This window comes from Diceros bicornis, chromosome 25, assembly GCF_020826845.1.
Source record: "Diceros bicornis minor isolate mBicDic1 chromosome 25, mDicBic1.mat.cur, whole genome shotgun sequence".
Lineage (NCBI taxonomy): Eukaryota > Metazoa > Chordata > Mammalia > Perissodactyla > Rhinocerotidae > Diceros > Diceros bicornis.
This window is the reverse complement of record NC_080764.1, coordinates 26,719,518-26,863,696: the sequence shown is the minus strand read 5'-3', so window position 1 is coordinate 26,863,696 and position 144,179 is coordinate 26,719,518. Positions and strand designations below refer to the sequence as shown.

Here is a 144,179-nt window from a genome sequence, read left to right as displayed (position 1 = left end):
CTTATCAGATGTATGGTTTAATGCACTCAAATTTTAAAAGCTTCAAAAGTTTTATCAAAATCAATCAAGCTAGCTCACTACTTAATTACATTAAATTAGAGATACGAATGTTTTAGTGTCTCAGCTCTTGACAAACAAAGCTTTAGCCTAAAATTCCTCAATAGAGATTTAGTGCAAGTATGAAATGATTATTAAGAGAAGTTATTCTGAGCCATAGTTTTAACAATGCTCTAACATCTCCAAGTTTCTTTGGAATGTTACTTATGCTTAAAAAAAGTAAACTTAAATTGATTTAATTTCACTTTAGTTAAAAAACAATATATGAACCCCACATCATTTTTAAGAAATCATAGATTATATAAATGCAAACAATTCAACCAATTAGCACACAAGAAATTAATTCTCCAAAGCTTGAGAATCATGGTCTTAGCAGAAACTAGGTGTTCATTTTTCTCCCAACTCTATCTTTATCTTCTAACCTCTACTCATCCCAAACTTTCATTTATTTCCCAGGTAAAATCCATAAACAGCCATGGTAGGATTTTTATCTAGCCAAGATTCCGGCATCCTTACTGTAGAAATGATCAGGAAATACTAAAAGATAAGAATCTAAAATCGTTCAACAACGTTCCTGCTCTGGTCTGCGCTGAGCTGGTGTTGTGAAGATGATTAAAGAAACCTCTGGGCCTACCGCCTCAGGAAGGTAAGCCTGGAGGAAAAGACTTGCATTTTACAGGCACCAGAGAGAGCTTTAGGCTTTGGGGATGCCATTTGTAGACCAAGGTGGTGATGCAAAGCACCCAGAAATCTTCACGGTAATGAACTTATTTACCTGGGGGCAATGGAAAGGATTGTTATTTCCTGCACAGAATTCTCAGGCTCATAATTCAGGGGGAAATCACAGACATTTGCATGATGCATGGAAGGAAATTTGGGATCAACATTCACAGACAGCTTCAGTCTGATTCCATTAAGTCAGGAATGGGTTTTAAGTTTTGTGCTGCAGATTCGTGTGTTGCTACAACTTACTGAGGGAAGGAGGAGGATGGGAAGAAGCTACTTAGTTAATAAACTAATTAATGTAGTCATGTCTTACAAAGAAAGTCAGATTCCTTTCAGATTGAGAAAATCCTGGGTTGATTTACAGGTACTTCTGAGTCTAATTCTAGCCCTGAGACAGACAGCGTCTCCTGTAAAACATGGTTGATAACGTCTGATTCCCTTGATGTTGAGAAAAGTCATTAATGGCTGCCAAGTGCTTACAAGTTTTACAAGTCTCACTATTACTGTGAAACTTATTAAAGCTGGAGAGATTTTATAAATGACAAGGATAGAAAAGTAGGGATAAACAAACAACTTTTTAAAGCTCAAGTGAACATCTGCAGATTTGTAAAGCATATCTAAAAGGCTTGCTGTAGATGAGGCATCCTAATTACGTCAGCTGCTCTAAGCGTGCAAGAACTTTTATTTGGTTACAAGTTACACTCTCCTGCTTCCTGAAGGCTGCCAGCTGAGTTAATCTGAACTGACTAATCTACCCCATTAGGGACCCTGATTTTTTTAGATAAAGAGTGAGGAAACCCTGACTCTTGAATGCCAGGAAACGTGCACAGACAGGCTTGCTGGTACAGTTTCTTTACCCACTCTCTACTTCCCTAACCCTCCAGAGCTAAGCAGTACCTCTTTGAAAATAGTGGTCCAGATAGTAGTATACATAGGACACATGGCCACCACGGATGATTTTGTAAATTGCATAGAACAGAGACCTGGAGGTACTCTCCACATAATAGTGTGTCCAGTAGAAATATAACGTGAGCCGTAAATGCGAGTCACATAAGTAATTTTAAATTTTCTAGTAGCCACATTAAAAAGGGTAAAAAGCAAGTGAAATTAATTTTAATAATATTTTATAACTAAATATAGGGCTTCCTATCCCGTATCATGAATTTTATCTTAAGAGCGAAAAGTCATAGAAGGGTGTAATAACAAAGCACGGAGATGACATGATCGAGTGGATTGGTAAAGAACCAAAGTAGCTGCTGGCGACCAGGTAAGAGGACACAGCAGTCGTCCAGGAGAGAGGAGGGCAGCTCGGACTAGGGCAGGGGTGAGAGAGATGGAGACACATGCGTGGATTCAAGAACCACCTAGATTTGGATAGATGGGATCTCGGTGGTGAAGAACAGGAAGGTGTCAACTTTATCTTCCCTATACGTCTGTTAACGGAGCCTAGCATTTTATTAGCTTTTCTGGTTCAGTAGCATCACACTATATGTTTACGACTAAATCATCTTTGTGTCTTCTCTCTCTCAGTACAGTGCCCGGCACAGAGAAGAGGCTTGATAAAAGTCTGAATTGCATTGACAAAATGGATTCAATTAAACAAATACATACTGGGTAATTATTAGAAGCAAGACACATCAGTTTAAGCACTGTTAGGCATCTAGGGGTGCACAGAGTGAGGTACTCTCTCTGCGCTCAGGAACTTTTCAGTCTTGTGATAATAATTATTTTGATAGATAACATTTATTGGGAGCCTACTATGTCCCAAGCCTTAAATACATGCTTTTAATAGGCAGTGCTGCTCAATGGTTACAAACACTGTGGGGCCAGACTGTTAATGGTATTGAACCTGGCTCTTCCATTTCCTAATTGTGTGAACTTGGACATATTTCTTAACCTTTCTGTGGCTCAATTTCCTTGTTTTAAAAATGGTGATAACAACAGCATCTACCTCACAGAGCTGTCATGAAGACTAAATGAGTTAATGCATGTAAAGCACTTCCAATAGAGCCAAGCACCTTGTAAGTCTCCAAAAGGGTTGGCTTTTATTTTTGTGTTCACAATTTCGTCTATAGGTATTATGAGTTCCATTTCCCAGATAAGAAAACAGAGGCTGAGGAAGGTTAGTTAATAGAGCATCAGTAGTCTAATGTAAAGTTCAACAGAGGGGTTCACCACCTAACTGAAGAATAAGAAGAGTTCACAGTGTGAAAGAGGTGCTTTTGGCTTAATTGAGGAGCTCGCAGTCTAACAGATGGGCCAGAGGAGCAAAGAGACCAAATCAGTGAAAAAAGCAGAAATAGAAGTCCCAAGCCTTGCACATCTAGAGCGCACTCCTTTCCTAAACAGCCTCCCTTTCCCTCACCCTGGGCAGTCCAGCCTTCAGCTGTTCTCTTTCCTGTGAGGAGCCTCAGGGAAGACCCTAACCAGCTGCCCGTGCACTGCAGCAGCAGCTGTAGCAAAGGCAGCTGCCTCCCTGCCGGCAGGGTGTTTCCTTATACACTGGGTCCTGGCAACAAGGGTCCCGTCCACATCCCTCCTCTATTCATCTTCCTGCTGGTGCAAGTCACTGAGCCCTCTCACCAAGACTCTCCTTTGGTGGGATGACAGATGCACAAAAGGAGGATTGGTTTAAAAGCTCATTGACAGTTAAATAACGAAATCCCTTTGGAGGCAGCTTTTTTTTTTTTTTTTTTTTTTTTGCCTTCTCTCTTTTCAGAGCCTTCAGTTCTGCTGAAAGCAGACAGTACCTTCTGCCAAGGAATGGTCTGTGGGGCCCAGGATGAAATTACACAGGGTAGGACTTAGCCATGAGGATTAGTGTTTTGGGCTTCTGTGAAGTTCCCAAAATATCATCAGCAAATGGTGTTGTATTCATCTGCTCAGTTACTATTGTCAAAGAAGACAGGGAGAAGATGAGGAAGGCAACCACTCCAGAGGGGCAAGCGGGGGAAAATCATCTCCTGTTTGTTTCATGGATATAGTTCTCATCTTGGACATTTAATTTTATGTAACAAATAATCGAGGACAATTTCTCAGTATAAACTTAACTTTTGGGCAGTATTAAAGTCTGACCAGGTCACTGAACATTCTGGCTTCTACCCACAAAGCTAAGATTTGGGATGTACTTTTATTTCAATTTTAAACTTGTTGACTTGTAATTCTGTAAGTCCATCTGTAAGTTAGTCCTAAAGGAGATCTCAGAAATCATGTGACCCAACTTTGCATCAATCACTATTTTTTTTAATTCTTTTATTTTATTTATTTATTTATTTATTTTGTGAGGAAGATCAGCCCTGACCTAACATCCAATGCCAATCCTCCTCTTTTTTGTTGAGGAAGACTGGCCCTGGGCTAACATCCGTGCCCATCTTCCTTTACTTTGTATGGGACGCTGCCACAACATGGCTTAACAAGCCATGCGTCCGTGCACGCCCAGGATCCGAACCGGTGGACCTCAGGTTGCCGCAGCGGAGCGCGAGCACATAGTCTCTTGCGCCACCGGGCCGGCCCCTATTTTTTTTTATTTATAGCTCTTATTTTTAACTTAATATTATTTAAATGACAAGGACAATTTTTTAAATATTTCATGAAATTGTTGTGAACAAAGAATACCAGGTTTAGGTCCAATTTTCTTATAAGTAAAAGGGAAAAAATGACATCTGCTTTAACCATGCAATATAGGACAGCAAATTATAATTAGTATTTTGAGCTCTGTCTCTCTTTTTCATATAACAGCTTATTGAGATATAATTCACGTCATACTATCCACTATTTAAAGTGTACAACTCAGTGATTTCTAGTATATTTACAGAATTGTGCAACTATCACCACAATCAATTTTAGAACATTTTCATCACCCCCCCAAAAAACCACATGCATTAGCAATGACTCCCCATTTTTCTCTCCCCTCAGCCCCCTGGCAACTGCTTATCTACTTTCTGTTTCTACAGATTTGCCTATTCTGGACATTTCATATGAATGGAATCATACAATATGCGGTATTTTGTGACTGGTTTCTTTCAAGGTTAATCCATGTTGTAACATGTATCAGTACTTCATTTTGTTTTATGGCTGACTAATATTCCGTTGTATGGATATACCACATTTTATTTATCGGTCATCAGTCTTGTTCACTCACTATTCAATCATTTAACAAATATTTATTAAGCACTCACTGTATACTAGGCACATACTAAGTGTTGGGGGCAGAGCAGTGAACAAGACAGAGATGGTCCCTCCCATAATGGAACTCACATTCTAGTTGCACAGACCCAGTAAATTAAAATTTAATTTCAGATTATAATTAGTGCTGAGAAGAAACAAATAAAGTCATCACTGCAGTTACGGAAAGGGAAGGACAGGGCTTCTTAAAATAAGTGGTCAGAAAAAGTCTCTTTTGGAAAACAGTCTGGAAATTCCTCAAAAAATTAAAAATAGAGTTACCATATGACCCAGCAATTCCACTCTTAGGTTCTATACAAGGGAAATGAAAACGTATGTCCACACAAAATTTGTACATGAATGTTCACAGCAGCATTATTCATAGTAGCGCAAAAGTGGAAGCAACATAAATGTCCATCAAATGATGAATGGGGAAACAAAATGTGGTATATCCATACAATGGAATATTATTTGGCCATAAAAAAGAATGAAGTACTAATACATGCTATAACATGGATGAACCTCGAAAGCTTTATGCTAAGAGAAAAAAAGCCAGTCACAAAAGACCACATATTGTATGATTTCATTTATGTTAAATGTCTGGAATAGACAAATCTATAGAGACAGAAGGTAGATTAATGGTTACCTAGGGTTGGAAGTAAGGTTAGGGAATGGTGAGTGACTGCTAATTGGTACCAGTTTCTTCCTAGGGTGATGAAAATGTTCTAACATTAGATTTTGGTGATGGTTGCAAAATTCTGTAAATATACTAAAAACCACTGGATTGTATGCTTTACATGGGTAAATTTTATGGAATGTAATTTTTTTTTCAATAAAGCTATGTAAAACAAAAAGAAAAAAGAAAATATCTAAGAGGTGACATTTCAACTTAGACCTGAAAGATAAGAGGAAACCAGTTATGTAAAGAGCTGGAAAAAAAGCTTTTAGTCACAGGGAACAACCTGTGCAAAAGCCACAAAGAGTTACAGAAGGCCAGTAAACAAGGGGGTGAGTCATAGGAGATAAGGTTGGAAAGGGGCCCGAGCAGGCAGGGTCTTCTGAAACTCTCAAAGTCACCAAGTTCCTTTTTAAACACTCTCGTCTGGCAGTATAATCCATATGGAAGTCGGCATGAAATATTTAACAGCAAAACCCACGGCCAAGGCCACAAGTGGAGTGTTTGTTAGTTACAAATGCTATTGCTGCAAAACACCTTATTGAGAAGAAAAGGAGCATCATCAAGTTTTAAAAGGGAAAAATCTTTAAAGCAACACTTAGCCTATAACCGAAGAAGTCCATTAGATTACTCCCACAGTTGTTATAAGGATCAATTTCTAGGAGATATTTACAGACACTTGATTGAGCACATGAAGAATTCACATCTCTGGAAGGTTCAGAAAGTGTGGGATCCTATAGAATACCAAACAGGAATAAAATCAGTAAAGCAATATAAATACACACTTCATAGTGTGCGAATTTTGTGAGCAGTTGTAGGTGACATACCTGAGACCTAAGATAAAAGGGAGTGACCAATCCAGGTTGGACCAACACAGGATATAGAAAGGAATCAGAGGATGACACAGAATTCCAAGTGAGAATATGAGAATATCTGGAGCTAGCCCTGTTGGCCTAGCGGTTCAAGTTTGGGGCGCTCCACTTTGGCAGCCCAGGTTTGGTTCCTGGGCGCAGAACCACACCACTCATCTGTCAGTAGCCATGCTGTGGTGGAGGCTCACATAGAAGAACTAGCAGGACTTACAGCTAAAATATACAACAGCATATATAAAATATACTGGGGCTTTGGGGAGGACTAGCAGGACTTACAGCTAAAATATACAACAGTATATATAAAATATACTGGGGCTTTGGGGAGGAAAAAAAAAAAAAGAGAAGAAGATTTGCAACAGATGTTAACTCAGAGAGAATCTTTCCTAGGAAAAAAAAAAAAAAAAGAATATCTGGACCAAAACCAGAAGAAAGAATATAACCAAGGCTTGCAAGTTTTCATCAACACCCTTGAAAGGAGAGATCGCTGGTTAACAGAGTAATTCTGGTGTGATCATTCATCTTACATGTATCTGCACTTCTCAAATTCTACTATACATGATCGATCAAAATAGAATCGGATGGCCGGCCCCGTGGCTTAGCCGTTAAGTGCGCGCTCCGCTACTGGCGGCCCGGGTTCGGATCCCGGGCACGCACCGACGCACTGCTTGTCTGGCCATGCTGAGGCCGTGTCCCACATACAGCAACTAGAAGGATGTGCAACTATGACATACAACTATCTACTTGGGCTTTCGGGGGGGAAGAAAAAAGGAGGAGGATTGGCAATAGATGCTAGCTCAGAGCCGGTCTTCCTCAGCAAAAAGAGGAGGATTAGCATGGATGTTAGCTCAGGGCTGATCTTCCTCACAAAATAAATAAATAAATAAATAAAATAGAATCGGAGGTGGAGAGAGACAGAGAAGTAATAATTTAGATTCAGGTGTTGCCCTCAGGTGTTGATCAACTGCAAAAAATGGCTGCAATATTTTGCAGCTTCTCCCAAGAAAAGTAGGAGTCTATTTCTCCACCCCCTGAATCTGGGTTTGGCCATGTGACTTGTTTTGATCAATGAGTCATTAGCAAACATGATGCGAGAGAAAGATTGAAAAGTGCTTATGCACCAGGATTCATCTTCACTCTTGCTGCTTTTGGAACCCAGCCACCATGTGAAGAAGCCTGACCTGGCCTGCTAGATACTTGAGACACACGGCCCAGTTGCCCTGTTGCTACAGCCAACTGCCAGATACGTCTAACCCCAAAGCCCCTGCTCACCACCACATATTGTTATTATTATTATAACTACTCATGTAGTGTGTACTCAGCTCTAAACCTCTCTTTCTCTCAATGTGTTAAGGATTGGAAAAGGAAAAAAAAACATTGGAATTAGAGTCTGAAAACTGACTTCAATGTTTTTCTCTATCATGTGGCCTTGGAAAAGGTATGAGCCTCAGTTTCCTAAGCTGAGAACTACACCTAACCATAGAGTTCCTGGGAAAGTTAACATGAAAAAGTGCTCTCTCAGCATAAAGTGAAACATATTTGCAATTAATAAGGGTGAGATGTTTTAAGCAAGCTCACCAGAAACAGTTTCCAAAGAACCTAACTTCAGGAATTCCTAGAAAATCAAGCAAAAACACATTTGTTCTGGCCGGCCCCATGGCTTAGCGGTTAAGTGCGCGCGCTCCGCTGCTGGCGGCCCGGGTACGGATCCTGGGCGCACACCGGCCCACTGCGTCTCCGGCCATGCTGAGGCCGCATCCCACATACAGCAACTAGAAGACTGTGCAACTATGACATACAACGATCTACTGGGGCTTTGGGGGAAAAATAAATAAATAAAATCTTTAAAAACAAAAACAACCCATTTGTTCTTCGTGAAAGCAATCATTACTTTTCCACTTGTCTGTAGTGTCACAGAATAAGGTGTTCAATTAAAATGCCACAAAATTACATAGTGTTTCCCAATCTTCTGAAACTGTTGAACTACTAGCGTTGGGAGATGAAAAGCCTTTTTGAAAGTATGTGCTTTCTCCACCTTTGAAATGCTTCCAGATTCTGTCATCTTCTTTTCATCTCAGCATCAAAGTTGGGAAAGGCTCTTCCACACCAAGGGCAGGTGTTTACATGCCGCTCACCGCAGCACTTTGCTGCCCCATTAATCTGTCTCTTTCTCTACTTACACCTTGAGAATTAAGCATTAGTCTTGTATTTCTTTTAGCTTTTTGCTGACCTGTACTCTCTTTGCTGGCAACCTGCTGACACAATTTGACAAGTGATTTGGCTCATAAAAACAGCCAAGGAAGGAAATAGTGAGAAAGGGCTTCACTGGAAGCATGGTTAGCACATATGAAATGCTGAACATGGCAGAAACACACAAAACCATATTTGTGAACTGGTTAAAAAAGGCAGGGGTTCCTTGCTCTCTGGATGACCTAACTCTCAACCCCCATAGTCTTGAAATCAAGAGAAGTCAAAATATAGGGGATGGGAAAATACGTAATTGGGGTTCATTCAAAAAATGCAAATTCAGCAAATCTGGAGGGTGAGTTTACCCACACGGTGCCTTAGTTCACTGAGAGGCTGCTTTATGAATAAGCTACAATGTCAATCTCTTCCTGAAGCTCCAAGGGCTTTTTCTTCTGCTGCATTTATATATTCAATGTGCCTTTGGTCCAAATTTTCCATCTAGGGTGCTTTAAATATGACTCACCGACTAAATTGAAATAGAGCACGTGGAAGAGGAGCAGGAAGAGGAACGGGGGTGTAATATCCCAAAGAAGGGTGAATACGGAGGAATAGTAATTATAGTGAGCTGCATACTGTCCCCTCACAATTCACGTCCACCCTCAACCTCAGAACGTGACCTTATTTGGAAATAGGGCTTTTACAGATATAATTAGTTAAGGATCTCAAGATGAAATCACCCTAGATTTAGGGTGGGTCCTAAATCCAATGACTGGTATCTTTATAAGAAGAGAAGAGGTCACAGAGAGACAGACAGAGAAGGCGATATGAAGATGGAGGTAGAGATTGGAGTGATGCGTCTACAAACCAAGGAACACCAAGGATTGCTGGCAACCACTGGAAGCTAGGAGAATGGTATGGAACAGATTCTCTCTCAGAGCCTGTGGAAAGAATCAACCCTGCCAACACCTTGACTTCTGATTCCTGGCTTCCTGAACTGTGAGAGAATAAACTTCTGTTGTTTTAAGGCACCTAGTTTATGGTAATTTGTAATGGCAGCCTTAGGCAGCTAACAAGTTATCTTGAAGAGACCTGCAGCCTCTGCTACCTGCACTGGGTTGGCTATGGACATTTTGGCATTCTCACCTGACTCCTTCAGCCCACCTTTGACCTTATCCTGACCATAGCTGAGACTTAATGCCACCCCTTACCATCCTCTTCTTGAGCTTCTGAGGTGTGAGAAGGAAGGGATTGGAGTTGGGGGAGCCTGCAGCATATGGTGGAAATCAGGAGGAGCTTTGGATCAAGCATGGCACTGGGATAAGGGGTTGAGGTCAAGATCTTCATGAGCAATGCCCAAGGACGAAGAGAAACAACCAGTATTATACAGAACAGGACAGGTCTTCTCGGTCGGTCCCTATTCTTGGGCAGTGTTATATCTCTACACTTAACCATCTCTGGCTTTACAAAGCAGTATAAAGCAGTAGTTCTTTAAAATACCAACCTTCATGCTCCCTATGACAGCATCTCTCAATCTTGTTCCTGCCCATACACTGTCACATCTGCACACATTCTCAGCCTTCATATTTCCCATTACACTCAGGGATTCTCAAAAACGCCCCACCCCACATACACTCTGCCCCCTCTTCCGGCCACTCAGAATCACTACTTCGTGAACTTCTCAGATCTGTACCTACCTACCTATGTCCTTCTCTATCTATCTACCTATCTATCCATCCATCTATCCATCTATCATCTAGCTTTACCTTTTTTTAAAAAACCACTTTATTGAGTTATGATTGACACACAAAAATGTGCACAGATTTTATGTATACAATTTGATGAGTTTGGAGATAAGTATACATCTGTGAAAACATCATCACATTCTATGGCATAAACATATTCATCATCTCCAAAAGTTTTCTATCTCTATCTTATCCTATATATCTATCTACCTTAGAACACACTAAAAACTTCCATGGTAATTTGTCTTATGTAGGTCTCACAACCATACTATGGGGTAGGTACTATATATGTATACATGAATTTTAAGAATAATCTTTAGTTTTTTCTGATTATAAAAGCAATGATATAGTCCTTGTTAAATGACTATAAACACTCTGTATAGGCTGCTATGTGCACTTTTTCTGTAATTATAGATGTTATATATTATACATGTAATTTCCCAGTATTTATACTGTTTATGTACTTGTCATCTTTAATGGGAATGCCATTTAATACAGTAGGAGAAATTTGTACTGTTCTTTCTTTCTAGCCTTTTTTTTTCTTTTACCCACGGCCTTCTCCCACTCAACCTAGATCTTGGGCATTAGTTCAGGAAAGTGTTGTGAGAACAAAAGTGTCAAATTCTTGGCTTTTGAGATTGAAAAGCTGGGATCTAGACACATGACAAAAGGGATATGGAAGAATATGTAATCTGTCAGGGGCAGGTTTTCTACCCCAAGGGAGTCCGGAGTGGAAAGGAGTATCAAAGAGAAAGTAAGAGAGTTCGGTGTTCGAGACTCCTGGAGAAAAAGCTCTGTGCCATCCTCCTTAGGCCAAGTCGCAGGGCAGGGGCATTCAATAAAGGCTCCAGATGGATTTGAGGGATCTGAAAGTCTGGGCAGGTGGTGAGCCTTGGAGCAGACCCCAGGCCCAACGTGACTCAAGAGTAAGAGAACAGATGTTCGTGTGGGGTTTCTACACAGATGGGAGGGGGCAGTCTCAGTTTCCCCGTGTTCAGCGTGGGACAGGAGCCAGAGAAGTGTTTCCCGTGTGCTGAGAAGGATGCGGAAGCAGCTGAGAGAGAGCCTGGCTTTGAGAGGCCTTGCAGCTAGGGCCAGGGGGATGCAGCCATGAGCTTCAGAGACCAATCACTGCGACTATTTGGAATGAAGGTGCCTGAGAATCAGATGACATTTCCCCAATCACTCGTGCCTTCTCATTTCATCAGCCCCCTGGAACTGACATGAACTCTCAAAGAAAGCATACCAGGGCTGTAAGTTTCTGCCACTCATCGGCAGAATCTCCCCAGAAATTAAACTGAGTGATAAAAAAAATTAAGAAAGTTGAATTTCCTGTTCATCTGAATCTGTGGACTGAGATTTCTATCTATGACAACAGTATCTCATAGCTTACTCAATCATTCAAGCAGTGGATCTTTGGGTTGCCCTACCCACTCACAGGAAGCTGTGAAGACTCTCCAAGGTAGTGCTCTCCCTTTCCTTGGTTAGGGTAAACTCAGCTTTGTTTTATCAACAGGTTTATATTTTGGTGATATTTTCTGGGAGCCAGCATTCCAGAGGTCATGGTTTAGTTTGGATTTGTCAAGAATGCTCACACCTGAGGGCCTTTGCTCTGGCTTTCCTTCACCTAGAACGCTTTCCCCCATAGCAGCATGGTTTGCCCCTCACTACCACGAGTTTCTGTTCAGATGTCTCCTTATCAAAGAGGCCTTCTGTGCCCATCCAATATGAAACAGCAACTTCACATTGCCCCCACTCTCTAGTCCCCCTTACCCTGCTTTATTTTTTTTTCAGCCCTTTTCATCACTTGATATAGTATATATTTGTCTATTTGTTTACTCTGCCTCCCTCCACTAAAATGTAAGCTATACAAGAACAGGGACTTTGTCTTGCTCTCTGCTATATCCCCTGTGCTTAAACAGTGCTCACACTAGTAGGTCCTCTGCGAACGTTTGTTGAATCAATGAATATACATATTTTCGACAGATACTTTTTGGTTTCAACTTTCTGCGTTTATTTCCGTTTTTAAATGTTGCCTTTCATCTTCCCTGAAACACATCTCCTGGCAAACAGGAATTGTATCTTATACTACTCTCTATTCTAAGTGTCTGGCATGTAACAGATGCTCAATAAATATTTACTAAAGCAAGGAAAGGGAAAGAAGAAATACGTAAGTGAATGAATAAGACACAGCATAGCAACGGTGTGGCTGAGGGCAGCGTGAGGCAGTAAAGTAATCCCACCCCTGTTTCTTTGATCCCTCTCCCCATCCTCCCCTAAACCCCTCTTGCCCCTAGAATGGCCCATCCAAATTCTTAGCTAAGTACTTGGATATACAAAAGTTAGTGGATTGGGGTATATAGCTATAAAGAGCTGAATTTCTCTTCCATAAAAAAAATGGAAAAATTTGGAGGGTGGGGAATGAACGGGGAAAAGGGGCTCCTAAAACAGAAAGGAAGAGAAAAAACAGTGGATCCTAGAGAGGAAAATGTGAAATATTGGGCAACACGTAGGATAGATGAAGCACTTTTAAGAACATGTTAGTACATTTTACGCTTCATTTAAGTTGTTTGTATTACTGTGCTTTATTTAAACTTCCTGTGACCCAAACCACCAAGAAATTCAGCTACCCTCACAGAGGCCTTGGGTGAGCAGTTTTCGTGTGTGAAAATCAAGGAAAGGAGCAAATTCCCCAATTGGCTCAAATCAAAAAAGAGCCAAAATAAACCCACATATACAGGACACAGAGTGGAGAACCAGATTCAGAGGAGGAAGGGTGTCAAAGCCAGAGGAGACCACCACATCATAACCCCTAAGAACTAACTTTGCAAGAATCTTGAGGAGGACTCGAGACTTCCTATAGGGCACGGAATGGTGGTGCTGCCAGTGTTATCTAGTTCCTAAGGTGCCCGGGAGGCCCAGCTGACACCTGGCTCACCTAAATTACAGTCTCCTGGTTTCATTTCCCACCCTGTGCATTCGTGGTGCCTTGCCTTCATATAGGTCCCTCTGCTCTTGAGAACCACAGCATCACCACATAGATGGCACAATTGGATTCTTTGAGACCTACGGTCTTTCGGCCTGTTCTAATTTGCAAGGCTGTATGTGGAACAGCCATGAACACATGTATATGTTTAATTTTCCTTACCTGCTTTCCCAATTAGATTGATCATTTAAAAGATTGCTTCCTTGGCCTTCCCTTTGTTGGGATTTTAGCTCTTCTCTCACCCCTTAGCTTACACACAAATTCTAGTTTGTCTGGAATCCCACATATCTATTAGGAAAAGAAATGCTACCACATCCAAAAGGTGTAAAGGTTCCAAGGACAACTTGATTTGGCAAGTCACTGAATATGTTGTGTACACTACCCCAAGGGAGGGCAGAATAGCTTTGGCAGACAGCTAGATGGCCAGCGAGATAGATAAAATCCAGGTTAAGGAACTGATATTGATAAAAACAACAATAATGCTAATAATAATTCTTATATAGAATGATATTAACTCTCATCCTATTTAATTTGTTTTAAAAATATGCTTGGTTTCACAAGACATGAGTTGGTCCAGCATGTTCTTTTTTTTTTTTTGAGGAAGAGTGGCCCTGAGCTAACATCTGTTGCCAATCTTTCTCCTTTTTTTTTTTTTTTTAGTCCCAGAGCCCCAATAGATAGTTGTATGTCATAGTTGTACATCCTTCTAGTTGCTCTATGTGGGACGCTGCCTCAGCATGGCTTGATGAGCCGTGAGTAGGTCCGCGCCCAGGATCTGAACCAGTGAACCCTGGGCTGCCGAAACAGAATGCACGAACTTAATCTCTGTGCCACTGGGCCGGCCCCCTATTTAACTTTTTACACCAGCTATTTACAGATAAGGCAGCAGAAGTCCAGAGAGGGTGACTTGCTTTCCCATAGTCACTGAATACAATAATGGTAGTACCAGGCCAGCACATGGGTTCCCTGACTTTCACTTCCATGTTATTCCCATATATTCCCATTACCTGCACCCCCATTTTAGCCCCAAATTCTTTGAGACCAATCTTGTAAGTAATAACAGGGAAGTGTGGTCAGACTGGTCTTGTTAATGGCAGAGTCACTGGAAACCAAAGTTGACCATTGCTACCCAGTATGGCCCGACAAGGTCATTCCAGCACACAGCAAGAGGACTGGTTCTCTCCACCAACGTCTGTGGACATATAGGGGAAAAGGAGGGCTGAGGAACAATTACAGATATATTAACAATTTCACAAAACCTAGCTGTACCAAGCTCTACAAAACCATGATGGACTCTTGAGGTCTTTTTCATTTTGGATTTTTAGGAATTTATTACAAAATCTCTCTTCTCTCTAAGGTAGATCCTTTAGATGCTAAATCCTCATGTGATTCTCTCTACTGAAGAGGAACATGAAGGAGAACACATTTTCTCAGAACCACATGAGCCCTTAGGTGATTAACAAAAATGTCGGCTACAAACAGAAGTCCCCTGAATAGAAGGTTTGTAGACTAAAGAACTTGCCCCAACCTCTTTCTTGACTTCTCCTGCCCCCAGTGTGAGGGAATGTGGACTCTTGGGAGAAAGGGATTGAATAAACACAAAGCATCAGACCTTCTTTTCCAAAGCTTCTGGGATTTTCTGCTGACACAGAAGTGTCCCACCTGTCAGCCCCTTCCATCATGCCTGGCCCCCTCCATCCCTTTTTCCCTTTGGAATTTCACAGGGCATTAGGTCAGAGAGGAGCCTTCTATCAGGTCAGCCTCTTTGACTGTTGGCACCTGAGGCTTCCTCTTCAGCAGCTCCAGCCAGAAACATTGGAAACTTGGGGACTGTTGCTCAACTTTGCCTCAACTTTAGGATCGTTAGAGTGGCACAGGATAAGTGGTTTGTTGAATCTCTCTTTCTTTTAGCTTAGCTTCTTCTGTTTTTCTGTTTGAAAGAAAAGAATTCAAGACCTGGCTAATATCTTGGTCTTATCAATGGCTGGAGGATGGCCAATGGCTGTTCAGGCTTCTGTGACCTTACCTTTACCACCTGTCTAATGGGCTTCCTTGAAATCGGGAGAGCTGGATTTTGAAATCCTTAGTCAAGTGAGTACTAAACTCGCCTGAGCCTTCGTTTCTTCATCTGTAAAATGGAGATAACCAATACCTTACAGAAATGTAGGAAATCTCCGGTTACCTAATGCACACAGACCTCTGAGCACAGACCCCAGTATTTAGCATGCACCCTAAATGCTAGTTGTTTTTGTTACAATTTAGTGGGGAACATATACACACATGTTCATTAACAAGAGGGTGGTAAAGGGAAAGGGTAGGTGAACATGAAACAACCTAGCTTCTAGGTTTCAGATAGAGACTCTGAAATTAACATAGGAGCTTAGAACATTCATTTAACCATTCACAAATATTCATTAGGTGTCTTCCACAGGCAAAACTCGTATATTCTTATGATAAAGGTGCTATCTATCCCCACTCTAAAGAGAGCGCCTGAGCTTTGCAGCTACACGGTAAAGCCAGGATGCAATGCCATGCATTTCAACTCCATACTCTCTACTCTACTCTCTCCACTTCACAATACTGCTCCCCACGTTGCTAGTGTCGGGTGCCACAGGAGCTGTGGGCATAGAATATAATGCAGAGCTACCAGGTCTTTGTAGCTGAGGGTCAGGCAATGAAGCAGACCTTCCTAGTTTTTGCCCAGCTTCCTGCCCCCAAAACACACACACACACACGAGTATACACACATGTATATACACACATGCACATAGGTACCCACACGTGGACACACACATGTGCATACACACACACGCACTTGTGTAGCCAAGCATGCCAAGCAGGAGCTGTTGGCAACATGCCATTAGAAGAAGCCTCCTCGGGGCCGGCCCTGTGGCTTAGCAGTTAAGTGCACGCGCTCCGCTGCTGGCGACCCGGGTTCGGATCCCAGGTGCGCACCGAGGCACCGCTTCTCTGGCCATGCTGAGGCCGCGTCCCGCATACAGCAACTAGAAGGATGTGCAGCTATGACATACAACTATCTACTGGGGCTTTGGGGGGAAAATAAATAGATAAATAAAATCTTAAAAAAAAAAAAAAAAGAAGAAGCCTCCAGGGTCAGGCTGGCAAAGCAGGGGTCATATACTAAGGAGACGTTCTTAGCTTTCTGGGAGACCAACACCACCTGTTTAATATCTGCATGGATTGCCTGGCTTGCCTCTGCTCCGTGGTCCCAGCCCAGTGGGCTGTTGGGCTTCTCCTTTATGAAGACAAAATGTGGGGATGCAATTGGGCAGATCCATGACCAACAATTGAGAATAATCAGAAGTGCCAGGACTCTAATTAGGAGAAGTGGGAGCCACCTTCTTAGAGAAGAGTCAGCAGTTTGGGCATTTCCAACATAGGCATAGAGTGGAACTCAAAACAATCTCAGCAACAGTGTGAAAGAATATTTAAGGCTTCTCTCAGCAAGTCCCTTCAGATTCAGAGCAGATTCAAATAGGAATCCTCAATGATTTTCATTTTAAGGTACTCTTGAAAATTCCTAAAATTGAGCTGGCATACCTCAAGGAGGGTCTTGGATCTTGGAGTGTTTGGAAGAATTGGTTGGTGTATGTGTGTGTGCACATGTGCATTTATTGGAGGGGTACAGGATTTGGGGTGTGGGAGAGCTATGCTGGAAGTGAAATTTTTAAAGGATGAAAAATAAGTAATAGGAAAGAATACAGGCGATTAATGAAAAGAGGAAGAGGTATAATAGCCATACCATTGTTGGTGTGGGGGGCACTGGGGTTGGCAATTGGCAAGGGTCACTGGCCCCTCTCAGAGAAACAGGAGGGGGTGCATCTCAGTAAGTCCTGTAGGGAAGGAACCAGAGCCAGGAGGGCAGGCAAGGGGCAAATCTGCCACTCAGTAGCTGGGAAATGGAAATGCTTGATTAAAGCAACTGCTTCTCTCTCTTGTCCTTTGTCTCTCCTCTTGCTTCCCTCTTCCTGCTGCTCCTTCCTTTCTTTCTCATATTCTCATGAAAACATATCCCACTGTCAAAAATGAGTTTAGTGGGCAGAATTTTTTAACAATGTGACAAAAGCAAAGCACTTATAGATCGCCACCCTTCCCCACACCAGAACACACGCATGCCATTTATAAGCATCAAAGGCTGGCAGGATGTCAGCTTAACAACACACATTTATAAACCAACTGGAAACTCGAGTCTAATTACCAGTCTCTGAGCCCACACCTCGCCCTTTCATTCAGCGCCTAGATATGATTGTATTTTTCTATGACTTTCCACAAATGGACCTTTTGGATTATTCTTAAAAGAAAGGTAAGTATGCCTCTAAATTTAGTGTAAATACATATAATCATTGGGAGAAAAAAGGCATGCTTCCTCTCGTTACCAACAAGGCAAAAAATTAAGATACAAAAGCTCTAATGCAAAAAACTACAATGTAAAATCTCTTACATTATATAAATGCTTCATTACTCAAATACTGATAGTAGGCAGCTATAATTCAGGAGAGTTCTCCATTACTCCTTTAAAAGCACTCCTTCCTTTTCTAACCCCTTTAACAGGCTCCTAGGCAAAGTGTCTTTTAGTCATTGTGTTAAGACTAATCAGCCTCCCATGCCAACAAGGACTGTCTCTTCTCTGCCTTTTCTCAATGTTTTGCAAGTGGCAGTGGTCTTGCTCTCCTCTTGCCTGAGGACCAGAAGGTGACCTCTGGATTCTTAGCAGGTGATAACTGTCACCGTGTTGATTAGTTCAACAAAGGAGCCCTAATACTTGCATAAAATGGTTTCTTGGAAGTTTCAGGTGGCTGGTCATTCTCAGGAAAGGTCATTGCCAGGACTTAAGGACTAGTCTTTCTCTTAGTCAGAAGTCACCTAATTATCTCAGTCTTCTAGTATCAGGACCACTCTCACACAGAGGCTGGAGTAGAAAGGGAATCACATCTCAAATCAAATTGGCCTAAGAACCTAAATTCAATATGGTGGGGGCATTCATTATATGTAAGAACTGGAGGATGCTTGGACAATATCCAAACCCATTTTATAGATGAAGGAGACAAAGTACCGAAAAGGGACCAATAATTGCTAAATAATAGTTACTATATGTTCAGTATTTATTCTACAGATTGTGCCGAGTTATTTAGCTGCATTATTCATTTAATGGTTTCAACAACCCTATGAGGTAGACTCTAATAGGATCCCCATTTTATATCAGGAAAGTAAGGCTTTGAGAAGCTAAGTGCCCCAAATGCTATGGTTGGCAAATGGGAGCACAAGAGTCGTGTGGACTCCAAAGCTTGGGCTCTAAAGCTTTACATGACGTAGACCCTTGTACCCCAGGTCACACAGCTAAGGAATGGCAGGATCAGGGTTAGAAGCAAGCCCGGGATTCCCAGACTAGTGCTTTTGCACCACCATGCTCTAACAGTGAATATGAGTAAAATCAGAGGACTAGAATATGAGTAAAATCACCAGCTACAGCCCAGAGATCTGATTCAGGCCCAGAAAAAATGTCTAGACAGACCTGGTCTGGAGAATGTGCTCTATTGTAAGGAGTGCGTTGAGCTCTGGTCTAGGATGGGAGGGTTCACTATGTTTGTCAGACCAGACTTCCTGTGATAAAGCCACAGAGTCGATCCCAGTGTGGACATGACAATGGAGTTAGAGAAGATTCCTTTTTCCTGCCCTCAATTTCCCTGGGCCTGACTTGATATTAAACTTCTATAATGTTCTGTGTTGAGCAAATGTGACAGAAATTTGGAAGAGTAAAGAGGCTGATAGTTCTGATTTGCCTAAAATGGTATTTCATCCAGCAAGCATTCATTTAATCTCCAAGCTATCTCTAACCCCAGTGACCAGGGGATAAGATTTGGCTGCTTTTCTTGCAGAAATGTTTTGTAATGCATATATTGTAAAATTATGTGTGCTCTTTTTAAAGCTTGGATTCTGGACATGACAGGTCCCTTGGGAAAGAATTCTACCAACTTTAGCAATTCTCATTGTTAAAAACCACTCCCTTGACACAGTTTATTTCTGTGGGTCATGTATAGTAGCATCTTACTCATTCCTGTTGCTGTGTGCCAGCTAAATTCACCTCGTCCATCTACTCTGCCAAACCACCTCTTCTTGGTTCTAAACCTACTTGTTTCAAAAACCACTTCTGATGGTAATGGGTTATTATTAAAAAGACTTTTTACTTGTTTAGTCCTTTAGTGTCTACAAAGCACGTTTATGTATATTATATCACAACGACCTGCAGTGGTAAGCAGAAGACATGTTGTTATCCCTAGATGATTAAAGAAACAGAGGTTCAGGGAGTACAAGTGACTTATACAAGAACCCACGCCCATTGACTAATGAACCTGGGTGTTCTGACTCCAAGTTTGTTTTTTTTCTTTCAAGTCTTTTTGGACTTTATTTTTTAGAGCAGTTTTAGGTTCACTGTAAAACTGAGTGGAAAGTACAGAGAGTTCTCATATACCCCCTGCAAGTTTGAGGCCTTTTTAAACTTGAAAAACCAATCCTAAGTTCACATGGAAGAATAAACTGGTGAAACTAGTTAAGAGGCCTTGATGTAGAAAGAGTAACCAGAGGGGACTTGCTGTACCAAGTATTAAGATAGTAATAACTAACATTTATTGACTGCCTATTTGTGCTAGGAATCTTTAAAACAACCCTAAAATGTAGCTACTATGATTATCTCCATTTTACAGATGAGGAAAGTAAGGCAAAGGGAAATTAAGTGACTTTCCCAAGGCCACACGAATAGATGGAGCTGGGATTCTAGCCCAATCAATTTGGTTTCAGGGCCTCTTTCTTAACACCACATTTGCCTCTCCTGTATTATATAATCTGAATAAGCTGAAAACTCAATAGGCAGATCAATGTCTTGTCATCCCTTAGAACACAGACATAATACAGCTAACTGCTGTGTGGCTCAGGGCATGAGTAGGAGTTGGGAGGAACTGCCATGGGTCTCATGGATTTGCTCTTCATGACCTTTTCATCATAGACCTAACAACCTTAAAAACTGTTGAAAGGTTCTGCTTTTAGAGAATGTGCTTAGGGGTCAAATGTCCCTTCTACACTTCTCTATTCCCTACACATACTTCTGAATTTGATGTATTGAGGGATCAAAATTTAGGACTGGAACTATGTCACTTGAGTGGGACATATATTGAGGAAATAGATCCAGGTGCATAAGCTAAGAACAAACCCAGTAGGTACGGCAAAACAGCAAATAGGAATGAAGTAAATCATAAGGTATCCAGAGAGTTCAGCATGAAAATGTCCAGGAATCCAAATAGATGGGTAAAGTCCGGTGACAGGAATCCCTCAGCAGGCAACTGAACAGCAAGCAGGTAGTCAGCCCACTAGATAGTCTGTGAGCAAGGAGCAAGGCCTTGGTCATTGAAGGGCAGGACTGAAATCCCAAGGCGGGAGGCTGGAAACAACTACATTATCTAATCCTAAGGAAACTGGGATTCAGCTTGTTCAGTCCTTCCAGGCTATGATTAGGATGGTTCTCGTGAGCCAGTGGGGATGAACATGAATGTGATTATGTTAGTCAGGAATCTTTACACAGTCAGTGACAAGAACCCAACTCACACTAGTTTAAGCAACAAGAGAATAATTTGCTCATGTACTGAGAATAGCTCACAAGATTAAAAGAAGAACTGCAGAAACAAGTTCCAAGGCAGGATGTGGGACTCAACACCGCAGGGACTTTGTCTCTGTCCATCTTGGCTTGGCTGAATTCTACAGTTAAGCTCATTTCACACAGTGAAGAAGACAGTCACTGCTAGCTCTAGATTCACATGCTCCCTGTCTAGGAAGAAAGTGCTTCTTTTCCTCTAATTTCCACGTAATATCAGGACATTGAGATAGACTCTGAGTAGCCAAGGTAATCACTCTGATTAGCTCTATTTGAGTCAAGTGCCCACTCCATGGCCCAATGCTGGTTGCCTGGGAGACGGAGTAATATAGGTCAAACCTGGGTCATTGGTTCATGGGTGGAAAGGACATGTAATTATCAGCCCAATTTGAGCCACATGGGATAGAGATGGGACGATACTTTAAAGGAAGGGAAGTTTTTCCCTAGTGTTGGGAAGAGAAGAATGGTCCAAAAAATCATGGAACATTCATGCAAAGGAATTCAAAGCAGTCATTCAAAATCTTGTTTCCAAAGAATTGAACAGCATGATGCTCATGCTCAAGTGAAAAGAAAAAAAGCAGGACAAAAGTGGCATTCAAAAGGCAGTACATGTTAAAAAAGATATATATACACACATAAAATACATAGTACAAAATACATAGTTACTATATATGTATGTGGGTGTGTGGGTGTGTATATATTGGATGTACGCAGAGGTGTGGGGGTGTATGTATACTGGAAAAAAGTTGGAAGAAAATATGTCAAAATGTTAAAAATGGTATTCTCAGTGAAAAGATTATGTGATTGTAATTTCTTTCTTACACTCTTCTAAATTTTTGAAAAATTTAAATACTAAGTATGTATTACATTTAAAATGTAACTCCCAAAAGCAATAAGTAGTTATTTTCACACCAGAGGCCAGGTGAGGAACAAAGCATGGTTGAAAGTGGGTGGACTTTGGAGTCAGATAGAGCTGGGTTTCACCCCTGGCTCTGCCTTTTCTAGCTGCATGACTCTGAACAAACTGCCACATTCGTGGCACATTAGTTTCCTCATCTGTAAAATGGAGATGATATTGTACCTCTCTTGTAGGGTTGTTGTACGGAGTATAGATAACATGTAAAGTGCTAGGTCTACTGTCTAGCACAGAGCAGATGTTTTGTGAATGCTTGCTATCACCTCCTAATTGATTTGTCCTCTGTTGATTGTTAACTTGCTGAGATGTTCAGTTTCCCATTTTAAATGGTGACAAGTTCCTTGAACACAGGGACTGGTTTTATATTTCCTTAGAACAGTGCTTTGCCTACGGCTGGATTTCTTTCCCTGACTTCTTCTTTTCTTCCTTCCCTCCTCCCCATCATTTGATACATGATCCTGTACTGGTCACCCAATAGGGCTGATTGACTGATAAGTCGTGTACCACAGAGTGACTTTTCCATGAGTTACCAAGAAGAGAAGAGTTTGTGTGTGCATGTGTGAATGTATTTTTTCATATTACAGATACAATAGGCAAAGTGATAGGTTGATTTGTCCAGGGTCCCATAGGCTCTGCATCTCTTCTTGCCTATCTGTAATATCATATGCCTCAAAAACATCTATGATTCTAAAGACTGCAGAGGGCTCCCTACATTTGAATTATGGCTACTTGTAGTCTCTTCACAGTAATACCAAGGATTGTCTTCTATTTTAGAATGTCCAATTTTGACTAAGGAGTAGTTTTATTATTTAAAATAGCAATTTTTTGCTACATCTAACCTTGCTTATATATACAACATGATAGAAGACAAAGTGGAAAATTTAAAGTCCTGAACATAAAGTTTCACTCTGGGGGTAAAAGCGGGGTCTATCAGTACTCTTCACCGCGTAGTGCTAATCTCTGGTGAGGTTCTTCATCCTTTTTTAATTGAATGGCTGTGCCAGTCACTCATATTTCCCTATCAAGTTTTCTGAAATTATTATCAGCAAAGATCTCAGACTCCTCAACCTTTTTTATAATATTCTTGGGTTTGGTACTTGCAAATGTTTTCAGCATCTGAGAATAGCATTGATTTCTTGGAAATAAAATAGAAAACTTCATTTTAACTGTGAAAAATCTAGAGACTAAAATCAGGCAGAGATCAGGCAGAGGGATGGAGCAACATTCTGAGAGAGAAGAGTGATTCTTGAGAAGCGAAGGAAGAAGGCAGCAGAACTGACTTCTCCATTAGGCATATGATACATCTAGGAGTCCAGAAAATGTTTTAATTTTAGTTTCTTTTAAAGCAGAAGAAAAAAAAATGATGTGACAATAATGAATATATGAGTCCAGCTGTACCATATTTGTCTTTATAGCAATGCAGTTGTAAGATCTAATTTTTAATAATTTTTATGGAGGAAGGGACCCAAGAAGGGAGATGTGTCCAGGACCCACGAAAGTCATAATGTGGCCTGGGGAGTGAGGGAACACAGGTGCAGTGCTGGGCAGAAAGGGGCTGTCGAAGCAGCATTGACTTAAGTGCCTCTAAAATGGGCCAGTTTGTACTATTTCACACATATATCATATATCAGAGGTTCCTGATTCTAGGCTTACAGACTCAAGTCTCCACCCCTCACTCTGAAATTAAATGCCCTTCATGACCCTGTATACACCTGTCCTTCCACTCAATTCCTTTCATTTACCCCTTTATAAGAAGGAAAGCTTCCTTTTCCATAGTTAGCCTAGTTTTCCCATTTTTTAAAATTGTGGTAAAATATACACAACACAAAATTTACCATTTTAACCACTAAAATATTTTTTATTGTGGTTGAATATGCATAACAGAAAATTGACCATTTAAACCATTTTTAAGTATACAGGTCTATAGCATTAAATTCATTTACACTGTTGTGCAACCATCACCACCATACATCTTCAGATGGACTCATACATTGGCAGAAATTTTTCATCTTCCTCTATTGAAACTCTGTACCCATTTAACAATAACTATCTATTCTCCCCTCCCCTAGCCCCTGGCAACCACCATTCTACTTCCTGTGTCTTTGAATTTGCCTACTTTAGGTACCTCATGTAAGTGGAGTCACACTATATTTGTTCTTTTGGTTCTGGCTTATTTCACTTAGCATAACATCTTCAAGGTTCATCCAGTTATGTCATGTACCATAATTTCATCAGCCTTTTTAAGGCTTAATGACATTCCACTGTATGTACAAACCCCAGTTTGTTTACCCATTCATCTATCGATGGACATTTGGGTTGTTTCCACCTTTTGGTTATTGTGAATTTTCTGCTATGAGAATTTGTGTACAAATACCTGTTTGAATCCCTGTTTTCAACCACCTCCAGTTGAAGATAACTTCATCCTAGGCCTCAAATTATTTTCAAAAACAATTTTTCAAATACAATGTCTGACACAAAATAAAAATAATCATATTCACAGGGAATCAAGAGAACATAAACGAGAACCAGCAGAAACAAAAGAAGAACCCAGAAACAGATTCACACAAATATGCCCATCTTTGACAAAGATGTAAAAGCAGGAGGAAAGATAGCATTTTCAACAAATGATGCTGAAGCAATTGGACATCCATAGGGAAAAAAAAGGAACCTCAATCTAGGTCTCACAACGTATACAAAAGTTAACCCAAAATGGGTCATGGACTTTTACATTTTAAAATGTAAAACTAAAAAACTTTTATAAAAAAAAAAATAGGAGAAAACCTTCAGGATCTAGGGGTAGGTAAAGAGTTCTTAGACTTGATAACAGAAGCACTATTCATTAAAAAAAATTTTGATAAATTAACTTCATCAAAATTTAAAACTTTTTCTCTGCAAAAGACCCAATTAAAAGGATGAAAAGACACTGGGAGAAAATATTTGCAAAGCACATATACAACAAAGAACTAGTATCTACAATATATAAAGAACTCTCAAACTCAATGGTAAAAAAGCAAATAATCCAATTAGAAAATTAACAAAGACATGAAAGATATTTCATTGAAGAGGATATAAAGATGACAAATATTCAATATCATTAGCCATTAGAGAAATGCAAATTAAAACCACAATGAGGTATCACTACACACCTATAAGAATGACTAAAATAAAAAGTAGTGATAATATCCAAATACTGGCGAGGATGTAGAGAAATGGGATCATTCATACATTGCTGGTGGGAATGTAAAACGGTACAGCCTCTCTGGAAAACAGTTTGAAAGTTTCATATAAAAGTAAAAAGTTTCATATAAAAGCAATTACCACACAACCCAACAATTGTACTTTGGGGCATTTATCAAAGAGAAATCAAAAATTATATTTACACCAAAATCTGTACTTGAATGTTTTAGCAGCTTTTATAATAGCCAAAAACTGAAAGAATGAAGGAAAAAACCCCCAAACACCCAGACATCCTTCAAGGAGTAAGTGGATAAACTAACTGTGGTCCATCCATACTACGGAATACTACTGAGCAATAAAGAGGAACAAACTAATGATACATACAATCTGGATGAATCTCCAGAGAATTAAGCTGACTGAAAAAAGGCAATCACCAAAAGTTACACACTGTGTGATTTCATTTATATAACATTCTTGAAACAACAAAAATATAGAAATGGAGAACACATTGCTGGTTGCCAGGGTTTGGGAGGGGGTGGGGCCAGGAGGGACGTAGGTGTGGCGGTAGAAGGACAACAGGAGTGATCCTTGCAGCAATGAAATTGTTTTGAATCTTGACTGTATCAATGTCAATATCCTGGTTGTACTATTGTACTATAGTTTGCGAGATGTTGCCACATGGAGAAAATGGGTAAAGGGTATATGGGATCTCTCGGTATTATTTCTCACAACTGCATGTGGGTCTACCATTATCTTAAAGTAAAGAGTTTAATTTAAAAAATTATATAAGTGGTTAGCATCATATTTCTGTCAGACTGTGCTACTGTAAGAAAATTTGCAGGATCCCCTGAGGCAGAGACGTCACATCACATGGATATGAAGCATAATAGATGCTTTATTTAACTGAAAGCACTATAAATTTTTGTATCTTTCTCCTGACATTCACTAATAATTTACTAAAATGATTGATACAAACCAGATATCACTAATATAATATTTTGTCAATATCTCACTTACTTGCTGTTTTTATTCTTTTTTTTATTTTTTATTTTTTTATTTTTAATTTTTTAATTTTATTTATTTATTTTTCCCCCAAAGCCCCAGTAGATAGTTGTATGTCATAGTGGCACATCCTTCTAGTTGCTGTATGTGGGACGTGGCCTCAGCATGGCCGGAGAAGCGGTGCGTCGGTGCGCGCCCGGGATCCAAACCCCAGGCCGCCAGCTGCAGAGCGAGGGCACTTAACCGCTAAGCCACGGGGCCGGCCCTATTCTTTTTCTTTAAACCTGGAGGATTATTTAGCAATCTAGTTAACTTCTATTTACATGTTTTTCCCATAGATTTACTTGATGCAACACGGTGGTGTTTTTTTGCTTTCACCAGAAGATTTTCCTTATGACATTCTTTTCTTGAACAGCTGCTGACTTTGTATCCCTTTGAGTCAACTATGATCATGGAATTGCAAACTCTTTGCAAGGCATTGTGTTTCTTCAACATTGAATTTTTGGTTGCACACTTACAAGCACCTTCAATAAGGCTCCCTCACTGGCTAGTCTTTCTCTGCTCTTTGCTTGTTTCTCTTCATCTCTGAGTCAACTTCTCCCACTCACACCACTTTTCTTCCCTCTACCTATGCTCCCTAGGTGATCTTATCCAACTAAATGGTTTTAAAAATCATTTAGACCATGACAACTCACAAACGTATATACCGGCTCTGACCTCTCATCTGATCTCCAGACTTACATATCTAACTTCCCACATAACATATCTAATAGGCATCTCAAACTCAACTTATCCAACATGTCTCAAACTGAACTCCTGGTTTTTCCTACCAAACCTGTTCTTTCCTTAGTTTTTACTTATTTCAATAAATGGCAACCATATTCTTCCAATTGCTCAGGCCAAAGGCTCTGGAGTTATCTTTGACTCCTCTCTTTCTCTCACATCCTATGTCCATTCCATGATCAAATCCAGTCATCTCCAGCTTAAACTATATCCAGAATCCAACCTCTTTGCCTCTCTTTCATGACTATTGTACTGGCTGATCCACTATCATCCTTCACCTGGGTTATTACTATACATAGCCTCTTTTCTGCCCTTTCTTCTGCTCTTTTCCCCACTCTTAAAACTGAATCTCAACACAGAGGCCAGGTCATTTAATCAGGTCAAGTGACCCTCTCTGCTCTGACTCTCCAATGGCTTCCCATCTCATTGAGAGTAAAAGCCTGTGTAATAGTGGCCTCCAGGTCTTTCATGATCTAACCTCTCCCTTTTCTCTTATTCTTATGATCTTATCTGCTACTATTTTCTCCCATTTCATTCTGCTTCAGCCACACTGGCTGCCTTGCTGTCCTCAAACAAACCAAGGATGCTTCCCACCTTTACATACTATACTCCAAGTCTCTGCTCAAATATTACTGTAAGAATTTTGAACATCCTATATAAAATAGCATCACTCCTATCCCCTTAAACTTGTTTTATTTTCTCCAAGACACATATCACCATTTGATAATCTATATATTTACTTGTTTATTTGGCTTTCGTTTGTTTCCTTTTGCTCCAGTAAAAGCTCCATGAGGCAGAGAACTTGGTATTTTCACTACTGTATCTCTAGCACATATTTGCGCAACAAATATTAGAAGAAAGAAAGATAGATTTAGGTCCTGATAGCTGACTTTAGTGGTTCAAGCCTTGCTCAGATGTAATTCATCTTCAAGATAGGAGCCATGAGTTGAATACAGAACATTTACATCCCAAGTGCATATTTTACTAAACAGCATTAAAGGTATCTCCAAGCCTCTAGATAGTTGATACAATAAAATCTAGGAGGATATCAAGCAAACATTGTGTGGAATACACAGAGAAGAAGACAGTCCTTCCTTTTTTAGGACCTCAAAATCTGTAATCTGGCCATCATGTTCATTCATTCATTCATCAAATATTCATTGCATAAAAAACTAAAACTGATTTCACTGCATTGTTAGGGGCATGAATAAAAGTTTAAATGAGCTGTCCTCCAAAATGTTCTCTTCCAAACCAGTTGCTCAAAGATTTCTGAGACAGCTGCCCCAGTCATTACTATTTCAAAGTGTTTTCTTTCACCAAGTCAATGTGGTGAAACATGTTAACACTCAACAGAGTTTCATCTGAATAAAGTTTTTATAAAATGGTACACAGCACTAAAGAGCCACTTGTATTTTTCTTCTAAATCGTGGTTCCATTAGCATAGTTTGAAAAATAACACCGATCTCCCAATTAAGTGTTTAATTGAAATAAAAGGGAAATTTTTTTAAGATCTAAAGGTATTTGATTTTATTTATTTATTTTTTCCCCCCAAAGCCCCAGTAGATAGTTGTATGTCATAGCTGCACATCCTTCTAGTTGCTGTATGTGGGACTCGGCCCCAGGATGGAGGGAGAAGTGGTGCCTCGGTGCGCGCCCGGGATCCGAACCCGGGCCACCAGCATCAGAGCGTGCGCACTTAACCACCAAGCCACGGGGCCGGCCCTCAAAAGGTATTTGAAATGGCATAAGAATTCTAAATGCAGATCTTAAATCTTTGATCTTTGGCCATTGGTTATATTTTCATGTTGATATTTAAAAAATGGAAGACTCATTTTTGAAAACTTTAAATATATTATTATAATAATAACTCATTAAATTTCTATATCCCTTTATAGCTTTCAAAGTTGCTCTCATAAACATCATTTCACCAAACGCTAATACTAATTCTATGAGGCAGCCATTGTGTTATCTTCATTTTATGGTATTTTTTTGTAACCTCCTGTAAATATGCATTCATAACCGTCAGATTTATCCATTGTTCAGATAAAATGATAAAGACTGTATTTATTACAACAATAATAGTAATGCATACTACTTATTAATTGCCTCAGTTTTATCATATATAAAATGGGGTCAGTAATTATACCTTCTTCAGAGAGTTAAGAAGATTAAGAAATTTAATTTGCATTTAAAAAAATAATATTTATATGTTTGGTGTGTTTTGCAGACAGAAAGCTCAAATAATGGACTGTCCAGTTCAAAACCAGACTTAATCTTTTTTTTTTTAATAATTTTATTTATTTATTTTTCCCCCAAAGCCCCAGTAGATAGTTGTATGTCATAGCTGCACATCCTTCTAGTTGCTGTATGGGGGACGTGGCCTCAGCATGGCCGGACAAGCTGTGCGTCGGTGCGCGCCCGGGATCCGAACCCGGGCCACCAGTAGCAGAGCAGGCGCACTTAACCGCTAAGCCACAGGGCCGGCCCAACCACACTTAATCTTAACAAGAGGTATCAACAATGAAGGTCTCAGTACCTGGCCCAGTCTTACAGTAGTCCTACTTCTCCAGGCACAGCACAAGTGACGAAATGATTCATTCATTCAACAAATATTCATCAGGCACTGTTCTAGGTGCTGGGCCATCATGGTGAAGAGGAGCGACCTCTGCTCTCACGGGCCTTACATTCTAACTGGGGAAAGACAGGAAGGAAAGAATAAAGCAGAGGAGAGAGGAGGAGAGAGGGAAGGGAAAGAAAAGAAAATTAGATATTGACAACTGCAATGGTGAAAATAAAACACGGCACTGTAATAGACAATGGGAAGGGGTGTATGTTGGGCTTCTTTGGATTAGAAGATCAGGGATGGCCTCTCTGAGGAGATGACATTTAGGTTGAGGCTTGAAAGATGGTGAGGAAGAGCAAACCCTAAAATACTATGACAGAAAAACAAAGCAGAGATCACAGCAAATGCAAAGAACCTAAAGCAGGAATGGGCTTGGTTGTTAAAGGAATAGATAGGCCATAATGGCTGGGGAGCAGTGAATGACGTGGCATGGTATCCAAGGAGATCAAACAGCAGGTAGGAGAGGAAATCACAGAAGGGCTTGCAGTTCATGATAAGAAGTGTGGATTTGGGGGCCGGCCCCGTGGCTTAGCGGTTAAGTGTGCGCGTTCCGCTGCTGGCGGCCGGGGTTCGGATCCTGGGCGCGCACCGACGCAATGCTTCTCCGGCCATGCTGAGGCTGCGTCCCACATACAGCAACTAGAAGGATGTGCAGCTATGACATACAACTATCTACTGGGGCTTTGGGGGAAAAAAAAAAAAAAAAAAAGAAGTGTAGATTTTATTTCGGTAGAATGGCGGCAGTAGCATTGCTGGTGGAAGAAATGGGGTGTTTCTAAGTAGGGTGAACAGAAGCAATGCTTAAGACATACCCTGAAGAATGCACCAAATGAGAAAGTAGGGCAGCCAATAGACCCCTGGAGCTCTAGGATAAACAGATCTACTTATTGCGCATATGACAATCTGAACTCATTGATTGAGTGCCAATTATAAGTAAGCACTATGGACACAAAACAACAAAGTTACATTGAACTGCTTTTCAAGCAGAAAGAGTTGGAAATAAAGAGACAATGGATTTCTTTAAAAAAGCAGCAACTTGTAATGGTCTTGAGAAAAGTTATAGCAGGCTCAAAAAAAAAAAAAATACAGATTAGTGTATACCAAGGTTTCTCAACCCTGGCACTATCGACATTTTGGACCAGATAATTCTCTGTTGCGGGGGTCTGTCCTGTGCACTGTAGGATGTTTAGCAGCATCCGTGGTCTCTACCCCCTACATGACAATAGCACCACATTCCCTAGTCATGACAACCAAAAATGTCTCCAGACATTACCAAATGTCCCTCGTTGGGCAAATTGCCCCTGCTTGGGAACTCATTGGTATAACTGACAACTTTTAACCTTATACATACAGCTTTGTGATATATTATCTAAGACAGGTTGGAGTATTTTCATTTCCAAGTAAAGAAACTGTAGTAACTAGAGGGTAAAAACATTGTGGAATGACTAGTTCTATTATTCCATTCATCTTTGTGGGCTTGACACAATTCCATGGTTGTTAATCACAAATGTCTGTTAAGCACATTCCGTGTGCCCAACACTGCTTTGGGGACTGAGGATAGAGAAGTGATCAAGTAGATAAAAAAACCCTGCCCTTGTAGACCTGATTCTCTCATGGGGAGATAGAGGACAAACAAATAAATAGAGATATCATTTAGAATGTTAGAAAGTGATAAGTGAAACAGAAAAGTTAGGAAGGGGGATAGAGAATGCCAAGATGGGGATAGGGTAGAAATTTGAAATAGGATAATCAAGAAAAGTCTCACCATAACGGTGATATTTAAGTAAAGACTCAAAAGCAGCAGTGAGTAAGCAATGCAGAAAGCAGAGAGAACATCTAGTGCAAACTCTCTAAGGCAAGAGTGGGGCTGGGTTTGTTGGACTAGCAAGGAAACTAGGGTGACTGGTCGATATGACCAATTATGCTTAGTTAACCACTGATCTGGCTAAAATAAAGTTCTCTGATTGACTTCACGGTCAGCTTTGAAATGGCAATTCCTTGAGGCAGTTTCTTGAGGGATGGGGAATAGGGAAGGATTGGTCTGAGCACCTTATAACCCTTTGAAAATGTAGTCACCCCAGCAATTGAAGAGTAATTCCAAATGTCTTACCTATATCTCGCTCCTAAGGTGTATCTCAAATGGGGGAAATGGTCTTCACCTTCTCTCTTTTCCCATTTTTTTTTTCTCCTTTTTGGTTTCATCTAAAATGAAAGAAATCTTTCCGATTAAAAAGTAGAGAAAAATACTGGTCAAAAGTAAATTATTTTTTAAAAAGTAAACTACAATTTGATGAGACTGAGCTGTATTTATTACTTGATCAAAGAAAGAGATGGGCCCAATGTCCAAAAGTTTAGCTTCAGTAAAGTCTTTCATTTTGCCATGAGACCTAAGAAGGAGAAATTGGAAATCTGAAGACACGTTACCATATCTGTAGGTGATATTTCAAAGCACTTGATGGCTTTAAAGTTTAGATGTTTTATTTTCAGTGAAGCATAAAAAAATTGGAGGCGGAGAGAGAACACAACCGTTCCTTTATCTCTATCTTCACTTCATAGGCTATCAACTTGACATGGATGCAATCAGGACTGCATATTTTTGGCAAACAAAGCAATAGCATATCAATGCCGTTTCTCAACCTTGGCACTATCTACATTTGCAGCCAGATAATTCTTTGTGGAAAGGACCTGGCTTGTACATGGTAGGATGTTTAGCAGCATCTCTGGCCTCTATCTACCAGATGCTAATAGCATACCTCCTACCCAGTTATGACCAGAAGAAATGTCTCCTGACATTGCCAAATGTCTCCTGGAGATCAAAATTGCCCCCCAATTGAGAATGACTGTGTTGATACAATGGCCACAAAAAAAACGTTTGATAGAGAAAGAACTGGTGCCTGTGAAGATGAGTGATGCTGCTGATGGCAGAGCCATTAGAGCAGTGCCACTCAAAATGTGGTCCCTGGACCAGCAGCAGCAGCATCACCTGGGCCCTTGTTAGAAATGCAAATCCTCACTGAGACCTAATGTATCATAATGTGTTAGAATCTCCAGAGGTGGCATCCAGGAGGCTGGTTGTGGCTCCAACCACAGGTGGCTGTGGTTGAACAAGCCCTCCAGGTGATTCTGATGAATGCTCAAGTTTGGAAAGCAGTGACCAAAGGGACAAATTTTGCCAAGCAGGTTGTGATAAACCACACAATTGTGACTGGAGGGGAAGTCTGGGGCTGGCTAAACCAAAGCTAACTGGCCTCATGAGTCCATAATGAAGAAGAGCACACACACTGAAGATGAGGACTGGGCAGCAGCAACAGCATCAAAGGACTGGGACACACAGTGGACTGAGGATCATTAGCTACAATTATTAATAAAGAAAAATTTCCAAGGCTCAGACTTGACTAGCCCTTCCTTAAAGAGAAGTAGGAGAATCCATTTAAAATGAGATTTGAGGTACACCAGAAGCTCCTGTTTATCTAAACATCTCTGTGTCACTGTCTTGCTACGGTTGCTAAAGATTCTACTTTGAGTAAATCCAATTATCTCCATTGTTAAATGCTTAAAATGTAAATACAGGCATTTATGCTGTAACATGATATATACATTCATGAAAAACCTCATGTCCTGTAAAATTGTGCACTAAAAATAATAAGGCTTATGGGAAAAATAGAGTTAGGGCACACCACCAAAAACCTATGCTACTTTGGAACCAGAGTACATGGCATGTAAATAATCATAATTTTTTAAAAAAGAAGTACCCAAGAGCCTCAGCCAGTTCCAGCTTCAACACATACCAACCTAGAGATGTCAACTTCCAGAGATCAGGTCCTCGAAAATATTTGAGTGTCTTAAAAATATCTACCTTTTGTCCTGGGCTGCTGTCAGTTTTTAGACCCAAAGAATATTAGAGATATATTGATTCTGACCCTCAAATAACTTTATACTAGTGTCCTATTCAGAACCAGCTGATTCCATTCATGTCTTTTATCTCAGTCATCCTCAGTCACTGGAAATGTAAGCTTGGAATTTCTGGATCAAGAGAGCTGACCGAGCACCAAGTTCTCTACATTCTGCAATTTGTGTCAGTTAGAATGACTTATTTATAAGTATCAGAAGGCTCTGTTTTAATAATACAGAGATGTGACATCTTACATGTTTGGAGGAAGAGTGACTAGCCTAGGGTTTTCCAATTCAGTGGCTGAATAACATCATCAAGGTCCCAGCATCTTTCCATCCTTTTGCTCTGAAAATATCTAAAAGAAGAAAAGGATTATATTTTCTTTTGTCTTTTTTTTTTTTTTAAGATTTAGGAAACTTTCCCATAAGTTCTCAATGGTTTTTCTGCATTGATCAAAATTGCAACACATATCTACGCCTAAGCAAATCACTGAGAAGAGAGATCGGAATTGTTGTGTAGTATTACTTTAGCCCAATCAGGACGTACTCTTGAGTTAAGGGTAGGTTCACCTGGTTAGGCATATGGTTAGGCAGAGAAGGGCGGACACCTGAACCAGAGCAGGGCCATGTTAGCAAGGGAAAAACTAAAAATGAATTCTAGGTTGGCATCCAATAGTGTCTATGACAGGGATCTAAGGTCTATGATCTTCTTTTCATCCATTCATATTACAGCAAAACTTCTCAGTTGACAAAGCCTTGTCCACAAACACAGAGGTCACTGTCAGTTTTTCCGCTGCATCATTTTAAAATATGAACTGGCAAGCAACGCCCATCAGACATTTAAGGAAAACCTGCAACATGGAAGTGAAAGTTCATGACGAGGACTTCTACTTTCAATCATGATATAACAACTAATACTGGATACAAGATCTTCTACCATATACAACTATCAAACTGGGCAAAATAAATAAAATAACTGTTTTTAGACATTGGTCAATAGGAAATATAGAACTGTCATCTCTAACAAAAGGGAAACAAATGAAAAGCTTCATGATCACCACAGCTTTTTGTATGGAGGCACTTTCCAGCCCACAGTACAGGGACGCAAAGCACGGTGGTGTCACTGAGCTGAGGAGATGGAGACCAGATATCAGAGAGAAGGAAGCTGCACAGAGAAGTCTGCACAAAGTCTGCACAGGGAAAGAAAAAAGTCTGCCATGAGACTAGGCAAAGAACAACTATTAGGGAGAGAACAACTACTGGGAAGCTATGAGCTGAACAACGACCAGAGATTGCACAGGGATGGGAGATGTTGGTGTTCCAACCAGCCACAGTAGAGAGATCACATTAACTATCCCAGGAATACAGTAGACACCCCAGAAAGGGTGGATTTTAGGAATAGGGCTAATGTAGCACTACAGCAGTGTTCAAGAGAAACATAACATGTCACAAACATAATTTAAAATTTTCTAGTAACCTCTTGAAAAAAAGTGAAAATAAACAGATAAAAATTAAAGTTAATAAAATATTTTATGTAACCCAATATATCTAAAATATTGTCATTTAACATGTAACCAACATATAAGATTATTGAGATATTTTACAATCTCTTTTTCATATTGTCTTTGAAATTCAATGTTCATTTTTCACTTACAATTCAATTTGGACTAATCACATTTCAAGTGCTTAATAGCCATATATGGCTAGTAGATTTCATATTGGACAGTGGTGCCCTAAAGCGGTGCCCTAGCTCTGTCTAAAAAAAGCTTAAAAAGAAACCTTGAAAGTACCATGCTGAGGTGCTAGTAAATCAACTGACTACTTGAACAATATTCAATACCCTATTAAGAAAGACACCAAAAGTCACTCAAAGTAGTTTCTGTGGTGTCCAACATAAGAAAAAAATTACTAGACATGAGAAGAATTGGAAAATGTGACTCTTAACCAGGAATAAAAATTAGGAACTCAGAAGTGAGACAGATGATGAAAATAGGGGATAAAAACTTTAAAGCAGCTATTATAAATGTGTTTAAATATTTAAAGGAAAACACTAATATAATAAGGGAATAAACAGAAAATCTCAATAGAGAAATGGAAACTATAAAAAAGAACCAAATGTTAATTCTAGAACTGAAAAATATAGTATCTGAAATATAAAATGAACTGGATAGGCTTGACATGAATTAGATACCACAGAATAAAAAAAAAAGCGAATTGAAGGCAAAGCAATGGAAACCATCCAAACTGAAGCAAGAAAGAAAAAAACAAAAACAAAAAACAAAACCAAAATCAACCAAGCCTCAGTGACCATGAAACAATATCAAGTTATCTAATTCAATGTCTGGTGAGGTCCAGCTTCCTGGTTCATAGACGGCTGTCTTCTCACTGTGTCTTCACGTGGTGGAAGGGGGTGAGGGAGTTCTCTGGGGTCTCTTAACAGCACTAATACCATTCATGAGGGCAGAGCCTCCCAGAAGCCCCACTTCCAAACGCTAGCACTCCAAACACTAGTACACTGGGGATTAGGTTTAAACATATGAGTTTTGGGGAGACACGAACATTCAATCTATGGCATCATATAAACAAAAAATCTGTGGGTTCCTCTGTAATTTTTCAAGTATAAAAGGGTCCTGAGACCAAAAGTTTGAGGGCCTCCATCTTATCATTTTCTTTATTACAACCTCACTCATAATGTATTTCTAGTTCAACTCTACCCACCTCTGCCTTCAACACCACAATAACCCTCATTTTTTAATAAGTAGTAGGAATCATTATCAGGAGAGATGAGAAGAGAGCCTATGAATGGTACTGTCATTTGTCCTCCAGTATTTCATGCAGCTCTTATCTTTCTTTTGTGAATGCTTGATATTGATGCCTATGTAGCCCTGTCCAATAAACACTTGAAACTTCAATGTGGGTAATGATACTCCTGATATCTTGGCCATAGGAATATTGCTTGGAACCGGAACCATATATGTCTTTCCAAAGTCCAGCCTAAATACACGGATGCTACATAGAGACTATGGGGAAGGTAAAGAAGTTCTCTTCTTCAGTATCTAACTATTCTAACACTCTCTTGTGAGGATCCTTTTTTTGATGCCACCTAACAAAATTGCTCTCATTAAAGTCACCAGTGGTCTCCTAATGGTTAAAATCAATGGTCTAGTTTGAGACTTCATTCTACTTGATCTTTCTTTAGCAGTTGATATAGCTGATCAAACTTTTGTAAAACTTTTTTTTTCTCCTCGCTTCCATGTGATTATTCTCTAAAGCATTTTCTCCTTCTTGTCCTACCATTCCTTTGTAATTTCCTTAACAGAATTTCCCACCCCTGTTTGTTTTAAACAAACAAACAAAACCCCAAAACATTAGTGTCCTTCTGGGTTGTGTTCTGTTTTTGGTCCTTTTCTCTTCTCTCTGAACTATCTCATTCACAGCCTTCTCCCACACCCAAGCCCTAATAACTCTCATGTCTCTATCTCCAGATCCACATTTCTAACTTACGACTAAATATCTTTGCCTGGATGCCCTGCAGGCATCTCAAACTTAAAATGCCCAAAACTTATCTTCCCCTCCACCTCCTCTACAACCCACTCCTCCTCCTTTATTCCCTATCTCAGGGAGCGGTACCACTATCCACCCAGGAACCCAAGTCAGAAACCTGAGTGTCATCCTCAATGCCTCTCTCTCCACATTCAATGGACCATTAAGTCCTCTTAACTTAATGTTAGAAGTGTTTCTGCAATCCAGTCTCTCCCCTCTTGCCCCCCAGTAGCCTTCCCACAAGTTCTCATCACTATTGTTATCAACAATAACATCTTAGCAAGCCTTCCCTACTATCAGGCTCTGTCATTTCCAATTCTTTCTTTAGAATAGAGGCCATCAGCCTTAGGGATTTCACTGTTCAGAAAAGTTAAAAAAAATGGCTCTGAGAACTGACATACTGTGGCTTTTTTAAAAAAATTTTGTCAGGGCACAAGAAAACAACATCATCTATTCTCACTGTCATTTCATAACAATAATTTTAAAAGACTATTTAACTTCGAAAAATAGAAAGTACCATACTTTCATAATAGAAAACAGTTCTTTAAATATATTTCGATTTTTAAATGAAACACATTTTCCTGGATGGGAACCACTGCTCTAGAATCTAGACTGCTAACAGACTGATCTTTCTTTCAAAATGTAAAAATGACCATGTTTCCTTTGCTTGAAAAAATCTCTGCATGTATTATATAAGCATTTAAATTCACCTACATAATCTACAGGCATATCATTATACTGGCTTCTAATGGCTACATAGGATTCATTGTGTTGACTTGCGACTGGCATGTGTGTTGTGGTCTTCTATTTTAGGCATTTTTTTAAATATTAAAATTTAAATATCCCTTGTCACATATCACCTCGAGGCCTTACAATAAAAGCCATACTCTTTAGGATAACACGAGGGCCTTTACAATCTGGTCTCAATTTACTTGCTCCCCATCAAGAATGTCCCCTAAACAGGCCACATTCTTTCACGCCTTTATGCCAGTGGTTCTCAACTGGGAGCAATTCCTTGCCCCTTTCTCCAAGGGGACACTTGGCAATGTCTGTTTTATGATCTGAATTGTGTTGCCCACAAAATTTCATATGTTGAAGCCCCAACTCCCAATGTGATTATATTTGGATATATATACACATCATACTATCTATACATTTTTAAATAGTTAGATAGCATTTTTTTAACCATAAAGATATGAAAAAAATCCTTAGTGTTTCTCTTAATGTCAAGCAATCAAAGCTTTCCCAATTTTTTTCTTAATATATTTCCTGTTAATCCATTGCCAAAGGTCACATAATAATAAGTGTGCCTTGGGATATCCAGGCCATCATATAATCCACACAAATGGAAAATTTTCAATGTCATGGCTAACAAAGTCATGTTAGCTAACACAACACTATTGTGTTGGACATTGTGCTATCATAGTGCTTTCTCTCCGTTTTGAAATTTAATCTCCATATCCTATGATGTGATACTATTATTATCCTCATTTTACAAATACGGAAACTGAAATTTGGAGAGATTAACTGATTTGTCCAAAGCCATACCACTATCAAGGACTTCAAAGAAAATAAGGCTGGGACTAATTATGTTGTCTATTTTGGAATCAAGATTTTCTCAGCAAAAATACATTTTTTGGACAAAATAATAAATATGTTTTATTACAATGCATTGATTTTATAACGGGAAAAATATCTCTCTAAGGGAAAAAATCCTTATTTTTGTCTGCTTATCTAGTTAACCATCTGAGACAAAATGATTTCATGTAATTAGCTAGAAAAAATATTCTAACCTGTGCTGGTATTGAGTTACATTTATTACAGGTTCTCTTAGATTCTTAGGTTTTCAACATTTCTCATTCCTTTACACCATTCAATTTCCTTTTGTAGAGAAAAACGAAGAAAAATGATGAAAATAAGGAGTGTCATGGGCTGTTATTTTAAGTATAGCTACTTAGCTACCTCAAATTCTGGAGGTTCCTGGAAAATAATGATCCAGCAAATATCCACTACCATACTGTTAGGCTATGTATCATTTTTTACTACTATCCTAAGGTTTATTTTCTTGCCTCTTTTCAGGAAAGAAAGAGAGAGAAGCAGAGTATAATCCCTTTACCCAGAAAGTGTATTTTGTTTTATCATTGTATTTTTGCATCCTATTTTTTTTTCACTGAACAAACTTTATTTTGACATTGATACTTCTGTAGATCAACTTATACCTCAAGCACCCCTTTGTCAAAATTCATCTATCAACCCTATAGGTTCTGTCCCTCAGGATCCTGTGTCTGCCGGACCCAGTCTGAGGTAGTAGCCATGGCACAAGTGTTCCTAGAACTTACAGAGGAACTGGGAAGATTCACAACAAAGCTTAAAGGCATTTTTCTTTTCTTTTTTTTTTGTGAGGAAGACTGGCTCTGAGCTAACATCCATTGCCAATCCTCCTCTTTTTGCTGAGAAGATAGCTCTGAGCTAACACCTGTGCCCATCTTCCTCTATTTTGTATATGGGACGCCACCACAGCATGGCTTGATGAGTGGTATGTCGGTCCAGGCCCAGGATCTGAACTTGCGAACCCCGGGGCCTCCGAAGCAGAACTGGCGAACTTAACCACTATGCCACCGGGAGGGAAAGGCATTTTTGCTATAGTAGATTGTACTTATAAGGATGTTACAAAGCTTCTGGTGGTAGCTTGGCACCTCAACAAGGGTGAGCTTTGATTCCTCCTGAAGTTGACAAGCCACATTCTTGCCTCCAATCTGAAGATCTTTTAGACCCCTTAAAAATTCCTCAGCTTGGTGATGGACTAACTTGGAACAGAAAAGAATTAATAAATGACATAAGGAAAGTTTAGCAACTTATTTTGTTCCTATTTTTTTACGTCTGCCTTATTGAATACTAAACTTTCTTGAGGGCATGGATTTGTGTCTCATTCATTTTTGTATCTTCCACCAAGAAAAATTATTTCTAGTCTACAATCAATAAATATTTACCGAACTGATTTGAAATTTCAACTAGGAAGGCAGAATACAGAATTAATAAACTTTTGGTGTCTGATGACCTGGGTTTGGATTCTAACTCTGCTATTTACTTGCTGTACGACCTGGTGCAAGTTACCAAAACTCTCTAACGCTAATTTCCTCAACTCAAAAGTGGATTAAATGAGATAATGAATGCAAAGTACTTGTCACTTCTTAAGCGCTATTTACACAATGAGTATTTACTGAGCTACTACTACGCTCTGGGTTAGAGGTAGGTGCTGGCGACAGAGTACAAAATATACAATGTTCCTATCTTTATGGAGCTCACTGTAGCTAGGGAGACGGACACAGAACAAAAAATCACACAAAGAAATTAATTACAAATTGCCATGGAAAAAAGTTAAGAATCCAGCGACAGGTTGTAAGAGCAGGGCCTAATTTAGATTGTTGAGGACGGATTCTCTGAGTGAGTCACATTTAAGCCGAAACTTGAAGGATGAGGAGAGCCTCTATTTTCTCACTTCCACTCGTTCCTCGTCTCTCATTAGTCTGGCTTCCATCTCCCTACCTAACTAGCTCTTGCTAAACTCACTAATGGCTTCCCTGTGACTATATACACCTGCCGTTTTTCAGTCCTCTTACTTGACCTCTTAGCCACACTCAATGCAGTTGATCACTCCCTCCTTGAGTGACACGTTGTCTCCCCTCGGCTTCTCTAATAATAAGGGCCTCCTGATCTCCTGCTCTCTGACAGCCTCTTCAGTACCCTTTGCAGGTTCATCTCCTTAAGTGCCTGGACGGCCTCGCCGTAAGGTGTAATTGTGAATAACAACGCAGTCCTTTGGAGTCATAAAAAGGAGTGTGTACAAGTGAACACATTTTTTAGCCCCTCTGTTCGCTTCCGGTACGTTTTACGAATGTAAAACTTTTCGGTTCCACAGAATCTCCCCTCTCTCTTGCCGCCTGCCCCTGCCCACCGGGCAGGCACGAGCGTTCAACTTGACCGCACGCCCGCAACGCCCGAGGCGCGGGACGGAACAGTCATCCCATCCGGCCCCAGCCAACCGCAACCAAGCCCGCCCGCGCCCCCTTTCAAGCGCCGCCGGGCCGCCCCCGCCTCAGGCGAGCCGGGTACCGGTCCGCGCTCCACCACCGAAGTCGAGTCCTCCGCCGTCCCAGCATTCCCTGCGGCCCGACCATCGAGAGCGGCTTCCGGCGTCGCGGGTGTAGGCGGGTGAAGAAGGAGCGGGCCTTCGCGGCTCTCACTCCCTCGCGCTCTCTCGGGCAACATGGCGGGTGTGGAGGAGGCAGCGTCCTCCGGGAGCCACCTGAATGGCGACCTGGATCCAGACGACAGGGAAGAGGGAGCTGCCTCTACGGCTGAGGAGGCAGCCAAGAAAAAAAGACGGAAGAAGAAGAAGAGTAAAGGGGCTGCCACGGGTAAAGGGAGTTGTATGTCTTCAGGGTCCCCACCAGGGATGGCCGAATGGCTCGCCTCAGGCCCGGCTGGGGTGACAGGGACTGGCGACTCGGAGCCTTGGAGTGGACTGATTCCCAGGACTGAGCGTGCGTCGAGGCCGGGTTACAGAGTCCCAGTCCCAGGGAGAGGCAGCTTCTTCTCTTGTGGGACTGGGAGCCGATGAGGGCGGGGCGGGGGAGATAAGGGGGCGTCAGCTTCTCGTGAGGTAGTTCTGGGGTCGCTGGGCCCGAGCCCCTGTATTGCCAGCGCTCAGCTCCCACATAGACCGTGCACAGGGCCCAGTCCTGCCGCCTTCCTCGCGGTTTGGCCTTCTTTTCAAAAATCTGATTCTGACCCACGCTGCCGCCCCTTTGGGGGAGCAGCCTGGGACGTATTTTCGTCGAGGGTGGGGGTGGAGTGGGTAAGTCTTGGTGCCTTGACCGCACCTCCCCCCCCGCCCCCCCCCCCGTCCCGGTGCACAGAGGGATTTTGGTTGCCGGTTGCACTTTTGGGGTGTGTGTAAATGTGTGGATGCCCACGCTCTCGTGTCGCCGAGTAGTAATTGCAGAATGTGTGGTGGTGGTGCGAGTTTTCACCTGCCTAATCCCACAGCATCGTCAAGCTGTAGGGCTTTTAGGCCTGAATTATGATGCCACTAGCAGGCAGTCCAGATGGGATATTCTGTGGCTCGGAATGGAACTTGTCTAAATCCACTGGTAAGGAGGGAAAACAGCTGCAAGTTTACTTGGGTTATGAGTTAGGAACTTAAATATTTTATTTTGGGAAATCTGTTTTTGTTGCACACTGTCCTTCATTTTAGGAAAAGTTATTTGTATCTGTTTCTAATTAAAATCAGCCATAGCAAGAATGAGAGACAAATGGAGAGGCCAGGCCAGAAGTGATGAAGGTAGAGTTGAGAGAGGTTGGAGAGGTTTAATCTATATCTTTCTGAAATTTTTATCAGATGGGAGTTGAAAGGGAGAGTTGTAGGTGCTGGGACACGTCCAGAACAAAACTGAATTCCAGGACACAGTCTGGTGACTGTTCCTGGTTTTTGGATGAAATTCAAACTCTTCAGTTTGTCCTCTAAGGTGTTGAGCAGACTGACCCTAATATGCTTTTAACGGTTGTTATCTGTGAATATGAATCCTCTGCAGTGGCCAGAATGTCACTTCGTTATGTGCTCCCTGGTAGTACTGTCTCGTTTTGCGCTCACGTACTGCTACTACAGCTAGATTGTAGTCACTTCCACAGCAGGGGCCTGGTCTTGTGCTGAGCTGTTGAAGAATTTTGGTTTTTAGTAATGGAATATCTTTTCCTATTTATTTTGATTTTACCCAGACCATCTTGACAACTTCTTCCTTCGTGAAGCCCTGAAACCCCAGTGTCCCACAGAAATCCTCTTACTAAGGCCTTCAGCATTTATTGCCTATCTTGAGTACCTGTTTGCTTAGCAAAGTATTTGTTGTAGTCTAATTGATAAATACTTAAAAAACTACTTAAGGGAGGGACCAACACACACTTTTGTTTACCCTGTAGCTGCTAGCAGAGAGAATGTATTATGGATATTTTTGTTGAATTGACAACACTAATTAGATATGGATTATTTTTCTCTGTCAAATAAATTCCATTATGTTCAGAATAATGTTTCTGTTTTTGTTTCCTGAACACTTATCAGAACAGGACTTGTGTGTTTTCCAGGATCCTTAGAACATATTCCAGTGGGAAAGTATCTTTATTAGATTTGATTTATGTTATTGTATTTGATCAGCAGGGCAACAGGAACCTGATAAAGAATCAGGAGCCTCAGTTGATGAGGTAGCAAGACAGTTGGAAAGACAAGCATTGGAAGAGAAAGAAAGAGATGATGACGATGAAGGTAAATGGTTAATTTGATCTTTGTGGTTAGAAAAGCAAGAAAATATGACATTCTTTTGAACAAAATCTACTTATTTGTCCATATAGTCTATTACTCTCTCACGTTTTACTTAATTGACGTTAAAGCCTCAATTAATGTCACCGAAAGGAAAAGGTATTTATTAGCAACTCTTTAAAAATTTGATATGTTGAATGACTGCTCAGATAACACAGATCTCAACTTTTAAAAATATACTTGGTAAAAGGCCGAGTAGTGGGTGAGTATTAATAAGATAAAATTGAAGGACTGTTTATTTAACTAACATTTATTGAACTACTGATATGTGCTAGTAACTATCCTAGGATACTTTCACACACATTCTAATTTTACCCCTGAAAAACCAAGCAATGTGGGTGCTACGTAGCACCTGATTCCAAGTCTATTCTTTTTACTCTGTACCAAAGGTTCCTCTCTTTATTCTCAAAGGAGCATGTTGGAGTGTTTCTAAACTCTATTATAAATTCCTTGACTCTAGCTTCTTGTATTTTGGTGCTATAAGATTTCTTTAAAGACAACTACTCTTAGAATTCTAGGAATTGATGTTATCAGTAAGACAGTGGAAGGAGTGATTAAATTATTATTCTACAGCCTCTTTTGGCAGGGGGGGAGATGGGGCTTTTTCATTCTCAATTATCCACTGCTGTGACCTACTGCTCTACCTCAGGCACTGCCAGCTTGGGCTTATGCCTTCCAACCCTTAGCAACAAATACCTGCTGTACTTTAATTATTGTATTAGGATAATGCAGAGTGATTGTTTTTCTTTCAGAAAGATATGTTCTAGACCTATTATGTGTAGACTATCACAGTGCTAATCTTGAAGAGTATGCCTTGTTCCATTGCACCACTACCAAGTTTTATAAATCTCTTGACACTGAAGGGGAACATTTTGCTTGTTAGATTGGAAATCTTCAGTGTATTAATGAAGATTTTAGGAATGTTAGTAGTTTCCTCCAATTTGGGTTAATCATTTTCCTAGTTCATTTTGATAATCAGGATCAACCAGTGCTACTAATCTATTGTGAGAGGTCTTTGAGGGGATGGAAAGCTAGTATTTCAGAATCTTTGTTGTAAAGGAAAACTGACGGTGTAGTGGAGAGACAAAACATAGAGGTGAAAAGATATACTGGTACCTGCAATAAAGTTTATTGAAATTTGGAGGTGGAGTTGTGGGCTGAATGCTGAAGGAAGGCTTCTTGGAAGGAATGGCATTTGAATAAAACCAAACAGGAGAAACCATTTTGGCCATGGTGGAACAATGCTGAGAAAGTATTCAAAGCATAGTGAACACTGCAAACTGACCATGTGAAATGATTCATTGAGAGAGTCTTTGAGCGTTTTTAAAAGAAGAATGTTATGAAAAATAAGGAGAGGCATTAGTAGACTCTAGGGTTTTGAACTTGGGTGACAGAATGTTGGTGCTGTTGACTGAACTAGTGAAGTAGAGAGGGAGAGCTCGTTACGAGATTTGGGGAGGGGGTTTGCAGGCAAAGAAGAAGATACTGAGTTTAATTTTAGATATGTTTAATTTGAACCTTGGGGTATTGGTGTGAAAAATTAATCCTGTGGCCATTTGGTAATGTGCTAGAGGTAATTCATTCAATACATTTTTAAGTAAGGTTTATTAAGGTATAATTTGCCTGGGATAATATTCACCATTTTTAAAAAATAGACTTTATTTTCTAGACCAGTTTTAGGTTCACAGCAAAATCGAGCAGAAGGTATGGAGAGTGCCCGTATACCCCCTACCTCCACACATGCATAGCCTTCCCATTAGCAGCATCCCCCACTGGAGCGGTACATTTGTTAAAATCGATGAACCTACATTGACACATCATTGTCACCCACAGTCCATTATTTACATTACGTTTTACTCTTGATATTGTACATTCTATACATTCACCCTTTTTAAGTGTATAGTTTGGTGAATTTTGACAAATTTTGCAAATGTGTAACCACTACCACAACCAAGATGTAGAATATTTCCATATGACATTTCCATCTCACGGAAAAGTTCCCCGGTGCCCCTTTGTAGTCAGTTCTCTTGCTCCACACCCTGACTCCTGGCAACCACTGATATATTTTATGTTCCTATAGTTTTTTCTACAATATTACATAAATGGAATTATTACAGTATGCAGCTTTTTTTTGTGTCTGGCTTGTTTCACTTAGCATAATACTTTTGAAAGTCATCCAGTTGTTGCATAGTTCAGTAGTCCATTCCTTTTTATTGCTGAGTAGTATTCCAAATTTGTTTATCCATTTACTAGTTGGTGGATATTTGAGTTGTTTCCAGTTTTTGTCTGTTATGAATAAGGTTACTGTGAACATCTGCATACAGGTCTAGGTGTAGGAATATGTTTTCATTTCTTCTGGGTAAATACCTAGGAGTAGGGTTGTTGGTCATGGTAAGTGTATGTTTAACCTCATAGGAAACTATCAAACTGTTTTCCAAAGTGGGTGTACCATTTTGCATTCCTGTCAGCAGTGGTTTAGAGTTCCAGGTCCTTTGTATCTTCATAAGCACTTGGTATTGTTCGTTTTTTTAATTTTAGCCTTTCTAGTAGGTGTATAGTGATATGTCATTGTGATCTTAATTGCATTTCCCTAATGACTGATGATATTGAACATTTTTTCATATTTTCATTTTCCATTCATGTATCTTTGGCGAAGTGTTTGTTCACATTTTTTGTCCATTTTTCAATTGGGTGATTTGTTGTCTAAATGAGTTGTAATAGTTCTTTATATATTCTTGTTACAGTTGTTTATCGGATATATGTTTTACAGATATTTTCTCCCATGCTGGTGTTATTTACAGTAGAAAAGATTTTAATTTTGGTGAAGTCCAATTTATCTGTTTTTTTCCTTTATGAGTCATGCTTTTTGTGGCCTATCCAAAAGGTTAAATAATTGCTGTCTCTAAGGTTATGAAGATTTTCTCTTATGTTCTCTTTAGGAAGTTTTATTTTTAGCTGCTATGTTTAGGTCTGTGGTCGTTTTAGAATTAATTTTTTTATATAGTGCAAGGTAAGGATTGAGATTCTTTTTTTTTTGGCGTCTGTATTTCCAGTTATTCAACAAATATTAATTGATTTGGCCATAGTGCTAATACGGAAATAAATATAAACAGTTTCTGCCTGTTAAAAATATCCTGGGATGCTGTGAAAGAAAGACATGTAAAAACATAAATTGTAGCGTGATATGATGGTTGGAACTATAAGCATATATAGTTTAACATTCAAATCCTGGCTCTACCACCATCCTGGCACAAGAGTTCAATTAATAGTGGCTATTATTCTGTACTGAGTATAGACCTTGGATAAAGTAAGTAGCCTCAGAGGGATGATCGAATATCAAAGGAGGAGCTTTGTCTTATCCCATTTTAAAGATGAAGAAACTGTGGTCAAGAGAGGCTGAATAACTTGCCCAAGGTCACACAGCTGAAAGGATTTTTAGTGTGTATTTAAAATTGGTTATACGTCTTGAAGCATTTGTTTTAGGTTGAGTCTAGTCTATATAGCAGTATGCTAAACATTGAGTGTTCTTCCAGAGTAAAGACTATCTTGTTTACTATTCTGTCCCTATTGCCTGGCACTTAAGAACTCAGCAAACATTTATTGGATGAATGAAGAAGGCTACTGTTAAAATTGTAGTGCAGAGTATGTGAATTAGATTTTATGACACATGAGAAAATTGAAAGTTGTGTTTTCCAAAAATTTTTCATGTTATTTTCTTTAGGCTTTTGAATCTGGAAAGCATTAATGAGTAGTAAGTCAGCAAGATTTGTGTTTCCAGTGTGTTCTGTTAGTTTTATAAGATTGAACATAAGAAATGGCAATTTTTTTTTTCCTGAGGAAGATTCACCCTGAGCTAACATCTGCTGCCACTCCTCCTCTTTCTTTTATGTGAGCCGCCACCACAGCATGACCACTGACAGATGAGTGGTGTAGGTCCACACCCAGGAACTGAACCCAGGCTGCTGAAGTGGAGTGCACCAAACTTAACCACTAGACCACTGGGGCTGGCCCAGAAATTGCAATTTTTTCCGTCAAAAGTTGTCAAATATTGTCAGTTTCTATCACTCAACCTATTTAATCCCTTGATCGTGTTGCCTCCCTCTTTGCTAAACTGCTGTTTCCTGTTTCTCATCTAGGTGAAAATAAATACAAACAAGATAAAGTAAACTAAGAAAACATTCATTTATTGAATAGACTAAATATTTATTACATGCTTGGCACTATGCTTAATTTAGGAAATGGTGTCTAATCTTTAAGGAGCTCACAGACAAGTAGGGGTCACTGTAAACCAGTGATTCCAATTTTGTGTAATAGTTATAATAGAAGAATATAGTAGGGAGCGTGGTGAGAGAATTTCTTTTATGGCTCGTGCTTATCATTCCAGGAGTAGAAAGGGAGCTCTTTGAGCAGAAAATGTAAGTAGTCATTTCATGTTGTTTAATGGGTGTGGATTTCACTATTTAAAATTTTGATGCTAGCCATGAGTTACTGCCACAAGGTGAAACATTTAAAAGAATACTATATGGTAAGCATACTACTAAGCTGTGAGCTTCTAATTGTCTGGGACAGCATCTTGTTCATTCTTATTTCACAGCAGTGTGATTTGTGGGTAGATTAGCATGCTTTAGAAATGATTGTTGAGGGGCCGGCTCCATGGCTTAGCGGTTAAGTGCGTGCTCTCCGCTGCTGGCGGCCCGGGTTCGGATCCCGGGCGCGTACCGACGCACCGCTTCTCTGGCCGTGCTGAGGCCGCGTCCCACATACAGCAGCTAGAAGGATGTGCAACAATGACATACAACCACCTACTGGGGCTTTGGGGGAAAAAAACAAATAAATAAAGTTAAAAAAATAAAAAAAGAAATTGTTGAAATTTACTGAACAGCATTTTTAGAAATTCAGACAGGTCTATTTTTGATACCTTTATTTAAAATGTTATGTCACTATTTTTTTTAATCTTGGCCATAGTGGTATCCTTTATCTTTTCTCAAAGTTCAAAGGTATGGGCATGGGCTTCATAGAAGATTGTTATAAAAACTGACAGACGGATCACGGCTATTTGGGGTATTCTTTTGCCAACTATTTTTCAAAACAGTTCTTAAACCCCATTTTTGAGCATCAGGTTCTTTTGAGAATCTGAGAACTTATGAACCTAGGGAAAGTATATACGCCCTCTGATTTTTGCATACAGTTTGACCCAGAAGAACTCTTTTTCTCTAGTAACGACTGTGCAAAAAAGAGATTTTAAAATATGAGACCTCAAATACCCCTTACTGGTTTAGGAATCAAGTGACATATTCTTGGTCCAATTCTGCCATTTACCATTTGGGATTATCTTAGGCACATACCTTAAACATTCCTTGTTCGCTCATAGGGTTGCTTTGAGGAAACATGAGGTAATGAAATACGAGTGTTTGACTACAAAGCATATGTAAACTGTAACTAGTATTATTTTAGATGAAATCACTGTCATTATTATTGTGTTAAACTAACACTAGTTATTTTTCCTAGCTTTTAAAAAAGGATTTTATTTAATAGATTTTTTATTCTTAAAAATATCGTAGGGGCCGGCCTGGTGGTATAGTGGTTAAGTTCTCGCACTCTGCTTCTGCGGCCCAGGGTTCTCAGGTTTGGATTCCAGGCATGGACCTACACTCCACTTATCAAGCCGTGTTGTGGCAGGCGTCCCACACATAAAGTAGAGGAAGATGGGCACGGATGTTAGCCCAGGGCTGATCTTCCTCAGCGAAAAAAACGAGGATTGGCAACAGATGTTAGCTCAGGGCTAATCTTCCTCACCAAAAAAAAGGAAAAAAGAAAAACAAATCTTATTCAGCAATTCTTTAATTAGAGTAAGTCAAAGTAAAGTTTACTAGTGCTTTTGATTACACACATCAAATTCTGATACTTAGAGCTAATGATATACAAAATTCTTTTCTAAGAGTGTTAGGCCAGCTTTGTCGTATGCCTTTTAAGATGGATTTTGTGTGTGTGTTTGCGTATACACACTTGTCTGCTTGTGCTTGCTTCCTCCTTGTGCTTATGGGGTTTAAGTGAATATGTGCTTGAAATTATCTTTTCTTAGATGGAGATGGTGATGGAGATGGAGCAACTGGAAAGAAGAAGAAAAAGAAGAAGAAGAAGAGAGGACGTTAGTGTCTTAAGTTGATCTTACTTGACAAATTAGAAATCGTTGTTAACCAGCAGGTTTGAAGAATAGGTTTGAAGTTGCTTAAGATCCTGTTATATGTCAGGAAAATAAATTTAGACTTAATAGAGGTAGAATTTAGTGAAACTGTCAACTATTTTGCAAGTACTTGGGTTTAGCTATCTTGTTGATATTTTCTTTAGCTGTTATTCAGCCAAGGGATATTAATAAGTTGGTTGCATTTACTGCAAGTTAGGGATAAGTTCCTAAAAAATTTATGATTTAAAACTTGAATAAGTGAAATAATAATTCTGTCAGGGATGACTAAAAGTGGTGCCCCACCTTGTGCTAATAGGATAAACAATTTGCGGTTCACCTGCCATCTTTGAAATTATGAGATTCTTGATCTGTATTTGATGAGGAGTCCCATTATTTAAAATTTCTGCGTATGGTGAAATTTTAGTAATAACGTTTATGTTGCACTATTTCAGATTCACTTAAAATATGATCCTACTTGTCTTTGTTTCTATAAATGACATAACCAAACATCTTCAAGGACCTGGTACTCTTAGAAAAACTAAGGGGAGGCTGTATAGTATTGCAGAATAAAGGTTGGTTTGAGAATCAGAACACTTAAGTTCTAATCTTGGATGCCCTTTGGGCTATTGAGAACCGTTGAGTGTCTGATTATACCTTCCTTTAAAATCTTTCAGGCTAAAATTTTATGAAGCAGAATATTGAAGGTTTGACTTCCATTTTTATCTCTCTGTTGAGAGACATACTTAAATTATTTTTTAAGAAAACTTTTGACTCTGCCAGCCATTCCCCTGATGTGTCTCCAGGTGGAAATGGGATAGCCTTCTTTCTCTTTAGGCATCTATCCTTGTTAGAGCCTTCTACTCGTAGGATGTCAGTTCTTCCCCCAGCATAAGTCTGTATTTAATGAGTACAAGTTACTTGCATTGCCAGAATCTTCCAGGGATTATGATGTCATATTATTTCCATTCAAAAATTGTTAGAAGGTGCCTATGAGACATGGTATTACCTGGGAATGGCTTGAGAAATGTCTGTTTCTCCAAATACTCTAAAATTGCTCCCTAACGAGGCTGGATAAGCAGGAGAGAGTGTTAGGGACTGCTTTGTATTTGCCCTTTATAGAATTCTTCCACTGACAGATGTTTTAATATGATGCCATCAGCCTTTATTGTGCTTCCTCTGAGGATATTATTGAACTTAGTGTTCATTATGTTGCTTTATGAGCACTCTGAAGAGATGCTCTTTTGTGTGGTCTCAGTATCAAGAATAATTGTGCTTTTCCTGAGTAGTTAATGTGTTTTATTTCGGAAACATTACGCGCTATGCAAATAACCTAGCTTTTTCTTTATATTGGCTACTAGAGGGCTTAAAATCAAATCTGTGGTTTTGTATTCGCCTTATTTCAGGTTCTATTTTATGTTCTTTCCATGTTTTAATTTTTGCTAATTTACTTTGAATGTCTCTTATTTGTGTATTTTAGATATACTTGTAGGCTATATCATAAATCACTTCTGAAATAAGTCACATAGTATAGTCATGAGCAATTCACTGCCCTCATTTTCCTCTTCTATAAAGTGAGAGAATTCTAAATGATAGTTAATGATAACTGCAGTAAAGATTGTTATGATTATTCATAGTTTTAGATAATAACTTGGACATAGTACATTATAATTTTCAAAGGTTATCCAAGATTTCATCTGGTTCTTCATTTTGTATATGAGGAAACTGAGGCTTGGTGCATTTAGCCATTTGTCCAAGTCACAGCTAATAAGTGGTAAAGGGTAGACTTCAGCTCTGATATTTTGATTTTTTTATCTAATGATCTTGTTGAATCCTTTAACTATCTTGTCTTAATATTTTGTGGACAATATAAAAGCCATCTTTATCATGTTTGTAGATGAGATAGAGCTGAGGGTGATGAGATAATACTTTGGTTGAAAAAAAATCAAGATTTCCAGAGATCAAGAAAACTGAGACAATAGGCTAATGTTAATAAGCCAAAATGTAATAAACATATATAAAGTTAATACAGGTGATAGGATCCTAAGGATATTGACTGCTAGTACAATGTGAACTAAAAAGCAAGAAGTCTTAACTTTTCAATAGCAGTAGGATTTTTAGAATCAGCAGTACTGGCTTATACTAATTATACCTTATTTGGACTATTAATATATAAGTCAGTTCTACTCCTAACTTAACAGGAACATTGACAAATTTAAGGTTGGTGAATATGGGTGAAAGTGTTAAGAACCACGTCATTTAAAGTGGTTTCTCATCCTAGAGAGGGAGGAATCAGTAGAAATGAAAAGTAAATTTTTTTGACTGCAAAGAATAAAGCCAAAACTAATGTAGAGAGAGAGAGATTAGTGTAGGAAGAGCTTTCTAACAGTTAACAGCTCTCCCCAGATGGATAGATGTCAGCTTGGGAGATAGTGACTGCCTCCATTGTCAGGAGCTCAGTGCCATCTGTCACGGGTGTTAGGGGGGTTCCTAGATTGATTGTGAAGCTAAGTTAGATGACTTCTGGGATCTTTTTCGATTTTAAATTCTAATATTCCCTCTTAGGAGGAACCTAAAACAGTGTTTCCCAAGTTACACTTTACATAATGTTAATTATGTAAAGAGAGAAAACCAGTTGGTGCACATGAGATATTAAGTGTTTGGATTAGAGGAGGGAACCAAAAAATGGTTCCATAGATAAATAATTTGATTCAATAAATGGTCATGTTTTTATTTATGTGTGTCCTTTTTTCCCCCACTGCAAAACAAAAAAAGCAAAATGTGTGTTAAAATTTAAGACAAAAATCCGTAACATCAGAGCAGTTATAATCAAAAGGAAACCACATACTTCAATTCAATAGTTGATAAATGCTACAGGTATACGTTGAAAGTCGTTATTGCATAAATTAACTCTCATGCAACTTCCTGGCATTCCTTGGAACAGTGTTCATTGCTGCAGTTCTTCATGTGATAAGAATGTATAACTAGTTCTTGTGTATTTAAAACAAATTTTAGAAGACAAATCTCTAGATATTTTTTAAAAGCATCTTGGAACACTGGTGTCTTTTAGAATATAGTTTGGGAAACAATGTCCTTAAAATGTGTGCTAAGTACTGTAACTTTTTTCAACTATCTGGAAATTTATATATGGCTAACTAAAGTCTTAGCGCTGGGTGTGTAGACTCTTTAACTTTTATACTTAATATACCCTTAAAATAAGTTTTTTACTTATTTTGTCAATACATAATAGCTTTATATTTTTACTTTATTGCTATAGGATTTCTTTCTTATTTTCTTGTTGCTTATTTGATTTTTATTTGTGAAAGCCAGCCGCTATATGCTATTCCATTTCCGGTATACTAAGTGAAGACAAAAATATTAGAAGCGTGCTTTCTGCCAGGGCATAGACTGTCTAAATAGATAATGGAGTTCTGAGGAGTTGAATATTTCTGTTCCCTGTGTGCGAGAGAGGAGGTGGCCAGCATGGCGAAATATCTTCTGTTTTTAACTGTAAGGCGACAGCAAGGAGGTTCCTTAAAATCAGGACATATAACAACCATTAGAAACTGAGAAAACTGTAATGATAACTGCTTAATTTTATTGTTAACTGCAGAAGTTAATGCTTTATTTGTATCTCGCAGCAAAAGTTCAAACAGACCCTCCCTCAGTTCCAATATGTGACCTGTATCCTAACGGTGTATTTCCCAAAGGACAAGAATGCGAGTACCCACCCACACAAGATGGGTAAGGATCATAAAATAACTTCCAGTTTAACTTTTGAAAGTTGTAGCATAGCAATAAAGCAGATTTTATTTTTCTTGGAACTTTGCTCCACTATCTTAATAAAAACTTGTGAATTTGTTGCAGAGAAAATACAGTAGAAGCCCTCTTATCCAAAATGATTGGGACCAGTATTAGTTTGCTTAATCAAAAAATTATGTTAAAGTAGGGATCACAAAAAAAAAAAAAAATCTTTATTGATAAAAGTTGACTTAAACATATGTTTTTCATCATTCTTGGTATTTGAGCATGGATTTGCTTTGGACTCTACTTTTTTACCCATAAGCTATATCCATAATGCATTGTCTATGAGTCTGTTCCATTTTGAGTTTCTGTGAAGAGCAAGAACTAAGTAATTTGAGGGCTGTTGCCTATTATCTTGACATTTTTTTCCTGAAACCATTTACAGTTCTTATCTGTACTTAATTTGACAGAAGTCTTTTTGGTGACTTGCCTTTATTGAGGTTTTTGTGAGTAGTCAGTTTAGTTTTCATAGAAATAATTCTTTTTATATAATATTTAATTAAATTAATTACAGTAACAAGTACAGATGACCTAACACAAGTTTGGGAACAAATCACCTGACTCTTGGAAGTATTCTGGAAAGATACATTTCAGCTGGTCAGCATACACTCCTAGTGGCATTATGCACACTGGTTAAGAGCTTGGCAGCTGGGACCAAACTGTCCGCATTTGAATCCCAGCTCTAACACTTATTAGCTTTGTGACTTTGGCAAGTAATTTATCATGTCTGTGCTTTCATTTCATCATCCATAAAATGGGCACTTCATAGGGTTTTTGTGAGGAATAACAACATATATAAAGCACTTAGAAGCGTACCAGACACATGGTAAGCATTTAGTGTTAGCTGCTGTTATTATTATTCAGAATTGGAACCTGTCAGCCGCTCTTATTCAGGATACAGTGGGTATTGGTTAGTATATTTTACCGAGGGACTCAAGAGCATTGGTTAATCCAGTGGTTGCAATAGTTGGTTAAGACAGCTTCTACTGTAGCATTGTTTCATTGACCTGTAAAGACACCATTGTTTTTCTTTAAACTTAGAAAAGAACATGATGTTGTTAAACTTAGAAAAGAACATGATGTTGTTATATTTTCACTCCTTCCCTCGTTCCCAGTACTCTTAGGGAATAAGGCTGTAAAGTTCTGAAATTTTATGGCACGGGCACCTTCTCTTTGAATTTGAATTCATCAGTCACTATCCTTAAAGTATCTATTTTTAAAATGTCACAGACACGTAATTTTACATTAATTTCATAAATTCTCATAGTACATATGATGTGATCACATTTATTTTTAAATATAATCTTTTTAATTTTTTTTTTCTGTTTGTTCCCTCTTCCTTCCCTTCCTTCCAGACCCATGTAACCACCTAGCAGGTAGCCTTCCATATTTTTCTATGCTCATATATGTGTACATCTATGTCTGTTTATGTAAGGGGAGTGTTTTGGTCATTGTTTGTTTTACAGAAATGGAATCATAGGCACACTTTCCTCCACCTTGCTTTTCGCATTCAGGACTACCTCTTGGAAGTCCCTCCACGTCAATCAGAATAGCTATGTTATTCTTTGGAATGGCTTCATAATGTTCCTTGGTGTGAATATACCACAATTTATTCCACCGTTTTTTAATTGATGAGCGTTGACTTTGTCTCCAATAATTTTTGCCATTATAAACCATTTTGCAGTAAACATCTCTCTTTCTAAGTATATACATATATATGTATTTATGTATACATATATGTGTGTGTGTATATATATAGGCATATATATCTCTCTCTCCTTATGTGCTTGCGGTTTTATTATGTAATAATTTTCTAGGAGTGAGATTGCTGAATCAAAGAATATGTTAATACTTTAGTTTATGATTCCCAGACTGCTAGTGATTTTGAGCATCTTTTTATTGGTTTTGTTCTTTTGCTCTTCCAGAAGTTTTAAAATTTGAAATACAGTACACGTTCATATTTTATGCTTAGGGTTCTTAGTAGTCTCTTAGATTTTCTCAAACTCTTATTTTGTGTATTATTGCATCTTTAATTGGTCTGGAAGTTTTTGTGTAGGGTTGGGAGCGTTAATTTTATTTTCTTTCAAATGGTTAACCAGTTCTGCTGGAATTGTTTATTAAGTAATTCATCCTACTGAATTGAATGACCACCTTTGCCATATACTATATTCTCATATATAATGCAACCAATTTCTGTATTATTTATTCCACTGATCGAATTGTGTTGTCCTGTGCTAATACTGTTTCGATTTGATATCAGCAACTTTATAATGTATTTTGATAATTTAATAAGGCAAGTCTGTCTTCTCTCCCACACACACCCCAAACATGGTTCTATTTTATACTTTTCTTAGCTATTTTCAGTCATATATGCACATAGCCACAGAGAAATGCCCTTGTTAGAATTCTCAACTGAATTGCAGTATATTTATGTATTTGTTTCAGAACATTGACAGTTGTGTCACATTGTCTTATTCATTGTCATGGTATATTTTCCCACTTCTTCTGATTTTTTTTTCAGGTAGGTCCTGTCCCTTTCCTGTTAAATTTATTCTTAAGTGTTTTATGGTTTTGTTACTGATGTGAACAAGATATTTTTATTCCTATTTCCATTTCTATATGCTTATTGTTAAAGTGCAGGAAAGCCATTGATTGTTAATATTTTTAACACTGTGAAAATGGTGGAATACTTGAAGTAATGTTTAATATAAGAAAAATACTGAAATTTTGTAAATCTTAACAACTACCTTTCCCTTCTTACTATCATTTTCTGTTGCAAATTAAACATATAGGTAGAATAACTTCTGTTTTTGAAACAATGGATGAAGATATAATTATATGTTATAATATCTCTTGGGTAATATTTTTCTTAAATACTGAAAGCAATGTTGTATTCCATCCTGGAGAAATATAAAAGAAATTAGGATACTCTGGTTATGATTGCTTTTTAATAAATCTCAATATTTTTTGACATTCATATAACCAGTTTTGACTGCAAATAGATCAGAATCAATATTCTTATAGATTTGGTAAAGTATTAAATATAGTTTTGTATCTTGCCTTCATTGTTATTTTAATAAACTTATTGAAAATTGCATGAATTATCACAAAGAACTTGCCTAACTACCACCCAGGTTGAGTGCATTATTTTATTTTAACTTTTTATTTTGGAATAATTCTATACTTAACAGAAATCATTCCATACTGTGAGACTAGTACAGAGAATTCCCGCATACCTTTCACTCAGATTCTCTTGTAACATTTGGCTGCATTTGTTTTATCATTCTCTCTCTCAATGGAATATGATGATTTATACATATTATGTATAATATTCAAGTAACATTCCATTTTCTCCTTGGAAGATAGATAGAAAGCAAATGTGGAAAATGTTATATTGGTGAATATGTATATATATTTTTTCTGAACTACTTGAGAATAGGTTGTGCATTTTTGGATGGAATACTACTAGATAAGTAGATACTCTGTCCTTTTCAGGGTTGTCACATCTGGTGGCACATGAAGTTAATTTTTATCACTTAGATAAGGTATTACCCAGTTTTCTCTAGTGTATCATTACTATATTTTCCTTTTATAATTAGGAATTTGTGGGAAATTACTTTGAGAATATGTAAATGTCTCATTGCTTATGAACATCCTCCTCACGTGTAGCGTCCATTGGTGATCTTTGTCTGAATCAGTTTTTACTATGATGGTTATTGCCATTTTAAAAAAATTAACATTCTATGTGCATTTCCTGTGTCATTAAAAATTTTTGAAACCAAATTTTTAATGGTTATAATGCTATTCTATTTTGTGTCTAGCATAATTTTATTAGCTATTTCCCTGATTTATTGAATGTTTATACTGTTTTCAATTTTTTACCATTAGAAAAAATTCTATGATTAACATCTTAGTATGTCGATTGGATCTGATTTTTCTGTTATTCTGGATCTCTAGAAGAATGAAGAATTATTTTGCAATTCTTGATACCTGTTTCTACATTTAGTAGGCAGTTTCTTGGGACAGTTGTCAATTTTACAAGCAATACATATTCATTATAAAACAGGAAATACAGATAAACAAAAATAAGAAAATAAAAATCTCCTTAATTCTGCCAGTGAATTAAAACCACTGTTAACATGTTGGTATTTCTTCCTCTAAAGCCTCTGTATAAGTGTGTTATAAATACCTGGGAATGTTTTTCAAGTTGGAACTATACTGCAAACAGCTTTCTGACACCTTTTTAAATTCGTTTTCACGTTAGTAAAGAAACCAGCAATATTTCTAATGACTGAATAATTGTGCGCATCTGTGTGCATACCATAATTTATTTGTCCATTCCTCTCTTATTGGACATACAGTTTATTTCTGGTTGTTTACTATTAGAAACAATGCTGGGGTAAATATATTTATGTTATTTTCAACTTTCATAATGAAAAATTCCAAACAGGAAAGGTTGAAAAATAGCTTAATGAACTTAGTACCTAGATTGAACAGTTCTTAACATTTTGCCATATAGGCTTTGTCTCTGTATGTGTATGTGTTTTTCTTCTATTGTTGATTTCTTTTTTTTCCACTGGGCCATTTAAAAATGTCTCATTTATTTTGAGTTATCACTTCTAAAAACTTCAGTCATCTCCCAAAAATTAGATATTCTCCAAATTATCACATCTAAGTAAATTAACAGTAATTTCCCAATATCATGTAAATACTTAGTTCTTGTTTTTTGTTTGTTTTGTGAGGAAGATCAGCCCTGAGCTAACATCCATGCAAACCCTCCTCATTTTGCTGAGGAAGACTGGCTCTGAGCTAACATCTGTTGCCAATCCTCCTCCTTTCGCCCCCCCCCCCCCCAAAGCCCAGGTAGATAGTTGTATGTCATAGTTGCACATCCTTCTAGTTTGCTGTATGTGGGACGCGGCCTCAGCATGGCCAGAGAAGTGGTGCGTTGGTGTGCGCCCGGCATCCGAACCCGGGCCGCTGGTAGCAGAGCGCGCACACTTAACCGCTAAGCCACGGGGCCGGCCCAGTACTTAGTTCGTATTTAGAATTTTTTTCTCCTTGTCCCTGGAACATCTTTTTAGCAACTTTTTTCCCTCCAAACCAGGATCCAGTCAAGATTCGTACATTGCATATGGTTAGAATCCCCACCTTCTCGTCCATTACATTGACTTTTTGAAGAGACCAGTTTGGAAAGTTTCATATTCTGGGATTTTTCCAGTTGTTTCCTTGTGGTGTCATTAAACTTTTTTCTCTGTTCCTGTATTTTCTGTAAACTGGAATTAGTTGTAAAGGCTTATATTAGATTTAGAGTAAACATTTTTGACAGATATATCATAAGGTGATACTGTGTACTTCATATTGTATCGTAATCTATTGCATCAGATGTAATGTCAGATTCTGTTAGTTTTATTCTGTTTTATCACATGGTTAATATGGCAGCCAGCTGTTTCTGTTTTAAAGGTACTTTGTTCTTTTTATCAGTTATTTCGTTGGGGACTGCAAAATGGTGAATTTTTGTCATTCCTTCTACATTTCTTAGCTGACATTATTCTGTAAGAAGAATTTTCCTTTTTATCAGCAGGGCATCAATTATAGTTTCTTATAGGCAGAGTTAAAACATGCTTTATTTTTCCCTTTAAGTCCCAGTTTTCAGAGGAAGGAATTGGTGTCATAACTGCATGCATTCTTAATTGTTTCTGGATTAAAGACATGCATTTTTAAATGGTGCTTGTAAATGTGTCATAGAATGCTTTAAAAATAGAAATATGGGGCCGGCCCCGTGGCTTAGTGGTTAAGTGTGCGAGCTCGGCTACTGGCTGCCCAGGTTCGGATCCCGGGCGCACACCGACGCACCGCTTCTCTGGCCATGCTGAGACGGCGTCCCACATACAGCAACTAGAAGGATGTGCACCTATGACATACAGCTATCTACTGGGGCCTTGGGGAGAAAAAGGGAAAAAGAGGAGGATTGGCAATAGATGTTAGCTCAGAGCCAGTCTTCCTCAGTGAAAAGAGGAGGATTGGCATGGATGTTAGCTCAGGGCTGATCTTCCTCACAAAAAAAAAAGAAGAAGAAGTAAAAATAGAAATATAATTATCTTTTAAGTTATCCGTGCATGAGTTCAGACATGTTTATGGCTTTGAAATTAATAATCAGATACCTTTGTATCTTTTGGTTTTACTTATATTTTTCTGCTCTTTAACACATTCACTGGTAAAAATGATGAAATATTGAAAAGACTCAGAAATATCAGAGAGGTGTGAAGAATTTACATACCTTGTAAACATTTCCTATAAAGATTCTGTTTCAAGCAGTTGTTTTGGTGGTTATGTTTTACAGACATATTTTAAAAAGCATTTCTATTCTGCCTTTGTCAGTTGGATTTATTAATTGCCTTTTGGAATACTTCTTATGAGCTCAGAATTTTTTTAATCTTATTTATATTTTTGTTAAATAGACTAAACATCAAAAGATAAAATTTAGGAAAAGGGAGAGTCTCTTTCATAATATTCTTTGTCTTTCATTTGGGCCTGGATTTATAATTATAGACCCTGGCAGTAGGTTTCTTGAATATTACTAATGACTTTCAATTTGAACTCAAGATGTAGCAAAAGAATTTCTTTAATCCAATTTCTGATTGATGGTGCTTTACCAGTGATGCAAAACATTCCATAATCTTTTGAAGAGTCCACTGCTTCTAATAGTCAGCCATGCAGCCTTTGGAAGAGTGAGATATATTCATGTGAGATCTGCTGATTTCAGTATTTGGGATTTTTATTGTATCCTAATTCTAAAATGTAGTCAAATACTATTTGAAATTTAATTATACTTAAGTTTTAACTTATTAAGAAGTGGATTTGAAGAATCTGAGGGTTGGATTGTGGAGAAAAAATGGGAATTGATAATGACCAATTCCACTTTCATAGACCTCCACGCATGATATCCATCAGTTCCCCTGTGGACATAGTCTTTCATTTTATGACTCTAGAGTAAATGTTTGCTGATATTTTTACTTTCCACAAAATCTTTGGCTTTTGGGAGGGGGTGCTTTTAACCTTTACTGCCAGGTATGGCTGTATAATGTGCCAGAATTATGGCCCATTTAAGAGATGAAGAATTGTGGTGTATTTTATTTAAAAATTGATCTGAGAATATAGCCACTACTGTAACGCCTAAACATGATTTATTCTTAGAACATTGGGGTTCTTGGTTCCCAGGAAAGATTTTTGGATTTGTGGGAGAGAAAGGGCTAGAGTTAAAACTAGAGGTCAGGAGATTGTAGCTTGTCTGTCCCAGCATGGAGTGAGCAGCTATAAGTGTATTGCAGCTTAAAACAGGTTGAGCCACATCTTGAGAATATACTTTTTAAAGGATTTTATCCTCTTACCTTCTAGTCTGAGGGTGTTTGTTTGAATACTTTGATTAGAAGTTGCCTCTTGAGTTTTCACTGTTCCTATAAAAGTAATTCATATGCATTTAAGTACTTATGGAGTTTAAAACTGACCTTCAGCTGATGGTACTGTTGTATTTCAGTTATCTGATGTCGGTAGATAGATCCAAAATATATTTCCAAACAGAAAACAAGACAGAGAAGTCTCTGTGATGCTTAAGTACCCAAAAGGCCAGATAGTAAACATTTTAGGCCTTGAGTGTTGCTCAGTTCTGCAGTTGTAGCAGGAAAGTAGCTACAGACAGTATGTAAATGAATCGGCATAGCTATGTTGCAGTAAAATTTTATTTACAAAACAGGTGTCATGATGGATTTGCCTGCAAGCCATAGTTTGCCAGCCAGTAGCTTTCAAGCAAACAGGAGTAACTCCTTGAATTTTTTTTTCTTTTTTTGGGGGGTGAGGAAGATTAGCCCTGGGCTAACATCTGTTGCCAGTCCTCCTCTTTTTGCTGAGGAAGATTGGTCCTGGGCTGACATTTGTGCCCATCTTCCTCTACTTTATATGTGGGACGCCTGCCACAGCATGGCTTGATAAGCAGTATGTAGGTCTGTGCCTGGGATCCAAACCTGTGAACCCTGGGCTGCCAAAGTGGAGTGGACAAACTTAACCACTACACCACCGGACGGGCCCCAAAGGCATGACTTTTATACTAATTATAATTTATACCTCAGTGATCACTGAGTGGTGAACCGTGTATTCAGTATTGCTTAAGGATGTATGAAAGTTATAACAACTTTTAAAAAGGTTTTCATTTGAAACAGTTACTGGTTTTGAAATGTACTGCTTAAAGGGAGTCATTGGATCTCCTCGTTCCTAGATACTGAATATAAAAATCTGTTTATTACTCCTGGCCGTTTTAAAATGTGAGCCATATCCTTCAAGGAAGATTACCTTTAATATATAGACAATTAGAAACATCTTGTAAAAGCACATAATATTTTATGTTTTGAGGAAGGAAGATGCAGATTTCCAGGTCAAGTCTTTGGATTGGTACCTGCCCTATTTGTGAAGTTAAATGCTAATTTTGAGGTGCTCTTTTGTAGTCTCATAAAGTATATATTACCTCGAGTGGAAGGCTAATTTTTTTCTCCCACCTGCTTGGTTTCTGGGACTCTTTTTCTAATTCTCTCCTTTCATGTTATTTTGTGGGTTCAGGGTATTAGTTCCTCTGACTGTGAATAAAATCTCACTTGAGGATTCTTTTTATGAGAGTCTTAAAAAAGGTTTAACTTGATTTGGCTTGATCGTAAGTGTGTAGCTACTTGTATTTCTGAAACTTTGCTGACATTTAATAAAAGAAACTGCATATGTAGTATTTTTGTCTAAAATGTCTTAAATTACTCAGTATATTTTTCTCTCTCTCAGCTTTTATGCTTATTCTGCTATAAATGACTAATACTATGCTATGCATACTATAAAGGCGAACAGCTGCTTGGAGAACTACAAGTGAAGAAAAGAAAGCATTAGATCAAGCTAGTGAAGAGATTTGGAATGATTTTCGAGAAGCTGCAGAAGCACATCGACAAGTTAGAAAATACGTTATGAGCTGGATCAAGCCTGGGATGACAATGATAGAAATCTGGTAAAAGGAATATGTTTTTGTAAGAACATGTTAAAAGAATTTTTTTTTAGAGCTAACTCTCCAGTTACAATGTTTGGCTTTCATTACTACTTTGCTAAAACTTGAAGTTTTCTAGAGATATCTTGTAAATTCTTCTAGTGTCTGTGTAATGAGGAAACCCATGAGAGGGCATTTGCACCTCAATCACTGTATTTTGTACTTATGTACACTCATATGTGCAAATGTGCACATTACTGATTCTTATTTTCTGTCTGGAAATCTATTATGTGGCTGTCTAACAATTCATATTAAATTAAAATTCTTGGATACAAAACATTTATAATGAAATTAAGAAACCAATAAAAGTAATTATTTCTCCAGTTTTCCCCTTGAGAAATAATTAGCTGTAAAAGACAACTTAATTCTATGATTCAGACAGTTTTCCAAATCTACGACATTGAGCCAATAAAATGTAATCAGCATTTAAATTAGTCAAAGTCAAGGATCTTAGTTCCTAGTAAACTAAGTTAAAAGTGGATCGTGTTGTTCTGTTTCTGCAGATTTCTAGTGGAATTAAATTCTTTGTTTTTAGAGATGAGCTACTATTTTCATAGCATCAGAGAACTGTTATTTATTCACATCCAGAAAGTGCTCAGATCTTTCCCAGGAAGTAATTTAAGAGTTTTAGTAAACTTTCTGGACTTGATGAACTGTAAGGTTTATAAGGGTAAGAATGTAAAAGAAAACAAATCCCCCCCCGCTTTTTTTTTTTCAGTGAAAAGTTGGAAGACTGTTCACGAAAGCTAATAAAAGAGAATGGATTAAATGCAGGCCTGGCATTTCCTACTGGGTGTTCTCTCAATAACTGTGCTGCCCATTATACTCCCAATGCTGGTGACACAACAGTATTACAGTATGATGACATCTGTAAGATAGACTTTGGAACACATATAAGTGGTGAGTTCTTAGAAATAATTCCCACCCCACCTTCCTCCTAAAAAAACTCTGATCTTGTTGCTGTTGGGTGGTGCTGCAGATCCTGAACTCCCAAATTTTCTTCTTGATGCCTCACTTTTCTGAGGGCTGTGTTCAGGCAGGTTTTGAGATTTACTTTAAAGCATTCTACTAAATGGAGTATAATGAAAACATTGGGTAATTGAGGTTTATTACCCTCTGTATCAAAGCATAAAAAACATAATCTTAACATTTCTTCATTCAAGTCATTGTTTCGGACATCATTTATTTGTATAACAGTAACAACCTTTTACTTAGAACCTTTAAGTTTACCAACCTTTATATACTTGTTAGCTTTTTTAAATTCTCCCGTAAATCCTATTGTGTAAGTGCCTTTTTATCTCACTCAACAGGAGAGAAAGCAAAACTTAGATTAAGTACTTACTGAGGTTTTACTAAATTGAAGAAGCTGGACTGGTGGTTAGCATCCTGTGGGCCTATACATTCTCTCTGCCTGCATTGCTTTTCCTTGGTTCCCCAGGCTTTTCTGACTTTGATTTGTTTCTGTTTATATTTTTGCATAACTGCATGGGTGAGTTCTGAATTGGTGCTGTCTTGAAGTAATATGTGCGAACTCTGGAATTAATCTTTTCATTCTGAAACCTTTATGTAACTTATTTATACTTTTTTCCCCTTTGATTATGAATGCTGTCTGGGTACTCAGAGTGCCGCCTTCATTTTTGAGCCCATCATTTTATTTTCCTGTTAACTAGCAAGGTTAATAGAGTTGATACAATAAAGTAGATAAATTGACTAGCTGATAAGTAAAAGAAAAATTTTCTCTTTCAGGTAGGATTATTGACTGTGCTTTTACTGTCACTTTTAATCCCAAATATGATACATTGTTGAAAGCTGTAAAAGATGCCACTAACACTGGAATAAAGGTATGTGAACTGTAACCACCATTTCATTCAACATATTTTGAGCACTTTATAGCCTATTTAAGATCTTTGGGTTATATAAGACTAGTCCACTGCCCTTGGTTTTAAGTGGGTAATTGCAATATAATGTACCAAAGGCTTTTATAGAGGAAGTTACAGCGTGCAAAGCAGTTTTTCTGATTGTCCCTTATTTTAAAATATTAAGTTAGGTTACTGTAAAATTCTGCACTTTGAATAACAAGGTGTACATTATTCTGTTTTTAGTGTGCTGGAATTGATGTCCGTCTATGTGATGTTGGTGAGGCCATCCAAGAAGTTATGGAATCCTATGAGGTTGAAATAGATGGGAAGACATATCAAGGTGTGTTCTTTAAAAATGTGTCTTATTTTGAAATGCGTATGACCTCTGCAGAATTAATTTTGCAAAATAGTGTTGAGTGCTTTCTTTGGGTCAGCTGCTTCATCTTTCTCTCTTGGGAATACAGAGGGAAAATGAGGGAAATGACTTTCTCATGGTAGGAGTACTGTGGTCACTAGCTGGGAACTGTTGCCAAGCTACTCTGGTAACTGATAAGACACCTGGGGATTTATCCAGGGTGGCCAAAGTGCAGACTAGGTTTTCTGTGACTAGTCAAATCAGAGCTAAGAGAGAAGCCAGAGGCCCTTTCCATTGATGACTCTCTATTTTTTTTTTTTTTTAGTTGAATTCAAAATTTAGAGGCCAGTTAATTCCTTGTGTGTCCTTCTTTTAGTCTTTATTCCCTTCCCTCCTAGTCTTCCCAGACACTGCGTTAGGTACACAGCCCTAGAGTCAACTGTGCTTCCTGGTCCTCTCTATTAGTCCAGCCTTCCTCTTAATTCCCAGGGTCTATCCGACCACTCTCCAGCCATCATCCTCCTTCTTAATCTGCTCATTGCTCTCTGTAACACCTATTCTAATAACTTTGTAACAGAATATTTCCTATGTTTTCTTTAACCAAATCCTGTCTCGCCTTTATAGTCCTTTTGAGTGGAGACTCTCATGCTTCCTTGCCCCTTAGTAAATTCACATCATTCAACATTCTTTGCATTCCCCTGTTGATACTTATAGACTGTTGTGTTTCTTCCAAGTGCAGTGCCTGTCCTTGTTGCTTTCTTGCAGGTTCCTAATTCTGTGAACATCCATACAAGTCAAAAACTCTTAAGGCTGCTCATACTTGAATGGGCGGTGTGTTATGGGATAATGAAGAAAACATACTTTGGGGTCAGGCAGGTCTGTCTTTGAGCTTAGACAAATCGTATAGCCTCTAAGAACCCAAGTGTCTTTGACTGTAATAGGATTAATGATACCGTGGGTTTTTTTTTTTTTTTTTGAGAAATGTAAATTTTATGACAGTGCCTGAAATTTATTAGTATTCAACAAATATTTGACATTTTCCACCCCCAGTTTTGGGTTTGGTGCCACGATAAATAATGCTTATTCAAGTCCCTCTCAAATCATCTTTTCCTTCTATTTTCTTTTGTGTCTACAACTTTGGTTGGCATGTGGTCTGCCTTTCGAGGTATATTAGGTGACAATTTGACTTAATGTTTAGTTACCACATAACAATTCCAGTCTGCAGTATTGGAATCCTTAATATCTACCTTCTTACCTCTTCCACTGAGCTAGTGCAACATTTTAGGTTCTATTATTTCAGCACTCTTTTTGATACCGGTTATTGTATTGAGCAGAGTTCCTAGTTGAAGGTGACAGAATTCATTTTTACTAGTTCAAGCAGAAAGAATATAGACATATCATGACATTGAGAAGATGAAGAAATGGACTGACCATAGGCTGAACTTTTAGAAGCAGTTCCCAAAAACCACGTAACAACTGGGCCATCAAGGGAGTGATTTTATTTACCTTGATCAGGAAGCTATAGAATTGGAAAGTTACCTTTACAGCTGTTGGTCCCAGAATTAGCCTGCCACTGTCACAATCTTTATAATATAAAAATGGATACCCTTTGCCCTGGTTTTTCTGTGTAACTTGATTATATGTTAGGTTGGTATGGCTGAGAAATCTTTTTATTTAAATATATTTTTGATCGGCCTGTGGGGTCAGTTTGCCCGATCTTGGAGAAATAGTAATGCTTGCTGAATTTTAAAATAAATTTAGGGCCGGTCTCATGGCTTAGCGGTTAAGTGCGTGCGCTCCACTGCTGGCGGTCCGGGTTCGGATCCCGGGTTCGAACCGACGCACCACTTCTCCGGCCATGCTGAGACCGCGTCCCACATACAGCAGCTAGAAGAATGTGCAACTATGACATACAACTGTCTACTGGGGCTTTGGGGGAAAAAAATAAATAAATAAAAAATTATAAAAAAAATAAATAAATTTAGCTTATCATTTATATAAGGAGGAGGATTTTTTTGAAGAGCTTATTGAGAATTTTATATTTCTGTACTACCCCCTAAATTTGTAGTATGCTGGTCATTATTTCATTGTTAAAGATTTGAAAAAACCTTAGTACCTAATCCTGCCCTAGAAGCAAGGTAGCTTGTACTGAGGATTCTAGTACTAGAGAGCTAGATTTTTTTAAACCTTTTTTTATTGTGGAATATAAATATACTAAAAATATACACAGCATAAAACTTCAACTAAATAATTGTGAAAGCTATATGACCTCACCGCTTGAGAGGTAGAATATTGCCAGCATTCCAGAAGCCCCCCAATTCTATATAACACTTCCCAATTACAGCAGCCTTCTTCTAATAAACCACTATCTTGAGTATTAAAGTATTTGCATTTGCTTTTCTTTATGTCTTTATCATCTAATTATGCACCTCTAAACAGTAATATAATTATGCTTAATTTTGATATATATATATGGAATTGCACAGTATGTATATAATTGTGCCTTCTCTTGCTCACTTTTTCTTTAGGTTTTATTTTGGTTGTTCAATGTATCCCTAGCTTTTTGTTTTTATTGTTGAGTAGTATTCCATTGTGTGGATATACCACAATTTGTTTATTCTATTGTTGATCTCAGGATGTTGGGGTTGTTTAGATTTTTCTTTCTTTCTTTCTTTCTTTCTTTTTTTTTTTTGTGAGGAAGATTAGCCCTGAGCTAACATCTGTTGCTAATCCTCTTCTTTTTGCTGAGGAAGATTGGCTCTGGGATAACATCTGTGCCCATCTTCCTCTACTTTATAGGGGACACTGCCACAGCCTGGCTTGATAAGCGGTGCGTTAGTCTGCTCCTGGGATCTGAACCTGCGAACCCCGGACTGCCGAAGTGGAGCATGCAAACTTAACTGCTACGCCACTGGGCCGGCCCCTAGATTTTCTTTTTTAATATTTGAAATGTTGATGTAATAATAAAATTTAAGGTTTCACAGTCCTATCATTTTGACATAGAATCCTCATTTTTACATTACTTTGTGGTCTATAACCATAAAAATATATTTTTCATATTTGTAATCATTATGTACATGGATGTTTTTATTGATTAACAAACCTCCTTGGATGACCCCCATTGTGTCCTCATCACATAGCTTATTCTTTTTCCACCATCTCCCCTTACTCCCTTCTCGTTTTTAATCAACAACATTGCAGTAAATAACTTTTCATATTCCACTAGGTTTCTGCTGTGTATTTAACTATCTTAATGTGAGGTTATTTAGTAGAGCCATATCTTGTTTTTAAATAAATGCTTAAACTTTGTGCCAAAAGGCCAGGAGATCTTTTTGTGCTTCTAGAGACCCTGAATAACTATTTTTTTCCTATTTGTTATGCCAGTGAAACCAATCCGTAATCTAAATGGACATTCAATTGGGCCATATAGAATACATGCTGGGAAAACAGTGCCCATTGTGAAAGGAGGAGAGGCAACAAGAATGGAGGTATGTATTCCATTAACACGGTTCTTTGTGAATTTTTTTCCCCCAGACTAAAGCTAGTGACAGTTGAGTGTGTTCAGCAAAATTAACTTGGCATCCATACTCACCCCGACAGGAATTGGGTCGTGTGAGTGTGCAAATTGTGTCTGGTTCAGACCAGGGCTCAATCAGCTGTGGAAGTTGGGTATGTCAAAGGATTGTTTATTCAACACTGAGTGAATATTTATTGAGCATCTCTTAGGTGCCATCTCTTTAGTAGGCATTGAGGATGTAGTAGTGAACAAGACAAAATTCCCTGCCCATGTAAAGCCTACGTTCTAATAGGAGGACACAGAAAGACCAAAAAGCGCTAAGGAGATAAAACTGGGAAAGGTGGATAAGGACTGCCAGAAGATATTTCATGTTGTTTCTTACATGAAGTAGAGAATACCTCAGCCTGAAGTTGAGAGAGGGTAATTTTGACTAGTTCTGAATTTTTCTTCTCTCCTTGACCCTTACATATTTTTTAGGAAGGAGAAGTGTATGCCATTGAAACCTTTGGTAGCACAGGAAAAGGTGTTGTTCATGATGATATGGAATGTTCACATTACATGAAAAATTTTGATGTTGGACATGTGCCAATAAGGTGAGAGTCTATTGTTTTTATATGACTATATAAAAACTATTATGAGTTTTTTCTTTCCAGTTAACAGCATTTTCAAAAAATGTGGCAAACATCTACAGTGGTACATTCATAGATGTACCGTTCTATAGCCTAACAGTAAGTTCTGTGGATTTCTATAATACATTAAAGAAGTTGGCCTGTTAAAAATTTTAATTGAGATGAAAATTATATAGGCAAGTATTCTCTTCAGATCCAGTTTCCAATAATTGTAATAATTTCAGAGATTATTATTTTGCTGGCATTTCTAGGCTTTTGTTCTTATTTTCCTATTGGTAAATTTTATTTATTTATTTACTTACTTCCTTTGGAGAAGATGGTTGAAGGATGGATTTACACCTACTTTATGTGCAGGTCTTTCAGCTTGATGCACAAGAAAGGAAATTCCCACAATAATACTGTTGATGAGTCTGTACTGGGAATTTAACACACACATGCACAGACACATAAACATCGTAAGATAGCCTTCAGCTGGTCTCCTATTCAGCTGCCATCTATAATTAGGTATCGGCTATTGTACGTTCTGGCTTTTGAATGTGTTGAAAGAGGCAACAAAAAATGTCTTTTGAACTTTAATTACTAAGTAAAGCCACAGCTATGGTTTGAGTTTTCCTTAATGGGGGAAATGAGCTGGTAACTTTTTAGTCAACTATTAATCTTGGATTTTCTCCTCTTAGGCTTCCACGAACAAAACACTTGTTAAATGTCATCAATGAAAACTTTGGCACCCTTGCCTTCTGCCGCAGATGGCTGGATCGCTTGGGAGAAAGTAAATACTTGATGGCTTTGAAGAATCTGTGTGACTTGGGCATTGTAGATCCATATCCACCATTATGTGACATTAAAGGATCATATACAGCACAGTTTGAACATACCATACTGTTGCGTCCAACGTGTAAAGAAGTTGTCAGCAGAGGAGATGACTATTAAACTTAGTCCAAAGCCACCACAACATCTTTTATTTTCTAAGCTTTGTTGAAATACATTATACCAGAATTAATTTGCAACATGTTGTCTGTTTAACAGTGGACCTATGTAATACTTAAGTTTAAAAAGGAAGGAATTTGATCAAAGGCATACCATCTAATGTAATTAACCAAGGAAAAAGCTTTCAGGACTTTGAAATGTTAACTGTTTTTCCCCTGTCTAGGAAATGCTTTAGAGCTCAAATTAGTTAGAAGTGACTTATACATTTTGTTTTGAACACCCAAGAGATGCTTTTCATATATTTATATTGCCATATTCTTAATTGAATGCTTTGAATGACTACATCCAGTTCTGCATCTATACCCTCTGGTATTGCTTTTTAACCTTCCTGGAATACATTTTCTAAAAAATAAAGACATTTTCAGATCTGAGAGCTACATTTCAATGTCTGTGGTTATAATTCTACACAGGAAATAGCCAAACTTAATGTAGGGAAATGTAAAGCCTTTTATCTGGATTATAGACTTCTACACTGAAACTTTTCTTCGACGTAGTGGCTAAAACAAGATCTGTATGTGAATAAAGTGGGAGGAGAATTTTCATAAATTAATACACAGCTTTAGGAATATTTTGCCTTTATTTTCTTTTTAGGACCATAGGTAGTCCTTGTCTTTCATTTTTTCCCTGACATTGGAAAGATCTACTAATTGAAACATGACTTATAGGAACATTGAAACCTTGATTTAGTAAAATCTTAACGTGTAATATCTTTGTCCAGTGGTAGTTTTTATCGAGAAATGTATTCAGCTTACTCAATAAACCAAAAGGGCATTTAAAACCACAAAAACAGGAAAACTTCTCATATTTGGATCTTGTTTTAGTTAGAAAAGTTAAATTGAATTAGGCTTTTTCATTAGAGAACCAATATTCTTTAACACCCTACCCCTCAACTGGCTTGGATTCATAACATTATGGGCGTTATTTCAGGAAGTGAGGTTACAGTGACGCTCATTATAGCAGCTAAGTGCATAAGTTGAATGTAAGATGCATATTTTGAACTGAGCCCCACTACCAGAACAAATTACTCAAATTCTGTGTTAATGATTTGTTGGGGATGTTCCAACATAATTTCAAAATTGTTATGTACCAAGGTAAAGCCTTAATTTGTATATGTTTTAGCACAATAAGATTTATTGCTTCTGGGATGCTGTTTAGTTTGTATTTTGTTGAACGTTTTCCTCATAGGAAGATAAACCTGACTTCTATACTTAGATCATTTATTATACATTAAAAAGCTGTTCTTGCAGCATTCGAGCTATAAATGAATGTTATCTTGTGGGATAAACAATCTAGTTTTTAGCTATATGAGCCATGTTTATTATGGTGCTAATGTTCAATAGCTACCTTTGAATAATTTCTCCATTTTATGTGATGATGTGCTAGTGGCAGAGCTCACCAGTTCATGCCCAGACATGTTATAGGGCTTGGGCCCTCCAGCTAGCTCTTTTGGGATTTTGAGTCCATACTTTTTTGATGTGCTTTGGTGGGAGGTATAAAATAAGTATCTGGATTTCTAAGCCCAAGAATTTTAGAATTGACCCTATGAGTGAAGAATTTTGGAGCTCTGTAAGACCTCTTTAGCAGTAGTGATCTCAAACCAGTTAGCTCCAAGCTCCCTTCCCAGGTAACTGTTGGGAGCAATGGCATCACTGCATGCCCCTGGAATGGCTGGAAAGGATATGATCTTGTAAATAGGAAAGCTGTTACTTAAGAAAAAAATTGTATTGTTTACCTATTAGCCATGTATCTCTTGAAATCATTTTGTCATGTGTACAATGATGTACCTTATTGGTAACAAATTATTAGTTTTTTTGTTTAACAATAGTGCCTTTAGTAAATTATTTTACAACCAAAACATGTTGTTTTTTTGTTAGATCAACTTAGCAGAATGTAGAAGTCCATGTTGAGATGTACAGTAAGAAATCTAAGTTTCTGTTCATTGTCTAGGTTTTAGTTTTGTTATTTTAATAGACTTATTTTAGATCGGTTTTAGGTTCATAGCAAAATTGAGCATAAAGTACAGAATTCTCATATACCCCTTGACCTCACACACACAGCAGATTTTAGTTGTAAAGGATTAAAAAGTAAAGGTCTGGGGCCAGCCTGGTGGCATAGTGGTTAAGTTTGAGTGCTCCACTCCAGCGGCCTGGGGTTTGCAGGTTGGGATCCTAGGTGTGGACCTGCACACTGCTCACCAAGCCACGCTGTGGCAGCATCCCACATACAAAATAGAGGAAGATGGGCACAGATGTTAGCTCAGGGCTAATCTTCCTCAGCAAAAAGAGGAGGATTGGCAATGGATGTTAGCTGAGGCCAATCTTCCTAATGCCCCCATAATACTAAAGGTCTAAGTTACTTTATTTCTTTCTCACGAATTTTTACATTGAATTAAGTATTGCAACAAGTATACCATTACAAACAACATAGCTTCCAGAGTTATTTTTAAAATAATCCCACTAAAATTAGGTGCTAAAATGTATAGCAGTTAACCTAAGTATAAAGTAATCCTTGAAATTAAAAAAAGCTAGACTCGGGTATCTTGACCACATAAATCTTTAATGAGGTATAATTACGTTAACAGTTGAGGTAACAACTTGCATAGGTGTTTAATAAATGAACAGTTTTAAACCTTAGCCATTTAATACTCAAGCTGTATTTTTGGCATAAATAATTTGTCTGTTCAGTGATAAATTCTCATTGCACTTCACAATCAGCTGCCTCAGATGACTTGTTCACTGAAATTTAAGGAGAATTTGCTAATAGAGGACCTTTTCAAGCTTACACTTATAGATGATCACTAGCAGACAAGAGCATTCTACAGGATATTACCTTTCAATAAAATTTCAACCTGCAAGCATACTTAAGAAAAAAGGGATAAATGGTCTTCCAGTGGTTAACACTGAGCTAAGATCTTACATAGCTGATCTGCAGAGGTTAGTGGATTCTCCTCTTTCTGAATAAAATTAAGTTAGCAGCATGGCATTTTAAAGATATCTAGTAAGATTATTAGGGAAGAGCAAAGAGTATTTCATACTATATTTTTAATAAAATGCAAGTTTAGATAATTTTTAATTAAAAAAAAAGGGCCCAGTGTTTGACTAAGAGGTTCTTAGTATTCACATAATCCTAGCAAGAGTAAGTAATCCAGGTTTTAGTTATTTAGAAAAATAAGATGCTGAACATGTTGCCCAGTTGCCAATTTTGAAATTATCTTATCTGCTCTATGCAATTTTCTTCAAGACTTATTTTTTTTCCTTTACTAAAAATTTCAAGATATGATATGGTACAAAGCTTTAAGAGCTCTAATGTTAAACATAAAACGAACTCATATCCAAGTTAAACTGTACTTGCATAATCATAATACACTATTTGCTAAATTCAAATTTTTGATATGACTACTTTATTAGAATCTAGACAAACCTGTTTGCTGCCAGACAAATCATCATTATAAGTCCCACCCAGCGTTGTTTTCATGTTCATATTTCTGAAGTCATTTAAACATACTATTTATAAAGCTGTCATTTTCATTTGCATACAGTTTGACTATGCCAAATAAAGAACAATTATTAAAACTATAAATTTTTGAAAAAATGAAGTTCCATTAACTGAAGTAATGTCTATTCTGACCCTGTAACACAAAGCCTCAGGAATATCAATGAGTATGACTGATTAATATTTAGGTGATACCTTGATATTTCACTTTGAATAGTAGTTTTAACTCCCTTCAAGGGGCAAAGGTGATTTCAATATACAAATATTTTTTTGGTAAGACTGCTAGTGAAGAAAATGTCTAATTTTCTATCTAATAAGAATTTGTATAGAAAATAGCTACAAAAGATAAGAATTGTATAAAATGATGCCACCTGAACTTCTTCAGTAGATTGCACAAATTCATGATCTGAGCCAATTAAGACATTAAAATATAAAAGAGGTAACACCAGTCTGAAGTAAACACTAAAAGTTTTAAAACTCCTAAGTACTTGAAAAAAGTTTAGTTACCAGCTGTCATTGATATGCACTTATTTCTGATAACTTTGTCTCTGTAAAAAGAGTTTTGTTGTAGTTAGATACAAAATGTAGAAACACAGTGTACACTGATTCATAAGTAAAAAATAAAAACAAGCTCAAAATTATAAATCAGCCCTTTAAAAAAAGTATATATACAGATCATAAGAACAAAGCCCCACTGTCTTTGGATCAGCTAAGGATTTCATTAGAAGAGGTATCAGCTTCTTCATTGGGATGTTGGCTACCAGACAGGAGTTCTGGAGGCAAGAGTTTAGAATGTCCATTCTCAGCAACTCGCTGGGTATAAAACAAGATGTAAGCTTGGGCCTTGCATACTTCATCCATGGTGCACACGCTTAGCTTGGAATCATTGCAGTGTACCCAAAACCCTAGAGTGAAGCACAGAAACATACATTAATGTTTATAAAGGAACTTGAGAAATTTCGAGCATAAATTATAACTTAAAAGCATTAGTTTCAGTGAGAGTTAAGCTTTTTTTGAAGGGAAAATAATCATCTAGCCAATTCATTTCTTTTAATGAGAAGTACTAGCTTGGGCAATATGTTACTCTGGAATTATCTACCTTTATCCTAGAAGTAATTTGAAGTTACAGAATGTTACTGATAAGTCGACATAACACTATCTTTAATTCCTGGTATAATCTTACCAGTTAATGCTTTTGCTACTAATCATACTATAAAGCAAATAGTGTACAACCAACTCTTGGTAGTTTAGTGTTAAATTAATTGCCTCTCTGGATTATCTGGGCTTTTTGTCCACACCTCTTTTCTATTTGTTTAGGGGGGTGGGGGCGATAGTATGAGGCAGGAGACTCAGTCTATTCAACAGTAGGTAGGGAAAGGGGAAATAAAAAGTGAACCTAAATCCAATGACTTTTGCTATCTATGATGACTATGCTAGAATAGGGCCCATGGAGGCAGTAAGTGAAAGTGAGTTTTATATGTTAAAATCTGAACTCAAAGTTTGTTCCAAGTATCTGTGATCCTACAGTTCATTACATGCTCTGTTCTTTAACAAAATTAACTGAATTAAACCAGTAAACAGAGAACCTGCTCTTGGAAATGTGCCTTTAAGAAAAGATAGCACTCTTTCTGACTTTTAAGTAACAAGACCATCCTCATTATCCTGTCCTATCCTTACAGCTCTTAAAAGTCAAAACTACTGCAATCCCACAGAAAATAAAATATCCCATTTTCTGCACAAACCCTCAGAATCAACAATACTGCAGAACCATTCTTCTTAAAAGAAAACAAGAGGACAAGTGGCTTTGCTTATTAAGATGATTTAGTGGCCACACCGCTCAAGCCTGAACTCCAAGTCTAATCCAAGATAAAATACTTTTTCCCGTCTATACCTCCTTCAGAATTATAGCAGTAGGCAGTGTAGTGTCCTGAGCCAAATCCTTTCCCATGGTGCATTACTACAGCAGACAGGTCATAGATAAAACATTCTGGTCTGAGGGATTTCAGGGACTCCCTGCAGCAATAGGGCTCCATGTTTAAGATTTCTTCAAAGCCAACATGAACACCAATCTTCTCTCGGTGGTTACGTCCTGACCACCTGTGAACAAACCAGGGTAAAATTATCAACAAAATCAAGGGAAAATAACCAGTTCAGACAGTCAGAATAATAGAAGGCCTCAGAGGGTATAGAATACAAAGTATCATCTATAAAACATAATGTAAATATAAAAGCCTTTCAATGCTGAAATTGGCTACAAATGGAGGAATTTAGGCTTATTTACCAAACAGGTCCAGTCAGATTTTAAAGTAAATATTTGCCTTCTATAGTTAGATGATAATATAGGAAGAAAATTAACTTTCAGAAAAGGAAATTATGGCATATGACATTTTCCCCCTCCTAACATCAATTCAAGGGTTTTCAATTCTTTATTGTCTTGTCATAGCATAAGGGGGGGTGTCCCAGAAGCTAGAATTTGTTCTTGGGAGACATATCTGGACTTTTCTTGGCCAGATGTGGAGAAAAAGCAGAACAAAATAGGCTACCTCTAATTCCTCAGAGCTCTTCAGACTAAGAAAAAATAGGAACTGTGACCCTTCCCTGTGTGTAAGTCAGCACAACAACTTAGTGACCAAACTCAAATAATGCCCCTGTACTGCCATTTTCTCAATCTGTTGGTCATGCTTCCCAGTACTGGATCTAAGCATGGCAAGCAATGTTTTTATCATACACATAGTATAAGCTGGTGCTATGGGGGAAAAATAATGTAATATATGGTAGTTCTTTCAAGAGATTATACTCCAATTTGGGGTGGTGTGGAGCAGAGACAACAGACAGACATGGATGAAAATATGATAGTATTAAAGTACTAAACCATGAGGTTAAGAAAAACAACACCAGGTAGAGAAGGGAGAAAGGAATATACACAGGTTTTATGAAGGAAAAAAATAAATGTAAAAATGTTTAGGGCCAGCCCGGTGGTGCAAGCGGTTGGGTGCGCGCGCTCCGCTGCGGTGGCCCGGGGTTCGCCGGTTCAGATCCCGGGCACGCACCGACACACCACTTGTCAAGCCATGCTGTGGCGGTGTCTCATATAAAGTGGAGGAAGATGGGCATGGATGTTAGCCCAGGGCCTGTCTTCCTCAGCAAATAGAGGAGGATTGGCAGATGTTAGCTCAGGGCCGATCTTCCTCAAAAAAAAAAAAAATGTTTATTAGTACAATGTAAAATGGCATGTAACTAAAGGTGAGACTTACAAATTATATTATCTGCTGGACTAGAAGTCATATCCCCATTCTTCTCCATAAATGCATAAACTATAACACTATATCCAAACTTGACAGTGGTTTACTTCTGAGGAGAGGGGAATGGAATAGGACTGGGAAGCACACACAGGGAGCTTCTAAATGTTCCATTTCTTATGCTTCTTCAGAGGTTCCTATGTGTCCCTTCCCATTCTCCCTTTTATCTTTTATATACCCTATATATTTTATACACTGGCAAACACAATAGTACTCTTTGAATAGATGAAGAAAAGGGAGAAAGATAAATGTGGTGGTAAAGGCAGTATAAACAAAGTCTCTGAATCAGAAATAAATAAGGCATGAACAGTCAAAAATATTTTGGGCAAGAGAAAGACAAACTGTATGATCTCACTCATATGTGGAATATAAACCAACACATGGACAGAGAAAACTGGACAGGGGCAGTGGGGGTGGGGGGTGGGGGGGGCACAAGGGGTGAAGGGAGTCATATATATGGTGATGGACAAACAAAAATGTACAACCCAAAATTTCACAATGTTAGAAACCATTAAAACATCAATAAAAAAAATAATAATCCACTGAGGACAAAAATATAAATGAAAACAGCAAAAAAAAAATATATATATATATTTTGGGCAGAAGATGGAAAGGAATAGAGTCAAATAGGTTTAAATTAAGGAGAGCTTCAAATGCCAGATTAAAGTAGGAATTTTGAAGAACAGGAGGTTCTTAAACAGTTTATAGTAGCCAATTAAGTAACAAAAATTTAAGTTCTTTCAATTCTATCTTTACAGAATCTCATACATGTTCTCACCTCTCCAGGCTTACCTGACCCTGGAATACTATATTAACCTCGTAACTAATCTTTCTGTTTTCATTCCTCTTGATTTTATATACAATGGCAGGTCTCACCTGACTTTTTACTAAACTTTTTGTTGTACACCCTTCCCTGTTCCTTCCTGCATACCTTTGTTCATGTTGCTCCCTTGGGCTAAAGTGCTTCTCCTTCTGTATACCCCATTCATTCACTTAATAAATATTTTTGGGCATCTACTATGTGTGGAGCTTGGTTCTGGGCCTTGGGATACAGGAATGAAAAAGACAATATCCCTGACATTATTGAGCTTCTGTTCCACTGGCAGGGAGAGAGAAATAAGTAAACTACTAATGACAGATAACGTTTTTTGTCATTAAGCAAAAATAGGGTAATGCGATACTGAGAGTTGGGGGGTGCTACTTTTAATTTTAAATAGGATGGTCAGGGAAGTCCTCTCTAAGGAAATGACATGAACTGAGACTTGAATGATATAAAACCCCCTAGGCCATTAGAGAGCCCTTTGGAATGTGTAGACATCAGCTAACTCCCTCCTTGAAGTCTCTGATAAATCAGTGTGTATATAGTTTGTGATACTTAGTATTTCTACTTCACCATTACTTCTGTACATGCCTGACTAATCTTGAGAAAAGGATCCTACCTTATATTCCCAAAGAATATAGAACAACATCTTGCATTAAAAAGCACTCACATGATTATTTGCTAACTGTACCTTTAACAGCTTCAATAAATCACTGAAAATCACTGACTAAGGTTAACAGTGATTATCTCTGGGAAATAGGGCTAAGAGGAAAGAGGTACTTTACTTTAGCTTCTGTATTGTTTGAATTTTTTATAAACATGAATTCCTTTAATTACTAAAAACAAAAACTAAACCAGCAACAACTAATATGTATGAGAAACATGGTCTCAATAGTTTTAAAATCATAGCATATAAACTAACCTCTCACTCCTTAAGAGAAGGATAAGCTCTAAGGTTAACATGGTTATTGCAAGGTATGAAACCATATGCTTTGATTAACCAATAGATTTGCCAACTAATTCACCTGACTAAATATATTTCTGAAGACTAGTTTTTTTTTTAACTGCTTTGAATTGAGCTGTTATACTTTTGTTCAGTATTTTCCAAGGATGAAACAATTGGTCCAAATACTCTTAATTTATAGATTAAATTTAAAAATTTTACACCTAAAATAGGCTGAATATTAAACACTATAAGCAGAAACTTACAAGGAGAATAATATTACCTAGTGGACCAAAATGTGAGGGGTCTGCTGATCAGCAACACATTCTACAAGGGAAGCTAATCAGGTCAGTTATTGAATATCCTGTCTACTGGTCAAGGCTAGAGATGACAGAATTAAAAAAAAAAAAGTAGATGTAAGTCATCTACTAGCCAAGTAGATAGTACTAAAATTTAATTCATCATGTGTATTAAGTTTTGAAGCACTTTAAACAGAAGGAATGATCAAGTTAGAAGTGTATAGCTGGTAGGCAACTGGTAATACTACGATACGACTACTAACCTGAATCGTTTGAGATGTAGTCTGAGAACCTGAGGTAGGTGGCAAATCATAAGCTGCTTTTGGGCTTCTGTGAGTACAACTGCTTTTGAGGAAAACCTTCTACGCTTTGCTGTGATATCAAAGAATGAGAATCAAATTTAAGGATAGAAGGAAAAGCTGATTAAACTAATTCAAACATATCTTATCAATTAAACATCTACTGTGTTAGAGGCATTGTGTTGTGCTAGAGATAACATGGCCTTGCCCTCAAGAAACTTAAAATTACACAATAAAAAAAAAAAACTTATGAGCTAGTTAAGGTAGACAGACGTAAACGAATAGGTACGTGATTTAATATAATCCTGCAAATAAAGCAACAGAATGATATAGTGCTATAATATTTAAAAGTGGATTTGGCTATGCCAATTAATAGGAAAAGTTAAAACTCTCCCTAAACATACTTTAATATACTCTTGCCAAACTCTTAATTAAAACAAGTTTCATGGTCAGTTTATTCATTGGGGGTCATTGGGATCCCCAGGGGCACGGATCCTTATTGCCCAGAGCAACCCCCTTCCTGGGGATCCACCCCAGCCCTGGCCAAGGCCTGAGAAAGCAGGCCTTTACTAGCTCTGTATCTGAGGACTCCCTCAGTGTCTTGCTTTTGCTAATTTAGCACCAGTTCTTCAACAAGTGGAACTTTGGATTCTTTTTGTTATCCCCTCTGTTCCCCTTGAGGTCCACCTATGGACTGTGTCCTGCAGCTTCTGGCTGAGCCATGCAGCTTCTGGCTGAGCCATTGGCTAGCAAAATTTGCTCTTGATGTCCAGGAGCTGTCCTTCAACTTGTACACCAACTCCGACTTCAGCCATAGTAGCAGCTGCTTCTCATGTAGGAGGTGGAATCAGTCCACCATGAGGCTGTCCTTTAAGCCATCTCCATTTGCCTCCAGAAACCTTTCCTCCAGGTCTGTGCCTGTGAGTGAGATCCAGGTTACCTGGCTGCTACTGAATGTCCTGACCTTCCTTTGGATTGTCTCAGAATATATGGTCCAAGTGTAGCTAGACAAGGGATGTAAACTCCTTGACTTATATTTGCCTTTGTATAACTCCTTATAACAGAGTTCATATTAGACAGCACTCAGAAAACAATGTTAGTATAAGTCATTCTAGAAAACTATCAATTGATGACATTTTTTCAATGCTGGAACATCCAATGTTTCTTATATATTACTTTAGAAGTTTGGTATCTAAAGCCCTAAAATCATTTTTTCAGACCTGGAAATTAGAAAGAATACCTGAAAATATATAGTATAAACACTAAAATGCCATGTACACATTGATAGAGGAGATAGAGATACCAGATAAAGACACACAGATCTGACGTGGTTTTATATACCATTTTCCTGGAGGATGATGCGTCTCTTTAATTGAAATGGCTGTTGGGTTCCTGTGCTCACCTCTATTAGAAAGCTTATCATAGTAGATCTTAATTGTCTGTTTCCTCCATTAGGTATGTGAGCACCTTAAAAGTGTCTTACCTCTATCCATAGCAACTAGAACAATGACGAATATAGAAGACAGTCAGTTTCTGAATAAATCTTTGTTTTTATGAAGCCAATCTCCACAGCAGCAGTCCAGCTATATATTATTTCCTATTATACAGGTATGTATACACACACACATGTTATCTATCTATCAATGTTTTGATACGTAGCAAAAAGATTCATAAAGCAAACATTTCATTCAGTACTAAATAACAGGCTTGCCTTTTACTATTCCCTTTTGCTACTTTATTCTGTCTAATGTATTAAATTTAAATTTCTTATTTTATGAATCCTCTCTCCACAATTAACTACAGGATCAAAAAAATTTTTAATGTCATCAATAAAGCAAAACAAACACACAGTTCACAAATGCCAGTTATAAAGCAGAAATATCTAGCGCAATTTCTTTAGATGAATTAACAGTTTATTTCCATAACTGCTACTTAAGGAATTTCTTCTAGTTTCCTCTCATTTGTGTTTCTCTTTGCTAATCTTAGAAAAGCAAAGAGAATCTACAGTCTCTACTTACAGTTACAATGATCACACATGTAGATTTTTCCTTCTAAAGATTCAGTTTCTGTGAATTTGGCCAACATTTCAGTAACCAGACATGGCTGAGAAGCAGTATCTTTTCCACTGCACTGGTATCTTGCTGGAAATTCCAGTGACAAGTCCCAGAAAGGTTCTATGGTATTTGATTTGTTGTCACATGCAAGACATGTAACCTGCAAATAAAAATTTTAGTTTCGCAGATTACAATCCTCTTATAAAAACATTTACTCCTTTCACTAGAGGTCACTGCCCATAAATAAGCTTTTCTTCTGAAAACACACCATCAGAATTCTGAATAATCTGCTTTATATTATTTTCAGGTTTTTTTTTTATTATTATAATTTTTCCTTCCAAAAGACTATCATTAATTACGCATTGGTGGGCTTTAACTACTAGGCATTCAAAAAGCTCCAAGGGCATTAGTCAAATCTGAATTTAGGTAAAAAACCAAACTGTGGGGCCAGCCCCGGTGAACTAGTGGTTAAGTTCAGCGTGCTCGTCTTTGGTGGCCCGGGTTCGGTTCCTGGGCGCAGACCTACCCCACTTGTCTGTCAGTGGCTGTGCTGTGGTAGTGGCTCACATACAAAAAGAGGAAGATTGGCAGCAGATGTTAGCTCAGGGTGAATCTTCCTCAGCAAAACAAACAAACAAAATCAGACTGTGGACTCATTTAACTAGATATACATTATGTGTGTGTGTACAGACACACACATATATGTGATATATATGTATATGCATTTAATTTAATGTGCTTAGACTTGAGGTTCTTTGCCATTTTCCCTTGCCCATCTTTCACTGATTTTCTCTCCCCTAATCCCTATAAACTCTTAACCATAATACAAATAAAATTCTCTTAGTATATTTTTATATATAGTATATTAATATATACAGATTTTAAAGCCCTACCAACTGATAATTGCAAAAGACAATACATATAAATAATGATGTTATACTCCCACCTAAAGCTAACATCACTACATTAAAATTCTCGTCAAAATACAGGAACCACAGGGGCTGGCCCAGTGGCGTAATGGTTAAGTTTGCGTGCTCTGCTTCGGCGGGCTGAGGTTTGCAGGTTGGGATCCCAGGCGTGGACCTGCACGCCACTCATCAAGCCATGCTGTGGCAGGCGTCCCACATATAAGGTAGAGGAGGATGGGCACGGATGTTAGCCCAGGGCCAGTCTTCCTCAGCAAAAAGAGGAGGATTGGCAACAGATGTCAGCTCAGGGCTAATCTCCCTCACCAAAAAAAAAAAAATATATATATATACCACAAAGAATATGGGACAGTTCTAACAACTTACATAGGAAATATAGTAACTGTAAAGGGAAAGAATAATAACTTCAGTGAAAAATTCAGCAGGATTTAATGCCGACAGACACTGCACATAATCGAAGCCAGACTTGATAGATACAATAATCCACACATGATATGATATATTACTAAGCTCTTTCACATGAGCTACATTCGTACACAGGCAACAAAATAAAGAAGCCTGGTGGTGCAGCAGTTAAGTGTGCGCACTCCGCTGCAGCAGCCTGGGGTTCAGATCCCGGGCGTGCACCAATACACTGCCTGTCAAGCAATGCTGTGGCGGCGTCCCATATAAAATGGAGGAAGATGGGTACGGATGTTAGCCCAGGGCCAGTCTTCCTCAGTAAAAAAGAGGAGGATTGGCGACAGATGTTAGCTCAGGGCTGATCTTCCTCACACACACACAAAAAAAGGAAGCCAGTTCTATAGTAGATTTTAGATTTAACAAATAGCCACAAAGCAAAAAAGAATACTCCTGGCATTTAGTCTGGGAACTCACTAGGGCCAGGGTTTTACCTTTTGAGAACAGTTTCTTGAATTAAAAAAAAAGCCATTCCAGCAACCAACCATCCTAATCTCCTGAGATGACCAGTTTCTTAAGAGTTTATTACATGTTTAAAAGGAAGAAAGCAAAAAGCTGGTCTAACAATTTTTATTAATTTCAAAATTCATCCAAAAAGGAAAAAACAAGCACATAGCCACTCGCACACCATTTGAAATATAAAATGGTAACTTTCCGTAAAGAAATTTGTAACCAAGTATTAAAAGTCCTACCCTTTGACAAAGTAATTCTACTTCTAGGACTCTATATTAAGGAAATCACTACAAAAAATGTATTAATTGATCATAATATTATAATAATGGAAAAACTGGAAGTACTTTAAAAGTTGACAATAGGAGAATGGTTAAATATTATGGTATATACATATGATAGACATTAAAACAGTGTGAAAAGAATGATCAAACATTTTAATGACTATGAAAAATCTTTACATTGTTAAATGAAAATATTTTAAAAAGCAGGTAATTCAGGGGCCGGCCAGGTGGCACAAGCGGTTAAGTGTGTGCTCTCCGCTGTGGCGGCCTGGGGTTGGCCGGTTCGGATCCCAGGCGCGCACTGACGCGCCGCTTGTCGGGACATGCTGTGGCGGCGTCCCATATAAAGTAGAGAAGATGGGCATGGATGTTAGCCCAGAGCCAGTCTTCCTCAGCAAAAAGAGGAGCATTGGTAGATGTTAGCTCAGGGCCGATCTTCCTCACCAAAAAAAAAAAAAAAACAAAAAAAAAAACAAAAAAAACCCAAAACAGCAGGTAATTCAACATGACCACACAATTAGGGGGAAAAATATGTATAAATGTGCAGAAGAAAAAAAATTGGAAGGAGATATACCAAAATATTAGTTTGTTGTGTGTGGGGGGTGTTATGGGATTAGGGGATGATTTTTCTGTTCTTATGCATAGATTTATTGTATCATGTAGGTTTTCTACAACTATATATTACTTTTATTTATAATAGTGTATTTTAAACTTTTGCATAAAAAGTTAGAAATGATAGGGGCTGGCCTGGTGGCCTAGCGGTTAAGTTTGCACACTCCCCTTCTGGTGGGCCCGGGGTTCGCAGGTTCGGATCCCAGGCGCAGACCGATGCATCGCTTGTCAAGCCATGCTGTGGCAGTGTCCCATATAAAGTAGAGGAAGATGGGCACGGATGTTAGCCCAGGGCCAGTCTTCCTCAGCAAAAAGAGGAGGATTGGCATTGGATGTTAGCTCAGGGCTGATCTTCCTCACACATACACAAAAAAAGTTAGAAATGATAGAGAAAGATGATGGAAAAATAAAATTGCCTGTAACACAAGAAGCACAAACTCTTATTTGCTAATTGGCACAATTTAGAATCTTTACATTTCTGAAACAATAAGTGAAATAAACTTCAAAGATATTTCCTAAGAAGAATTACATTCGAAATAGTTAAACTACATTCCTAAAAAGTATGCTATAAAAATGATGATATCATTACTATGAAAGTTGAACTGAGGAACAGAGGCAGGTGTGCAGGGGTAAGGAAATGACCTAACAGCCCAATTGCCTAAGTTAAAAAAAATTCGGGGGCTGGCCCCATGGCAGAGTGGTTAAAGTTCCACATGCTCCGCTTCAGCGGCCCAGGTTTGCAGGTTCAGATCCCAGGTGCAGACCTACACCACACATCAAGCCATGTTGTGGTGGGGATCCACATACGAAATAGAGCAAGACTGGCACAGATGTTAGCTGAGGACTAATCTTCCTCAAGTTAAAAAAAAGAGGAAGACTGGCAACGGATATTAGCTCAGGACAAATCTTCAGCAAAAAAAAAAAAAAATATATATATATATATATTTTTTTTTTTAAAGCTCTATGCTATGGAAAAGTAGAGAGCCTTATGTCTAGTAACAGTCTACCAACAAGTCCACTCCTTTTAGAGAACTGTTAATTAGAAGGAAGATTCTGATTTTGTGATTCCTTTCCCCAAGGGAAACTTTTGCAGCTGTAATTAACATAAAGGAAAACCATTTGGATTATTCTAGATGAAATTACATTTATTTACTTTAAAATTTTCCTACCTACTTGTTAAAGCCTTCAGACCTTGCCCCCCTTGGTTTTACAGGAAGTCCTCCAGGGCTTCTCCTTGGTCCCTGAAATTACTCAAGTGTGTACCAAATCCATTCCTAGTATAGCAGAATCTTCAGATCTGTTTCCTGTGGGATTAAACCCTCCTCTTCTCAATCTCTCAGAGAATGACTCTAATATTAACCTAAGAAGTTCTGTTTTATGATTCCCTCTTCTCACAAAAAAAGGTTTGATACCATGGAGGTAAAACTACTTCCAATGATTCCAGAAGGAAACAATTGTAAATGAGTGAGCAGACTTCTCTATACATATTCGTAAAAGCGATCTATTTTGATCTGAAAATAGTACTAGCTCTAACACACTAGATATAGAAAGAATACGCATTTTTTAGGCTTCACTTTATGAATTCCCCAAGATGAAAATAAGATTTAAAAAAATCCATACCTGACTAAGAAGTTGTCCATGAAAAATGTTATTAACAACATTCAGAACCTGTTTGATAAGTTTCCTTTGAGAAGTGGGGATGAGAGCTGGTAACCTGGTACCAGTTGTCTCTAGTTCATGTTGTATTTTATCCAAAAGTTCACAAAGAAATTCCTGAGCATCTTGTTGGGCATAACCACGAAAAGCAGGAATTAGTCTCCACACTGAGTGTAGCATAGCAAATGGTGAGACCAAGGCCCACTTTCCAGACCACATGACTTGGAACAAAATATGCAATTCATGACAGAGAGAAATGTATTGGGAACTTGGCTCCCGTGGCTGAATAAGTTCCATCTTTCTACTCTTTGATGCTCCACCGCTTAGTCCTGATGATAAACTTGGATGTCTAGAGCGAAAAGATCCTGTATCTTTTTCTTGGTATTCATTCATTTGATATACTGTATCTTTGACTGGTGGATGCTTATAAGATGATCTTGTCTTATCACTAGCTGTCACAGCCAGCCATCGGTTCAGATCAAGTTTTAAAAAACACTGTCGAAAAATAAGTAAATGACTCAACACTTGAAGAACAGAATTCATGTAGCAAGTATTTCCCAAATTTCTCAACCCTGTTACACCAGGAGTCACTATTGGCCTTCGTTTAACTGAGAAGTCACTGGCTTTTTTAAATCTTACATCTTCTGAGGTAGATAATACTTTATCTTTTGCTGGTGAGGCTGGGGGTGGTAGTGGTACTTGAACAGGAACTATTTCTACTGTGGTGGACTGGGCTAGACCTTGCAAACGTAAACTCTTTCTTGGAGGCATATTTTCCAATTCTGCTTTAACTTGATACTCTAATTCTTGCCGTCTTTTCTTCACTTCTGTTTTTGCTGCTATTTTTTCCCGAAATTGTTCTTCTTGCCTTTTTCTTCCAATGGGTGATTGTTCAAACCAAGTTCGAAAGATTTTACCCATTAGCATCCTTCTCCTGTGCCAAAGGGCAGTATACATTTGATCTTCATTTTGAAGCAAAGATTGGGTGGCATCATGTATGAAATAAGAATCATCACTTGTACCCATAGACTGTAAAACCCTTCCACTACGAGTGGTGCAGTGATAATTTTGACTTTTGATTGCACTTAATGTACTTCGTAGTAACTTCAGGTCTCCAGTTGCATTATCATTAAGAACATAATCATCACAAAAGTAACAAAACACATACATCTCATTCACCTCCAATGCAACAGGATGACTGCTTTCTTGAAAGTGCTTGAGAGCATGTTCTTCAATATATCTTCCACAGGCAACATGGGAACAGCTAAGGCAAGCCCAAATCGACTCAGTTGTATTGCAGTCCACACAATGCCATTTCTGAGGGTTGAGGATGGAATGGTCTTGAGCAAGCCGCAACTGACCAATGTGTTGGCACTTATCCATTGTTAACATTTATTTAGTCTAGCTGAGAAACACATAATCTGAACAAGTCTCTGTTCACAACACTTGAAGCATCTGAAAACTAAGCAAAACAATGTCAATTTTTAATAAAATAAAAACAACAAGCCAATATTTTTCTTTTTTATAAAGTATTTTTCCAAGAATAATTTTATAAATTTGCTCCCTCTACTCCCAGTTTCTGGGCTGCCTGTCATAATACCACAGGCAGTTCTTACTTTTCCCCTGCTCTAGACTTCTCTAATCTCTCAACCACCTCGCTCTGAAAGAACACATGCTTCACTTTACTTTCTCTGATGGTTTTCCTTTAAAAACTTTGTTTTTTATTTTCTGCCACCATCTACTGGTGAAAAATGGGTAGTGACCACTTTTCACTGAACTAGAATGAGATCCATCCTCTTTTTACCCAATAGTCTGAGGGCAGTTTACAAAACTACATTCCTTTTCTTAAAAATTGGGGCTGGCAAGACCCAAATATATCTCACTAATATGTACATTCTGAGAGCCCTACGTGGAATTACTAAAGCATAATCATAGTTAAGAGCATGGGTTTTGAAGCAGAAAAACTTAGGTTTGAATTCTACCTCTGCCGCATACTGTTAAAAGTCTGATTTGAGCAAATATTTGAACTTCTCTAAACTTCATCTGTAAAATGGGGAAAAATCATACCAACTTCATTGAATTGTTGAAGAATTGAGATAACATAAAATATTTATGTGACACAAGGTAAACACTCAATAAATGGTAGCTAGAAAGAACAAATCTTAATATTTTATTCTATTTAAATAAATTATATTAAATATTCTACTTAATTATTACCATTTTAAATTTGGCTTTCCATTAATAAATCAATAATGACCTTTATTATTTTTTTTTAATTTTTATTTATTTTTTCCCCCAAAGCCCCAGTAGATAGTTGTATGTCATAGCTGCACACCCTTCTAGTTGCTGCATGTGGGACGCGGCCTCAGCATGGCCAGAGAAGCGGTGCGTCAGTGCACGCCCAGGATCCGAACCCGGGCCGCCAGCAGCGGAGCGCATGCACTTAACCATCCCGGGCCGCCAGCAGTGGAGCATGCGCACTTAACCACTAAGGCACAGGGCCGGCCCAATAATGACCTTTAATTCGTGACTCTATAACATACTCTGACTTGATAGACTTGACAGTTTGCCTCAGGGAGAGAGACAGACAGGAGGGGAAAATGCTTTTGTGTTTGAATAGACTCTCAGGAACGTGCAAGGATGTGTAAGCAAATAAAGAGAAAAGAGGAAGAATATGAAGTGGTGGCAATATAATGAACTTTTACATTTTGGCAGACCTAAGCATTATCTGAAATTATAAGCTTATTCTGAAAAACAAACATACACAGATAAAAAAAAAACCCCAATATAATAAAATAAAACCTATATGAGTTTGACCCAGAAACTTGTTCCTTTATTAAAGTCAGGAACATTTCTGCTACAAGTACCTAAAACTAGTGAACTGAAATCTACTTAAAAAGTAGGAATCACAAAACATTATCTTCATTGATTTAGCAAAAACTGAACACAAATTTCAGGTCATAGGTGGGGACCTAGCTACAGAACACCCAGAACATTATATGTAGCATGATCAATGCTTTAAATTTTTTAGGGCAGCAAGACAATATGACTTTCAGTGGTACTTGCAGGTGCCACCGCTAGGGCCCTAAGAAAACTGCAAAGGTAAAGTTGATTTTTGGTTCCTTCCCACCTTTTTTTAGTAAAATCTCTGAGCAATCAGAGAGCCAACCCCCTCGCCCCTTTCTTAACTTTTAGATATAGGGTATCCAGAATATGGACTTGAGACTGACCAGTCCCAACCCTCACCTGTGGACACATTTTTCAGGCACACATTTTAAGTTTACTTCTCTTCCCTCAAAATCTCCTGAGGTCCAAAATCTGGCCAAATATAGTGTTTTATCAGAATTCCTAGCATTCAACAATAGTTGCTAATGGCAAAATTAAGATATCAGTGATTAATATACTCCATTATCCTAAATTTTTCTAGGTACTGAGGCTAAAAATCTTAGACTCATCCTTGACTCCTTTTTTCTCTTCCCACACCAATCCTTCAGGAAAAATGGTTGGCTCTATCTTCACAATATATCTAGAATCTGACTACTTATTATCTCTACTTCCACCACCCTGGTCCAAGCCACAATCAAGTCTCACCTGGATTATTGCAGTAGGGCTCCTGAATGGTGTATCAGCTTTTGTCCTTGCTGCTACCAAAAGTTTACTCTCTCCACAGCAGCAGCATACTCTGCCTTTAGACCCAGACAACCAGGGCCCAGACCACAGTTTACGGGGCCCCTGCTCTGGCCCTCTCCCACCATGTGGAGTCAGCAGAGGCAAGGCGATGTGGCCACCTGGAACCTGCACATATCCCCAACTCCCCTTTTAGACCCATTCACTGGTAACTGGGACCTGGAGAATTCCCTGCCCCAATCATCCCCAAGCCTGCTTCCTGAGCCTACAGGCAATAAAAAGCCACTGAAGAACTCTGTAGAGGAGAATGACATGATCAGATATTTAGGTTACAGAGGGATCTGAATGGCAGGGCTAGAGGAGGGATGAGTGATTAAAAGCGACTCTACTACTCCAGACATTACAAGGAAATTAAAGCTGTAGCAGCGTTGAAGCAAAGACTGGAACAGAGGTAGGTTAGTGCTGAACAAACATTGGTTGAAAGAACTGATTGAATATGGAGATTAAGAAAAGAATCTAGGGCTCTCTTCTATCTCTTTTTATTTAAAAAGGATCATATAAAGAACACAGAGATAATTTAATTAAACATTTGTTTCTGGCAAGTCATAGAAAATAATTATTAGTTCAACTTCTTGTAGAGATGAAGAGGGAAATGCCGTTCATTTACACTCAAGGAAAATCATTTCATTCTAAAATTTTAGAGGTTGTATGAGTTGACACCTTGCACAACATTCAGAAAAGAAAGCTCAAAAGAAAAAAACCTAGAAAGAATATATACATTTATTCTGGGGTTATCTCTGAGTAGTGGGGACTACAAACTATTTTACTAATCCATATTTTCAAATTGCCAAAAGTAATGAACATGTTACTTGTATATTAAGTTTTAAGTAGGAAAGACAGTGCTGTGTATATGCTAAATTATACACTAGCCTCTTTACTCCCTTCTCATGTATATTCTGCAAATACATTCCCTTGGTTACAAGGCATTTGCCTATTTCATTGCACTTGTTACCAAAAAATCTATTTAGATGATGGCAAGGTCCCTGACCTTCAACAGGAAGTGACCCGTAATTGAACAGCATGATTCCATTCAATGCAAAATTGTGAAAAGATGTCATCTCTGAGAGGCATTATAGCAGGGGAGAGGTATCACACCAAAATGGTTATAGAGGGCACATTCTGGAATCCAAATGCCTGAGTTTAAGACTTGGCTGTATTTTACTATGAGACCTAGACAAATTATTTATACTCCACATACCTCAGTTTTCTTATCTGTAAAATAACAGTGGTAATAACACCAATAGGGTTGCTGAGGGAATTAGAGAAATTTATTTTTGTAAAGAACTTAGAACAATTCCTGTCACTTAATAATATGGCTGATGGTCTAGTGGTTAAGATTCCACGCTCTCATTGCCGAAGCCTGGTTTTGTTTCCTGGTCAGGGAACCACACCACCCATCTGTTGGTTGTCATACTGTGGCGGCTGCGTGTTGCTGTGATGCTGAAAGCTATGCCACCGGTATTTCAAATACCAGCAGGGTCACCCATGGTGGACAGGTTTCAGTGGAACTTCCAGACTAAGATAGACTAGGAAGAAGGACCTGGCCACCCACTTCCAAAAAATTGGCCATGAAAACGCTATGAATAGCAGGGGAGCATTGTTTGATACAGCGCCGGAAGGTGAGAGCATGGCGCAAAAAGACCGGGCAGGGTTCTGCTCTGCTGGACACAGGGGTGCTAGACGTCAGAATCAACTTGATGGTACTAACAAGAAAAGGTAATATGGCCCTCAGCAAATCTTAGCTGCCAATAATAATAATATTATTACTATTATAAATACTAGTTTCCTTCTAGTTTATCACTTTTAGCCAGGGGTTCATTCTTCTCAGCCAAGTGTGTACTAAGCCCAACTAAGGTGCTAACTGTTAATTAAGATGTTAGCTGAGAACTAAGGTCTGACCTCTCCCAGGGGTATTTGCATGTTAAAAGGGGATCTCTCAAAGATAAAATCTTTTTAAAAATCCAAAGAAGTGAAGCCAGAATGGTGGAATGACGGATCATGAGATTAATATTTTTGAGTAGGGGGACCACTTACCCTGTCTACTTATGAAAGAAACCAGTAGGGGGTGGACGACCAAGGGAAGGGCAGGGAGGAAAGCAGGAGCTCGAGAGCCAGGCTGCCGCCACCAGAGATATCCAGTTTGCTCTGCTGCCTAGAGCCAAAGCTCAGAGACAGTTACTAGGGTATCCCCAAAGGGGCCTCATCACACAAAGATCTAAAAGCTTGGAGGAAAAGAAAGGGGGATGGGAGTATTTTCTTGACACTTCCTATTTTCCTTTACTGGGTTCAGAGCACTTCTTTTCATTTGCTAATCCACTGCTGAGAAGCTACATATTAACTCTGTTTGGCTCCAGCCAAGTGGATAAGTGATTTTTGCCAGTATATTTATTTTAAAGAAAATAAAACATTTTTGCATCCCCCACGTAGATTCTGATAAAATAGTACCTGTACCTATATATAATAGCAACATACAAATAATCAAGATGTTTTGAATGAAATTTATATATATATATAGATTAAAATTATACTATCATTTTCTCATACATTTAAAAAAATGTTTCACACTTGAAATTCCAATTAATAGCTATGAAATGGCTTTTTTAAACCAAGTATGCTATCTTTATTTTAAAGACAGATAGATTTATAAATATTCTGAGCATCATTTTCATTTTTAAATTCTCTTCAGCAAATCCCTCAAGTTTAAGAAAATAATTGTATCTGACTTGTTGAAAACTAATTATTTTATATAGAGTTAGCATATCATTAAAGCAATTATAAAATAGAAAGCTAAGATGACTAGAAGAGAAATAAAATATAAGATCTTATTAGACGGGATATTTTTAGTCAAAGGTTTATATCACACACAAAAATCAAGTAGATCACAGGTAAAATATTTAACTTGTTACAGTTCAACAGCACAAAACTGCTTATATTTACCACCCAGTGAGGACTCTGAAATTAATTTTCATTTACTCAAATTATAGCCCTTTGCAACATACAATCCAGGCTTTAAGCATGTAGCAACACTTTTCTGATCTATTTTAATGGCTCTTCAAATCTCTTCTCATAAGGAACTCATCCTACCAGCAGAGGTTCAATGATCAGATCTACATAGCTGACCACCAAGACTTTATCCTTAATCCTAACCTTTCTGAACCAGTCTCAGGCACACTTCAAACTCAGCTTACCTATACCTCTTGCCACCTTCACAGAATTAGCTTCTTTTACAGTATTCTCTTATTAAAGATACTGTTTTATCATTCAAGTACCCAGGCTAGAAATCTTTTAAAGTTTTTTTGACGACTCCTTCTCATCTTTTCCACTCCGACATTCAATTTGTCACCTGTGTATATAAGGTTATCATTCCCCAAGTCTTCATTCCTTTCCATTTCCAGAGCTATCGTTCTCATTATGGACTTTATTATATCATTCCTGAAGAATAGCAGTAACCTCCAAAGTGGTCTCCCATCATCCAGACTCTCTCTCCTTCATAACTATCCTGCCAAATTAATCTTCAAGTTCGCTTTGAGCCTTTTAACTCTTGTACTTAAAATCCTCTGTTTCCCATAGTCTCATAAAGCAGTGGATTTCCAACTTTGACTGTGACTCAGACTAAGAAATCTTACAATGGATTTCTGTAAATGTGTGTATACATAAAACACACACATACCCAGAACGAAAGTTTCACAAACAATCCTTATAAGAATAATGTATACTGACATTTCCTATTCTATCATTAAAAAAAAAAAAATGCTGGTCAGAACTCACTAAACTGATTTCATAACGGCAGTTTGACAAATACTGCAATAAAAAAAGACTATACTTTCATCAGTGTTGCTTTCAAAATTCTCCCGATTCCTACCTATCTTCTTTTCCTTACCTTATTACCCCTCTGTCATGTACATTCCAGACAAAAAGAATCATCCCCAGCTAATTTCCTGAACTCATCTTCATTATTCTCTCACCTCCACCTTTAAAAATTTATCCATCCTCCAAGGCCCAACTCCTTCTTAAAGTATTCCTAGTTAAAAAAAACTCTTCTCCTCTAACTTCCTAAAAGACTGGGGTTGTGCCAAATGAGAATCCTTGTATTTATTTGTGTGTACATCTTTACTCTGCCACCTGTTGGGTAGGTTCCCTATGGTAAGGGAGGGACTATATCTCAAACATCTTTTTATCACCTTAATAAAAAAAAAGCACTTTATGAAGATCCTATAGGTTTTTAGCCATTTTGTTTCAGGCTACCAGATTCTTGGCACAATCAACTAGTATTAATGTCAGGTCTCATTTCAGTTCTCTTTATGACATTTGAATCAGTGGTTAAGACAGGAAGTCCTTGTGATATCACTAGTGACCAAAACTGCCCCCACCTTCAACCAAGTGGCCAATTTTTCCCCATGGTCAGTTAAGGCACAGTTTCCTGATATTTTGTGATGTCATTATCCTACTTCCTCTATCTTTAATCAGAGCCTACCATGTGTCTTGTCCCATGCTACATGCTTTCAGATACCCCAAATAGATTTTATATAAAAGCAAACAGAGATACTTCCCCAATCCTAAATAGGTTATTTTAAATTTTGTCATATGTAGTGACCCTTTAAATAAATATTCATGCTCCAAAGATAAGTATTACTAAGAGCTAAAAGAATCACTGAAAAATTAGAAGGGTAGCTAATTTTTCACTTCAAAAATTAGCATTCCACTATAAATTTTAGTTGTCTTCAACATGTGATTTTTTTCAGCTTACCACTCCCTTTTCACCTCAGTTTCTTAGGAAGACACTTACAAAGAAAGCATGGAAAGGTACAATATAGTTACAATATAGTACAAGTTACAAGAAGTTCCCATAAGAGGTCAGTTACCAAAGATCAGTCATATGGAAGTAATCTAGAACTTCTAACCAGGGCAATTAGTCACACAATTTTCAGATTCTTCGCTTTAAAAATATGTTTTTATGAAAGTCAGGAAGTTAGTATGAAAAATAAACACACAAAAATAGCCAAACTAAATGACTGTTTAATAAAGTGATAGAGAATGAGGGAAATGGCTAATATACTTCCCCCAAAAGAATTAATCCATATTTTAAAATCTGAATAGACACTAAAATAAATCATCATGCTCTATTAAGAAGCTTCCTCTTTTCATAGCTCATATTTAGTCAAATAATCATATAACATTTACATTTTATATAATTCCTAGTGTGTCTTATAGGCACAGTTTTAAAATTAAAAGATTGTTGGGGCCGGCCCGGTGGCGCAAGCGTGCGCTCCGCTGCAGCAGCCCGGGGTTCGCGGGTTCCGATCCGGGGCACGCACCAATGCACTGCTTGGCAAGCCATGCTGTGGCGGCGTCCCATATAAAGTGGAGGAAGATGGGCACGGATGTTAGCCCAGTGAGAGTCTTCCTCAGCAAAAAAAGAGGAGGATTGGCAGATGTTAGCACAGGGCTGATCTCCTCACAGAAAAAAAAATAAAATAAAATAAAATTAAAAGATTGTTTAAAAGTCTTGAAAGACAACAAGATAAATCGAAACTCATTAATATAGCACAGAGGATCCTTCAAATTGTGGTACAATATATACTTTTCTACTCTCATTTATGACCAGCCACTTCCCACACATCTTTTGTTAAAATGTTTTTATATACAAATGACCACATTGTGAATAAGTTCAATTTTTTAAACTTTTCAAAACTGGAATATGAACTATTGTTTCGTAGGAAATGGGCGTATACATTTTATGTAAATATTTATGGACATTCTATTTCAATTAAAGAAAAAACATATGTACCACTGGGCATAAAGAAGAATAAATATTTAAATAAAATTGTGTCACAGTAACTATCTTATTAAAGAAAATTCTCCTGAGACCTTGCAAAGGGATGGATATTAAAGAATAGGCATATGTTGAATGTTTATTTTAACAAAGATAAATTTTGTAACAAAACTTATTTTTCTTCTAACAGTACCAAATAACCTAAACAGAGCCTCTAAAAGCTATTAAAAGCAGGAAGATTTGTTATTTTCCATAATAAAAGACAGGAGGAAATGGCAATTTCAATAGGAAGTAGGCCGTAGGAATTACTAACCATCACAATCTCTACCTGTATTTGGATAAGAATGAAAATAACTTTATTCATAGTAATTAGGGCAAACCCTACCCACTCCTTATGAGAAGTTTTCAGTTTTCCATTTACTTCCTGAAACCACCATAGTACCCTGTCCTCTGCAGAAATGTTTGTAAAATGCCAAGTGTCAAGCATAGTGCCTGGTACGTAGAAAGGGGTTCAATATTTTTGAATGAACAAATTATTGAAAGAATGAACACAATGGGCTCTCAAACTCTCCCTGTTCCCTCTTAGGTAGGCTATTATGCCTATTATGTGCTTTGGCACCTCTCCTTGTCAATCATGATGTATTTCCTTTCCTTTATCCCTAGAAAGGCCCTGGTTATTCTTTCTTCCTCTAGAGATCTAGAATCTATAATTACTCTGATCTCACTTAAATTCCTCATTAAACAATAAAGGATACCCTTTTCCCCTGGGCCTTCTTCACATTTCTAACATGCCTCTCCTGAAGCACCGAGATTGAATCTGGTTGATGATGTTCTACGAAAAAGCACCTAGAAACCAAGTTCTGCCTCCAGGTTATTTGATTTCCTCACCCATCACTACTTACAAGTATTTCATTCATGGGCAATTTTGTTCCAAAATATTTATCATTACTGTCACACCACCATATTTATACATCAATCTATTGCAGCTAACTTCATAACAATGGGGAAAATAGTCACAAAAAGATTGAGCATTTTACTATGGGTCTAGTAAAAACAGAGTTCAAATATTTTGTGTAAAACGCCTAGATTCCCTATCATTCTAGTACATCTATGAATTGGCTTAACAAGTATATTCTTGGACTATAAATAAATTAGCTTTTTCCTATAGCATGTAAAACTCTGTTAAAATGAATTCTTTATTATAAATTTTATGGTGTCTCAAAGTGCTATGTTCTATCAACTGTATTTCTTACAATACTCTTAATCTTTGCCAGAAAGCCAGTATTTGTAGAATCCTCCTATATTTTATTTACTTGTCACCTATTTAGGCTGCACCTGATGGCAAAACTGTCCTCCATTATTGAACCCAGAGAATGATTGGGCACACATTTCCTATCGTGATTAGACTCCTAAACCCACGCCCCAGCCTCTCTCTAATCTCCCTCAACCAGACAACTCCATTAGAATCTGGCAACCACATTTGTTCTGCCTAACATTGCCTGAAGGAGAAAAACTTCAAAGCACGTTTTTTCCTGCTACTAAGAAGCCAAAATGGTGCCTTTCTCTTTACCTCTGTAACACTGAAAAACACAATTCAATACACATTTACAGGGTTTTTTCCCTCCATATTAAGCAGTTAGGTGCTAGGGATACAAATACAATACAATAAAATAAAATATTCTGCCTTCAAACAACCCAGTGAGCAGAAAATCCGTATGTACCACCATTGCATAATATTCAATGAGATTCAAGTATGTAGGGGAAAAGTTTGGTAGAAGGTATACGATACCTTATTCCTTTCTTTTTGTAATAGAAAAAGAAAAATCTGTGGGAAAAGGGGGGTAAAGACAATTAGGGAGAAACAATATATTTCAAATATTTAACCCAAATCTTCAACAGATTTTCCATTTTAAATATTCCAAAAAGTGTATCATTGTATATTATACTAAACACAGATTCACCTATCACTTAAATTGTTGTAAGCGAAAAAACTCTGGGACAATTAATATTTTGGATGAAAAACAAGATTGACACACAATCAAAACAGCCAAAACATTTCAGCTTTTTACAATGTATGCACTGAACTATTTGTTCAATATCAGAATATCTCTAAATTTCAATATGGATTGCCTACAATGATAAATACTGGATTGAAAAATCTGCCATCTGCTGCAAAATTAGTGGCTGGTACACAAAAAGCTAGAGAAATCAGAGTGGGGGAGAGAGAAGCTAAATGAGCCAAAATGTTTAAAATCTCTTTCAAATCCCCAGAGATGCTAAATTAAGGATAAAAAGATTAGGGTTCCAAGAATACAAAGTTTTCCTCTCTTTCAAGAGAACTGACTATTGAATCTCACCGAGATTATGAAATATTCTATAAACATGGGCTTAACTCATGTTTGACTTTCCAAATTTCATCACAGTGAATAGCCAATTCTTTTTTTTTGTTTGTTTACACCAAAGGCTGCTTTTAAAGACAACTCAACATGGAATTCCAGGCCCAGTGCTACCAACCCCCCAACTTTTACCCCACAGGCAGCTACTTAACAGATAATAAGGAATTCAAGTGCAGGGCCTGAAAGTCGTATTTCCATGCTAATTTCACAACCCCGTTACTTGCAAGATACGACAATTAAGACTTAAAAGGGGCGGGGGGGGGGGCTTGAGGATAAAGCAACCCTCCCAAGACTTGCTAAATTTTTTTTACTTCCAAAGTTAAAACTGCAAGAAATTATCCAGTTACCAGTAGAATTGACAACAGCTCAAACTTGTAGTTGAAACAATTACCACGTTTCACTTTCTTTTTTATGGGGGCGGGGGGGGGGGAGGCGGGGAGGCGAGTTCTACTATCTCTTAAACTTAAGCAGTCATTTTTCTTTTTCTTCTCATGCTGACACGTTTCTCATGCCCCCAAAATAAGCTTAGCCTATTAACATTCCCTCCCCGAAGGATAGCGGGAATGGTTTAGGAAGCCGGTATTCAAAAATCCTAAGTGTCTCTAAGTGGCAGCAGGTGCTGGCAGCGCTGGGACCCGATCGATGGAGGGAAGACAAGACATTCCTTCCAAACAGAGGACTAGAGCCGCCCTTCCAAAGCATCCCAGCGGCTCCGAGCATCACTCGGCGTCAATCAGTGCGGGGGGTAGGATGCGGTTTTATCCTGACAGTGCCGGCTCTGCAGAGCGCCCCCGTCCGCATCAGATTCGCGATCACATCTCCTCCACGCTCCGGCACTCGCGTCAGGGCACAACTCCCCCTCCACATCCCCTCAAGTCCCCCAATTTCGTCCCTTTTCCTCCCAACTCGTCCCCCTCCAGCCCAGCGCGGGGTGGCTACGCGGTGTCCCCGGCCCCAGGGGACGCGGCTCCTCGCAGCATCTCCGGGCATCCCGAGGTGGCCGGCCACCAGGACACCGGCCGGGGCATCGCACGAGCCACCGAAACTTCAGAGGCGCCAATTCTAAATTCGCCGGCCCCGCCGCCTCCCCCGCGCGCCCCTCGGCTCGCTCCCCTCAGTCCGTCCGCAGCCCCCTTCCCCTCCCTCAGACGCCCTGCGCCCCGCGCCGCGGGAAAACGCCGCCAGGTGCCTCCCGGCGCCGGGGGCTCCCGTCGGGCTCTGCTCCCGCAGGGCGCCGCGCACCGCCAACCGCCGCAGCCGCGCGCGCCCCTCACGCACTCACCAGCCCGCGCCGGAGCGGCCATCTTAGCGCTCGCCCCCGGCCGCCCCCCGCCCCCCGGTTCTGTGGAGGCGGCGGCGGCGGCGGCCCGGTCGGGCGGCTACGTCAGCGGTGACGCCGCGGCTGGCCCCGCCCCGCGCCCCCGAAGTGCGGCGACTGCGGACCCGCTCGAGGGGGGCCGGCCTGAGGGGGAGCCGGCGCCCGGGCTGCAGCGCGGCGTCAGGGTGGACTTTCCCCGGCGCGGCCTGAAGCCTCCTCCCCGGGCGGGCTTCGCACCTGTCGTCGCCGTCGGGGTGACCCCCCGTCTGTGAGATGCGCAGTATTCCGCAGGCGTGGTTCCTGCGCTGAATTTCTGTGACTCGTGCAGCGTCGAATTGTTTGGCAGAAACGCGCGCCAATTCGGTTATCTTCAAAATCTGCCCAAAGGAACCGGCGTAAAAGTTTTTCGAGAAAACTTTTCCTTCCCGAGGAGGCACCTAGGCGTGGGCCCGTGATTGCTTTGAATTTGGCTTCCTTAGGTAGCAGTCGGGCGAGTAAGGTTCCAGAATGGGCAACTTCCTGAGAAGTAAGGTTTAAGGGACACGAAAAGGCACCTCTGTCCAAAATTACTGTAGTTTGAAATTGCCAATTACAGATAATGAAGTCGATTCCGAAATGAAACGAAGAGACTGAGGGAGAAAAATCTGGAGAAAAGGAAAGTCAAGACTAGAAGGTACAAGAAGATGAATCTATTAATTAATATCTGTTGAGCTTTTATTTTGCGCTCGGCTCTTAGCCAGTTCTACCTCCGCTACCCCTTGCAGAATACTGAAAATGAAAAGACACCCTCCTCCTAAGGAGAGCTCGAAGAAGCAGCAAGACAAACGTGCAAAGTTAATAACATGTCAGTTGAGTACGATATCTTGCAATATATAAGGCAAGCTTTAAAAGTGTTCATATCTTTTAATCAGCAATTCCATTTTAGAGAATATCTTGCAATGGTATGACCTGGAAAAAAAAAATGAGAGCACAAAGGTATTCATAGCATGTTATCCAAACAACAAAAATTTGAAGGGGAAAAAAATGTCCAACCAAAGGGAAATGACTAATTAACATTTGGCATATCAACCTTAAGAATTCTTGTGTAGATAACAAAATGGCAAGAGTCTAATCAATTCATATTTGAAAAAATACCAGATATGTATATGAAGATTCAACTGTGTAAAATGTAGTTATGTACATAAAGATTTAAAGATAAGGAATGAATTTGGATAGTTTAATACTCCTTTCATTCTTTTTTCTGTGTAGTTAAGTGCATAATATTCTTTCTGATTCAGTTCTGTGCCCAGTGCATTCCTCCCACTCAAAACACAAACTGCTGTCTTGTAATCTTTCCCACCACCTTAATTTCTAAAATGCGCTAAGTGCAGTACAGTGAGAGCATCTCTTAAGAGGAAGTATTTCTTCCAGTTAAGCACTTCTGGCATGCAATATAGTTTTTCCTGTGGTTCCTAGAAAGGAAAATGTAACAAAGCCCAAAATCCTTGCTCTTATTTTAATGTTATAAAACACTCTTGAAGATCGTTTGGCAAACTCTATCAAGAGTCAGCCACCTCTGATCTAGTACTTCTACTTTTTAGAAATACAAAGACTTTTTACCTAAAACTCAGGCGACTTACAAGGCTGTTCATCTCAATGTTATTTGGAATAGTGAAAACTAGAGACAACCTAACTGTTCAGCACTATGGGAATGATTAAGTACATCTGGTGTATTCGTGGGACAGAATAATATCTCATCAAAAATCTTATTTTCAAAAAATATTAAGTGAAGGAATATAGGTCAAGCCAACTGTCTACCATTTCCATTCCTCTAAGAGTTTGCTTCTTCATAAATTATCTTACTGGTACTACATGAGCGCTTCTCCCTCTTTGCAACAATTCCTTGTACTGGGATGGACTCTAGGCCAACGGCAGTCAATCTGTAGGAAGCTTGTTAAAGCTCTACCCAAACACTGTGCAAGGTGAAAGAGGGGTTGAGATGGATTGAGTAATGGTTTAAAGGCACACTGAGTAGGCAGTGGACACCAGGCAGCAAGAGCCACGAGGGAGCAGAAGCCATGAATAATCAGAAAGAGGATGTAAGGAGTAGCAGCTCAGTTAAAGAGAAGTAGCAGTAGCAGGGGTCTTGAGATTCTGAGTAGAACTGCTTGGATTTCAGGAGCCTCTAAAATAACTGTATAAAAGGAAAAACTAAAAACAGGATGCAATAATGTATATACTGTGCTTTAAAATATGTATGTATAAATCATTCACATTGAACAACACTTGAAAGGAATACATCAACATTTTAATAATGGTGGTGAGATTACAAGTGATTTCTATTTTCTAAATTTTCTGTAGTGATCATAGTTTTTACAAACTGTTTTAGAGTCAAATAGAATGAAGATCATCAATAGTCAAAAGTTCTAATCAGCAAAATAAGTTGCATTTGGTCAAAGTGACTAGTAGAAGTTCAGAGACAGGAGAATTTCCTGAGATCATAAATGGCTTCAAGGAAAAGGTGGCACTCAGGCTGGGTCTTTTAGAGACTAAGAAGATTTGCATTAATGAAGAGGAGGTGAAATGGGAAGAAGACAAAGCAAGGATAAGCTGAGTAAGGCATAGGTAGAGGGTACTGAATAGGGTGTCCTTAACAAAGTGTCTTGAACACGAAGATGTAAGCTAGGAGCGGTGCTGGGTGGGCAGGGGGGAGCTGGAGATAAGAAATTACCTGGAGATTATTGTTAATTGTATTAATAATTAAAGAGTAGTAATGAGATATTTTGTAGCATAGCCTTTTTTTTATTGTTATTACTATTCAACTTTGAAAATTTCTTCAGGTACCGTTTTATTCCAGATCTTAACAACCTAAGCTTAAATTATGGCATGTCTAGCTTATTTCCTGAGCTCCAGGACCTCTCTATTGCAATCTCATTTTTACATAGCTGTCGTAATCATTCTTATCATGTAATTTTCCTATTTGTTTTTTAACTGTCTCATCAAATCTAAGCTTTTTACTATAACAAAAAACGTCTCCTTGCCTTCCCACCTTTATCAACTGACTTCCCCAAACTTACCTATTACATCCTCAAAATCAGTCTTTCCCCGGATTGGCCTTTGGAATGCCTAAGAAGTCAGTCTCCTTAAGGTCTCCCACGCTTCAGGCACTTTCCACCTTTAAATCAGGGCAGATGTTTATCTCCTAAGGAGAAAGCCCTGCAACTTTCACTCTTGCAAATCATTACAATCAGCCTCTTTCAGAGCTGGCCTAAGATCTCACCTCCTGGAAATGGCTTTCCCAGTAACAACTGGGCTTCGAGATCCCCAGCCCCCACCCTACTAGTACATTATTATGCAGTCACAGCTTTTGTTTTGAGTTCCGCGCCTGGTTCTCTCTCTTTGCATTGTAACCTGTAGGGGCAAGGACCGTGCACTTGCTCCATTTGTGTACCTCTCCACAGCACTAAGTACAGTGCTAGCAAAAATACTCTTAAAATGCTTAATGAGTTAACAAAATTAGAAGTTCCCTAGCACAATATGGGGTTGCAGAAATGATGTGTAGGGGTTTCCTTGTTTTCACAGTCCCCATATTGGGAGAAATGACTGTTTGCCTTTCTCCAAGGTAAGCAACCGGTTTCTAAACAAGATAAAATTTTAATGACTCTGAGACCTCAATTCTGAGGCTGTATCCAACTTCTTCTGAAGTGGGTACAACACAAACTGGTTTTGCTTCTTGTGTTTGGAGAAGACAGTGTGAATGAATTAAGTGAATGAACTAAAAGAATACAAAACACTGCAAATTTTGTAAACCTTAGAGCTGCTTTTTATGCTTTGTGTTGATTTTTAGAATTTTCTAGTCCAGTTTTTTATGAATCTGAGAAATGTCTTAGGAATCCTAATTGTAGACAAATGAAGAATTTATGAGCTTGTTAACTTTGAGGAAACTATTGCCAAGAATTTTCAGAGTTTTATAGACCGAATGTTCCTATCTAATAACTTGAAAGTTATTACAGATTCATTTGAGAAATATTTTTTGAGCACTTCTGTGTCTGGCACCAGGCTAGGCACTGAGATGTCCATAGCTTTCATTTACATGTTATGAGGAGAGGAAGGATTGAATGGAGGAAGTAGGTAAAGAAAATACTGAAGAGCTCAGACCTGAAGTTTGATTAACGTGTAGCAACACAGTGCAGTTGAATTTTTTTAAATGAGCTACCTAAAGAACCTTAAATTTATGGCAAATATGTAAGAAAGGAGTTGAGAGAGTCCTAGTGAAAATACAACATCAGATGGCAAGACATGGCCTTAGTAAGTGAATAGAGAGGAAAGTGTGCAGCAAGAAATGGCTTTACAATTAGCCTTTTTTAATTATAAGAAAGAATGAGGGTGGTGGCAGGTAGGCGAGGTAAGCGCCAGTTGAGAAGTAGATGGTACCAAAGCTGATTTAATTTTAAAGGACAAGGAAGTGTTTATTTAGAGGTCTGTGAGAGAAACTTGTACCTTAGAGGTAAATTTCCAACATAGACCTACTGGAAGCTGAAACTGAGCCCAGAGTTTCATTACCAGAAGCAACATTGTGAAGCTAGTCAAATTGTCTCTCGTTTTAACATCCTCACCACCTCCACCCTACCCGGTTTTTTTTGGGGTCCTCAGGTGGCTTGTGCCCAGGGCTTTATCTCAGTCTATCAAGGCCTTTCTGTCTTTCCTCCTATGAAAACTTTTCCTATTTCCCATTTTGTTCTAAGACCCTTACCCCAACCTTTCTTTTTCTAAGGAGCCCAATTATCGTGTAGTAAATTGATCCACTTGTAAATTATTAGTGTTTAGTAATGTTTTTTGCATTTCTCTCTAAGACTATGTTTTGATGGAACCTCCTGTAGACACCCAGAGTATGGAATTTCTAAAATGAAATTTTAAGCAACGTGGCAGATTAGTGGGATAGATATTTTCTTAAGCCAAGCTACCTTTCTAGGGATAAGCTATGTGTGTGTGTGTGTATACACACATATGTATACATACCTACACACACACACACACACACACACACACACACAATTATCTAACATGTTTATCTTGTTATAATCACAGTGTATGAGCTTATCTAGTTATTTTTAGTTCTTTAAATATGTTGCATGTTTTTTCTCTGTAAAGTTAGGAAAATAGTGTCTGTCCTGTCTTCCTTACAGGAATGTTTAAAGATCAAATGAAGTTTTGCATGTGTAAGCCCTTCCTAAAGTGTAGAGAGAAAAGTAAATGTATTTATCATTATTATTTCTCTTAGGATTATTACCACCCTATAAAGCTCCTTGAGGTCAAGAACTGAGTTTTGTTCATATTTATAATCCCTTAAATTGAGTTTTATTTCTGTACTAAATAAAAGTTAATTGGAGGATAAATACTGTAAAGCTTAAAATTATAGTACTCTGAGAAATGTGCAGAACAAAGTTGTAGTCTCCTTTCTCATAGCAGGGTGGGAAAGGATCTGGAAAAGCAGAGAAAGAGGAAAGGAAAAGCATTAGGGGTGGAAACTTTAACTTGTAAAGCTTTAGCAAACCATGTGAAAAAGATGCTAGCAGTCTTTCATGAGGGAAGATTATTGAGGTACGTAAGTTTTATTTTATACTCTGTACATGTTTTTAAACACCACTTCTTAAAAAAAAAAGAAAGAAGAAGGAAAGTGTAGATGGTTAACCATAGTTGTTTGTAAAATTATTTACATCTTCCCAAACCATTTGGAAATTGAAATCCTGCAGTGTTGCTCCTGGGTTGTAAAAAACAAGAAGGCTAAATAGAAAGCAGCAATCAATGCAGTAAGGTACTGCATCTTATAAAGGAAGCCACATACTGTAGATTCAGGATGTATGCATGCAATGAAAATAGCTAACAATTCTTCATGTGCAAGAGGTAGGATGATCACGCTGCTTTTCTCTGCTGTTTTAAGATTTCTTCCTTTCAGGTCAAAGGCTCTCTTGGTAACAATCATTGGTTCAGCCACCTGTAAGTAGTGTGTGTAAGCCTCTCGTTCCTCAGCTAACCAGAGATTAATGAAGTCCTAGAAAACCGCATTTCCACAGGAGACTCTCAAGGGGAGAGGTGATTGTATGTAAAGTAGCCCCCATCTATTTCATTTTATCTTTGGTCCTGAAACTAGTGTTTGCAGCACTAAGCAGAACAGACAGACGCTTGATACAGATTTCTTTATTTTTTAAATTAAGTGTATGGCTCCTGATCTTTAGAAAAATAATGAAAGATGAGTCAATCAGTAGGGGAAAAAAAGATGACATGTAAGGAGGTCTTTTTAGCAAGTATAGAGTTTTCTTTCTTTTGTCTATTTGCATGAAAACTGTAAAATGCCTCAGGAATGATCACAGAAGGAAATTTGTATAAATTCACCATTAAACACTTATGAAATTATCTTTTCTTTAAAATCAATGGTAGTATTAAAAGATGACTTAAACATTTAACTTATTTGCTTATGCCCACATTTTATTGAATTAAGACAAAATCTGTTTTTGACATTGTCATTAGTCAATGACAAAATTAAACTGTGCAAAAGAATTATAATTTCGACTAGTATCATTATGAATAATTTTCTCCCGTATTGTTTTGTTTAGTACTTATCTACATGTAATGAAGATTAGGGTTATTCCTATTAAAAGGCCTCTAAAGTATGCCTTTGTTGTGTTGGTGTGATGGGATATCAGGAAAGACTAAACTTCCTTGGCTCAGTTATGAGGGTCAGAAATGCCCCTATTATTAAACAATTTAAGCCTTCAGGTTAAAATGCAAATCTGGGAGGGGATAATTTGTTAAACTCCTATCAGTTCTAAGATCTTAGTGCAAATTCATGTATTAGATAAGTTAACAGTGCTCTGAAGAGAATGGGAAATAGGTTGTTAAATTTGGGGGATGAGAAGGGAAAATGAGAAAGGTGCATAGACATTATGTTGCCTCCAGGAGGCCTGGTCGAGTGGAGCAACATCAGGGCATTCACTGGGCCTTTGGGATAATAAAAAGAGGGAATCTGAATGCATGCAAAACATTTTATCTAAGACCAGCGGTAGTCAGGAAGTCCAATACTGTAAATATCTACGGAAAACCTAAGAATTCTCTGGGAAGAATGACTCTTCATATTCAACTCTGTGCTTAAGGAAAACAAAAAAAAATTTCCTTTGCAAGTCATTTAACCGTAATGCCTCTCAATTTCTCTACCTGAAAATGAGAATTACAAAACTGACTCTGCACATTCACATTGTTGTTGTGAGGATTATATGAAAGCTTTTGTAAACTATGAAGTACTACGTGAATTCAAGGTAAATTTTAAGTCTGAAAGGTAGATAAACGATATTTCTACTTAATTTACACTTTATATTGACACCAGTAAAAATCAGACGTGACTTGCAGTATAACTATTAACTGCTACTATGTATAAGGCAGATAGCCAACAAAATTTTTAAATGATAATAGTTCCCAATAAATGTTGGGTGCTATGATTGTTGAATCTTAGCCTATCCTAATATGCGAGGTACGTTGTTGCTAAGCTTTTCCCCGTCTTGTTCCATATCTTCCTTCTCTTTCTATTCACTGACCCCTTACCCTCTGCTTTCAAACATGAGGTTTTCCACATCTTGAAAGAAATTGCTTGACCTGTGGCTTCCTGTCTCAACCACTTTATTTCTCCTCTCCCTTACATCATCAATGAGAAGCTTATATCAGTAGATCTCAATGGCATAGAAATAATCTAGTTGGCTTGAAACCATCTTTCGTCACAATCACTAAAAATTCATTCTCCTTCAATTTCTGTATCTACATAGACATATGGCTTGCCTCCCCCCTGCCCACTTTACTTACCAACTTTTAATTCGTTATCAATCTGCTCTGTAGGAATCATAATAATAACATATATCCTCAATAGTTTTAAATATTGTCAACCACTAATGGAACATTTTTCATTTGCGAGTTGGAACCATGGGAACAAGACAGTCTCAGCAGTATTATTTTTCTCATTCCTAAAACTTTCTGTTATTAAAAAGCCTAGAAACATAAGTCCTTCTCTGATTTTCTAAAAATCATGACTCTATGATAGTGATTGGATACAAAATGTTGAAAACTCCTGGTTTATACCTGCCATCGCCGGTTTCTTTTCATTTGTTTTTTCCTCAGCCACCTACAATCAGGCTTCCCGCCTTTGAAAATGTTCTTTTAAAAAAAACGGTCATCAATAATTCCTCTCTTGTCAAATTCAAAAGCCATTGATTTTCCTTCACCGTTTGCTGAAGTTGATGAACCTTTCCTTCTTAAAACACTGTCTTAGTTTTTATTCTAAGTCCTATACATGATCCCCCTGCATCAGGACAGAATGAGGACGATGGCTGCTCCTGCTACTGTTATTACTGCTTTCACTGAGTAGATAGCTTGTATTCACTGCTTACTGTAATTCTCATAACTATCCTAAGGGAGTCAGTATTATCCTCATTTTACAGTTGAGGAGGAATCATGCTCAGAATTTAATCAACTTGCTCAAATTCACACATCAGAGCAAGATTTGCTCTGGGAAGTGCTAGATTTAGATATGGAGAGGAAAGCCTTTTCCTAACCGGATCACAGCATGCTCTGTTGCCTATGTTTAGAATGAGTAGAGCTTATTCGTTTCCTTCATCTATACTTTGGGGGACAACTGTACTTCATTTGTGAAGATGGCATTTCAAGTAATTTTTTGCCAAGCTGTCCAGCCACAATTTCATCTAATCTCCTTTGAACTCAGTTTCACCAAGATCAGAGAATGCGTCTAAATAGATAGCAAGTTGTGATATATTTCTGATCTTTTTCTCCTTTTCAAGTTAACTGGCTCCCATAGGAATGGGAATGCAACCTTGGATTCATTTAGGCTGGGCAATGCTCTAACCACATACACTAAATCAAAAAGTGTAGTCATCAGAATACAATGGATGACAGAATACAATGGTAGAGTTTAAATTAAGCTATACAGTATAATTTGTTCAACTTTTGACTGAGTAGATTTTATTGAAGCCGTTGTAGTGATACAGTAGGATTTAGTTACATACATTAGTTACATACGTATTTTGTTACATACGTATTTTGTTTTCTCAAGTTAATGTGTAACAACAGTGTAATCTACCTACAAAAGATTTCCTTAAGGTTTTTGTTGGCATGTCAGTGTTAACAATTGGGACTTGGGTGTTTTAGATTTCATCTGAAATTAGTGGTTCAAATACAATAAATGGTTTTCATGGTTGTCACCTTTGATTAATGTAATATTAAACCTCTTGAGTATATTGCACCACTACTTTTGTTTTTAAATGACAGATCTGAAAAATAATAGAAACATAATATCTATCTAACGAACACATTAAATGTATAGTCTTTGATTTTCTCATTTAACATACCCTTACATTTTCCAGAGACATTTGGCTTTATTCCTTTAGCAGGTTTTGTCTCTAAATCTTTTCCTTATCTACCAAGATGCCTTCAATCATTCATTAACAAATCTGGTGGAGGGAAGAGAGAATTATGAGTTATCCCAAAGATATATTAATGACATCATTTCAGTATAAATAGAAGAGGAAAGGAGGAATTATGTATTAGTAATAAAGCCTTTCATTGCAGAGCACTTTACACCTCTCAAAGAATTTTCATATACATTCTTTTTCTTCATACTTAGCATTCTATAGCTGAGGAAATTAAGGTATTAAGTGACTTGTCTGAAGCCACACAGCAATCAGCAGACCTGGGGATTAGAAAACAAGTCTTCTCACGACCAGCCATTGTTCTTTACAGTGTGTGTACCTTAGAGATACCATTGTTCTTTATAGAGATACAGTGTGTGTACATTATGGATATCATGGAAATGATTTCTTTTGAGGAATAGTTATTAAAACCTTCTTCTCCTCCTCAACTTGTCTACTTGTGAAAAAAATGTGCTTAAATCCGACTGCCTAAATCAGACAGGATAGTATGTTGGACTCTCCAAGCAGAATTTGTAGAGGTATAATGAGAAAAATTGGTTTGGAGAATTTTACCTACAGCTTATCTTCTGTCAGATGGCTTACTTGTCAAGCTAATTTGACATATATTTCAAGGTGTCCAAATCAATTGAGAAACTGTTCTATCATAATTTATAAAAGCTTTTCCACCATAATTTATTCACTCATAGGTAAACTCATGACCTTAGAGAAAGAATAGAATAACAGATAGAGAAAGGTTTCAAAGAAGAAACAGAAATGTATGCGCTCTCTGAGCTATTCACAAGGATGAGTGTGAGGATCAACTGGTTCATAAACAAGGTTTCGTTACCGCCCAACATGGGGCCTTCTGCTTGCCGCAAGACATGCCAATAGTCAAGAGGCAAGGTGGTAGGAGAAAAAGGACTTTTTTGTTACAGCTTGCTAGCAAGAGGGAAGATAGCCAACTCATGTCCAAAAGAACCATCTTAAGGGGGCATGAAATCTTACAGCAGTTATACAGGCCACTGTGTTATTGGGGAGGGGGTTAGGAGTGTTGACCTTCTGGTGTTACAGACTGGGAGTGCCACACCAGATCTTTCAGTTTTCACTGATGATGGCTATCAGCATAGATTCTCTGTTTGGGGGTCATCACATTCCTAACGAACTCAAAAAAATGAAGTTATCATCTTATCGCAGCTGGGAGGTACATGCACAAGCAGGGATCGTAAAATCTACAGGGCAGTTAGATCTCCTGGAGGATGCATATCCAGCTGGGTTAGTTTGTCAGAGGTCGTTCAAAGTTACAATAGAGTTTTTCTTTTCTACAATATGGCTTCCCTTATGTCAACCTTGTCTTAAGCTGGTATCAGTTTTACTTCCTCTTCCTGATCTGTGCTGTATCCTTATTTACTCCATCTGCATTAGATGTGAAATGCATTGATGGTCACAAATCAATTTCTTCTGTTACACTCAGGGATACAGGAAGTTCCTAATAAGCGCTAGCAGCCAAACAATAAGGATAACAGCTTTGGTCTGAATTTTGCAGATGGGGCAGCTGAAGTTAGGGGTGAAATGACTGGTTCAAAGTCACACGATGGGATACTTAGCTTCCTGGATCCCAAAGCAGAGCTGTTTCCTCCAAAACTTGGTGACTCAGTGACCTCCTCATGTTATTAGGAAATTCTCCCTGTGTCCGGCCCAGTGGCATAGTGGTTAAGTTTGCATGTGCCGCTTCGGCGGCCTGGGGTTCACCGGTTCGGATCCTGGGCGCGGACTTACCACTCATCAAGCCATGCTGAGGCAGCATCTCACATAGAAGAACTTGAAGGACCTACAACTAGGATATACAGCTATGTACTGGGGCTTTGGGGAGAAAAAAGAAATAAAAAAAAAAAGAGGAAGGTTGGCAACAGATGTTAGCTCAGGGCCAATCTTCCTGTTAAAAAAAAATTCTCCCTTAGGGCAAATCAAAATTTGTTTACTTGTAACATTTACCCTCTGGGCCTATTTCCGCCCTCCAGGGTCTCACTGAAAGACTGCTGTCTCCATTCCCACCCCTGCACTCCACCCCCCGCCACCCACCCTGTCCCAGTCTCTTATATGTCTTGTCCAGCTTAGGGTCAGAAGTGGCTCTGTTTCCTGAGGAGATATTTCCAAACAAGAATCTTCAATATCTTAGATCTTTTTCCATCTCTTTTTATTTTATTTAATTAATTTATTTATTTTTTGTTTTTTTTGTTTTTTTTTTTTGGTGAGGAAGATCAGCCCTGAGCTAACATCCATGCCAATCCTCCTCTTTTTGCCAAGGAAGACCGGCCCTGAGCCAACATCTATTGCCAATCCTCCTCCTTTTTTTCCCTTTTTCTCCCCAAAGCCCCAGTAGATAGTTGTATGTCATAGTTGCACATCCTTCTAGTTGCTGTATGTGGGACGCCGCCTCAGCATGGCTGGACAAGCGGTGCGTCAGTGCGCGCCCGGGATCCGAACCCGGGCCGCCAGCAGTGGAGAGCACGCACTTAACCACTAAGCCACGGGGCCGGCCCCTCCATCTCTTTTTATTTTTTATTTTTTTAAAGATTTTATTTATTTTTTTTTTCCCCCAAAGCCCCAGTAGATAGTTGTATGTCATAGCTGCACACCCTTCTAGTTGCTATATGTGGGACACGGCCTCAGCATGGCCGGAGAAGCGCTGCGTCGGTGCGCCCCCGGGATCCGAACCCAGGCTGCCAGCAGCGGAGCGCACGCACTTAACCGCTAAGCCATGGGGCCGGCCCTCCATCTCTTTTTAAAGCCCGCTATGTCTGCTTGCAAAAGATTTACCATGTCTTAAATATCTTTTGTCTTTTTCCCCTTCTATCACCCCCCAGCCCCCAATCTCCTCTCTTTCTTTTACTCCCTATTTTGGATAATAGAATCATCATCTAGTCAGCCATTTATTTGGATACCTTAGAATCATCTTTGACTTTTGCCCCATTATCTATCACGTTTAGTCAGTGACCAGATCTTGCCAATTCTGTCATTGAAATGTCTCTCAAACCCATTTCTCCTCTTTCCACTGCCACTGCCCTAGTTCTCATTCTCAACATCTCTTGTCAGAGCTATTATGATTAGTCTCTATGCTGGTTTCCTTGCCTCTGTTCTCTCTATGCCACCCTATTACATGGTCAAAAGGCTTACAATCTGATGAGAAAAATGAGATATGCATATAATAAACAATTAGAAAATAGCACAAATTAGGATTTATAATCCAATGCTAAAAGGATATGTATGGGCCCTTCAGTATCATGGGAAGTCAGGAAAAGGCAGTCAACACTCTGAAAATTTATGGGGAAGTCTGCTGGAAATGTGATTTAAAGGACAGGCGAGATTTGGATATGCAGAGAGGAGTTGAGAAAGCAGTCTACTTCTCTATATTAACAACAATAAAATAATAACTACCATTTATTAACACCTATAATATGCTAGTTTGCAGGATAGGCATTATTACCTGCCCTTCCTCTCTTCCTGATCTGGGCTGCAGAGGAGGAAACTGAGCTCTGAAATTTTAAATAATATGCCTAATATCACAGTAAATTTCAGAGCTGGGATTTAAACTCAGGTGTTTTTGGTTCTAAAGCTCAGAGTTATTTCACTACTTCACTAAAGCTAGCTCAGATATCTTTGGCAGTCTGGAAATTCATATAGACAAGTGGCGTTAAAGGGATTTGCAAGTCCACATACCTGATTTTGAGGTTATTTCTTTGGCACCATGGGCTATATTCATTACGTTTATCATTATAATCAATCAAGGGATAGATCAGAGATAGATAAGACATCCTTACTGCCTTCAAGGAGCTCGATGTGATGGGGAACACTGACAATACAGTGTGATCAGTGTATAATAATGAGAGAAGATCAGGGGCTTGGTTGAGGCTAAGACCGTTTGCTCTATAGCCCTGCTTCTGACAGTAACTAGTTTAGACAATTCATTTAACTAATACAAGTTTCTGTTTCTTCCTTTGTAAAATGAAGGGAATGACGAAATAAGGGAACCTCTTAGCTATTGAAAACTCATTGTTCTTTTTATTCCTAACCCTTAATTCTATTTTTGCTTTTCCATTTCATTTCGTTCATTCATTGACTCATTCATCATTCCTTCATTCCATCAACATTTATTAAATAACTTCCATGTTTCAGGCATTATGTGGTACACTGGGAACACAAAGATAAGATACAGTAACCTCCTCCCCTCAAGAAGTTCACAGACTTGGAAGACAGATTGGTAAATTCAATGAAGTATCACAATAAAGCTGTTTACAAAGTGCTATGGGAGTACAGCAGGGAAAGTATGAGGTAGGGATGAGGATGAAGATGCAGAGGGGAAGACTTGACAAGAAGTTGACATTTGCAAAGGCTCTTAAAGACTGAGTAGGAGTTTGCTGAAAGGAGTGCACGTGGGACTTTCAGGCCAAGGAAATAGATTTTGGCTTTCTTATATTTGCCTGCTCTTGATGCTTTTCTTCATCAAAATATTAACTTTTCTTTAATTATTATCACAATTAGTTGCTGCAGATCTGATACATTGGAGATCTGATTTCCTAAAAGAAGACCCTAGGTAGAAGAGAATATTTTGTTTTCATGCAAATGCTCTTACTTATTAAATAGAAAGAAAAAGATACTTGGACCACAAATTTTGTTCTCTATAAGTCCATGGGACTTCTAAATGGAGCTTATGTCTGTTTTAATGAAAAGAATTGACAAGGTATCATAATAACCTTAAGAAGTCCTTAATACACACATACACAATAATGTACTTTGCTGTGGGATAGAACTCATGTTTTTATACTCAGAAAGCATCATTCTTCTGAAATATTTAACACATATGTCAAAAGAATTGAAGAAGTTTGAGTATTTTCTGGAATATAAACAATCTCCATATTGTGAAACCCATTAGTCCCACTACTGAACTTAATACCGTAATACAAATTGTCTTATACTACAAAAGGTGGGGTTGAAAATAAAGACATGAAATAAGTTCACATTGGTGGTTTCATCACTTTTACCTTATATGTGCTTATGGGCTTGTAGTCTTTTTTTTTTTTTTTTCCATTTATTCCTGGATCACAGTTGGAACAGATTTCTACCAGTAGGAAAGGACTTGTGATTCACCCACACTCCCTAAAAAATAGATTTAGTCACTGTTTTGGAGAGACTCAGAACCAAATTGGAGGAAGTAGCCTATAGGTAGAGTGTGCCTCAATGTAAGGAAATACTTTCATCATTGGAGCTGTCCAATAGTACACATTTCATTTTGCCTTCTCTCAGTTATTTGTTTAAACTTTACCAAATTGTAAGTTTCCTTAGAGAAAGTACTATGTCATTCACCTTTATATTCCTCCTTCCCCCATCCCCATCAGCCTGGTGCCTGAAACACATTAGACAAACACTCAATATGTGGCAATGAATTGCCTGGGAGAAATCAAGTGTGCTCTGAAATAATGTAATGAGGCAGGGGTTGACGAGCATTTACCGAGCATGTTATAGCGGGTAACACCAAGGCCTCCTCCTTCATGGGATAGTGGAAAGAATGCTGACCGTGGGGCTTGGGTTCAAATCTAGGCTGTATCACTTATTAGTTGTGTGGTCATGGGTAAGTCATTTTTCTGTGCCTTGGTTTGTGAATGAGATTGCATCTCATACCCTCTCATCTACTTAAGTACACTGTAATCCTGCCTCTCTCCTCCATCATCAATTTTGCTCTCTGCTGGATTATTACCAGTAACACAGAAACATGCTGTTATGTCTCCCATCTTAAAAATACTTTCTCTTAACTCTTGCACCCACTGCCCCTATTCCTCTGTTCTCTTAATGGCAAATGTCCTTGAAAATGTTCTATACTTGCTCTAATTCTTCTCCTTCCATTACCGCTTAAACTTATTTTAGTCAGGCTTTCATCTCCATCATTCCATAGAAGCAGCTCTTGTTGAGCTTCCTAATAACAGCAACTTCCACATTGTTAACTACAGTAGTCAGCTCTTAGTTTTTATCGATAGGGGCATTGACATAATTGGTCAGTTCCTTTTCCTGGAAATACGTTCTTCCTTTTGCCTCCAAAGAATACCACACTCTCTTGGTTTTCCTCCCCTTCACTCAGTTGTTCTGTTTCAAACTCCCTTGCTGAATCTTTCTCTTTTCCCCGCCTTTTACCTTGGAGAGCGCCAGGGCTCAGTTCTTGCTCCTTATCTCTTTCTCTCTCTCTTAGTGATTTCATCTATTCTCATGGTTTTAAGCTGCTGTCATCTCTTGCCTGGATTGTTGTAATAGCATTCTAACTAGTCTCCCTGCTTCTACTCTCATCCTCATTTTTTTCTTCATAACAGCCAGAATGGCTTCCCATTTCACTTAGAGTAAAAGCTAAAGTCCTTACAATGACCTCTAAGGTCCTAAAGGATCTGGCTCCATGCCCTTTCCCTGTCTTTTCTCATCTCCTATCATTTTCCTCATCACACTGGTCCTTTTGCTGCACATCAAACAGTCTAGGCAAGCTCTTGCCCCCTCGACCTTTGCACAGACTGTTCCCTCTGATTTGACCACTCTTCTCCCAGATGTACTTTTTCAAATAGCACCTTCTCAATTAGGCCTGTCTTGACAATGCTATTTAAAATTGCAAGCTTCCCCTAGTACTTCCTGTTACCTGATTTATTTAATTTTCCATGGTATTTCATATTTTCTAAATTACTGCATCAGTCGAATATTATGTTCTAAATAACTACGTAATTTACTTATTTATTATACGTATTGTATATTTTCTCTGTCTTACTAGAATATAAGCTATATGAGAACAGCAACTTTTTTCTCTGTCTTACTAGAATATAAGCTATATGATAACAGCAACTTTTATTTGTCCTGTTCACTGCTGAATTTTCAGTACCTCAAACAGTACTTAGCACATGTTAGGCACAGTATATTTTGTTGAAGGAAGTGAAGAAGGAAGGAATTGAGTGTAAACAAAAAAAATGATATCTGAGCTTCAACTTCCTGTGAACTATGGTAAGGATCTAATGAGAGAATGGATGTGACAGCCCTTGGTAAATCATGGAGCACAATCAAATTAAGAAATTACTATTGGTAGTAATTAGTATTGTTGTCTCATCAGTCTGCCTTGCAACCTTTCTGAACGTTGCTATATGTGATTATTAAATAAAGATAGATAACTGGTCTTATGAGAATGGTACCTCCATTCAGTCAGTCTCTTGAGCTTAATTTTTCTTTCATAAGTTCATTTGACTATCAGCATCCATTTATATTTCCTTTCAACTCTTAATACAGCTTTTTGTTCATGCTCCAGCATAACCCTACTTTAATTGTGTGGTACAGCTGTTTCTGCATATCCTTTGTATATGTGTCCTGCAGGCCATCTTGTGTGTACACGTGTACATACATGTGAGTACATGTACATGCTGCATGTGTTGTGCTCTCCAACATGGCTCTCTGAGCCATCATCAGTCGGATTAGTCAAAAGGAGGTTGTTTTTATGGGGGTGTAAGACCAATCAGAAGCTTCAGACCAGCCAGATAATGGGAGTGGGAAGGTAGGGGGTGGAGAGGACCTAGAGACGGACATAGGATGACAGATATTTATTTATTTATTTATTTATTTATTTTGTGAGGAAGATCAGCCCTGAGCTAACATCCATGCCAATCCTCCTCTTTTTGCTGAGGAAGACTGGCCCTGAGCTAACATCCGTGCCCATCTTCCTCCACTTTATGTGGGACGCCGCCACAGCATGGCCTGACAAGCGGTGCGTCGGTGCTCGCCCGGGATCCGAACCCAGGCCGCCAGCAGCCGAGAGGGCACACTTAACTGCTACGCCACGGGGCCAGCCCGGCTGACAGATATTTTTAAAAACTTTTTTTTTTGCTTGTTTTCTCTTTACTTTGAGAGGCTTGAAAATCGCAGCACAGCAGCAGCCTGTTGCACCCGAGTTGTTTGCTGCTCTCACTGCTGTGAGCCACGTAAACGAGCCATCATGGAGAGGCAGGGAAAGGGATCGAAAGGCATCTTTTCTCAGAACATTTTGGAAAATTGAGCTTTTACTTTCTTTTTAGCTCTCAGAAGAAAATACACAGATTATACTGTTACTTCAGATTATGGGGTTTGGGCTGGAAAATGTTTCACCAAGTGATAGGGGTAGTTGTCATATAAAAAGATTTAATCTAAGAACCTCTCTATATTTCTGTCAGCCAAAGAGCAGTGGGACTTGATGGCACACTGGACTGTCTTGCACTTTTTTCAAGGAGTTTGGTACCTGAGGTATTTTACCACCAACCTGTCTTTGCGACGTGTGTTTGTGCTGGCTGTGATGAGCTGCCTCCAGGATTGATTTAGCCAACTTGGCTGGTGGGACAGGCAACGTCTCCGTGTCTCCCCACTTCACGTTTTTTCCCTCAGAAACTATACTCTCTCAAAGAGGATTACTTTCCCAGGCACAATTATTTTTCCTGTCTTTCCCTCTCAGCGCTAATATTCTGGCATGAATCTAAAAGATTATGTTAGAGTATTATGAAATATTGTGCCAAAACTCTGGCACTAGGTGTGACCCAGAGAAGGTTTTCAGAGCATGAATTAGAATAAATTTTTGGTGGCTTTGTAATTAAAGCAGACCTTGATTCAAATCCTCTTTTCTTCACCTGCAAAATAGGTGATCTCACAGAGTTGTTTTGAGGATTGAATGAGGTACTATATGCAAAAAGTAATCGACATATCCAATTACGTAGGCACATGGTAAATGGTAGGTAGTTTGCTGATGGTAGTGATAGGACTTTACTATTATGGTGACATTTTATTGCTGGAAATAGCAATAGCAAAGCTATAGTAAGAATGAACTACAGAGTTAACAAGTACTAGATTAGGTGGTAGCAGTTGATGATCCCTAACGCTGACAACCACTGTGCCTTATTATAGAGTAGGGAACAATCAGTATCTTAACTATCCAGATTAAAGTTATGTTTGTCATATGTCTAATATGAGAACACATGGGTAATTATATCTATGAAGCTTTATGTAATTTGTATAGTTAAAAAAACATTGAAAGGAATCATTGTGGGAAGAAGCTCCATCTCTAAACATCACTCTCCACAACAATCCAGGAGAGGAATTCCGCAGGGCCAGGCTGTGGAGCTGGACTGAGTCTGGAGTTCGGGTGTTGGAGAGAAAAGGGAAGGGAAGTTGTGGACTATGTAAGGAGAGGGTACTTCATGAGGTATACATTCGAAAGGGAGAAAATTCACATTGAGAAGCCAGGGATCACGGGGCTATGTGCTTACTAGGTAGATAGTAAATTCCTGGAAAAAAAGGATAATGAAGTATAGGAAAAGGAAAATATAGTTTTCAAGGTGGTATGTGTGGGAATGGCTCACCTATGCCACTGAAGGAAGTGCAACATAATCTCACAGTCTACTCTAAACCCTAGTCCTCATTCCACCAAATTGTGTACATATGATCCCCAATTGGGTGAAAGTATAAATATTGGAAAAAATTGGAATAAATACACCCAATGTTAAATAGCATTTTTTCTAATTGGTAGGATTAGGGGTGATTAATGTTCTTTTAAAATTCTTTATAGTCATTTCCACATTTTACAATAAGTGTATGTTATTTTTATAATAAAAATTTCATTTAAAAATATTTCAAAAGGTCTACATTCAAACCCTATCACCCATCCAGAAGGAGCCATTGTGTTAATGGTTGCTGTTATTTCATAAGCACTCACTTATATGCCTGAGGACTGTGTAGGCAGCTTTATAAGTATTTTGTCATTTAATCCTCACACTAAGCCAATGAAGTATACACTGTTATTCCTATTTAGAGATGAAGACACTGGGGTACAGAGATCAAGTGACTTATTTTAGGTAAGGTAGCTAACAGGTGGCAACACCAGAATTTGAATCCAGGAGGTCTGACTCCAGTGATTTCTATGCATATTTCCGCTACGTTATAGTGCCCTGGTCTATGCACACACTGAGACAACCGGACGCTCTCTGCCTTGGGTCTACTCTAGGTATGCCGCACACAAGATCTGTTTGGTGGCTTCTAGTTTATTTTAACTTTTAAAAAATTTACGTAAATAGGCCTTCAGATGCTCTGATAAGAAATATTTTTGCCTTTCTTAGAATTCTTATGAAAAAAGGCAAGTATTTCATTAAGAAAATAAACTGGAGAATTAAATTCAAATATACACATAAAGGTTTGTTTTTGACCAAACAATCTGAATCATGCTGCAAAGTTCTTTTTACTTCATTAATGTAGCTTTTGCTTTTTAAGCCATTGTCTCTTGGAGCTAGGTTTCTAGCTCCTGTGACTGAGTGTTTTTAGGAATAATTGCAAAGAAGCAGGAAATGTGTACATTTTTTTCTCCAGTTAGTACAGCCAGTGTAGGAAAGATGCTTATTGGGAAGTCAAGCAAGAGTAGTAATCTAGGTCAAGAGTATAGTTTTGATGTAGAATCTCCTCCTGTAATTCTCTAGCAAAGAGTTTTTAGGTTTGGAAGAGACCTTATAAAGTCCAGGCCACTAATTGATCTGGACATCCTTGAGCCTCTGCCTCATTCCCCTTCCACCTTCTTCCCCTGCCCTATCGCTAGTAACAAGGAACTCAGTTTCTGGAAGCAGTCCTTCTGTTTTAGGACCACTGTGGTTAACTTTTCCTGATGTTGAGTGGGAATTAGTCTTATGGTAGCTTCTTATTTGTCCTACAAGTGATTGAAAGAGCAATTTCAATAGATCTGAAAAAAATCTTAGTCTATTTTAGTTGTGCATGATGGCAGAAGTGAACCCTCAATATACTTTATATCATTATTATAGATTTATTAATTGCTGTTCTTTATATAGTACTTTTATTTTTTTAAAGTGCTTTTTGTATAGTACATTATATTTTTTCTTACTCTCTTATTTGAGAGGGAGGCTGGGGTAGTTTTCATACACACACATATACACATGTCCCTAATCCTTACGAGGTAGATCTTTTTATTCCCATTTTACAGATGAAGAAACCGAGGTTAAATAACTCTTCAAAATCACTCAATTAGAAAATGGCTACATTGGCATTTAGATCTCAGAGTTCCCAAGGGATGAATGCTTGGACTTTAAATCCTTGCACTTTTCACTGTAATATGCTGAATGTCAGATCAAATGGAGGATCTGTGGTAAAGGGAAGGTAAGAGATCCAAGAAGGTCACAGAACTCGTTTTGGAGCTAGAATGTATCTTGCAGTCTCTTGGTTTTGTTTCTACTTCTTGTGGAGTCTACTGGATGTTATTGCTTGAAAGTGTAAATTTGGCTCATGTTTTCCAAGTGCTTGCAGACAGTAGTGCCTGTTTGATCCTTTGATTTAAAAAGAACTTGTTAGTATCTTTAGGACTATATAGAGGGCAAAGTGCTCCCAAACTGGACTATGCTTCTAGTTTGAGATGATTCCACTTTAGGATTTCCAGTTGAATTGCTTTTAAGACGTAGTATGGAACCCAATTCTTTCCTTAAGCCTGACCAGTTCTGATGGAGCTCAATGCTAAGATGAGAGAATATGGTCATTTTCCCAAAGGATTAGGAAGAGTGGTTAGGTGCAAAGATACCTACCATCATCTTCAAATGGACAGGATTTTTGCTAGATATTGTTAATAAGTCAAATTTAAATGATAGATGGGAATGGTCAGGAAAACCGATCAAAAACAAAGGCCTTTATTTTCCAATACATCCTAAACTCCAGACTCTCCAGAGATGGTTTAAGTACATATCAAAGCCCAAACCTTCAATCCCTAAAGGAGCTGAACTAAATCACAGTTCCCAGAACTCTCTTTCATTTCTTCCTCACCTGTCCTCATTTTAGAATTTTATGAATTCTCACACTTCACACCGATGGCAGACTCTGGCTCCGCTCATCCAAAGCTTTCCATTTTGGTCACTTTACATCCCTCTGAGACAACTGCCATCAGAAGGCTAGGTATTGTGAGCTCACACAGGGCTGTGGGGGAGGGTGAGCTGGCCTGTGGGGACTCCCATCTCTAGGAGCTGGTCACTCAGTTTCAAACAAATCTGCATCACACTGGGGGTTTCCACCCCTTTTTCTATGTCAATGATCCCCATTTGTCCCTAGTGCCGGGGGTTTCAGGTCCTGGTGAGCCATTCTCATTTATCTTCCTTTTGTTTTCAGGCTGCATTCTTCCTTAACTATCAACAATTATCATTTATTCTGTACCTTTTAGTTTGATGGTGAAGGCTGAGGCTTGGCTAGCCTTTTCAGTTCTGCCACTCAGGATCTTTCTAAAGAACAGAGGCTCAAACATCAATTCCTTGATCTGTCTCTGGCTGTCTGAGATAATCTTAGATTTGGAGAGGGTCTCTGAGTCCAAATATCTCCTTGAATTTCCTTTAGTGACAGGAAAGGAGTGAGGGGGGGTGGGGAAGGAGCTCTTCCTGTGATTCTGAATCTCTCTCTGTCATCTCTGAAACCTCTTTGAGGATTTTTCTGTCCTCAGAAAAATGCACACAATTTAGAGGTTCACAGACCTTTCGATACCCATGAATGTCCATCTCTAAATTAGGAACCCTGCCTGCTCTAGTGTCTTTCTGTAGTCACATGGGTTCTGATCTAGTATGAAGGAATAAGTAGTGAATGTGGCTTTTGAGTAGTGTAAATTGATTTCCTCTCAGTTTTCTGTAATTTCCATAAGCATTTTCAGCCTCAAGTGTTTAAAATTCTGGGAGCACTGTGCACTATGGCATGGGAAAGACATAATAATTAATTCCCAATTTGTTATCATGTTTTCTTAGAACTACAACACCAACACTATTTCATAACCTTTTTAGGGGAAATAAGGCTCTGAAATTCCGCGTCCATGGCTTGGGGCACTAAAGTGACCTCTAGTGGACTTTCCTGGTAGTTTCCAGGAAATTCTGGAATAATGAGCTGTCATTGCTGGTGGAGGGACAGACCATTGAAATTAGGCGATCAGCTATTCAGCTACCTAGTGCCCTGAATTCAGTTGGATGCACGGTAAGCTTCAGTGCCGGGGCTGGGGCAGGTGAGGGAGATACATTTGGATGAAGCGAGATTCATCATTGGTTAAAAGTGGCTGAAGGAGACCTCAAGTCCCCCTGGAACTAACATTTTTCTAGAGAAGCACCAAGGATCAGGTTATGATCAGTGGATCAGGACCAACCCCTCGGATTGCTTAAAAAAAATGTCTCTGCAATAATAAACAGTGAGAATGATTTGAAGTCATGATGGACCTTTCAGGCAAGGCAAGGGAGAAAGTGTTCCACATTTTATGTTCTGTTTTGAGTGCTGGGACTTTTTGGTGGGAGGAAGAGAAGAAAATGAACTTTCTGAAAGTTCCAACATGGGGCTAACCAGTCTCTCAATCTCTCAGTCTGTCTGTTTCTGTCTCTCCCACCCTCACCCTGTACCTTTTATCCAGCCCTATTCAACAACCAAAACAAAGGCAAGCTCCATTCACAGTCACTGCCTGCAGCCCACCCTGGCTCCTTCTCTGGCTCTAGGTTATGTTTCCTGCCCTCTGAACCTGCATTGCCCTTGGTTACCTGGCTTGCTCCTTGGAACTCTTTAAGAACTTTTACTTACCTCTCAGCACGTGCCCACTCCTGGATGCTTTACAGAGGGTACCCTGCTCCAACTCTGTCCATGACGACCCAAACCCTGGCAGGAACTGGCTCGCTCTTACGGTGGAGAAAGCTGATTTGGACATTTGGTTTGGGCCTTTCATCTAATGATACTCCTTCCTGCCCTTGCCCCCTCTAATTCAGTATCGAATCTTGTACCTGTGAGCCTGTTTCTCAAATCACCACCCCCTATCTTTGGTCCCATGTTTAACACCTAGATCTTATCTAACTCTGTAGGGCTCAGGCTTCCTTAGTCAGGCCTGACCTTTTCGGAACCCTGCTATGATGGGATTTACATTGTGCCTTCAGGATAAAGTGATTGTAGATTAATAATGAGAACGTTTTCTCAAAGGAATAGAGAAACTCAATATCTAATATTATTCTCTTGATTAGCATTTAAAGATGCTATTAAACCAAGTTCTATCAGACATTTAAATTTGAATGTCTTTTTCTAATGTTTAATACAAGAACATAGAGATGTAGTCGCAATACATATAGAACAGTTGAAAAGTCTTTATAATGGGTTAAAAAAAATAACAGGAAAAAGAAGTTATGTGTGAATTTCCTGTCCTGCTAAATTATTATAAACATTTGCTTACTTGGGTCAGAATTATTATATAATTTCTTGTCTTTCCAGCTGCAGCAAAACCCCCCCAGAGAACCATGTTTACAGCTGTGTGGCCATTCATGATCTTAACAATAGGAATCAATGATTCTATTTAATGAATGATAGGTCATATGGAACTCATAACACAAATGGGCTATGAAGCTGGCCTTCAAGAGGAGTTCAGAGGTTAGTGGGTATGAATCGTTTAATGAAAGATGACATTCACAAAATACTTCAAGTCCAGCTGGTGGTAGAAGAAATCCGTCTGGTAATTAAGTTCATTGGGAGTATAAAAACTGGATTAGTTTAGGTTTGCCATGATTGGATGAACTGTAGTATAGAGTTTCGTGTTCTTCTAGCATGAAAGAAATTCTTTTTGAAGTAGTAAATAAATCTACCTATAAAGTGAACTGGGACTATTCTTTGAGTGCCAAGATGATTTCTATTTTCCCATCAAAAATGAAGAAAAGGTCGTAAGAGTGGAAAAGCAATATTTATCTCCTTATACTGAAGCTGTGAAACACTTTGACTTTTCCCACGGAAGCGCTTTCCTTAGTGCATTTTGCCATAAGGGGGTGCTCTGGGATAATACTTTTTCAGCAAAGCAGCTGTCTTTTCTGCTCTGCTACCTGAAAAAAAGCAAACATTTAGATTTGTTCATTCTATTTCCCATTCAGATTCACTAACCTTCAAAAAGTGTCAATTTAAATTAAAAACCTGAAAAAAAAATAGTGAAAACTACTTAAAATGTAAATAACCAGTGTCTGACTCCTAAGGAAAAGACAAACATTGGAAAATATTTTGTTTCCTTGTTTCCTTTTTTAGGAGATTAGAATCACAATTAGCTGAAGCTGCAACCTGAATTCTCCTGGGTCCAAACCGAAAGCTGTATCTTGGGGATTAGCATTTGCTCTTTTACGTTAGTTCTTTTTTGTAGCATTACTTTCACTATGTCTTTTGGCCAGTGCTGTGGGGATCATTATAGTTGAAGTTGCTTTCTTACAAAGTTCAGTCAGTGTTTCTGTAATTAACCTATCCTTAGGGCAGGGGGTTAGAAACCAAGAATTCCACAGTAGTTTCTCTGTCACCTCTGCCACATTTTTTGATCAGTTCTTAGATTCTACTCTTGCTTCCCTAAGTGTAGAGGGTGAGGCAGTGGGGAGGAAACTCAATTCTGTCTTCATGGACTGGAAGGGAGAATCAGAGGCAATCACAGTAGCTTCCAAGCACAGAATGCTGTGAGGGACAACTAATGAGTCAAGGTCACCAACAGGGCATTTAGAGAGATAGCTACAACATCTGGTGACCAGAACATAGGGTCCTCGTTGTTTTGGTCAACAGAACTCACCTGGTTCAACCATAGCATGTCTGAAGGTGTTGGCTCTTTCCTACTTGGGCGGCAAATTGCCCTGGTATATAGCAAAGGAATAGAGAGGAATCTTATACCTTTGCTTAAGAAAAAGTAGTTCTCTCTACATAATCCCTAAACTCATCCCCTTGGGCAAGAAGCTAGGTGAGGCTTCTTTAGTCATCTTTATGATCATTTAACTCTTGTATGCTAGAGTTATATAGAGAAGTTATATAGTATAACTTGGGAGATTTTATTTGAGAATTACGTCTGGTCATCAGTCTTTTGTATCTTCTTTATGAATGGCATTCATTTAAAAAAACAAGATATATTCATATCAACACCTATATTTTAAAAATACATTTTCCTTAAATATGTGTTAGGTTCCACTTCCCAGAATTGGTTACCTTTATGTTCTTTTCCTAGAGGTGACACAGAGAAAAGAGGAAAAGAAAGAGTTCTGGGGAAAGGAAAACGTACATAAGCTTTTTTTCCTCTTAATTTTGAGATTTAAAATGGTATTTTCCTTGTTCTTTTCACTTGTGGAAAAAAATACAAACATTTCTTAGACTTGATTATAATAGAACATCCTAAGGAAAAAACTCTTTCAGAGTCTAATATTAGAAACCATAAGAGGTTATCAAATGGCCAAGAACTGAAATAGAACAAAAAAATGTTCTCTAAGATTTGTTTTTGTTTTTTTTCTCCCTGCTTTCTCATCTGTAAATTTAAAAGTTTTAGGATTTAAAGTAAGCCATGAACTCCACTTGGCTGATAGTAGTCTCACACATTTGTGCTGCTCAAGCATCAGAAGAGGGATATGCAGTCACTGGACAGGCTTCTGACCTGCACACAGGTTTTTTTTTTTTTTTTTTCATTAATCCTTTGCACAGAACAGATGCTCTGGGTGAAATTTTAGGCCAAAAGAATGTCCAAAATATGTGGGTGTGAATTTGGCCAAAGGGTTAGTTGAATGTGGAGCATAGATACCAGCCTGGAAACAGGTCACATTTTAATGAAAAATGCACATTCAGCATGACATTGTGTTTTTCAAAGAGATGATTCCCAGCGGTGGAGAACACAAGGGAGAAGCAGGCATTCGTGTGGAACTGCTTTAAAAGAGAGTTCTTGTGTATCCTGGCTGGTGGGGCAGGGCTCACTAGTACCCCTTGGGAAATGAGATAATGGAATTTTGCTAAGCATAACTGAGTTTTTGATCATCAGTCATAATTCTTCCAAAAGAAAAAACCCTCTATGATGGAATAAAGAAAGACTTCAAAATTATTACTGGCTGTGCTAGGAAAAAATCTAAGAGGGGCAAAAATATTGTCCCATTCTCATGCTGAGAACTGTGAATGAGCAGAGAAACAGAATTTTCCCTGTTCCACTAAAAAAAAAAAAAAAAAAAAAAAAAAAAGGACAGGAAACAAAGTGAATAAAAAACTCTACCTTTACATGTCAAAGAGTGAAATATAAAACTCTCTTAGATACATGTTTTACTAGAAGTGGTTCTATTTTCTGTTAAGAAATGTGTATGTGTGTTTTAATGCATTTGAGATCATCTATAAGTACATAAGCAACATAATTGAAGTTATTTAAGAGAAATATAGAAATATTAGACTCAATCACTTTTAAAATGGTAATAAAATGCTATTTGATAATGTTAACAAATAAACGTTTTATTTTATGTCATTATTATGGCTAGTTGTGGATGGTATACAGAAACAGCAGTGGAAAGCAGCTTCTAAAAATCAAATACAATAATGGAGGTATTATATCTGAAGTAAGGAAAGTGATAGTTTATTCTCTCTGCTGGTCAATTTTTTGATTCACAGTATCAACCCCTTCCTTCGGAAGAGCTAGAATGATGAGGGGATATGAAATTAGGACATCAAGGAAGAATGAAAGAATCTTAGTGTTGTTTAGTCTGAGGAAAGCAAGACTAGGGGAGTAAAGAGAAGGAAGAAGGATCAGGTTGCTTCTGGATGGGCCTTCCAAGTACATTGTTGTTCACTGAATGGAAAAAATAGGGATCGGCCAAATTTTGGTTCAATATTGAGCTCTTCAAATTAGTTGACCATTGGGCAGTAATGTTGTAGAGAAGATTCAAGTATGAAGATGCCGAAGCAATAGGATAGAGTCCACAGGATAGAGATATAGCCTCAATTCTGCCAAAACTTTGAGAGTAGAAAACTCAAAACCCAATTTATTTACAAAGATTATGAAAATGGGTAAACAAGCAAAGAATTAAACAAATGTAACCTTTCGGCATAAAACAAGTGTTATAAAATATTTTACTTCTTAAGTGTTTGTTGGATTTAATTAGATTAAATGATATAAACCCAGGAATATTTTTATCCATCTTTCCATTTTCAATATAGTTAAGCCTATTTTCTACACTATAATTTAGGCTGGCTGGATCTCAGTTTTAGATAGAAAAACTTATTTCCACATTTAGCCTCTTTTTAGATTATTACAACTAACAATATAAAGAAAACAACTCTTTTGAGTTTCAGACACTATTGGAATAAAAGAATTCCTTCTCGTTACCTTCTCTATGAGCTGAAAGCAATTGAGTCAAGGGCCACAGAAGAATCTCTTCTTGTTCTGGAAGATTGGTGCTGGAACAATTGGGTACCTATATGGAAAAAAATGAAATTGACTTCTAACTTATACCATAGACAAAAATCAATATCAGGTAGATTAATGACTTAAATGTGAAAGTCAAAACTATAAAGCTTTTAGGAGATAATATGGGAGAATACCTCAAGTGTAGGAAATGATTTATTAAATAAGTCACAAAAAAGCACTAAACATATAGGGAGAAATTGACTACATTAAAATTGTGTCGAAAGACACTATAGAAAGACCAAAAAGACAAGACACAGAATGGAAGAAGAGGTTTGCAACCTACAGCATCAATCAAGTACTAGTGTCCAGAATAAAGAACTCCTTAAAAAGAAAAAAAAAGACAACCCTATAGAAAAAAGGGCAAAACATGTGCAAAGGCATTTCACCATTTCACAATAAAGGGTATCCAAATGGTTGATAAGGTATAGGAAAAAGGTGCTCAACCTCATTTCTAACAAGAGCTATACAGATTAGTGGGATACCTTCAAACATTTACCAGAATTGCAAAAATTAGAACATCTGGCATTATCAAGAGTTGCTCAGGATAAGAAGCAACACGAGCTCTCATACACTTTTGGTGGCAGTGTAAATTGGCACAACCACTTTGGAAATTAGTGTGCATTATCAAGTAAAGTTGAAGATACTCATAAACTAAGACACAGCCATTCCATTCCTAGGAATATACTGTGTGTTTATGTTGATCAGAGTTCATGTTTAACAGTGTTCATAACAGCATTATTTTTAATAATGGAAAAAAATAAAAATTTTAAAATGGAAAAATTATAAATATACATTAACTGTGTAATGGGGAATAAATTGAAGTATATTTATAAAATGGAAAATTATGCAGAAATGAAAATGAACAAAGTACAGCTATAAGCAACAATATGGAGCAAAAGAAACAGAGTACATACAGTATGATTTTATTTATATAGAAGTTCAAAAATAGGCAAAACTAATATAATTATTTTATTTAAGGATACGCATATGAGTAGCAAAACTAAGGGAAAATAGGGACATGATAATGATGAAAGCTAAGATAATGGTTTAGAGGGATGGCAGAATTAAAAAATCCATTTTCCAGAGTTAGCGAATATTGATGATTTCTAGAAGGAACAATGTATAGGAAATTCATGAGTTGAAAACAAAGTGTGTCAAAGAGAAGAGATATCTATAAATAAGGTATTATCTAGAGTTATCAGATCAGTATTTTGAAATATTTTAGAAGACAAATTAATATCCAAGCCTAACAAAGTTAGTATGGATTTATTACTTGAAATCTTAGGAGAGTAGATTATTGGTAAAATAGTAAAATAGGCAAAAAAATTTTTTTGCTCTATGGTGCTCTCCTCTCTTGATTTTATCTCCTTGCCTAAATCCTGTGTCTCATTTCTAAATTGTTTAATGAAGATGATAGCTGCTTTCTTGGCTTAAGGGATTAACTCTCCTAGGAATTGTATTTTAAGAGATTTTTTAGAAGACTGAAAGGCTTTAAAGACCCCAAATAAAATCTCAGATGATGGAATTTAAGCTATGTTTTGAAAATATGGGGGAATTTTTTACAAGGTGGTTCACTTGTAAGGTTTTGTGAGTAACAAGCAGCCTCTGCTTGCAGAAGACCCACCAAAGAAGAGACCCTCTTCTAAATTGGAGGTTAGTTTCTTTTGCAATTGACAAAGATTTCAAGCACTTTCTCTTAAGCTTTTGCTGTGTGTCAGAGGTGAAATCTCTACTAACTCAATGGACTGTAAATAGAGATATATATTTTAGCTGCCCATGTATGAGATGGCTATTCTCAGCTTGGTCAAACGAAATATAACCAGCCACTAATGTATGAAACTTAGAAGTCCTTCATAAAAGAAATTGGAAAAATACTCTTGGCTTTATTGGAATGAGTTTCTTTGACTTATAAAGTATAAATTGTTAAGATCACTAGTTTGGCAAAGTTAGAAAAGACATTATTATGCAGAAGTATAAGAATAAGACTTCAGGGCCGGCCCCGTGGCTTAGCGGTTAAGTGAGCGTGCTCCACTGCTGGCGGCCCGGGTTCGGATCCCGGGCGCGCACTGACGCACCGCTTCTCCAGCCATGCTGAGGCCGCGTCCCACATACAGCAACTAGAAGGATGTGCAGCTATGACATACAACTATCTACTGGGGCTTTGGGGGGAAAAAATAAATAAATAAAATCTTTAAAAAAAAAAAAAGAATAAGACTTCTGTTGAATTTGAAATGCATTCTTTAAATAATTATCCCCAAGATTGGACCATCTCCTAGCATGGAAACAATCATCAGAAAATACTAAATATCTAACTGATCTACTAGGTTATTTGTAAAGCTGTACTTGAAGCTAACAGAAGAATTTTAAATAAGTTGGACTATATTCTACCTGTTAAATACCCAAAATTCATTTGGTGACAATAATTGCTAAGCCACCTCAAAACTGTGGGTGAAAATAATTGCTCCTATATTGGTTTAAATGTTAGCTCAACAATATAAACAGGTGATAAAATATGTAGATACACACACACACACACACACACACACATATATATAAATATATATATATATATATATATATATTCCCCCGCCCACCCCAGAGCATTTTAAAAGCAAAAAAAAATTGGAGACAAACTAAAAACCCATTACAGTGAAATGGTTGTATTATGATAGAGGATAAAATGGAATACTATCCAGCTGTTAAAATGAATGAGCTAGATTTATAGTATGGATGTAAAAGGATTCTCGTTCCTACTACATTACCTTCTCTCTCCCAGCTTGTGCCTATGGCCTCATGGAGAGTTCCCTACAATCAGCTGACAGAGGCAGAGAAATCTTGGGCCTGGTTTATAGGTGGTTCTGTGCAATAAGCAGGAACCACTTGAAAATGGACAGCTACACTACTACAGTCCCTTTCGGGGACATCCCTGAAGGACAGTGGTGAAGGGAAATCCTCCCAGTGGGCAGAATGTCAAGCAATGCACCTGGTTGTTCATTTTGCTTTGAAGGCAAAATGGCCAGATATATGATTATATACTGATTCGTGGGCTGTGGCCAATGGTTTGGCTGGATGGTCAGGGACTCGGAAGTAACATGATTGGAAAATTGGTAACAAAGAAATTTGAGGAGGAGGTAAGTGGATAGACCTCTCTGAATGGGTGAAAAATGTGAAGATATATGTGTCTCATGTGAATGTTCACGAAAGTATGTCCTCAGTAGAGGAGGATTTTAATAATCAAGTGAATAGGATGACCCATTCTGTGGATACCAGTTAGCTTCTTTCCCCAGCCACCCCTGTCATTGCCCGATGGGCTCATCAACAAAGTGGCCATGATGTCAGAGATGAAGGTTATGCATGGGCTCGGTGACATGGACTTCTACTCACTATTGCTGACTTGGCTATGGCCGCTGCTGAGTGCTCAATCTGCCAGTAGCAGAGACCTCCACTGAGTCCCCGATATGGCATCATTCCCCAGGGTGATCAGGCAGCTAGCTACCTGCTGGCTGGTTGATTACATTGGACCACTTCCATCATAGAAAGGGAAGCATTTTGTTCTTCCTGGAATAGACACTCTGGATATGGATTTGCCTTCCCTAAATGCAATGCTTCAGCCAAAAGCACCATCTGTAGACCTATAATGCCTTATCCACTGTCACAGTATTCCACACAGCATTGCTTCTGATCAGGGAACTCACTTCACAGCAAATAAAGTGTGACAATGGCTCATGCTCATGGAATTCACTGTTCTTACCATGTTTCCCACCGTCCTGAGGCAGCTGGTCTCACAGAATGGTGGAATGGCCTTTAGAAGACTCAGTTATATTGCCAGCTAGGTGGCAATATCTTGCAGGGCTAGGACTAGGTTCTACAGGAGGTTCTATATGCTCTGTATATTCTGCTGTTCTCCCATAGCCAGGATTCATGGATCCAGGAATCAAGAGGTGGAAACCAGGAATAGCACCATTCACTATTATCCCTAGTGACCCACCAGCAAAATTTTTTCTTCCTGTCCTCGTGACCTCATGCTCTGCTGGCCTAGAGGTGTTAGTTCCAAATGGAAGAATGCCTTTACCAGGAGACACAACAATGATTCCATTGAATTGGAAGTTATGCCTGCCACCCAGACACTTTGGGCTCCTCATGCCTCTAAACGGGCAAAGAAGGGAGTTACTGCACTGGTTGGGGTGATTGATCTTCATTACCAAGGGGAAATTGGACTACTACTTCACAATGGAGGTAAGGAAGGATATGTCTGAAATATAGGACATCTCTTAGGGTGTCTCTTATTATTACCGCACCCTGTGATTAAAGTTGATGGAAAGCTGGAACAACCCAATACAGGCAGGGCTAGTAATGACCCAGACCCTTTAGAAATGAAGGTTTGAGTTATTCCACCTGGTAAAAAACCACTACCAGCTGAGGTGCTTGCTGAGGATAAAGGGAATACAGAATAGGGAGTGGAAGAAGGTAGTTCTAAGTACCAGCTGAGACCACATGACTAGTAATGATGAGGGCTGTAATTGTCATGAGTATATCTTCTTTATTTTGTTATGAATATGCTTGTGTGTGTATGTGTAGCAAGTATCTTTGTTTTCTTCCCTCTCTTCTCCTCTTATAACATAAGATGTTTTGACTTTACATCGTAGTATTTAAGTTATGTGGTATCATGAAGAGTGAGCATCACACAAGGACTCTGCATCTTCTTCTGGGGAAAGGGTTAGTGCTTTTTCAGTTGTACAGAGGATAGTTGTATCACGTTAAGTGGAAGTATAACCTTGTTGTTATGGACTGAATGTTTGTGTCCCCCCAAAATTCATATGTTGAAACCCTGCCCCGAAGTGTGATGGTATTTGGAGATGGGGCCTTTGGGAAGTAATTAGGATTAGATGAGGTCATGAGGGTGGAGCCCTCATGAATGTGATTGGTGCCCTTATAAGAGTCGCAAGAGACCTTCCTTCCCCTCCCTGCTTTCTGTCATGTGAGGATACAAGAAGTCAGCAGTCTGTAACTGGAAGAGGGCTCTCACCAGAACTCGACCATGCTGGCATCCTGATCTCAGACTTCTGAACTTCAGAACTGTGAGAAATAAATTTCTGTTGTTTATAAGCCACCCAGTCTATGGCACTTTGTTATAGCAGCCTGAACTGACTAAGACACTTATTATCTTTATTTATATATTAAGTATGGTTTAAAGAGTGCCAAGCTGACAAGAGGTGGTCTAGCGATGATCAATTTTATGTATCAACTTGGCTAGTCTATGGCGCCCAGGTGTTTGGTCAAATACCAGTCTACATGTTGCCGTGAAGGTATTTTTTAAATGTGATTAACATTTAAATCAGTAGTTTGAGTAAAGCAGATTATCTTCCATAATGTGGGAGGAATATATATGGTTAATTCCATTTTTATTAAAAATTCATATTCAAACATGTGCACACCCATAAATAAATATTCATGGTAAAAGGTTTGGAAATAATGCACGCCAAACCAACAGTGGTTACATCTGGGGAATGGGACAGGGGTTGAGGTAAGGAAAGAGGTGTATCTTTCCTTTTTAATTTTATACAATTTCTGTAATTAAATTTTTCCCAATCAGAATATATTTCTTACATTCGTCCTTTATTCCAGAGGAAGATCCTACTTTTCTTTATTTTGATTTTATTTTGGTTGAGAGGATCGGTTATCACTTTCAGTGTAACAAATTTTGTTTCCCAGTATTCACCTACAGCTGTATGCTGGAACTAGCACTGTGCTCTGTGTGTCAAAGCTCAGCTATTCCATGGCCATCTTCCGTCCAACCTGCAGGCTATTTAGAAGTGTGCAGAATAAGACTAAGAATAATGTAAGTTGTTTGAGATTCTGAATTTTGCAACAACTAAATTTAGTAACATAATATTTTGTGTGAGTAAAGATGGCTTTTTATTGGTAGTGTGCTCGCAGTGTTGCAAGTTGGGTTCCTCAGGCAGCAGACTCTGAGACAGAGTTCTGCATGCAAGATGTTTATTAAGTGGCGCCCTTGGGATCAAAATTGTCAAAACATGGGGAAGGAAGCAGAGGGATAAGTCCAGTTCTGATACACACCACCCATAGTCTCAGCTGACCCCTCACAGAAATCTGAAGCTAGAATGGCCCTTCCGGGTTGTCCTAAGTTGGCCCTGGATGGCCAGGCCTTTATAGTCCCTCGTCAACCAGTCATTGGATATGGGCCACCCTGGAAGGGGCGTGGTTTCGGGCAAGGCTGCTCTTTGCCTCTGAGGCAATCCTGGAAGGGGTTGGCTGGCAGCTGAAGGCTGACTGAGGTGATTCCTGAAAGGTGTTAATACGGGTAAGGCTGTCTGCCAAGAGTACCAGCAGCTGAGGCAACATGTCCTTCAACGAAGAGGGCTCTGAGTGGCACATCACAGTGTTTACCTCATGCATCCCTATTCGTGGGATCTCCTCTCAAAACTATTTATGTGTCTTTTTTTCAGTATGTAATGTGTATCAGTATAATAATTCAGTGAGATAAATGAATTATTTCAATTATTAGTGAAATACTTGTGCTGCTTAAGTGCTAGCTGTCATTATTATCATAATTATTAATACCATTATTAATTTTATTATTCTCACCTAGTTGGCAGCTGTCTTGGAAAAAATCATGGTATTATTTCCCAAGCTTTGTTTCTATTAAGCATGGAGAAGAGCTGGTACAAGTGGAAAACAATATTATAATATTTCTGTTGTGCACAGGTTAGATCAAGTTTACCTGTGGGATGCGTGCTAATCCCTTTTCACGTGATAAAGGGAATTTTATTCTTCCCTTTTGCTTTTATAAGATATAATTCAGTGTTATTTGATGATTCCTAAGGAACTCTTTTTCTTGGTTTATTATGAGGAAAGCCAGGCCCAGATTCTAAATTCATTCCCTTGACAAATGTAATCCCATCATAAATCACAACAATAGATGAAAAGCTGTCTTCTGCTTTAGGAAAAGAATAGTCATGTGAGACTATTGTGCTAATACTGTTGACATTTGGTTTTGTACATTTGACTGCTTTGCTGATGAAAAATATCTGTTAACTAGGAAAAAGAATAACAGAGGCTAGCACGCAGCATTCCACTGAGTATTTCACCTGCGTTATCTCATGTAAGTACCATATCAGTCTTATGAGGTCAATACTGTTATTTTCTTTCTTTTCCAGATGATGAAACTGAGGCTCAGAGGGGTAAACTGATTAAGGTCAAACATGCAGTTCAGTGGCAGAGCAGGAATTAGAACCCACATTTACTGGGCTGCCAGATTCAGACTTCCGTCCATTCCACTTGACTGACATGAAGGACTGATTTGAGTCTATTTCTCTCAGTTAATCAATCAATTGTTTATTGAAAACATACTGTGAGCCCAGCTCAGCCCAGATTGGAGGGAGTAAAAAATTATAAACCCTCTCTGTGCGTTTACAATCTCGCTGAGGGATTTCAAGATAATCAAGGGAAGGGTTTCCTAAACCTTAATTATTTATTTACCATTTTTCTTTGTCATCATGTGTACCACATGAAGTATTACTTCCCCTTCTCTGAATTCTCTTGTCTCCAGAACTTGACTTGTACACTCAAATCTCTCAACTGTGTTTAAAAAAACTTAAAAAAAAAAAAAGACTTAAAGATAGTTTTTCCTATATCTTTTATACCATCTTGAAAGATGATTTAATAATTTGCTCAGTACAAGAAACTGAAGAATGATATATTAGTGGTGATTTATTTATTGTACATGCTTGAAAGTAATTTAATAATTCTTCCATTTTCTTATTATTTTAGTCTTTTTAAAAATTACAGTTGAGGGGCCGGCCCGGTGGTGTAGTGGTTAAGTTCACTGCTTCGGCAGCCTGGGGTTCACAGGTTTGGATCCTGGGCGTGGACCTGTGCACCGCTTATCAAGCGATGCTGTGGCAGGCGTCCCACATATAAAGTAGAGGAAGATGGGCACGGATGTTAGCCCAGGGCCAATCTTCTTCAGCAAAAAGAGGAGGATTGGCAACAGACGTTAGCTCAGGGCTAATCTTCCTCACACACACGAAAAAGTCACAGTTGAGAATAATTGGTCAGTAATGATGAACTAATTCTGAGGATGATGAAACAGCAAAGTATTTCAAGATATAAGAAAACTAAGGGCCTGCCTGGTGGCGCAGCGGTTAAATGCACGCGCTCCACTGCAGCAGCCCGGGGTTCGCAGGTTCAGATCCTGGGTGTGCACCCACACACTGCTTGTCAAGCCATACTGTGGCAGTGTCCCATATAAAGTGGAGGAAGATGGGCACAGATGTTAGCCTAGGGCCAATCTTCCTCAGCATAAAAGAGGAGGATTGGCATTGGATGTTAGCTCAGGGCTGATCTTCCTCACAAAAAAAAAAAAAGAAAAATAAGATCACTAAAATCCCATAATTTATCTTAGATTTTATAAGGGTCCAATGGACCTCTCTGGTAGTTGCAAAATAGAATGAGTTTTAGCCTATTAAAAATAAAAAAGCAAAATTTCTCTTTGTTTTTTTGAAGACCTCTAAGATAAAACAAAAGTCAATATTTTTAGAAGACCTCTATGAAAAATCTATTCGTACAAATAGTTAGAACTGCTCAGAAAAAAATTTCCAAAAAGAAAAAATGAGTCCAGTGGACAGAGACATTATACCAAGAGTTAAATTTTGAAACAATTTTATGAGATAGATTCTATTACTCCCATTTTACAGATCAAAAACCTTAGTGTTCAAATTGTTAAGAAATTTGCAGTCAGGCCAACTCCAGAGCGTGTGTTCATAATCACTTACTATTCTATCTCCCCAGATCAAGAGTCCTCCTATTTTAACCTCATATCATCCTATAGTTTTCCTTCAAAAACTATATATATGTATATATGTATATATCTTCTCATAAACTATAAGGACAGAAACTATATTTGTGTTGCTGACCACAGTATGTCATTGCATATAGTGTAGTGCCTGGTACAGAGTCAATGCACAGAAAATATCAACTGAATTGAATAGATGGACAATTATTTAGTCTTTGTGCTTGGCATCCAATCAGTTAGCACGGGCAAAGGTATCCAAACACTTTATATATTGAGCACTTATTCTGTTAAGAACAAGTTGTAGGTCTGAGAAAAGAAGCTTAAGACATAATCCCTGCCCTCAAGGAACCCCTGATCTAGTGGGATGTGGGGCAGGGAGCAAGAACAGGGGCATGAAAGGATTAATAACAATGCAAGTGGGGGCCGGCCCCGTGGCTTAGTGGTTAAGTGCGTGTGCTCCGCTACTGGCGGCCCGGGTTCGGATCCCAGGCGCGCACCGACGCACCGCTTGTCTGGCCATGCTGAGGCCGTGTCCCACATACAGCAACTAGAGGGATGTGCAGCTATGACATACAACTATCTACCGGGGCTTTGGGGGAAAAATAAATAAATAAAATTAAAAAAAAAAAAGAAAAACAATGCAGGTGGGAAGGTATAGACAATTGATCTATAGAGAGCTTCACCACTCCCTCGGAGCTCCACAGCTTCATAGGAGGGAGAAATCGTGGAGGGTTCCTTTTTTCCAGGATAGAGAAAAACTGTCCCATATATTTAAATGTAGCCTCTCTTAAGGATTTTTAGAAAGAAAATTTTATGGCTCCCTTTTCTAATCCATCATCTATTCCAAGAAATTCCTTCAACCTAAATCTTATATGGTCAATTTAAATAGACATCCTTGTTTTCTCTTCTTGGAGAATAGGAATTGGTGGTGAATATTCATATACAGGCTTTGAGGGTTATTATTAAGTCACCCTCCAGTCTTCTGTTCTCTTTGGTTTTTAAAAGTTTTCATGGTAAATTTTATTTTCCTATTCTGCAGTCATAATTACTGCTCTCCTCTGACTTATGTCCAAAATTTCCAGGTTTCTTTTAAGTTGTGAAGCTGAGATTTGACCATGGTTCTTACAGTAGCATCATGATTTTACTACTTCTGCCTATTTTCCTTTTTCTTCTTTTTCTTTTTTTCTATGTTGTCCATATAAAACAATTTTTTTTCTATGTTCTATTTTACAGACATACTAGAGTCAAATTTTCCTCTAATTGATAGTAGCATATAGTTAACTTGGCACAAGTCATCTCCTCTGTGGTAAATTGAACCGTGCCCTCTGACATTCAGGCCCCTGTGTGGTGTTCTCTTCTTGAATCTGGGCTGGCCCTAAGACCCGCTTTAACTGATAGAATGCAGAGGAAGTGACTCTGTGGTCGTTCCAGGCTCAAGCTTAAGAAGACTTAGCAGCTTCCTGGGAGAAGCCAGCTGCCGTGTCCATGCTGAGGCTGCCATGCTGTGAGTGGTTGTCCTCCCCATGGCCTCTCCAAGAGCCCAACCTAGCCACATGGAGAGGGCATTTGGAGGAGATCCAAATCCCTGGCCAACAGCCCTAGCTGATGTAACCGACCACACCAACTACACCAACTTGCCTGCGTCTTTGGAAGTAGATTCTCTAGTCATAGCTGCACCACCCCATCTGACGCCCTGTGGAGCAGTGACAAGCTGTCCTTGCCAAGCCTTGCCCAAATTGCAGAATTGTAAGCAAATAACTTTTTTAAGCCACTATTTTATGGGGTAATTTGATAAATAACAAGAGACAATTGAACCCCCTCTCTGAGTAAGACTTTTCTATCTGTGAAATGAATTAGTTGGACGAGATAATCTCTACATGTTATAAACTATGAGAGTGTGGTCCATCTTGTTCCGTTGCTGCTCAGCTTCTGCCTACAGCCCTAAGTAGGTCCTATAGATTCTCACTGCACACTAATTTGTGACTGGTCTTGTCAAAATTTTTTCTCAGACCCAAGTCTCTGACTTGCCAGAGTCATTCTAAATACTGATTTTGTTCTTCAGTGTGCTAATACTGCTCTCAGCTTGGTGGCATGTCCATTTTATGAGCTTGTCTTCTACTTCATCATTTCCTTCAGCAGTCTCACAGCTGCATTCTCACAGCTGGACTGGATGATTCACTGACTTTTTTGGCTCTCAGAAAATCCTACTGGCATAGTTTCTAGGATTCAGAATCTTGAAATGCCTTTCCCACCGTTTTGCTGTTTCTGGCTCAAGCATACTCCTAAATGGGTCACTTTTCCAAGACATAGCATGCCGATTCCTGTGAATTTCTCGTGAATAATATGTGCTATTAGAAAACTAAGGAGAAAAATACTTCTCTTTTTTGGTCAAGTCTCGGCTCGGAATATTTCTGAAGCAATCATCATAAATTAATTATGCCTCAAGACTTCTGTGATAGGGATGCAAAACCAGTAGTTCTTTTTTTCACATCTCTTTGAATTCATGTCTTAGAACATTACAGAACATCTGCTCTCCTTGAGCTGAATTCATTCCAGAAGGAATATGTTTCTTAGTAAATATTGTCCAGTCATTTTTGAAGAACCTTAAAGCTTGGAAAGTATTAAAGTAATTGACTCTCAGCATTTTTTAAACCACTTTCAGTTTTAGCCACTGCTGGCCATCTGTTTATTCACTTCAGAAAGAGTTCCAAACATAGCCTAGAGTCATCATGAGTAATCTTAACAGGCTCACTGGAGCATATGCTATAACCTTGCTCTTCCCAGGGTTTCAAAGTGCTTTAGAAAAGAACTGCATGCCATATTAGGGCCACTTATCTTGTCTCATAGATGGTATACTCAGAATATCTGGGAATTAAACATGTTATCTGAGATAATAGCAAAATAGAAGAGTTGATCTATGGGACAGGTAGGCTGTAAGGTTAACACAACACAAATTCCCATGATGTAAGGTTACTAGGTCCAGGGCAGAAGATCACTAATTCCCCTCCCCATTAACCCTCTCAAATTAGAAGAGCACTAATTATCATAGGCTCCTTAAATACATGTCTAAAAAGGTTTGGGGATAATATGATTTACCTGACGTATGCTTTCCTACTGCACTGGGCATTTCTTTTTGTTTTCTATCCAGCATCCCTTCTTTACAGGAATTGCCTCTCCTCTACTTCCTGTGATCCTCATGGGCTACATTTCCCAGGGCCTCACTCATTTGGCCACAGTAATGGCACATGAACTAAGCTTGGCCATTCATAGTAACCTCTTCTTCTAGACACAATGATTGGTTCAGGAGTGGGCCATTGATCCAAGCAGGATCAATCAGAGGCTTTCACTGAACTGATAGATGGATGATTGTAGAGAGGATTCCTTCTGTAGAAGTTGCTAGATTAGGGTGTAGCATGGAGCCACATATAGTAATCTTCTCAAGCCTCATGGAGTCTGTCTTATATTAAGAGAAAACTAACACACAGGAGCAGAGTAGAGACAGAGAGAGAAAATGAAATATGCCAATATTGGTCTGGTCCCTGGATACAGCTATATTTGAACTTCTCAGACAACCTAGTCATTTGCTCTTTTGCCTAAACTCATTTAAATTGTGTTTGTCTCATTTGCAATCAAGAGTCATAATTAATAGCAACTTATTCTTTAAGGAAAATTTATGCAACCTTAAAAATAGCTTTATTATCCAGCAATTCTACTTCTGGGTATATATCCAAATGAAATGAAACTATTATCTCGAAGAGGTGTCTGTACTCCCATGTTCATTGCAGCATTATTCACAATAGGAAAGGTAAGGAAATAACCTTAGTGCCTGTCAATGGATGACTGGATCAAGAAAATGTGGGATATGTATATATAATTCAGCATTTTTTTTTTTTTTGTGAGAAAGATCAGCCCTGAGCTAACATCTGTGCTAATCCTCCTCTTTTCGATGAGGAAGACCGTCTCTGAGCTAACATCTATTGCCAATCCTCCTCCTTTTTTTTTCCCCAAAGCCCCAGCAGATAGTTGTATGTCATAGTTGCAGATCCTTCTAGTTGCTGTATGTGAGACGCGGCCTCAGCATGGCCGGACAAGCGGTGCGTCGGTGCGTGCCCGGGATCTGAACCCGGGCCGCCAGTAGCGGAGCGCGCGCACTTAACCGCTAAGCGACGGGCCGGCCCTGTAATTCAGCATTAAAAAAGAAGGAAATCCTGCCAATTGCAACAAAATGGATGAACCTGGAGAGTATTATGCTAAGTGAAATAAGCCAAACAGAAAAAGACAAATACTACCTGACATCACTTATATATGGAATCTAAAATTAAAGTTAAACTCATAGTAACAGAGAGTAGAATGGTGGTTACCAGAGGCTAGGGGGTGGAGGAAAAGGGAAGATATTGATCAAAGGGTACAAACTTTCAGTTATAAGGTGAATGAGTTCTGGAGACCTAATGTACAGCATGGTGACTATAGCTAATAATAATGTATACTTGAAATTTGCTAAGAGAGTAGATCTCAAGGTTCTTACCATACACACACAAAGAGGTCATTATGGGAGGTGATGGATATGTTAACTAGTTTGATTGTGGTAATCATTTCACATTGTATACATATATCAAAACATCATCTCATATGCTTTAAATACATACAATTTTTATCTGTCAAAAATAAATGAGTCAATGAATGAAAGAATGAATAAATAAATAGAGACACAGTTTAAACTGAAAATCACTAACCAAAGTGAAGAGACAAATTCAAGTAAAAAAATTGGGAAGGGAAGAAATAGAAGGAAGGAGAAGACATTCTTAAACTTGGAAAATCCTGGAGGATTGTGCCAGTTTTCTTTGTAAAGATAAAAACATGTAATTACAAAGCTGGCAGTTGGAGATCAACTAAAAACAAGTTTACTGATCGTCTGTGCTTAGAAGTGTCCTTTTCACTGCTCCTGACACACCCATCAGAAAAGAGCTTGTGCTCAGTGGACTCATCACATCGTCAGCACGTCTTGAAGGCAATATCACCTATCCCCAACAGGCATTCCTAAGGACGTGCATTGGCCAGGGTTTCTTAAATTCCAATTATTTCTCTGGGTCCTATATTCCTAGTATTTCAGGCTAAAATGAAGCTACAACTACATTCCTTGGGCTAAAGCCTCCCAGTAGGTAGCAATACGTTTTTCCAAAAGAAGATTAGGATGGGGAATCTTGTCAAACAAGGCTCTGCCTGTCTGGATTAAGGAAACTACTCCCAGCTCTGGCGCTCTTGCCTTCTGAAAAGCTACCAAATTATATGAAAATTCTGTTTGAGAATTTCAACGTGTTGTTTGCATTTCCAAGAATAAAGCCATTTTTTTAATAACTGAAAGTTTGAACCCTTTACCTCTCCTAATTTCCCCTGCCCCCACCCCGCCCCTGGCAACCACTTTTCTACTACTCTCTGTTTCTATGAATTCCATATTTTACAATATTGGAATGGAATATATATACGATATTCCGTTATAATTTATATATACTTATAATATTTATAATTTATATATAATTTATATATAAATATTCATCTGTTGAAGGACACTTAAGTTGTTTCTATACCTTGGCTATTATGAATAATGCTGCAATGAACATTGCAGTGGAAGTGGAAGTGGAAGTGCAGATATTTCTTGGAGACAGTGATTTTATTTCTTTTGGATATATACCCAGAAGTAGGATTGCTGGATCATATGGTAGTTCTATTTTTAATTTTTTGAGGGACCTTCAGATTGTTTTCCATAATGGCGCTACCAATTTACATTCCCACCAACAGTGCACAAGGGTTCCCTTTCTGCATATCCTCACCAACACTTATTACCTTTTGACTTTTATTTTTTTTTGTGAGGAAGACTAGCCCTGAGCTAACATCCAATGCCAATCCTCCTCTTTTTTTGCTGAGGAAGATTGGCCCTGGGCTAACATACGTGCCCATCTACTTCTACTTTATATGGGACGCTGCCATAGCATGGCTTGACAAGCGGTGCGTTTGTGCACACCCGGGACCTGAACCTGCGAACCCCGGGCCACTGCAGTGGAGCGCGTGCACTTAACCACTGCGCCACCAGGCTGGCCCCTTGATTTTTTTGATAATAGCTATTCTAATAGGTGCGAGGTGATGGCTCATTGTGGTTTTGATTTGCATTTCTGTGATGATTAGTGATGTTGAACATCTTTTCATATACCTGTTGGCCATTTGTATGTTATCTTTGGAAAAATGTCTATTCAGGTGTGTCTGTATTTTATATTTTAAGGTACTTTAAACACATTTTGGAAGTACAACAAATACACACACATACATACTGGATGGGTAGTATGTATTGCTGGAGACTTCTGGCAAAATAGGATGAAATATTAATGGAAACGTGCATTGCATTTGGACTCAATCTTATCCTCTAAAGAATCAACAAGCACATTACAGAACCGAGTAAAAATGATTCTTTTGATAAGTACTTAAAGCTAAATTAATAAAATATTATGGAACACCTGTGTACAAGGAATCGTGCCAAACACTGAGAATGAGAAGATGAAAACAATTTGATTCTTTGTCCTCAAGGGATCTAGTAAAGGAGATAGAGTTAATTTCCCAGACAAGCAGAACTAATACTTTTTCCATTAGGCTCTCATTGCACCATTCTCTATTACAGAACATATCATAATTCTTTCTTTTTTTCGTAATTATTTCCTTAGGGATCTATGTCTTCTTTTAGAATAAAAATTCTACAATGGCCCAATTGACTGTCTTATTCATTTTTATAATCTCAGTGCGTAATACTGTCCCTGGCACAGTAGGTATTTAATAAAAGCTTGATGTTGATGCAACTCATGAATATGCAACTCAAACTGAATTAAAAAATGAGGAAATGTGTTAGTTAATGTAAGAGGAACTCCAGTGGCAGGGTGGATCCAGCGGTTTCAATATGTCATCAAAGACAGAGGGTCTTCGTATTGCTCTGTTCTGTTTTAATCCTCAGGCTGGTTCCCCTTGTGGTTGGAGGATGGCTGCTGGAGCTGTTAGGCTGCATACTAAATTGGTGTGTGACAGGAGGGAAAGAGGGAGAGAACAGAAAGAAGAGAAGAGAGGAGGTGAGAGGAGAGAGAGAAACGTGAGCTCCTTTCTTAGGAGAGATGAAAAACTTTCTTAGAAGCATCTTTAAAATCTCTTCTCACATCTCATTGGTTAGAATTAGGTCACAGATCATTCCCCCTCATAAGAGGGATGGGATTTCCTTTAGATCAGGGTTTCTTAGCTTTGGCACTATTGGCATTTTAGACTGAATTATTCTTTGTTGTGGGGGCTATCCTGTGCATTGTAGGATGTTTAGCAGCATGCCTGGCTTTTAGCCACTAGATGCCAGTAGCATCCTCCCACCAATTGTGACAACCAAAATATTTCCAGACATTGCCCAATGCCCCCTGGGAGGCAAAATCACCTTGACTGAAAAGCACTGCTTTAGATAATTTAGGATTACTCCAAAAGCTGAGGGTGGATCAGCTTCGTGTGAGGCAGATGGGGATATATATTTGAACCAATCAGGGTTCTGTCAGGAAGATCGTGGATCTGGTTAGGTAACTAACAACGTCCACTATGCTTGTTGAACAGAGAGGCATCACAGGTTCAGTGCGGAATTAAAAATTTTAGTTTTCTCCTGCCTTATGTGTCCTCAAAAGCCAATTTCTGCACAGTTTGTTGAAATTAGAAATGAAAATGAACTTATGTTAGAGGGATTGGGTCTTGTCTCTTAGCAGTTTCTTATAAAAGTAAAACTGAGTCAGGCCACGTTAAGTTGGAAGTTACAGAAACTCAATCCAAACTGCTTATGCAAAATTGGAACTCACTGGCTTATAATAATCATAGCCAAATTTTATCAAGTACATCCCCTGTTAGAGGAATTGTTCTAAATGCTTTCCAAATGTGATCAGATCTAATTCTCGTAAAAATTCTATGAAATCTTCACTATTATTTCCATGAGGAAACTAAGGCATCGAGAAGTTAAGTAACTAGTAACCAGCAAGTAAATGATCACAATTGGTAAGTGCTATTGGAGTCTTGAGGAGGAATTGACTAATTCTGACCTGGGTATAATAAGAAGTTCTCGTAGAGAAGGACGTTTTTACTTTGCTTGGAAGGAAGGGTAAACTACTTATATAATTGGCATGCCATTGTATTGAATGTGGGGGATAGCGAGAAGGAGAAAGTGTTCCCTCTCTCTGGGTAACACTCGTTCAGGAGTGTACTCTGGCCCAAACTCTCTGCATCCTAAGAGGTAGAGCTTTATTCAGTTTTCAAGTCCCAGGCATTTCCCCCACAAGCACACTCACAGCTCTCTTGTGGCTGGTTCAGGATAGATTCTGATATCAGCGACAAAGTACTTGGAGCCAGCACTTGGACTTCCAACCCTTCTTGGGAGGCTTGGCTCATTAGTCTAGACTCCTTCTACCTTCACAGTGAGTGCCTTCTAAAGGGTTTCCTTGTCCTCCTGTAATCTGACTCAATCAGGATTAGAGTCATCACACACAGCCCTGCAGGTTGTGCACTGTACAACTCCAGGGGCGCCACGCACAGAAAACTATTAAATATATGCAAGAGACCATAAACCTATGATTTTTCAACCCCCAGTACAACCCCTGGGGCCTCCGAGCCCACCCCAGCAGGAAACAGGCTGAGAAAATTTCAAATCTCCTAAAAGGACATGGTCTCCAGTACTGACTTCAGATGTGGCTACAGAGGATAGCGAGTATGAAAGAAACTTCCAGATAGCGGAATCAGGGGTCATCAGATGGGCTGGCCAAGGGACTTACTCTCTGCCAGGGCAGGGATTCTTTGCAGTTCCTGCTCATTAGGATTTGATGGTTGCTGTGGACCCATAACTGCTATATATTTTCCATTCTTCCCTTTTCTGACTTGGAATTTTTATTGTGGTTATCATATCTTTGCCACACCACTGCATATTGGACGTCTTAGTTTATGATTCACTGCTCCAAAAGGAGCTACATCCAAATTTGATGGAGAGGACTGCATAGCAGTCAGAAGTCTTGGACTCTGAGATGGATGTGGTTAACTGGGTGGGACATTGTATTGGTTCCCTTGGGAAGGAAAGAAATGTATTCTT

At 38.5% G+C, this 144,179-nt stretch overlaps 2 protein-coding genes across 7 annotated transcripts; one reads left to right on the top strand and one right to left on the bottom strand.

The window, feature by feature from the left end:
* Positions 1-41,218: 41,218 nt before the first annotated feature.
* Positions 41,219-73,818, top strand: METAP2 (methionyl aminopeptidase 2). 3 transcript variants are annotated; one of them, XM_058568635.1, is made up of 11 exons: positions 41,221-41,423; positions 43,217-43,321; positions 49,458-49,523; positions 53,198-53,300; positions 62,236-62,397; positions 63,152-63,333; positions 64,180-64,274; positions 64,536-64,632; positions 68,032-68,135; positions 68,642-68,757; positions 69,471-73,818. In XM_058568635.1, the coding sequence occupies exons 1-11, from the start codon at positions 41,273-41,275 to the stop codon at positions 69,721-69,723; spliced, it is 1,434 nt and encodes a 477-aa protein (XP_058424618.1). In that variant the 5' UTR covers positions 41,221-41,272; the 3' UTR covers positions 69,724-73,818. The 3 variants fall into 3 exon arrangements, with proteins under 3 accessions (XP_058424619.1, XP_058424618.1, XP_058424617.1); XM_058568634.1 differs by having other exon boundaries at positions 41,222-41,423; positions 43,214-43,321; XM_058568636.1 differs by lacking the exons at positions 68,642-68,757; positions 69,471-73,818 and adding an exon at positions 68,248-68,388 and having other exon boundaries at positions 41,219-41,423; positions 43,214-43,321.
* Positions 72,833-101,771, bottom strand: USP44 (ubiquitin specific peptidase 44). 4 transcript variants are annotated; one of them, XM_058568630.1, is made up of 6 exons: positions 101,604-101,771; positions 85,338-86,835; positions 80,951-81,146; positions 78,897-79,005; positions 75,164-75,369; positions 72,833-74,177 (listed from the first exon to the last, which is right to left on the bottom strand). In XM_058568630.1, exons 2-6 carry the CDS (start codon positions 86,763-86,765, stop codon positions 73,978-73,980), a joined length of 2,139 nt encoding a protein of 712 aa, XP_058424613.1. In that variant the 5' UTR covers positions 86,766-86,835; positions 101,604-101,771; the 3' UTR covers positions 72,833-73,977. The 4 variants fall into 4 exon arrangements, with proteins under 4 accessions (XP_058424613.1, XP_058424615.1, XP_058424614.1 ...); XM_058568632.1 differs by lacking the exon at positions 101,604-101,771 and adding an exon at positions 98,785-99,466; XM_058568631.1 differs by lacking the exon at positions 101,604-101,771 and adding an exon at positions 98,512-98,583.
* Positions 101,772-144,179: the final 42,408 nt, after the last annotated feature.

What these genes read in the sequence shown, in the direction of transcription:
- METAP2 (XM_058568634.1), top strand. Translation starts at nt 41,273, where the DNA reads ATGGCGGGTGTGGAGGAGGCAGCGTCCTCCGGGAGCCACCTGAATGGC. An exon ending in GAAGAAGAAGAAGAGAGGAC is followed by an intron (nt 49,524 to 53,197) that starts GTTAGTGTCTTA and finishes TGTATCTCGCAG; the next exon opens with CAAAAGTTCAAACAGACCCT. An exon ending in GAGAGGCAACAAGAATGGAG is followed by an intron (nt 68,136 to 68,641) that starts GTATGTATTCCA and finishes CATATTTTTTAG; the next exon opens with GAAGGAGAAGTGTATGCCAT.
- USP44 (XM_058568630.1), bottom strand. Translation starts at nt 86,765, where the DNA reads ATGTTAACAATGGATAAGTGCCAACACATTGGTCAGTTGCGGCTTGCT. An exon ending in ATGGACAACTTCTTAGTCAG is followed by an intron (nt 81,147 to 85,337) that starts GTATGGATTTTT and finishes TTTTATTTGCAG; the next exon opens with GTTACATGTCTTGCATGTGA. An exon ending in CATGTGTGATCATTGTAACT is followed by an intron (nt 79,006 to 80,950) that starts GTAAGTAGAGAC and finishes TTGATATCACAG; the next exon opens with CAAAGCGTAGAAGGTTTTCC.